This window comes from Bos grunniens, chromosome 1, assembly GCF_055505025.1.
Source record: "Bos grunniens cultivar Pamir isolate PY7600 chromosome 1, Bosgru_T2T1.0, whole genome shotgun sequence".
NCBI classification, from domain to species: Eukaryota; Metazoa; Chordata; class Mammalia; order Artiodactyla; family Bovidae; genus Bos; species Bos grunniens.
The window spans coordinates 91189116-91310000 of record NC_141165.1 but is presented as its reverse complement, the minus strand read 5'-3'; the positions used below and the strand labels follow the sequence as shown (position 1 = coordinate 91310000).

The following is a 120885-nucleotide window of genomic DNA, read 5'->3' as shown; positions in this document are numbered from 1 at the left end:
TCTGGCTCTAGGTGAGTGATCACACCACTGTGATTATCTGGGTCAAGAAGATCTTTTTTGTATAGTTCTTCTGTGTATTCTTGCCACCTCTTCTTAAACTCTTCTGCTTCTGTTAGGTCCATACATTTCTGTCCTTTATTGTGCCCATCTTTGCATGAAATGTTCCCTTGGTATCTCTAACTTCCTTGAAGATATCTGTAGTCTTTCCCATTCTATTGTTTTCCTCTATTTTTTTGCATTGATCACTAAGGAAGGCTTTCTTATCTCTCCTTGCTATTCTTTGGAACTCTACATTCAAATGGGTATATCTTTCCTTTTCTCCTTTGTCTTTCACTTCTCTTCTTTTCTCAGCTATTTGTAAGGCCTCCTCAAACAACCATTTTGCCTTTTTGCATTTCTCTTTCTTGGGGATGGTCCTGATCACTGCCTCCTGTACAATGTCATGAACCTCTGTCCATAGCTCTTCAGGCACTCTATCAGATCTAATCCTTTGAATCTATTTGTCACTTCTATTGTATAACGTAAGGGATTTGATTTAGGTCAAATGTGCATATCTTGTAGCTAAAGTAAGAGACTGAAGCAGGATAAACTTCTTTGGTGACTATAGTAATAGAAATCAATGAGTTACAAGGCTTTTTTAATCAACAAACGTTGATTAAAAGACCAATGGCCCTCAGGGATTATAGATAGATGAATCATTTGCTACTAGGACTGAGACTGATAGTCCACCCTAATAGCCATTCTCTCATTCTTCCTTTGGGCTTCCCTGGTGGCTCAGACGGTAAAGTGTGTGCCTGCAATGCAGGAGACCCAGGTTCGATCCCTGGGTTGGGAAGATCCCCTGGAGAAGGATATGGCAACCCACTCCAGTACTCTTGCCTGGAAAATTTCATGCACAGAGAAGCCTTGTAAGCTACAGCCCATGGGGTCACAAAGAGTCGAACACAACTGAGTGACTTCACTTCACTTCTTCATTCTTCCTTTAATAAAACCCCTAAATGTTAGCTGAACTGATGACCACTCAGCTAGATTATATTCATCAGCTTCCCTGTATCTGGGGAATATAAACATGTGACTACGTTCTGGTCAATTGTATCTAAGAACAAATACTATGTGTAACTTCTGGGAAGTGCCCTTAAAGGGCAGGATGTGCCCATTTTGAAATGCAGATGTGATAACAGAGACTGCAGTAGCCATCTTATACCACAAGATAGAAATGCTATTGCTTGAACATGGAAAAACAAACTAAAAGAAAGTGTGACAGAGAACATTCCTCTCAAAGTTCTTAAACACTAGAAGACTCAACAATTTAGTCATACCCAGAAAAATATAGCAGGCATGAATATTTGCTGCCGTCTTGATATTTAATTTAAACAAGTCTTTCCCTACTACTTAAGAAATTAAGTTTTATTTACACTGCTGGCAATATTATCACTACTTGCTATACAAAAAATTGAAAATGTGTTTTCAGAGTCAGTACCAATTTAGAAAGAGAAAGAGGGTACATGAAGTTCCTATTTCAAAAGTATGAGAGAGTACTTCCCAGCTCTCAGAATCCCTAAACTCTAATACCAGACAACTAAAAAAATTAATAACCAAAAAAATCAATCCCTTCATTAGCACAAAATAGCAGATGGTACTGGAAATTAAAGGTCATCTTCCAGCTAATGTGATGCCATCTGATAAACATAATACTGAATCATTTCACTGTATATAACACAAAAGAAAATCTTCTAACAAAGATTTTTTTACATTACTAGAAAAACCAATAGTTGACGATATGAAGATTTTAAGTTATACTCTATATAAATAGTAAGTAAATCCAAAAGGTGACTTTTAGTTTTGGATAACAAAGAAATATAACATGATGAGAAATAGGTTGCTATTCAATTTCAAGTAGACTGACACTATCCTTCAGCAACACTATCATAGAATTCAAACTCACTTACCTACTGTGTCTACGCCTTTCCTGCCAGCACGACCAACCATCTGCTTATAAGTAAGAATATCTAGAAGTCTACCACTGAAAATAGGAGTGCGAATGATTACACGACGTGCAGGTAAATTCACACCAGATGACAGAGTAGAAGTTGCTGCCAAGACTCGAATCTGACCTTGACGGAAGGCTCCTTCAATGATATCTCTCTCCTCAAAAGTAAGACCTAAAAAAAGAAATTATAATAGCATATATTTATAAACATATGAGGAAAACATTACACTTGATCACTTACAAATTGATCTGAGAATCTAATATAACCTTGTAAAGATTTTTTAAGCTACTGTTATGACTGTAAACAAAGAAGTAATCACAGTCTGCCAACCCTAGTACAGTTCTATCTCCTTCTAGATCAGGGGCTGTCAAACTTTATCTGTAAATATTTTAGATTTTGCAGGACAGATGATCTCCGTTGCAACTAATCAACTCTGCCACTGTCACATGGAACAGCTGTAAAACAAATGGGCAAGACTGTATTCCAATAAAACTTTATTTACAAAAACAGCTGGATTTGACTAGCAGACTGTAGTTTGCTAAAACCTGCTCTAGAAAAGAACACCCTGAAGGTACAGACGTGCTTTACTCAAGACAGTATCTAACAGTGTATCCAACACAGTGGTCAGGCACATAAATAAATATCTGAAGGACAAATACATGAGTAAAAGAAAAACAGCAAACAGAATATACACTTATCTTGCTTATTTTTTATTTTTATTTTTTTAAAAAGTCAAGAGAATTGGGGTTCTTAGTTTGTAAATTAAATGGTGGGTCCACCAATATTCACTTTATTCGCATGCTTTATAGTTTATATACAATGAAAATATTTTTATGTGTTTGTGTGTAGATACATATTTTTTAAATTTATTTTTATGTAGCATGACAAAATTTTTACGTGAACTAAAAAGGTTAAGTGCCTAATCACAGAAACAATATATTCTTAATCATATCCTTAGCACATATCAACATGGATAGATCACTCCATGAAAGAAGTTATTTAATTCACTGTCATAATCCTTGCAATTTTGACAACCTAGGTATGAGGTTTTAAACATTTGTAACTATTTCAAAATAACAATATGACAAATTCTAAAATTAATTCAATTTTGATGTATTTGTAAGAATATTACAAATACCCCTAGATATAAAAGGAAATATTCAGAGTGGCATAAAATTAGGATAGCAAGTACCACTTCAACCTAAATTCTAAGAAAACAAAGTATAGAAACATAATCACTTTAGAATTCACATCCCCAGTGGTACCAAAGAAGCTTGTATCTAGTACTTATATACCATACAGATAAGTAAATAATCCTGCATGTGTTTTATTCCTGTTTAATCTTAATCCACAATGTCTTAAAAGGAAATTTAAGAGTATTAAGTGGTTAATGAGAAATCAAATGCAAATCAAACATAAAAATAAAGAAATTTTAAGTATTTTTGGAGGGGGCTTCATAATAACATAGTAAATATATAGATACCTGCATGATGAAATGCTACTCCCCATGGCACAGTTTTTTGCAATACAGAGTCCAATCCTGAAGGTGAACGTTTTAACTGACCCATCACTTCTAGGAGGCCCTTTTGTTCCAGCATCACTGGTGGAAGTTCAGATGATCTTACCAATCCTGTCACAAAAAAACTGTCAACACTGCTCACCTCCCCTTGGACCTCTTTTACTGCTATCTGCCTGAGTCATGACAGAAGGCAATGGTTCTGAAACTACTTATTAATCACCTGGATATATTTTAAAAATATTGATTTCTGGCTCTCTCCCCTGGATTCTGTGATGTGATGCAACCTGGACATAATGATTTTTAAATTTCCCTAGGCAATTCTAATGTGTACCAAAGTTTAGGAAACACTGTTAGGTTGAGATCAAGGCCACAGGAGGAGATCAAAAGAACCAGCTGAAAGAAGGAGAAAATTACAAATACCATCACTCAGAGCCTAAAATAAATCCTTGCTCAACGTGTGCCCCCACCAAACCAGCAGTGTCAGAATCACATCAGAGCTTAGTTCTGTGTGACAATTGTAGCCTTTTTGGAGCCAATGTCGTAATTAATCATACATTACCCTCTGTTTTTTGCCTCTATGTATAACTTCCCCAGAAGATTTTCTTAGATGCAAGAACTATTATTTTCTTTAAAAATAACTTAGACTTTGGATTTCTGAACTAGTAAACTTTCTCACAGAATATATCTTATATTTTATATATTTTTAAATCTTTTTGGTAAACTTCTAAAATTCTGAGGACCACAGACGGTTGCCAATTTTTTACTTCTCTAAAAACAATTTAAATTTTTAAAAAATTATCTTTGTTCCCTTATTTAAAAAGAAAAGTAATTTTAACATAAAAAAATTAGTACGGATAATTTCAAATTTTAAACGTCATCTGTATGAAAAATGTGCTACCTTGTCTTTACTTTTCTGGTGAAAAGTTCATCACAGCCCGGACTCTAGTTCAAGTCCTAGGATTTGGAAACCACTGCTATAAATCATAAGAAGCTCATGCAAAGAAAATATAAATAATGTTTCTGGTCATTAAGGAATGTAAGTTATCATAGTTGCCACAAAAAAAATATAAGCTGGCATAGTAAGAAAGCATTGATTAAGAGAGAACTAAAAGACATGTTATAATATTGGACCAAAGTCTACTAATATAAACTTCATACAAAGTTTACTAATTGAAGCTAGGCTTGAGATATCCATTACCTATCCTCAAGATGCCACCAACATAACAAAGTCATAAAATATCCTAAAGTTCTATAACCAGAACTGTTCCTGTCTTCCCTGCACTTATCTTTGATCACAAGGGGCCACAATCTAGTGTGGTGAGGAAACACTACTCACCCCAGAGTGAGTAAAAATATACACTAATGTTTATAGCAATATGCACAGATCAATACTCAGCAATAAAAAAGAAACGAGTTGATAAAAGTAACAATCTGGATGAATCTTAAAAATATCATGCTGAGTGAAAGAAGCCAGACACAAAAGACACATACACATAATATGACTTCATTTACTATATGAAATTCTTAGAAAAGGCACAACTAATCTAGAGTGACAGAAAATATATGACTGGTTGCCTGAAGCTGGGGATAGAGGGAGGAGATTGAAAGCAAAAAAGAACATTTTGGAGTGACAGAAATGTTCTATATGTTGATCACAGTGAGGAGTTCAATGGTGAACACATTTGTTAAAATTCATTAAGTTCCACTTCAAGTGGGTACATTTTATTCTAGACAAATTATACCTCAATAAAGTTGATTTTAAACTACATGTGTATACTGTGTGTGTGTGTGTACGCGGGACTCTCTTTAGAGTCAGAGCTTAGAAATATAAAAAAGATATGACTACTTTCCCCAGACAAAAATGTGTGTATGTGAAGTCTCTTATACAATTTAGGGGGCTTTGAAGTCAACTTTTCAAAGCCCATGGATCCTAAATGAAGAACCTTAGTATATACCTCTATAAATCCAATATACTGAAATTCTGAAGATTAGTTAGTCTGAATGTGTATACATATTATCTATAAGGAGGATAAGAAGATGATTAGTCACAAAAACATACTTTTACAAAGGATCCATCCAGGTGGTGGCAATGATGAAAAGAACCATGCTTTGCTAATATAATTATTAACATTACTTTCAAGAAAATGTCCTAAGAATGGAGGCTTTCCTTTCATCACTTCCTTTCCTTTCCATCACTACTTACCCTCAGCCTGATGGTGCAGACTGTAAAACTCACGGGCAATGATATCTGCCAGCTTCTCACACCATTTCTTCGATGGACAGAAAAGTAATACTGAATGGTTATCACGAACAGTCTCATAACATAAACTAACAACATGATCCTCATCTCCCTAAAAAAGAAAGAGAAGTAGCCATTCTAGTGATACTTTCAAAACATTTTCATATCAGTTTAAAGTCATTCATTTTGCTTCAATGGCAAGGTTTTTATACTCAAAAGCATGATAAAAATCAGTTACAAATTCAGTAATAAAACATAGAAAAAACAGAAAAGAGAGAAGAAAAGAAACCTCCTTATGATGCAAGGTGAGTAGGGAATCTTTTATATTCATTCAACTAATATTTACTGACCTCCAACCCAAAAGTAATAGGGATATAATGGTGAGTAAAAGATAGCCAAGGTACTATGTTTAAGGGGTTTGGGTCCCAGTAGGGAAACAATAAAGTACTAAACAAACAAAAGTAAAATACAATCATAATATGTACTATCAAAGAGAATTTTGTGGTGTTTTGAAGCCTCACATTTGCCATAAATCTGAGAGATATGGAAGGAAAAAAAAAAGTTTCCCTGAGAAACTGAAGAGATGTGAAGGAAAAACATTATCTTAATAAAAGGTAACTGAGGAACAAGGAACACATTTCAAGCAGAACAAACAGCATTTGTAAACACTCCAGTGGTGACCAAAAGTGGAAGGTCAGTGTGTGTAACTAGATTAATTGATCAATACATTCACTCATTAAGTAATTATTTACTGGGTGCCATATATTATCATGGGCTTTCCAGGTGGCACTAGTGGTAAAGAACCAGCGTGCCAATGCAGGAGACATAAGAGGCACAGGTTAGATCCCTGGGTCAGGAAGATTGCCTGGAGAAGGGAATGACAACCCACTCCACTATTCTTGCCTGGAGAATCCCATGATAGGGTAGCCTGGCGGGCTACAGTCCATGGGGTCACGAGAGTCAGACAATACTGAAGCAACTTAGCATGTGCATATATTATTCAAGGCCTGGGGATGGAGAATAAAGCAGAAAAAAAGCTCTGCCCTCAGAACGTGTCTACTCTAGCAGGAAGAAATAGATAAAAACAAGATAAGTAAAACATAAAATATGCTCAAAGTGCAAAGGAGAGAAATAAAACAGGAAAATAGAAACCAGGAATGAGAGAACATTTGAGAATGAGAATGAGAAAGTGACATTTGAGTAAAGGTCCAAAGGTCAAAGAATAAACCCTACTGATGCCTAGAGGGGAAAGCATTCCACATAAAGAGAATCTGAGGTGGGAGATTTCTTGGCCTATTATACAGAATAGCAAAGAGGCTATGGAGGAAGTAAAGAATATAGAAACTGAAGTCAGGGTAAAGGAGTGGGACAGATCATATATGGCTTGTAGGCTACTTTAAAGATGTTGGCATTCATTCCGCATGAAATAGGAACCATCACAGATTTTTGAGAAGAATGGTTACATGCTCTGATGTCCATTTTAAATAGATGATTAACTTTTGATTTAAGCATAGATCCAAGTAAGAGTTGAAACGGATTTAAACAGGGTGGAGGCAGAGACATGGTAAAAGAAGATTAACAGGAGAGTAAATGACTTTGCTTACTGATACATTTATTGAGGTAACCAAGGCACAACTGAATGAAATTTGGGAGTACAGAGCAAAGCAACTAAATAAGATTCCATACCAGGCATGCAGAAGCTACAAATACACCTATGAGTGTACTAAAACACATGAATTTAGTCCTATTTCCAGTTCTAAACTTACCCTTAACTATTTCAGTATTCAGAGGCACAGATCTACATTTAAAATAGATGCCTCATACCAGATTCAGTCCTTTAACTTCAGGACTGAAGACTCAGCCCTAGAAAAATACTCTGAACTAAATGTTTTAAAGTGTATTTATCAACCACTTTCTAGATGCTAGGCAATTTTTTAAATCAAATTTCATCCTTAAAACACTAAAGACAAACATTATATCCATTTTATAGATGAAGATACTATGGAGAAGTTATAGAATTCAACTATTATCACAGCCACATCAAGTATCCCTATATAAAGTATCAGAAATGGGTCTTTCTGACCCCCAAAAATGTTTTTTCTACTATCATATACATGGGGTCACAAAGAGTCAAACATGACTGAAGCAACCAAGAAGGGCACATATTGTACATATATCACTTAATAAAAGGTCAATTTTCCACATTAATGTAAACAAAGCCATAAGAAAATCTTCTCCAGTTAAAAAGAAATATCTATAAAATTTTATTATTTACACTTATAGGAAATGATTACATTTAAATTGAAGACAACTACATTTCCTCTCTCACCAACACCACCAATTATTTCATGGAACCAACTAGGTTAACAACAGGAATCCTTCTAATGGATATGTAATGCACATCCAGCTACTTTGCAACCCCCAGTTTAACTCAAAAATTGTTAACATGCTAGAAAATGCAATAAAACACAACAGTACAGGTGGTAAAAAATTACTGTGGACAGTGACCACAGATATGAAATTAAAAGATGCTTGCTCCTTGGGAGAAAAGCTATGACAAACCTAGACAGTGTATCAACCTAGAGGGGTGGGATGGGGAGGGAGATGGGAGGGAGGTTCAAGAGGGAGGGGATATATGTATACCAATGGCTGATTCATGTTGAGGTTTGACAGAAAACAACCAAATTCTGTAAAGCAATTATCTTTCAATAAAAAAAATTAAAAAAAAAAAACCAAAAAGCAGAGACATCACTTTGCCAACAAAGGCCCATAGTCAAAGCTATGGTTTTTCCAGTAGTCATGTGAGAGCTGGACCATAAAGAAGGCTGAGCACCAAAGAAATGATGCTTTTGAACTGTGGTGCTGGAGAAGACTCTGGAGAGAACCTTGAACTGCAAGATCAAACCAGTCAATTCTGAAGGATATCGACTCTGAATATTCATTGGAAGGATTGATGCTGAAGCTCCAATGCATTGGCCACCTGAGGCAAAGAGCTGATCCATTGGAAAAGACCCTGATGATGGGAAACACAGAGGGCAGGAGAAGGGCAACACAGAATGAGATGGTTGGATGGCATCACCAACTCAATGGACATGAATTTGAGCAAACTATGGGAGACAGTGAGGGACAGGGAAGCCTGGCATGCTGCAGTCCACGGGGTCGCAAAGAGCTGGACACAACTTAGCAGCTGAACAACAACAAATGACTTACCTTCACTTGCAGCATGGGTTGAAATTCCCTCACAAGCTTCATTGAAGAGTCATAAATTGAATTTCCAATTTTTATGGATTCCAGCAGTGGTACAGGGCGAAAGTCAGTGTGGTAGAGTTCAGCATTCAACCAGGAAGCCACAAGCTCCAAATTTGGAAGAGTAGCACTCATGCCAACAATCTGCACAGCATTAGACAAAGGAATGGCTAAATCTGCCTGGCTGCGAAAAACAAATGAAAATGATGTTAAAAGACATATACTATTAATTTCAAATAGTGCTAACAATATTCTTGGCATGTCTTTTGGTACAAATGTGCATAAATTTCTACAGGATATACACCTAGGAATAAAAGTGTGTTGGGTCATATAGTGTATTAAATTTTATTAATGTCAAACTACTGTTTGTTCTTTTTTTAGATTACATATATTAATGAAATCATACTGTATTGGTCTTTCTCTGTCCTAGCCTCAAGGTCCATCCATGTTGTAGCAAATGGCAGAATTTCCTTCTTTCTTATGGCTGAATAATATTTCACTGTATATAAATACACCATTCATCTATTGGTGGGCACTTAGGTTGCTTCCATATCTTAGCTATTGTAAATAATGCTGCATTAAACCTTAGTGTGCACATATCTTTTTCAAATTAGTGTTTTTGTTTTCTTCAGACAAACACCCAACAGTAGAATTGCTGGATCATACAGTAATTCTGTTTTAAATTTTTTGAAGAATTGCCATACTGTTTGCCATACTGTTTCCACATGGTGGCTGTACCAATTTATTTTCCCATCAAAAGTGCACAAGGTTTCCCTTTACTCCACATCCTTGACACATTTATTATTTGATGTCTATTTTGATAAGTCATGCTGACAGATGTGTGGTGGTATCTCAGGGTTTTCACTTGTAATTCACTAAGGATTAGTGATGGTGAGCAACTTTTCATTTGCCTGTTGACCATTTGTAAGTCTTCTTTGGAAAAGTGTCTACTCATATCCTCTGTCCATTTCTTAAACAGTTTTTATGTTGGATTATATGAGTTCTTCATATATCTTAGTTATTAATACCTTATGGGATACATATTTGCAAAGATCGCCCATTCAGTATACAGCCTTTTTGTTTTGCTGAAAGTTTCCTTCACTGCAAAACTTTTTATTCTAGTTTGATGTAATCCCACTTATCTTTACTTTTGTTTCCCTTGCCTGAGGAGACATATCCTAAAAATATTATGTTGATAAAAGCCAACATCTAAGACCATCAGTTCACTGGCTCAGTCATGGCCGACTCTTTGCCACCCCATGAACTACAGCACGTCAGGCCTCCCTGTCCATCACAAACTCCCGGAGTTGACTCAAACTCATGTCCATTGAGTCAGTGATGCCATCCAATCATCTCATCCTCTGTCATCCCCGTCTCCTCCCACTTTCAATCTTGCCCAGCACCAAGGTCTTTTCCAATGAGTCAGAACTTCGCATCAGGTGGCCAAAGGACTGGAGATTCAGCTTCAGCATCAGTCCTTCCAATCAATATTCAGGACTGATTTCCTTTAGGATGGACTGGTTGGATCTCTTTGCTGTCCAAAGGACTCTCAAAAGTCCTCTCCAACACCACAGTTCAAAAGCATCAATTCTTCAGAGCTCAGCTTTCTTCATAGTCTAGCTCTCACAGCCATACATGACTACTTGATAAACCATAGCTTTGACTAGATGGGTCTTTGTTGACAAAGTAATGTCTCTGTTTTTTAATAAGCTGTCTCGGTTGGTCACAGCTTTTCTTCCAAGGAGCAAGCGTCTTTTAATTTCATGGCTGCAGTCACCATCTGCAGCAATTGTGGAGCCCAAAAAAATAAAGTCTGCCATTGTTTCCACTGTTTCCCCATCTATTTGCCATGAAGTGATGGGACCGGATGCCATGATCTTAGTTTCCTGAATGCTGAGTTGTAAGCCAATTTTTTCACTCTCCTTTCACTTTCATCAAGAGGCTCTTTAGGTCTTCTTCACTTTCTGCCATAAGGGTGGCATCATCTGCATATCTGAGGTTATTGACATTTATCCTGGCAATCTTGATTTCAGCTTGTGCTTCATCCAGCCCAACATTTCTCATGATGTACAATGCATATAAGTTAAGTAAGCATGGTGACAATATACAGCCTTGATGTACTCCTTTCCTGATTTGGAACCAGTCTGTTGTTCCATGTCCAGTACTAACTGTTGCTTCTTGACCTGCATACAGATATCTCAGAAGGCAAGTCAAGTGGTCTGGTATTCCCACTTCGGTGATCCACACAGTCAAAGGCTTTGGCATATACAGCAGATGTTTTTCTGGAACTCTCTTGCTTTTTCGATGATCCAATGGATGTTGGCAATTTGATCTCTGGTTCCTCTGCCTTTTCTAAATCCAGCTTGAACATCTGGAAGTTTACAGTCACATACTATTGAAGCCTGGCTTGGAGAATTTTGAGCACTACTTTACTAGCATGTGAGATGACTGCAACTGTGCGGTAGTCTGAGCATTCTTTGGCATTCCCGTTCTTGGGGATTGGAATGAAAACTGACCTTTTCCAGTCCTGTGGCCACTCCTGAGTCTTCCAAATTTGCTGGCATATTGAGTGCAGCACTTTCACAGCATCATCTTTTAGGATTTGAAATAGCTCTACTGGAATTTCTTAACCTCCACTAGCTTTGTTCGTTGTGATGCTCCCTAAGGCCCACTTGACTTCACATTCCAGGATGTCTGGCTCTAGGTGAGTGATCACACCGTCGTGTTTATCTGGGTCATGAAGATCTTTTTTGTACAGTTCTTCTGTGTATTCTTGCCACTTCTTCTTAAAATCTTCTGCTTCTGTCAGGTCCATACCATTTCTCTCCTTTATTGTGCCCATCTTTGCATGAAATGTTCCCTTGGTATCTCTAATTTTCTTGAAGAGATCTCTAGTCTTTCCCATTCTGTTGTTTTCCTCTATTTATTTGCATTGATCACTGATGAAGGCTTTTTTATCTCTCCTTGCTATTCTTTGGAACTCTGCGTTCAAATGGGTATATCTTTCCTTTTCTCCTTTGCCTTTCACTTCTTTTCATAGCTGTTTGTAAGGCCTCCTCAGACAACCATTTTGCCTTTTTGCATTTCTTTTCTTGGGGATGGTCCTGATTACTGCCTCCTGTACAATGTCATGAATCTCCATCCATAGTTCTTCAGGCACTGTGTCTATCAGACCTAATTCCTTGAACCTATTTGTCACTTCAACTGTATATTCGTAAGTGATTTTATTTAGGTCATAACTGAATGGTCTAGTGGTTTTCCCTACTTTCTTCAATTTCAGTCTGAATTTGGCAATAAGGAGTTCATGATCTGAGCCACAATCAGCTCCCGGTCTTGTTTTTGCTGACTGTATAGAGCTTCTCCATCTTTGGCTGCAAAGAATATAATCAGTATTGACCATCTGGTGATGTCCATGTGTACTCTTGTCTTGTGTTGTTGGAAGAGTGTGTTTGCTATGACCAGTAAGTTCTCTTGGCCAAACTCTGTTAGCCTTTGACCTACTTCATTCTGTACTCCAAGGCCAAATTTGCCTATTACTCTGGGTATTTCTTGACTTCCTACTTTTGCATTCCATCCCCTATAATGAAAAGGACATCTCTTTTGGGTGTTAGTTCTAGAAGGTCTTGTAGGTCTTCATAGAACCGTTGAACTTCAGCTTCTTCAACATTATTGGTCGGGGCATAGACTTGGATTACTGTGATATTGAATGGTTTGCCTTGGAAACGAACAGAGATCATTCTGTCATTTTTGAGATTGCATCCAAGTACTGCATTTCGGACTCTTGCTGACTATGATGGCTACTCCATTTCTTCTAAGGGACTCCTGCTCATACTAGTAACATATAATGGTCACCTGAGTCAAATTCACCCATTCCAGTCCATTTTAGTTCACTGATTCCTAAAATGTCGATGTTCACTCTCGCCATCTCCTGTTTGACCACTTCCAATTTTGTCTTGATTCATGGACCTAACATTCCAGGTTACAATGCAATACTGCTCTTTACAGCATCGGACCTTACTTCCATCACCAGTCACATCCACAACTGAGTGTTGTTTTTGCTTTGACTCCGTCTCTTTGTTCTTTCTGGAGTTAGTTCCCCACTAATCTCCAGTACTTTGTTTTCTCAACATTCAGAAAACGAAGATTATGGCATCTGGTCCCATCACTTCATGGGAAATAGATGGGGAAACAGTGGAAACAGTGTCAGACTTTATTTTTGGGGGGTCCAAAATCACTGCAGATGGTGACTGCAGCCATGACATTAAAAGACGCTTACTCCTTGGAAGGAAAGTTATGTCCAACCTAGATAGCATATTCAAAAGCAGAGACATTACTTTGCCAACAAAGGTCCGTCTAGTCAAGGCTATGGTTTTTCCTGTGGTCATGTATGGATGTGAGAGTTGGACTGTGAAGAAGGCTGAGCGCCAAAGAATTGATGCTTTTGAACTGTGGTGTTGGAGAAGACTCTTGAGAGTCCCTTGAACTGCACGGAGATCCAACCAGTCCATTCTGAAGGAGATCAGCCCTGGGATTTCTTTGGAAGGAATGATGCTAAAGCTGAAACTCCAGTACTTTGGCCACCTCATGTGAAGAGTTGACTCATTGGAAGACTCTGACGCTGGGAGGGATTAGGGGCAGGAGGAGAAGGGGATGACAGAGGATGAGATGGCTGGATGACATCACTGACTCGATGGACGTGAGTCTGAGTGAACTCCAAGAGTTGGTGATGGACAGGGAGGCCTGGCGTGCTGTGGGGTCGCAAAGTGTCGGACGTGACTGAGCGACTGAACTGAACTGAACTGAAGGGCATAAACATATCTGAAGAATGGGAATATAATCAGAGGATAAACAAAAACTAAGGAGGGTAAAGGAGGAAATTGGCTGGGGTGAGTAAAGAATATAAAAAAGAACTAGATCTTCATTTTCCATAGTAAAGTCAAGATATAATGTGTAAAACTAAAAAACGTAAGTAACTATATTTAGAGATATCACTGTAAGTCAATTTTTTAAAAAGCAGTAAGAGTTGAAAATAGTTACCTTTGGAAAGTAGAGGACAAAGAAATGTTATTTTTCATAATTAGCATTGACTATTTACATGTGTGTATAGTTAACAAATACAAAAACTGGATTTTAAAAATTCTATCATAAATGTGGTGAGCAAAAATTTAAGAATGTTTTCATTCTAGAAAATAATCAAATTATTCTACCAAAATAATCTAAAATCACTCCTAGACTTAAGTACTTCTTTTGGAAAAAAAATAAACTGCTGTACATGAGTTTGTTCTAAATAAGTATGACCCTCCTTTAATGTATTTAACAACTATTTATTAAACACTTTTGCACTTTCTCAACATTGTTTGGAAACTCAAGAACTTAACTATTTCAGGTACTTACCATGATGCTGATTTCTGAGTAATATAGCAAATCTTGGTCAGCAAAAGCTCCAGTAGATACCCTCGGTGAGAGTCTCCCAACATATGTAATTCATCCACAACCACCATTCCTGAAGAGATTTTCCAGATATTAAGTTTTATAGAATTTCACAATTAAGAATTTTGAAGGACTGAGTATCTTAATCTTATACTATAAATAATTGTTATTACAGTACATTGCAGGTAATACAAAATTCAGATGCTTAACTGGCAACCTTGTAAAATACATGTACAAAGAAAATTAAAGACATCCTTGAAAATTATTCAGTGGATTGACTTTTCTATGGGGAAAACAACCAGGGCAACCATCCTGATGTTAGCAAGTGCATAGGAAAACAGAATCAGATCAAGAAGCAATAAATGATTTTAAGGGGATGGTTTTGTTTGATTATGGTAGACTAGGGACTCACCCTACTATAAAACATAAATATAATAATTCTCTTCTCCGCTACTTGGAGAAACTAGTCTATCTATTTGGAATAATGCTCAAGAATTACCAAAAATCTAGTTATCAACCAATGCCTCATTTAAACATTTTAATTTATGTGTGCACTGGTGTCCTCTGACCCAGCCCAAATTCCCCTATGAAAATACAGATCTTTCAGACTATTTCCTAATGACACATGATGTTCTTCTTCCTTATCAGTAAGCTTTTTCAAAATCATATTGTATGATGAGTTATTTCAGAATTCATTCATTCATCCAAAAAATATTTATTCTATCTAGTGTGCCAGGCACTGTGCTAAGTGTACTGGATATAACACTTAACCTGATACAACACAATCTGACAATTCTGATACAAACTAATGAATGTGATTCCTCTCTCTAAGCTTGACAGAGCAAAGCCCATGTCTAATTAATTTTTTATTTCACTCCCCACCTCTATCCTACCCTAATTTTACCATTTAAGTTCACCAAGATAACATGAATAACTGATATTCTTGCAGTTTCCATTGTTGTTAAAATCATTCTCTTCCTATTCCTACCTCTACATAGTGAGCTTTCCCAAGTGGTTAAAAAAAAAAAAAAAAAAAAGGATTAAGACAGAATAGTCCCAAGCTCAAATACAGTGCTAATTTCTATAGCTCCCTACCATCAGTCTGCTAAATGGTAGTCTCTGGGTCCAGGCCTGATCTAGATATCATAGTACCAGAATATGATAATGAATACATATACATTAATTGCAGAGATGGAAGATTATTTCCTTCTATTCGTGGTAAGCTTTATCAAGAAAGAAGCAATGAAAAGTGTCTTGAGGACTCAAAGATAATCTTTATGTTTTGTAAAGTGCAAAAGTACAAGTTCAGTTCAGTTCAGTTCAGTCGCTCAGTCATATCCGACTCTGCAACCCCATGAATCTCAGCATGCCAGGCCTCCCTGTCCATCACCAACTCTTGGAGTTCACTCAGACTCACGTCCATCGAGTCAGTGATGCCATCCAGCCATCTCATCCTCTGTCGTCCCCTTCTCCTCCTGCCCCTAATCCCTCCCAGCATCAGAGTCTTTTCCAATGAGTCAACTCTTCACATGAGGTGGCCAAAGTACTGGAGTTTCAGCTTTAGCATCAGTCCTTCCAAAGAAATCCCAGGGCTGATCTCCTTCAGAATGGACTGGTTGGATCTCCGTGCAGTTCAAGGGACTCTCAAGAGTCTTCTCCAACACCACACTTCAAAAGCATCAATTCTTCGGCACTCAGCCTTCTTCACAGTCCAACTCTCACATCCATACATGACCACAGGAAAAACCATAGCCTTGACTAGACGGACCTTTGGTAGCAAAGTAATGTCTCTGCTTTTGAATATGCTATCTAGGTTGGTCATAACTTTCCTTCCAAAGAGTAAGCATCTTTTAGTTTCATGGCTGCAGTCACCACCTGCAGTGATTTTGGAGCCCAAAAAATAAAGTCTGACACTGTTTCCACTGTTTCCCCATCTATTTCCCATGAAGTGATGGAACCAGATGCCATGTAAGTAGAGTCAATAACATCAGAAGGATGCAAAACGTTTTTTAACAGAGTTCCTAACATTACAGATGCCAATTCTTACCTCCAGAAGATGACACACATTAGAATAAAACATAAGATATACAGAAATCATAATGGCTCCACACCATTCTATCAAAAACAGAGAAAGTATACACTTATTTCTTTATTTACTTACCTAAAAGATCCATCTTATTTTCCTCTATGAGGCGATTGATCAGACCATTGGCTCTCTCAATTGTGCAGACAGCAATATCCAAAGAAGAGAAATGCCTTGTTGGGGAGGTACTGCCCATGTAACCATCTACTTTTATTCCTACTTCCTGAAATAGACTCTAATTTGAGTAAAACAGAAAAATAAGAGTTGAAAATTTATGAATATTGAATTGGTTCTTTCCCCAAGCATAGATGTAAGTATCAAAAGACATTTATCAGACAACTGGTGCTTATTCCTGGTCAAGGCACATTGGTTCTTTTTAGAATCAAACGCTAAAAATAAGATTTAGAATTGACAAAACTCAGTAGAGGGATTTTCTATTAAGACAGAGTTGAATAAAATGGCATACTTAATGAGTTCTACAAGTTCCTTATAGAAGAAAGAGCCTTACAGAAGAAAACAAAAATTACCTTAAGCACTAACATGTTTTATCTAATAAACAAGCAAGAAACTAGTTCCTTCTTTAACACTAATGTAATATGTTCAGAAACAAATTTATACTTCATGAGGAAAATATTTTCATTATCTCTCTAAAACCTAGTTTTTTTTTAATATAACAAAAGAAAGGGTTTCAAAACTCAAATGCAGTGGGTGGTTTTTTTTTTAGTTTAACTTTTAACTAACATACCTTCTCAATAAAAAGGATCCTTACATCATTTTCCTACTTTGGTCTAAGTTGAAAAGATGTTACCATGTAGAACCAGCTTTGTTGGCTATTTGGTCTCTGAAATAACGTTAAAAAAATTTACAGAACCATTGAATTTTAGAGCTATTCATTCAATAAAATGTTTCTGAGTATTTATTGAGTTAACCCATAGTTTCATTTTACCAATGAAAAATTGAATCCAGCAGATTACATGTCTGGCCTGAAGACATAGTTAGTGGCAAAACTGGGACTAGAACTCAGATTTTTTGGATTACCAGTACAATAATCTTGCCATTCCAAAAGCATATTTTTTCAAGGCAGAAATAAGAATAAATTTTATTCTATTTAATGAAGTATTATACTTGTAAAAATGCCTTAAAAGACCATGTATCACACAAATATATACTGCTACTATTCATTTTTGCAGAATAGCAGAACAGAACACACAACTAGAGCTGTACATAAGCATCAATGGAGCCTGTTCTTCATCCTCTTATGTTCCCAAATGTTCCCTCAATTAGGATGGGATATGCTTCCTCAAACATACTTCCTTTCCATGCTTCAGCTTAGTCCTACTATTCACTTAAGATGTTGATTCTTAATCTGCACATTTATATGCTAATTAAAGCACTCTATTTTCTAAGCAATATTTTAAGTTTTTATATATTTTTCACCAATTACTCTTGATTTAACTGTCCTTTCTCTTTTACGCAGTAATTTTAAAGTTTCCTCTCATAAATGGTCAACTTTTAAAGCTACATTGGTGGTGTTTACTTGCTAAGTCATGTACCACTCTCTTGTAATCCCATGGATTGAGATGTAAAGAAAGAAATTTTATTTTCCAATTGCTTTTATAATTCTATTTCAAATGAGTAAAACCAAAGCTGCCAATAATAGGCCTTTCAAAATTTCAAACTTCGTAAAACAAAAAATTACCTGGAGATAGTATTTCTTCTCTTTAGCCACAGAAACAAAGGGTAGAATAAAAAGAGCTTTCTTCCGCATTTCCAAAACCCGCTTCAAAATAAGTAGCTCAGCAACCAGAGTCTTCCCAGCACTTGTAGGAGCTAAAAGATGTTATTCCACAAGATCATCACAAAAATGAGTAATATTTGATACACTGCATTAATAAATGCTTTAAATCATATCCAGTGACTAAATAGCTCAAGGCTAACTAAAAAGCCTCTTGATGAAAGTCAAAGTGGAGAGTGAAAAAGTTAGCTTAAAGCTCAACATTCAGAAAACGAAGATCATGGTATCTGGTCCCATCACTTAATGGGAAATAGATGGGGAAACAATGGAAACAGTGTCAGACTTTATTTTGGGGGGCTCCAAAATCACTGCAGATGGTGACTGCAGCCATGAAACTAAAAGACGCTTACTCCTTGGAAGGAAAGTTATGTCCAACCTAGACAGCATATTCAAAGCAGAGACATTACTTTGCCAACAAAAGTCCATCTAGTCAAGGCTATGGTTTTTCCTGTGGTCATGTACGGATGTGAGAGTTGGACTGTGAAGAAGGCTGAGCGCCAAAGAATTGATGCTTTTGAACTGTGGTGTTGGAGAAGACTCTTGAGAGTCCCTTGGACTGCAAGGAGATCTAACCAGTCCATTCTGAAGGAGATCAGCCCTGGGATTTCTTTGGAAGGACTGATGCTAAAGCTGAAACTCCAGTACTTTGGCCACCTCATGCGAAGAGTTGACTCATTGGAAAAGACTCTGATGCTGGGAGGGATTGGGGGCAGGAGGAGAAGGGGACGACAGAGGATGAGATGGCTGGATGGCATCACTGACTCGATGGACGTGAGTCTGAGTGAACTCCGGGAGTTGGTGATGGACAGGGAGGCCTGGCGTGGGGTCACAAAGAGTCGGACATGACTGAGTGACTGAAGTGAACTGAACTGAACTGGACAACAATAACAAACTATCATTAGGGCTTCCCTGGTAGCTCAGTGGTAAAGGACCCACCTGCCAATAAAGGAGATGTGGGTTTGATCCCTGGGTTGGGAAGATCCCCTGGAGGAGGGAATGGCAACCCATTCCAGTATTTTACCCGGGAAATCTCATGGAGAGAGGAAACTGGAGGACTAGTCCATGGGGTCGCAAGAGTAGAACACAACTTTAGCAACTAAAGCACCACCACCTATCATTTGAAACCTTTATAACCCTGAAATGCCCAACTTTAAACCAGCTTTCTAAATACTCTCCCAGTGAAAAACAGAGACAAAGAAATCTTTATATCAGCAATAAATGATGAATATTACTGAGTACCTAGCTTACACCTAAAGATCGTTTCCTTTAAGTACTGAATAGTTAAAAGCCCTGCTGTGAGGAAATAAAAAGTTTAAATACATTGTAATAGAAGCTATGATAGACGTTGAAGGACAAGAGCTATAAGGGTTTATGGAAAGGAAACAGAACTTCAAAGGAGCAAAAAAGGGAAAAAGAAAGGAATCCCAAGCAGAAAAAAACAGCATGTGTAAAGATCTAAAGGAAAGTTGGTGTATTCAGAAGATGGTAATTGAATGCCTGAAACAAAAAATACAAGTAGGTAGGTAGGTTTAGTCAGTCAGTCGTGTCAGACTCTCATGATCCCATGGACTGTAGCCCTGCCAGGCTCCTCTCTCCATGGGATCTCCCAGGCAAGAATACTGGAGTAGGTTGCCACAAGTAGGGCAGTAAAAGAGACATGAAAGTGTCACAAGAAAAAAAGCTTTATAATCCTACCATGTAAGAAATTTATATTGAAAGCAATGGAGAGTGATTAGTGAGTTAGGTGAACGTGAAAAGGAGTGACAAATTCATAAATGTCCTTTACAGAGTTCACTTTGGCTGCAGAAGCAAAGGAAGAGCAGAAAGAAAAGATTCAGTTCAGTTCAGTTCAGTCGGTCAGTCGTGTCCGACTCTTTGCCATCCCATGAATCGCAGCACACCAGGCCTCCCTGTCCATCACCAACTCCTGGAGTTCACTCAGACTCATGTCCATCAACTCGGTGATGCCATCCAGCCAGCTCATCCTCTGTCGTCCCTTCTCTTCCTGCTCCCAATCCCTCCGAGCATCAGAGTCTTTTCCAGTGAATCAACTCTTTGCATGAGATGGCCAAAGTACTCGAGTTTCAGCTTCATCAGTCCTTCCAATGAATACCCAGGACTGATCTCCTTTAGGATGGACTGGTTGGATCGCCTTGCAGTCCAAAAGACTCTCAAGAGTCTTCTCCAACACCACACTTCAAAAGCATCAATTCTTCGGCACTCAGCCTTCTTCACAGTCCAACTCTCACATCCATACATGACCACAGGAAAAACCATAGCCTTGACTAGACGGACCTTTGTTGGCAAAGTAATGTCTCTGCTTTTGAATATGCTATCTAGGTTGGTCATAACTTTCCTTCCAAGGAGTAAGCATCTTTTAATTTCATGGCTGCAATCACCTACTGCAGTGATTTTGGAGCCCAAGAAAATAAAGTCTGACACTGTTTCCACTGTTTCCCCATTTATTGCCATGAAGTGACAGGACTGGATGAAATGATCTTCGTTTTCTGAATGTTGAGCTTTAAGCCAACTTTTTCACTCTCCTCTTTCACTTTCATCAAGAGGCTTTTTAGTTCCTCTTCACTTTCTGCCATAAGGGTGGTGTCATCTGCATATCTGAGGTTACTGATATTTCTCCAGGCAATCTTGATTCCAGCTTGTGCTTCTTCCAGCCCAGAGTTTCTCATGATGTACTCTGCATATAAGTTAAATAAGCAGGGTGACAATATACAGCCTTGATGTACTCCTTTTCCTACTTGGAACCACTCTGTTGCTCCATGTCCAGTTCTAACAGTTGCTTCCTGACCTGCATATAGGTTTCTCAAGAGGCAGGTCAGGTGGTCTGGTATTCCCATCTCTTTCAGAATTTTCCAGTTTATTGTGATCCCACAGTCAAAGGCTTTGGCATAGTCAATAAAGCCGAAATAAATGTTTTTCTGGAACTCTCTTGCTTTTTCGATGATCCACCTGATGTTGGCAATTTGATCTCTGGTTCCTCTGCCTTTTCTAAAACCAGCGTGAACATCTGGTTACAAAGCTATTGCATAATCTAGAAGATGATAGTAAACTAGGTAATGTACCCAAGAACAAACAGTATTGATCATAATCAAGATATATGAGGTAACAGACACTGGACCCAGTGATAAATTTATGCAAGTTGGTGACCAGAGTTATGAATGACACCCAAGTATTTAAGCAATTGAAATTGTCAGTGCACTCTACAACTACCACTAACTGCCACTAGCAGTTAGTAAAGAGTACTTCCTATGTGCCAAAAACTTTTCTAAGCCCACAACCAGGCACTCATGCTTTCTATGTGCGTTCTCACTCCCTCTCTCCTCCTGTCTCTCAAGTAACCTGCAAGGTTACACAGCCAGTAAACAGCCTGAACTTGTATCTTGTTGTTCGGTCACCAAGTCGTGTCACACTCTTCGGGACCTTATGAACTGCAACACACCAGGCTTCCCTATCCTTCACTATCTCCCGGAGTTTATTCAAACTCAACATATCCATTGAGAATTTATATCTATTGATAGTAAATTTCCTAGCTATTTTTGGCAGCCATAATGAAAAATCTGGATAACTCACAACTTCAGAGAAAACTGATCTTACCAAGTGATTAGATTCTAAAGTCAGTATTCTAAAGACCGATGGTTAAAAGTTTTATAAGTCAAAATTACTTTTGAAAGCCCATATAACCTTTCATAAAGTATATTATTACATAGGGTTTTATGTATATACTCCTGTATGAGCAGGTCAACTTATAAACAGATATGTATTGTAAAATGTTCACACACTGAAAGGCAACTGAGATCAACTGTGGGAAGAACACATTTACATCGCATACTGCATGCTCACACTGGGATGAATGTTTGTTCAGAGGAAAGGCAAGCAGATAACTCTCTTTAAACTGCAGGGGTTTTGCCTTTCCCCACCCCACCATATAATGGGATTTTCATAACTTAGGTATGCATATTATGAAACTTTGCTTTTCATATATTTTAAGACTTTATCTAGTTATAAATTTCATCTGCCTTACCTCAGTAGAGCATTCTTTACATTCATAATGCCTTAAAAATGGTACAGAAATTAATTTGCACAAATTTGAATACCTGAATAGACTAAATTTTTTCCTTCCAGGACTTGTCCAAGCAAAAGGCACTCTGCCTGCCATTCAAACATCTTTTTTACACCAAAACTGTGATATTTCTCCAGAACCGCTGTAGGAAGTCCCCAATTTGCCAACAGCAGCTTGTCTATTTGATCATCAGGAAACGTCTGCTTGCATTCCCCTTTTGGGGAAAAAAACAAAAAACAGAAAAAGTAAGGAAGTAGTTAGTTTTAACGTAAGACTTCAGTAATTAGCCTTCTACTGAGTTTTGAAATTCCTACGTGTTATATATAACCTGCCATAAAACACATCCATATAAGTATCTGTAAGGAGTACTGGCACTATTAGGCGTGAATCCCTTACAGGTGATGAGATTTGGCCAACTAGTAAGTTGTTTCTGTAAATAAATGTCAAAAGAATAAAAACCCAGAAACCACTTGAAGACTAATACCAGGAGGTCTCTGAACACGGACTAAAAGCTCTTCCTTGTCAACAGAAAGTGACATGCCGCTCAGGGCCGGAGTCACAAACTGAGAAAGGGAGTAGGAGCCGAGCGGGTCCTGCAAACGAGCGAGCTCCGCGTCGAAAGGACACCTCGCGACTAGTAGCCCGGCTGAGCTGCCCACGGAGTGCCTGGGAGTACCTGTAGCTCCGGCCGGCCGGCGCCCACGATCCTTCAAGCTGCGTCCCAGGCCCGGAGGTGGGCTCAGCACCGGCCCGGAAAGGAGCAAGGGGCTGTCACTGCCGTCAAAGCCGCTTCCCGACGAGGAATTTAAGTCTGACGCTGAACGTCGCTGTTTCCCACTCCAGCGCGTTATATTCATCGCGAAATCTTCTCCGCCATTCAGGGAAACACAGAGTCCCAGCGTCCTCCCACTCGGGAAAAACTGACCCTGGCGACAAATGCGGCCGCCATCTTCCCGCCACGGTTTTCAAACGCAGGCCTCCCAGCCCGCCCCGGGACCATAGAGTTCCCAGTGGCGAGAGTAGCCCGAGGACCATAAATTCTTGGGGAAAGAGCGGCTCTCGCTAGGTTTAGACCTCCTGCGTCTCTCTTGTTGATGGTTAGTGTAATAGAAACAGAGTTGGACCTAGATTAAACGGGGGAAAAAACAGGCTCAGTATATATTATCTCTAACTATAATCATACTGGCTTAAAATTTTTACTTTTCTTTTTGTCCATTTCTAGTTTAAATAGCAAGGAGGGCTTCCCTGGTGGCTCAGACGGTAAAGCGTCTGCCTGCAATGCGGGAGACCCGGGTTCGATTCCTGGGTCGGGAAGATCCCCTGGAGAAGGAAATGGCAATCCACTCCAGCACTCTTGCCTGGAAAATCCCATGGACGGAGGAGCCTGATAGGCTACAGTCCATGGGGTTGCAAAGAGTCGGACACGACTGAGTGACTTCACTTTCACTTTCATACTAACTTCATAAAATGAACTGCCCATAATAAGTAGATTAGAGACGTAGTTCTATTTAACATATTGGTGTTTTAAAAATAGTTATTATAGGTTGTATGTGCGAAGAGCTGACTCATTGGAAAACACCCTGATGCAGGATAAGGAGTCAACAAAAGATGAGGTGATTAGATGGTGTCATCGACTAATTTGAGCAAACTCCAGGGGATAGTGAAGGACAGGGAAGCCTGGCATGCTGTAGTTCATGGGGTGGCAAGGAGTGGGACACGACTTGACCACTGAACAATATGTGCAAAACATTATACCAGTAAAATTTAGGATTTAGAATGGAGTGCAGTTTACTCTCTCCTGGTGTATGATTGTAGGGCAGAGGTTATTTCTGTACACAATTTATGCTTTAGTCATTATACACTGTAAGGAATATGTGATGGCGAGTGCGGTACTGCCATCGATAGACTTCTTAGATAGTAGACGCTGCATGGAAGGGGCTCTGGATGTGCCAGAGTGATCATTCGGAACCAAGAGCTTATTGATGGATCTATGCTTTACCTTTTGGCAAGGTAGAATCAAGCGAGTTCTGGATTTAAGCTGATACCTGCTATTCACCTAATTGCACAATTCGTTTCACCAAGCAAATCTAGTAAGGGAAAGCCTGCCCTGAAGAGTTGGTGGTTTCCTATAGCTCTAAAAATCTCAAAAGGACCAAACAACAGCAAAACCTCTAATACAAGCCTGGGTAATAGAAGAATCAGTTCTATGAAACCTATCTTGTTAAAAAAAAATTTTTTGGACAATATTCTAAAATTCCACACGGTGGAGTCATTACTCCATGAAGGAAACATTTTTCTTAGTTACCTTTTATGCTTTCATTCATTTACCCAACTAGTTATTGAGCATCTACTGCTGAGTCTACTGTGCTAGGGGGCACTGGGTATATACAGGGAAATGGCAAGAAATGGTTCCTGCTCTCAAAGAGAAAGAGACTAAAGAAGACAAGTATTAAACTAATTGAAAAATTAATTGATAATTTTAAATTGTACTAATGCTCAGGAGGAAAAAAAAGAGTACTATCAAATAAAAGGGATCCTAATTTAGATGTTAAATCTGCTTCGAAAGATTGAAGGTGGGAGGAGAAGGGGACAACAGAGGATGAGATGGATGGCATCACCGACTCGATGGACATGAGTTTGAATAAATTCCACTCTGGGAGTTGGTGATGGACAGGGAAGCCTGGCATGCTACAGTTCATGGGGTCACAAAGAGTCGGACACGACTGAGTGACTGAACTGAACCGAATTTACATGTTGTCATGGAAGATCTTTCTGAGATGCAGTGTAGCATAGGGGTCCAGAGTGTAACTCTGAAGACAGTCAGTCTGTGTTTGAAGACTTAGTAGCTGTGTGATCCTTGCTTAACTCCTTGAGCTTCCTTTTCCTCATCTATATGATGAAGATGGGGCTTCCCTGGTGGCTCAGAAAGTAAAGCATCTGCCTGCAATGTGGGAGACCCAGGTTTGATCCCTGTGTCGGGAAGATCCCCTGGAGAAGGGAATGGCAACCCATTCCAGTACTCTTGCTTGGAAAATCCCATGGATAGAGGAGCCTGATAGGCTATAGTCCATGGGGTCACAAAGAGTTGGACACGACTGAGAGACTTCTTTCTTCACTTTCTTTCTTTATGATGGAGATAATAAAAATAACAACTATTAATATTTGGTTATTATGAGCACTAATTTAATAGGTGTAAAGTGCTTAGAACAGTCCTCACCGCATACAAGTACTGTTCAGAGAAAATGCTATATAAAAGTTCTAATATTGCTCCCAATATAAATCCAGCACTTTGATGTAAAAAGAATAAACAAAAGAAATCTGTCACAAAGTTATTCTATTCTTATTAGGTGAACTATGATCAACTGAGAAAAATAACTTGGAAGAAATCGAAAGGCATGATTTGTGTCATCTTTCTGAAAAGCCTAGAGAATATTTTAAAATTTATAGTTTATTTCAAACATTCAACATAAATTTCTAATTTAAAAAACTCTTAGAAAATTCAAGACAGAGGGGACATATGTACACCTATGGTGAATTCATGTTGTATGACAGAAATCAAACCAATATTTTAAAGCAATCATCAATCAATTAAAAATAAATATTTTTAAAGCTCTTAGAAAATAGAAGAGAGAAGTTTACTTCTCAAAAATGTTAAATATTTTGTGTGCTGTTACCATAATGATTCCCTGTCTTTTAACTGTGTCTGAGCTTGGATTCCTTGAATTTTATCTGTGGTAAATGTTCAAGGTCTGCATTAAAGCACTTGAAAAGTTTTTTGCATGTATTTCTGCCAGATACTTAGGAGACATATCAATTACTGCCCATTTTAAATATAGAGAAGGTTATTGCAGCCCATATCAAGGAGTTTGACAAGAAGTACAGCCCCAGCTGGCACCACATAGTGGAAGTCATGTGACACATGAAACCAAACACTTCATCTACTTCTACCTGAGCCACGTGGCCATTCTCCTGTTCAAATCTGGTTTAAAAATTGGACTGTGTCACACATCCAGTGATCCATCCAAAAACAAGAACTGCAGCCTAAATTCCAAATACCAGAGAGGAAAGTCTTCAACCTTGCCTAAGGGAAGACCTTAATCTTTGAACCTCTATTATGTTTTGTACAGGGCAGGAGACAATAGTTTAATCCCCTGGGTAGGGAAGATCCCTTGAAGATTCCATGGACAGAGGAGCCTGGTGGGCTACAGTCCAAAAGTTCACAGAGAGTAGGACATAAGTGATCAATTAAGCACTACCACTAGCATAATGTTTGACATCCAGAGCCAAATTTGCACAGCTTCCACACTCACCATCTCAGTCTTCAGGACAGATATTTCTCAGCTCTCCTTTCTGAGGGGGGCTGTCCTTTTTGGGGTTTGGCTCTACATGGGGGATTTTAGATCTTACCCCAGGACCTGCTAGGAACCCCAGATTCCTATCCCCCAGAACACATAATCTATTGAAATCCACACTCCAGACCACCAGGGATCAGCAGACATCACTATGGAAAGTTTTGATGCTAATGCTTCACTTACTTCTCTACTTAGTTCTATGATTATTTGACATTTCTGTCTGATAAGGAATTCTCTGATTTTACCAGTCTAGTCTCGAATTTTAAAAGATTTTTTTTTATATTTTATAAAAATATCGAGAATTTTAAGGAACCTGTGCTGTTCTACAGTGGTTTGGACTGATACTGCTAAACACAGACGTAAGGGAAAGTTTATAAGGGAAATATACCAAGATAACAATTGGTATATTTTTAAAGATGTCATCTGATTATTTTAATAAGTTTGCACAAATATTGAAGAGTGATTTATCTATTGAAATTGCTGAGGTTATATGAAAATAATGAAATTTACACAAGCTAAACTGGTGAATTAACTAAAACCGAATCTTCCAGACTGAATAAATTCTGTGCTTCTCGGGGATATAGTATACAACACAATAAATCTAATGAATATTGCTGTATATTATATCCAAAAGCTGTTAAATGAGTAAATCCTAAGAGTTCTCATTACAAGAAAATAAAACTTTTTCTATTTAAGTTTGAATTTACATGAGATGATGGATGTTTACTAAACTTATTGTGATAATCTTTTCATGGTGGTGGTGTTGTTCAGTCACTAAGTCGTGTCTGATTCTTTGTGACCTCTTGGACTGTAGCATACCAGGCTTCCATGTCCTTCACTATCTCCAGGAATTTGTTCAAACTCAAGTTCATTGAGTTGGTGATGCTGTCCAACTGTCACGTGAGTGTATGTTCCTCGGTTCTTTGTCTTGTCACAACAAAGATTTGGAGCAACGGAAAGATTTGGAGCAACGGACATTAAAGCCCTCGATGCGTCACAGCTCTCGGGTCTTGGACAAACCGTGCTAGAGCTCTTAGGCAAATCAGTGTTACAGCTCTATCTTATTTAGAAGATAGTAGGAGAGAGAGAGAGAAAGAAAAGAACGCATGCATGTGGGAGAGAGAGTCCTGAAAAAGTGCTTTGGCTCCTCCTTTTATATGTTTTTTCCTCCACCTGGGCCTGCCCTATGCAAATTGGGCTTAGCCAGGAGTGCTGTTTGTTCTGCCTGGAGTCTTCACTCTGGTCCTTGGACCTTCCTTTGACCTTCCTTGTCTTCTAGCCACCGCCATTTTGGACTCCTTTTCCCTATTCTACCTACCTAACACTCCCCCCTCAAGAGATGGGAGGCCCAATTCTTTGGGAATAGGGGCGTCGAGGTCTTTCTGGCTACTTCCTGCTGAACTGGGACGGCGAGGGGTATTGGGCCTCCCCTCTCTTGCTAGTCTCAAGCCTCAGAGTCCTTATAGTGGAGTCCAAGGGTGTGTGATATTTTCCGTGGTCAGATGTAGTTTTATACCTTTGTTGAACTGGCGCTGCATGTTGTAGCTGGTTGACCTGGGCAGAGACAAAACAGGTTAGACAATTGACAGTACATGGAATAATCATAGGCATCATCCATATAGCATAACAAGGACTAGTAGGGTCATTGGTCAATTTTAAATTCACATCTCCAGGATGGCTCAAGTCCCTCCTTGTTCAGAAGATCTATCTCCTGTCTGTCTTGGAGTACAGTCTCTGTCAAGCTGTGTTGGCTCCTTAGAGTTATCCTGAGAAATCTTATCCCCAGAAACCAGATTTTGGGGGTGTTCATTAGAATGGCACTCATTGGTAGTTCTGAATAAGTATCTGAGATCTCCCAGGGGCCCACAGGTGTATCGAGTGTCCTCTTCTGTTTTCTTCCACAGCTTGACTCGTAAGTAGTGAATCCAGGAGTCATGTCCTGGTACCTTGACTGCTGTGGGGATAGAAAGTATTACAAGGTAGGGGCCCTTCCATGTGGGCTGGAGTTGAGCCTTTGGGGACCCATCTTTCCAGACTTTAATTAGCAGTTGAGTCCCTGGAGCATATAATGGTGACTCTTTAGAATCTTTTGGGTCCTGGTTCATACCCCACAAGCGTATATCCTGTTGGAATTGCCCAATGGCCATGGTATAAGACTGGAGGGTCTGAACCTCTGGATCTAGGAAGAGGTCATTGACATAAACAAAAGGTCTCCCATATAGCATCTCATAAGGACTAAGACCAACTTGTTCCTTAGGGGCAATGCGGGTGCGGAGGAGAGCTATTGGTAAAGCCTCCTTCCATCCCAGGGAGGTCTCCTGGGTTATCTTTTTTATCGCTGATTTTAATAATTGATTGGCTCTTTCTACTTTTCCTGAAGATTGAGGCCTCCAGGCACAATGGAGATAATAAGTAATGCCCAATGCTTTCGAGACCCCTTGGGTGACCTTAGAAGTAAATGATGTCCCATTGTCACTTTGTAATGACCTGGGCAGACCAAATCTTGGAATAATTTCATGGAGCAGTTTTTTTTTACCACCTCCTTAGCCTTCTCAGTCCGGGTGGGAAAGCCTTCAATCCATCCTGTGAATGTATCTATCATGACTAATAGGTATTTATACCCTTGAGAAACTGGCATCTAGGTGAAGTCCATCTGCCAGTCCTCTCCTGGGTAGGCCCCACATCATTGGATGGGCTGGGCCAGCTGGGGTCTTCGAGCTCCTTGGGGGTTGTTTAATTGGCAAGTGGGACAAGAGGAGACCACCTGTCTTATAGTTGTTTGGAAGCCTGTTCTCTGAAGGACCTTTCTAGTAATTTTTGGAGGGCCTTTTCTCCTAAATGAGTAGTGGCATGTAAGGAGTTAACCAACTTCCATTGGAGGTTTCCAGGCAGAAAAAGGAGCCCCTCCCTTTGGAACCACCCCATATGATCTTCTTGAAAGCCCTCGCTCTTAGCTTTAAGAGTCTCACCTTCAGTATATGAAGGAGTTTCTGGCAAATTAGTCTGTGGAACTAAGGCGGCAATCCCTATTAGGTCATGGTTCTGTAATGCTGATCTCCTAGCTGCCTGATCAGCTGCTTGGTTCTCTCGTGCCACTTCCGTGTTCCCTTTTTGGTGTCCTTTACAGTAGGAAACTGAAACCTCAGTGGGCAGATGGACTGCCTCCAAGAGTCGAAGAATCTGAGAACCATATTTGATTGGGGACCCTCGGGTGGTCAAGTGGCCCCTTTCTTTCCAAACAGACGCATGTGCATGTAGCACCAGAAAGGCAAACTTGGAGTCAGTGTAAATGGCTATTCTTTTTCCTTTTCCCAGCTCTAAAGCTCGAGTCAGGGCTATGAGCACAACTAATTGGGCTGAAGTACCTGGTGGCAGAGGCTTAGCCTCTATGGTCTCAAAATTGGAGACTACTGCATACCTGCTCTTCTTTTTCCATCCAAGACAAAGCTGCTTCCATCAGTGTACCAGATTTCCTCAGGATTGGTCAGAGGATCTTCTGACAACCCCTCTTGGGGTTTTGTCCAGTGGTCCAAGGTTTCTAGACAAGAGTGAAAGGGGAGAGAGCCCTCGGGGGTAGGTAGGAGGGTGGCTGGGTTAAGAACCTCACAAGGGGATATAGTGAGGCCTGGATTTTCCATCAGCATTACTTGATATCTGAGGATTCTTTGATCAGACATCCATAAATGGCCTCTCCCATTTAGGAGTTGTTTTACTTGGTGGCTGGTAAAAATAGTTTGCCCCCAAAGGAGAGTTTTAAAGCATCTTCTATCATGATTGCAATAGCTGCAAGATTTCAAAGGCAGCGGGACCAGCCTCAGGTAGTTGGATTGAGCCTCTTGGATACGTAACCTACAGGCTGGGGCTCAGATCCCAACCTTTGAGTTAACACTCCCAAGGCTATTCCCTCTCTTTCATGGACATAAAGTTGGAATGCTTTTTCTGGGTCTGGCAACCTCAAGGCAGGTGTCTGAGTTAAGGCCTGTTTTAGTGTAGCCTCTGCCTCCTTTTGAGGAGTTCCCCACATCAGTGGGATTGAATCATTTTGTCCCTTTAAGCTTTCATATAAAGGCTGGGCAATTAGACCATAATTGGGTATCCAGATTCTACAATAACCAGTTAGCCCCAGGAAAGCTCGCAATTGTTTTTGAGTCGTGGGGGAGGGCAACTGGAGGATTCCTTGTACCCGATCAGAGGACAGCCTCCTGGACCCGTGTGTAATCTGAACTCCCAGGTAAGTGACCTTTGTCTCGACCATCTGTGCCTTAGCATGGGAGACTTTATATCCCCTTTCTGCCAAGAAGTTTAGAACCTGAATTGCATGTTGTTGGGCACTTTTCTCATCTGGAGAGCAGATTAGTAGGTCATCTACGTATTGTAATATTTTCCCATTAGGTCCCAGGTCCAGATCTAGGAGGTCCTGGCTAAGGGCCTGTCCAAACAGGTGGGGGCTATCTCTGAACCCCTGAAGTAATACTGTCCAAGTCATCTGTTGGTGTTTTTCTCCTGGGGCTTCCCACTCAAAGGCAAAAAGATATTGGGATTCTTTAGCCAGTAGTATGCAAAAAATGCATCTTTGAGATCCAAGACTGTAAACCACTTGGCACTGGGTGGGATTTCTCCCAAGATTACATAGGGATTGGGTACTGTGGGATGGAGGGGGACTACAGCTTCATTTATGATCGGGAGATCTTGAACCATTCGCCAGGTTCCATCTTTTTTCTTTACTGAGAGGATTGGGGTGTTACATGGCGAACTGGTGGGGACCAATAGCCCACAAGCAAGGAATTTATTTATTAAAGGCTGTAGTCCCTCCCGAGCCTCTCTTTTGAGAGGATATTGTTTCCATTTAGGAAACCGAGTGGGATCTCGGAGGACAATGATGACTGGTTCAGCTTGGTGGGCTCGTCCAGGAATCCCCTGGTCCCACACCTGGGGGTTAATTTTGTCTTCCCATAGTCTTTGATCCCTCTCTATTGAAGGTGTAATGGGTTCTTCTGTAGTAACCAGGAGCTGTAGAGCTCTAGGGGCTGAAAAACTTCCCATCACAAGGGTGGTCCCCAGTTTAGTGAGTATATCTCTTCCCAATAAGGGGATAGGACACTCAGGGACCACCAGAAACTGGTGGGAAAATATTTGTACATCCCAGCAACAAAGACGTGCTCGGGTGAATCTTTTAGTAGTTGCTTTTCCTGTAGCACCCAAGATGGTACAGGTTTTGGAGGAGAAGGCTCTGGAGTAGGAGATCAAGACAGAGTAGGTAGCCCCTGTGTCAACCAAGAAATTCTCGGACCTACCTGCCACATCCAGTTGCACCCTCGGCTCCAGCCCCGTGATGGTTATCTGTGACAGGTGGGCTGGCTGAAGCGGGCTGCTTCAGTCCTCTTGAACCATGGTGAGGGTAGGCTTGGCGCTTGACCTTGAGGCTCTTGGGTCCTGAGGGCAGAGTGTTGCCCAATGTCCCAGTTGATGGCATTTGTGGCAAGCCGTTCTAGGAGACTTGTCACGGTTTGGACACTCTTTGGCCCAATGCCCCGCCTGTCTACAGATTAGGCATTTGTCTTGTGCCTTGCCCTTCAAGGACTTGGGGTTTGCCATAGGGCTTCTCTGGAGGGCAGCCAGCATCTGGGAATGCCTTGTCTCTTTCTTTCTCTCCTTCTCCTGGGCCTTGGCCTCCTTCTCCCGTTCTCTGTTATAAAAGGTATTGGTGGCTGTCTGGACCATCTCATCTAAAGAGGCAGCAGGGTCCTGCTGTTGTAGCTGCTGTAACTTAATTCTGATATCTGATGCACATTGGGACAGGAATTTGTCCTTTAAAATCACCCGTCCCTCGTAAGAGTCTAAGTCCAGGTTGGTAAACTTTTGGAGTGCCTCTTTTAGCCTCTCCAGAAAGGCAATGGGGTTCTCATTGGGCTCCTGAGTTATTGCTGAGACTGGGCACAGTCCCACAAGTAATAGGCTTCTTTCTGTTTCCATAGGTAGACTTCCTTAGGGGTGAGTCTTTCTGAAGCTTATCCTACCCAGAACTGTTGCAACCTGAGAGCCAGGCATCCCCGGGTCAGGGTGCAGATGCGCAGGCAGGCTGAGGTGTGACAGCCTCCTAGAGATCGAATCCCCAGGCAGGTCCAGGCGTGACGACCTCCCGAGGATTGGGTCCCTGGGCAGGTCGAGGCGTGACGACCTCCTGGGACCCCTGGGACTAGAGGATCTCCGAACAGGTTGAAGTGTGACAACCTTTTGAAGACCGATCCCTAGGCAGGTCAAGGAGGGACCCCCCGGAATGGAGTTTGGGTGTCCCCAAGATCTCCAGTGTGACCAGTGCTGGGTAGAATTAAGAGGGTGGATATTATAGAGTATTTCCCTCCCAAGGCCAGCTATTTTCTGGTTGTCTCTCCAGAAGATTGTAGAGGCAGCCTTGTGGGTCTGGATGGGGCTCAGGAAAAGAGCATGAAACAGGAGGGAAGGGGGCAGAGCACAAACTTTGAAAAGAATAACAGAGCACAAGGGTATAAAGAACAGAGGAACATACACTCGCGTGACACAACTATCTTATCCTCTGTCTTCCCCTTCTCCTCCTGTCCTCAATCTTTCCCAGTATCAGGATCTTTTCCAGTGAATTGGCTTTTCTCATCAGATGGCCAAGGAATTGGAACTTATGCTGCTGCTGCTGCTAAGTCTCTTCAGTCATGTCCGACTCTGTGCGATCCCATAGACGGCAGCCCACCAGGCTCTGCCACCCCTGGGATTCTCCAGGCAAGAACACTGGAATGGGACTTAAGACTCAATTCCCTGCTTTCCATCTTACCCTTCCATTTCTCTAAATTTGTTTCTGTAATGTCAAAGAAAAGAGAGCTAGTCTCAACTCACTTCAGTTCTCTGAGATTCAGTGATATAATCAGCAAAGTGGGGGTAATCTCACATATTAGTGGAGGGGTTTCATAAAAATATGCACTTATACACACTGGCACAGGGTTTAAAACCTAATGAGAAGCAATCAATAGGAGCAGTTTTTTTTATCTATAATTCAGTTGTCCCAGGATCTTGTGTGTTACCTATCCTCCACCTCTATTTTATATTTCAGGTTTTTAAAATTATACATTACTTTCTCTGTCCAAATACTATTCCTAGCACAGCCAAGCATTGCCAACCCTCCATTGGTCCCTCAAGCCCCTTCATCTTGTCTCACTCCCCTACTCTTGGTCTGTCTCAGTTCAGAGTGCATCTCACTACTTTCTACTACCATCTTTGTGTCTCTCCCTCACCCTTCTTGGCCACCTTTCTTGCGACTCCTTTGCATCAGAGACTCTGCCTCTGTCCTGGTCTCCTATGGAAAAATGCTCAGATCTTCTTAGGCAAGAGCACACTCTCAGACCAGGTGTGAATTAGAAATTGGAGAGAGGGTTGAGCAGCGCATGCAGTGAAATAATGAAAGTCTCTCTTGTGGAATATCTTGACACACAGGCAGCCTGGGAGACTTGGAGAGAGAGAGAGGGAGGCTGAGAGCTATTTTTATTAATTTCTAGAAAAGTATAAGCTTTAAACAAAGGCTCAAAATATATAAAACAAAAATAGGATTAAAAGGAGAAAGAAAAACATCTACCAACATAATAGAGTTTAATACAACTAAGAAACTGATAGAGCAAGCAGGCAAAATAATTATGATATAAAATTTTGAGCAATACAGTGAGTGAATGAGCTGTATGTATGTAGCTTTTATATATAATTCTGTACCCAAATAACAAAACACTCTTCATTTCAAACATGCATGTAGCAATGTAATATTTATAAAAATTAACTATAAATTAAGCCAAAGAGGAAGGTCAACAAATACCAAAGTAAATATATACTGATCTCATTCTCTGGCTGCAATGCAAGAAATGGAGAAATTAAAAAAAAAAAATTCCCTTCCAAAAAATTCATATATTTTCATTTTTATTTAATTCAAAGAAATAAAAATTTTAAAAGGGAATTCCCTGGTGGTCCAGTGGTTAGGACTCAGTGTTTCCACTGCAGGAGTCAGGGGTTCATTCCCTGGTTAGGGAACTAAGATCCCACAAGCCACTCAGCTGTGAAACACACACACACATATACAACTGAAGAACTAGGAAAAAACATGCATCAATTTATTGGACCATAGAAAAAGCAAGAGTATTCCAAAAAAGCATCTACTTCTGCTTCATTGAATATGCTAAAGCCTTTGATTGTATAGATCACGACAAACTGGAAAATTCTTCAAGAGTTGGGAATGCCAGACCACCTTCCCTGACTCCTGAGAAACCTGTATGCAGGTCAAGAAGCAACAGTTAGAACCGGACATGGAACAATGACTGGTTCAAAATTGAGAAAGGAGTATGTCAAGGCTGTATATTGTCACCCTGCTTATTTAACTTACATGCAGAGTACATCTTGTAAAATGCCAGGCAGGATGAGGCCAAGCTGGAATCAAGACTGTTGGGAGAAATATCAATAACCGCAGATATGCAGATGACACCACCCTTATGGCAGAAAGCAAAGAGGAACTAAAGAATCTTTTGATGAGTGTGAAAGAGGAGAGTGAAAAAGCTGGCTTAAAATTCAGCATTCAGAAAACTAAAATCATGGCATGCAGTCCCATCACTTCATGGCAAATAGATGGAGAGAAAATGGAAACAGTGACAGACTTTATTTGGGGGGGGGGGCTCAAAAGTTACTGTGGATGGTGGCTGCAGCCATGAAATTAAAAGACACTTGCTCCTTGAAGGAAAAGTTATGACAAACCTAGACAGCATATTAAAAAGCAGAGACATCACTTGGCCAATAAAGGTCTGTATAGTCAAAACTATGATTTTTTCCAGTAATCATATATGTGAGAGCTGGACCACAAAGAAGGCTAAGCGCTGAATAATTGCTGCTTTCAAATTGTGGTGCTGAAGAAGACTCTTGAGAATCCCCTGGACTGCAAAGAAATCAAACCAGTCAATCCTAAAGGAAATCAACCCTTAATATTCATTGGAAGGATTGATACTGAAGCTGAAGCTCCAATACTTTGGCCACCTAATGCAAAGAGCGGACTCACAAGAAAAAAGACCTTGATGCTGGGAAAGATTGAAGGCAAAAGGAGAAGTGGGCAGCAGAGAATGAAATGGTTAGATGGCATCACCAACTCAATAGGCCTGAATGTGAGCAAACTCTGGGAGATTGTGGAGGACAGGGGAGCCTGGTGTAGTACAGTCAATGGAGTCTGCACAGTCAGACAGGACTTAAAGATTGAACAACAACAATTTATGTTAAAAGATGACATGGGTCTTACATGAAAAAGATAAAAAGAGAAAAGAAGAAAAATGTACAGGAGCAAAAGCAGAATGAAGGAAATGAATTATAAGACTGTTGCGCTTCTCCATTAAATAAATATTGGTGCCTTTTTAGTAACAGTGGAAATGGTGAAAATGATCAGATTGTGCATTTATACTGAAAGTAGATTGTTTATGGAGTCAATGTAGGGTGCAAAGGAAAGAGAGATCAGGGACTACCAAAAAAAGCCTCTTTGGCATAATTCAGCTGACCATAGCATTTCAATCTTACCATGTCTCCATAGCTGTTAACATTTTACATTAATTTCTTTACATTTAAACATTTCCATGCCCACAAAGGCCAAAAAAAAGTAACATAAATGAGTAAAGTGAAATGAATGGGGACTGTGAAAAACTTGTTTTCTTCCTTGGGCATTGTATGGTGGCAAGACCCACCAATAGTTGACCCCTAGTAGCAGCTGTTCACATCTTCTAGCATAACAGAAAGCCAAAATTTTACCTGGGTGGATGATCATCCAAAACATGGAGTATCAATGAGGGTTTGATCAGGAAGGCTTAATTGCATGAGTGATATAGAATAGCAGATTTATTGCAGAGATTAGACCTTTAAAAACTGAGATATGGTGAAAACTGCTCTACTTCTGCTTCTGGAGGTGGAGGTCAGCAGTCCCTACAAGTCAGCAGGGCTAGACTTGGGAAGAAAGCCTGGATGTGAAAAAGGGAAGCATCAGAACAAACTGGAACCTGCCAAGACAAATCAGGAGTCCATAACTACAAATGAGAAACTGCTCTTATCTCATTGTCTCCTCCTCTCAATTGAAAAAGTAGCAAAAAAAAAAAAAAAAAAAAGCCATTTTTAATCTACCATACAGCTTATATTTCTTTTCCTTCCTTGAATTCAAATAATGTGAGAATTTTAGTGTTCATAGTGTGTCTAGATGAGGAATTTTTATTAATCTTTTGAGATTTAACAGGCTCTAGAATCTAAGTATTAGATTAATCCACTCTGGAAAATTCATATATATATTTAAAATACTGCTCAATCATATTCTGACTGTCTCTTTCTTCCAGATCTTTGGTTAGAAGTATGTTAGACTTTCCCATTCTATTATCCCTGTCTCTTAGTCCTTCCCTCCATCCCTCACTGGAAAAAGGGTATGCCCAGCAGCTGAGATGGCACCAAAAGATTTTGAAATTTCCTCTTCCTGTAAACTAACTTGTTTCTTTTAAGACAGGTTTTCAGGGAACTGTTTGAATTTGGAATTTTTTTTGACTCATTCAGATATGTAAGATCATCTTTAAACACTGATTTAGGGTTTTCCTAAAATATTTTGTCATCCCCCAAATTTGGTTGATGGAGGCCCACCCATCTCTTTCATTAAATGAGAAGGAATAAAAAGATTGTATCAATCCATGCAATTATTGAACAAATCTGCTTTAACAGTGACCTTCTTGGAGAAACGTTTCTTTCTAAATATCATCTGCCAGCTTAGCACTGTCTTTTCCCTTCCTTGGCTCTATTTCCTTCATAATACCTATAACTCTCTGAAATGTATTATTTGTTCATATGTTTATAGACTGACTTCCTCATCAGAATGTAAATCCATGAGGGCAGGAATATTTTCTTGTTTTATCTTCAGAACTTGGCACAATGTGTGACACATAGCAGACACTCAAATATTTGTGAGATGGGTAAAATAACTATGCATCAGGCATTTTGTTGGGGCCTGGAACACAATGATGAAGGAAAGAAACACCTATCCTCTCCTGTGTATCTGAATTTCAACCCAATCGTCCTCCTTTTCTGAAATTTTTCAGTTTTGCTATTTGATCTGGAAACTAAGGAAGTCTTTATTGAGTGTATTGTGTTCTCTGAGATGCAAATATTAACTCCTTACACCAGGAACATCAACTGTGAGCATTTGAGAAGGGTTCCTGAACTTTAAATCTCCTAGAGTTTCATATTTGGGCCCTGATCTCCTCAGACTGATTTGTCTTTTTTCTTCCTCCTGGGATGAGAGCGGGAATAGCAATAAAAACTTTAAAGATAAAGAGGATTTCATTCACCAAGGCAGAATGCAGCAATAAATAAACAATAAAAACAATCATTTAGTTGTTTTAGTGATATGAATTGCTTTAACATTATAACCACCAGGAGTTGCCCAAAGTCACACATCTATGGGCTTCCCTGGTGGCTCAGATGGTAAAGAATCTGTCTGCAATGCAGGAGACCTGGGTTTGATCCCTGGGTCAGGAAAATTCCCTGGAGAAGGGTATGGCAACCCAGTCCAGTATTCTTGCCTGGGAAATCCAATGGACAGAGGAGTCTGGCGGGCTCCATGGGGTTGTAAAAAGTCAGACGGGACTGAGCAACTAACACACACACACACACACACACACATTTATAGAGCAGCCTAGATGCTCACAGTCTGGTTCCAGAATCCATTCTCCTTTTTTCTACATTTTCTCACTCTCTTTTTCCTTCTTTTTCTGCTCCCCTCTTCTCCACCCACCCTCCCGCAGTACTTTATGGACAAGTTTGATTCCTGGGAGAAGTGCCAAATTCCTGTTTTATATCTTTGCCTTCTCTTTTTTCACATTTGAAAAAGGACCTTGTCAGAGAGGAGCCTGGAGGGCTGCATACAGTCAGTGGGTTCCCAAAAGATTTGACTTGACTTAGCAACAGCAACCAGAGAAGGCAATGGCAACCCACTCCAGTACTCTTGCCTGGAAAATCCCATGGATGGAGGAGCCTGGTAGGCTGCAGTCCATGGGGTCACTAAGAGTCGGACAGGACTGAGCAACTTCACTTTCACTTTTCACTTTCATGAGTTGGAGAAGGAAATGGCAACCCACTCCAGTATTCTTGCTTGGAGAATCCCAGGGATAGAGGAGCCTGGTGGGCTGCCGTCTATGGGGTTGCACAGAGTCGGACATGACTGAAGCGACTTAGCAGCAGCAGCAGTAGCAGCAGCAACAGCAACAACAGGCAACATTTAGGAGGAGTCTTAGATTCCTGTCCAGCTAAGAAGAAAGATGGAAGAGAGCCACCCTGGGATTAAGGAGGAAGAATGAGCCAAACAGACCTTCAAAAACAGGACCTGCCCAGAGGATAAGGGTGTGTCCCTAGAGAACCAGCCACCTAGAATAAATAAATGGATTAAGTGGAATGAAGGCATAATGTCCTCAACAACCATGCCACACAAAGCAGAGACCATTGTCAACAAAGGTCCATGTAGTTAAAGCTATGGTTTTTCCAGAAGTCACTTATGGATGTGAGGCTTGGACCATGTAGAAGGCTAAGGGCCTAAGAATTGATGCTTTTGAATTCTGGTGCTGGAAAAGACTCTTGAGAGTCCCTTGGACTGCAAGGAGATCAAACCAGTCAATCCTCAACAAAATCAACCCTGAATATTCATTGGAAGGACTGATGCTGAAGCTGAAGCTCCAATACTTTGGCCACCTGATGCAAAGAGCCTACTCTTTGGAAAAAACCCTGAAGCTGGGAAAGATTGAAGGCAAAAGGAGAAGGGGGCAGCAGAAGATGAGATGGTTAGATAGCATGACAGACTCAATGGACATGAAATTGAGTAAACTCTGGGAGATAGTGGAAGATAGGGGAGCCTGGCACACTGCAGTCCATGGGGTTGCAAAGAGTTGGAGGCAACTTAGTGACTGAAAACAACAATGCCACCGAACTTGCACAGGTTCTTTCCAGGATAAGAGTGGAGAACAAGCAACACTGCTCCTTTCAGACAATTTTCCACCCTTTCAGTACGTGCCATGTGTTTCCATCCCTGCCAACAATTTTCTCCTTGCTCACTTCTGAGGCTAGAAATCCTTGTTAATGTCCTGGATGGCATCATCACCCAGCACATTCTTTTCCTTTCAGTGCTCCAGGGCAACTTTGCAGCCCTGCCTCTTCACAGACAGGCCTCTGTCTGCAAAGGAGGCATCTGTATTTCTCATCCAGCCAAGAAGAGGGGTGGAGAAAAGGAGGGAGGAGCTGCCTGAGGGATGGCTGGGATAGGCTCTGCTCTGGATCCACTTGAGGTAAAACCCAGAGTAGAACCTGGAAGGCTGGAAAGTGGGAGAGAGATGGGAAAGGGTTCAGCAAATGAGATTTTTTTTTAACTTTCATTTTTTCTCATTATTGTAAATAATGAAAATATAATGCAGAAAGTAAAAGTTCATCAGAATCCCATTCTTTTAAAATAATCCCTATTAACAATTTTCTTAAGTATAATATATCGTTAAAAATAAAAGCTCTGATAGAATCTTCCCAATCAGTACCTATTAACTCATCCATCATCCATCCATGTATTCATTCATTACACAACTGTTTTTTTTAACTTTGTTCCAAATCAAGGGCTTGTCTCTGGGGATATAGCAGTAAACAAAATACTACATATAAGAGGCTTGCAGAGCCCTCCCTGGCTGACCAGTGGTGTACTTCCAATGCAGGGGGTATGAGTTCAATTCCTGGTCAGAGACCTAAGGTCCCACAAGCATGAAAGAAAGGAAAAAAAGGTTGCATTCACTTGAAGGAGGTAAAGAAACTTAGGTATGTTAATTTCTTATACTTTAAGGTAGGTTTTCCAAATTCATTTTTTATTGCTGTGATACATATAGTAAATGTATCACAATGTATCTATTCTACTAATAGACATTCTGATTCACTCTAAAATTTTGACAATAATACATAGTAAGTATTATTGTATATTCTCTTTTTCACAACATCTTTTACATATTTTTATAAACTCTCTTAAATATAAAAAATGGGCTAAAAGCTTATATGACATTTTGAATGTCATATAAATATTTTAAAATAGTTATAATTTTAATGACAGTAACCTATAATAGTTTCCAAAAGATTAAGGAAATTTACATTCTCCCCAAGTGACTGAAAGTGCTAGTGCTTAGCCTTGCACTGTGACTCCTGAGTTTTATTCATATTTTAACAGAATGGGGGGGGGGAGGAAAAGGAAAAACAGTTTAATTCCTGTTCCTTTTAATTATTTTTTTATATTCTTATTAGCCAATCAAATCACTAGATAACAAATTCTTTCTGGGCAGAAACATTTTAATTCTTGCTTGTCACTCAGCACACTGCACACAACACGGAGCATGATAAATAATGTACAGAAATAAATGTTAAGCAAATTGTAGTTGAGCTCAGTTCTTAGGTACTGAATGGATATACGGTACAGAGTACACGAGAATGAGAAGAAAAACAGAAATTGGTAAATATAGATAACTGAGAGATACTGAAGTAAGAATGAGGTATTGAGTGGGAATAAGAGATTTTGAGGAAGATGCTGGCATAAATTGTGAGATTTCTCTGTACTTTGTTCACTTTCTGGAGCACTTGTCAACTTTTATCCCATTTCCTGGGTTATCTCTTTAATGTCTAAATCTTCTCTTTCCTATTTTGTCTTGCTTTACTTTGGGTACATTTCTTTTGTCACATGGTGCATTTCTTGTCTTCTATTTCTGGCACAATGCAAGATATGAATCTAGTCTTTTGTTTCTAGATCAGTGGCTTAATCTAAAACCTAAGCCCTCTGGGCTAGTTGATGGGAGGAAGGGCCATGGTCAGAATTCCTGCAGTCTAAAGAAGCATAGACTAACAAACCAGTGATTGCTACTGTGATTTGAAGTAGAAGTCAAGTCTATTAAAGTCCTAATTAACTTCCCCCACCCAATGCCAGAATCGTGCTTGTCACCCAGTAGGCTTTCTATAAAGAAGTGATGAATAATGTACAGAATATACATTATTCATTATTATAGTTAGTAATACTGTATTGCATATTTGAACCTTGCTAAGCTATTGGTGGCTCAGTTGGTAAAGAGTCTGCCTGCAACGTGGGAGAACTGGGTTCAACCCCTGGGTCGGGAAGATCCCCTGGAGAAGGAAATGGCAACCCACTCCAGTATTCTTGCCTGGAGAACTCCATGGACAGAAGAGCCTGGTGGGCTACAGTCCATGGGGTCACAAAGAGTCAGACATGACAGTGACTAACTTTCACTTTCACTTTTCAAGGGAGTAAATCTAAAAAATCTCATCCCAAGAAAAAATGTTTTTAAACTATGTGTGGTGAAGGATGTTAACTAGATTAGTGGTGATCATTTCAAAATTTTTACAAATACTGAATCATTATGTCTATACCTGAAACTAATATGTTATTACGTCAATTAAAAATTAATAAATTTGAGAGAAAAATAAGTGATGAGTGGATGAATGAAAAAAACTAATGAAAGAATAAGTACACCTTCAATCATTTTGAGGAAAATGGTGGCAGGGGTGGGTGAGCAAAGCACCACAGAGAAATCAAAATTAAAGCAAGCATCAGCCAGAGTGATAAAATATAGAGCATTATGGCTAAACTAGAGCTCAGCAGTTAAAAAATGTTAAGAAAAGAAAGATAAGGTCTAGTATAAATCTAATGGCAATCCCAGAAGAAGCTAGTAGAGGTAACAGAAAAAAGCCAATATTCAAAGAATTAATCACTCAGAAATTTCCATAATTGAAGAAAGTCAAGACTGTTTAGATTAAAGACATATAGTGAGATATGGACAGGATAAATGTAAATCCGACCTAGATACTGTGAGGTAAAAAATATGAACTATGGACAAAGCATAATTCTTTTAAAAGCAACTAAAGAGTAGAGAAAAATTACCTATAAAAGAATAAAAGTTTGCCTTCCAGCAGACATCTCAAATGAGTTCTATAAATTATCTAACTTATTATGCAAGATTGGCAATGTAGTCAATATATTTTCAGGCAAAGGAAGTTTTAAAATGTTTACAATTAGTAGACCATCACAAACAAAGCTACTAATGATGCTACTCCAGAAAGAATAAAACTGTGCCCAAGAGGAAAAAGGAGGATGAAAAAGGCAATAATGACCAAAGAACCTGATAAATCTATGGTTAAATCTAAATAAATATTTATGATGAAAATAGTAATGATGACTTTTAAGGGTATAAAAGCAAGTTTGGTAACTGGGTCACTTTGCTGTACAGAAGAAATTAATGCAACAATGTAAATCAACTATATTTCAACAAAATTTTTTAAAAGGAGGTAAAATAGTATACAAAAATAATACAAAAGACTGAAGATAGGGAATTGTCTGTTAAAAATTCAAAGACCGTTTTATTGTTTGGAAGAAATATATAGAAACAGATTAATGTTTGAATTTTTAAGTCAACATATTTTAAGTATTTATGTGAAAAAATGAATGAATTTTAAGTCCTGTATATAACTTAGGGAATACATGTAACCAATCCAATAGAAGGCAGGACAAGTGAAAAAAAAAAAGAAAAGAAAACAAAAAACAACAAAGATAAGGAGATAAGGAAGTAGAAATCTGTCCACATACATTACAAATCATTATCCTATCAAACATTAATGGACCTAATCCAAGTTAAAAGTCTTCAGTTGAACTGCTGTTTTAAAGAGACAGACCTATAACTTTAAATAATGCAAGTGTAAAAGCAAGGAAATGGTGGTATCAAAGAACACAGGAGCCAGCTTAAAGGGTTGGTCAAAGGTAGGGAGTCTGAGTGTAAAGAGAATAATGACTATTTCCAACAACAGTTAGTTAGTCTCTAAGCAGACTTTTATTGAATAAATAAATGATTGAATGAATGAAGGGTGGGACAATAGGGATGTGTCTGGGTGGTGCAAGGGTCTGATGGTATCAAGTTATATTTAAATACAGGGTATTTCACCATAAGGACACACTTAAGGAACTGCATAAAGAGGCACATAAATCAGCTTGAAAATGGGCACTCCAAGGGAATTCATGACAGGTGAGCATGGGAAGTGGTGGAGGGGAGGGCTCCAAAATGTGGGGTTTAAGTGGTCAAAAAGGATTTAAAAGACCAAAGGAGCAAGATTAAGGATGCAAATCGGGAACTTCCCTGGTGGCACAGTGGATGGGAATGGCCTTCCAATGCAAGGAATGTGGGTTCAGCCTCACATACAGTGGAGCAGCAAAACCCAAGCACCACAACTGCTGAACCCTCGCTCTAGAGCCCAGGGAACCATCACTACTGAAGCCCACGTGCCTAAAGCCTGTGCCTAAAGCCACAGCAATGAGAAGCCCAAGCATTGGAGCTAGACAGTAGCTCCCACTCACCGCAACTAGAGAAAGCCTGTGGGCAGCAATGAAGACCAGTGCAGCCAAAAACAAAAACAAAATTATTAAAAAAAAAGAGGCAAATCACTCAGCTCCATCCCCACTGGAGGGGACTGATACAGCATTGTAAATTGAGGACAGAAGAAAGATCAGGTGATCTGATTGCTTTCTGAAGCTCAGGGAGTAAATGTGAGACTCCTTGTTATGAAGGCTGGTGTCTGCTTCACAGGGCTCACGTACTTCCCCAGTTTGTGCTAGCTTGGACTTTGAAAAGTCCTCGTTAGACTGTTCATCATCAGAAGGTCCATCATAGAAGCAGTTTTTGTATGTTTTGTTCACTGCAGAATCATCAGGCTGATAAGAACAGTCTGTAGAAGGCAGGCAATAAATATTTGCTGAGTGAGTGCTGTCCGTGGCATTTTCCAGGCTAGAATACTGGAGTATGTTGCCATTTTCTTCTCCAGGGGATCTTCCCGACCCAAGAATCGAACCCGTATCTCCCTCATTGGCAGGCAGGTTCTTTATTACTGAGCCACCAGGGGAAGCACTGATGAAAGCTACGCTTCTTTGTTTAATATGCCAGCTTAAGCTGTAGACCCAGGCTTCCCATGTGGCACTAGTAGTAAAGAACCCGCTTGCCAATGCAGGAGACTCAAGAGATGTGGGTTCGATCCCTGAATCGGGACGATCCCTTGGAGAAGGAAATGGCAACCCACCCCAGTATTTTTTCTTGGAGAATCCCATGGACAGAGGAGCCTGTCAGGCTATAGTCCATGGGGTCGCAAAGAGTCAGACATGACTGAGGCAACTTAGAACGTACAAGGTGTAGACTCTCAGGATACTCTTCCTGGGGAAGTGTGTGGGGATTTATATTCTGCACACAGGAGTTAGTAAAACCTTCTTTTGCAGTTTGTCTAGCTGTACAGACCTTAAGGTCTTAATTTTCCTTCATTTATAAGAGGATACTAACAACTGTACTTCTCCCCATGTGTTTGTTGAGGTTTAAATGAATCATGTATATGAAGCATTTAGATGTCTGACATGGAAAACATCTCCAAATATTATTATATTCATCAGATATTTACTATTCCTGTGGCTCTTCACTCCTAAAGTTCCAAGTTTCCCTTTAGCCTGAAGAACTTGCTTTAATATTTCTAAAGAACAGGACTAATGGCCACAGACCTGATAGTTTCTCTTAATCTGATAATGTCATCATTGCACCTTCATTTTTTTTTAAGATTTTTTTTTTAATGTGGGCTATTTATAAAGTCTTTATTGAATTTGTTACAGTATTGTTTATGTTTTACACTTTGGTTCTTTGGCCATGAGGCATGTGGAATCTTAGCAACCCAACCCCTGTGCATTGGAAGGCTAAGTCTTAACCACTAAACAACCAGGAAAGTCCTTCACTGAAAGATATTTTTCCAGATATACAATTATGAGTTGGCAATTCTTTTACCTCAGTACTTTAGAGATTTTGTTCTACTGTCTTCCTCAGTTTCTGATGAGAAATCTAAGGTCATTTGACCTAGTCTACTTGTCTAATTTGTCCATCTTTTCATGTATGGACTGTTTCAACAATCTTACTGAAGAAAATATCCCCTTACTCTGTCACAAAGATGTTGACATATATTTTTTAAAGTTTATTTTTAATTGGAGGATAATTGTTTTATAATCTTGTGTTGGTTTCTGCCATATATCAACATGACTCAGCCATTGGTATATATATGCCCCCTCCTTCTTAAATCTCCGTCCCACCTCCCACTCCATCCTACCCCTCCAGGATATCACAGAGCCCTGGATTTGAGCTTCCTGCCTCATACAATACATTTCCACTGGCTGTCTAATTTTACTCATGGTAATCTATATGTTTCAGCATTCGTCACCCCCTCTCCTTCCCCCACCATGAGCCCACAAGTCTGTTCTCTGTGTCTGCATCTCCACTGCTGCCCTGCAGATAGGTTCATCAGTATCATCTTTCGAGATTTCATATATATGCATTAATACATGCTATTTGTCTTTTTCTGACTTACTTCACTCTGTATAAATAGGCTCTTGGTTCATCCACCTCATTGAACTGACTCAAATGCAATTCCCTTTTACGGCTGAGTAATATTCCAGTGTGTATATGCACCACAACTTCTCTATCTATTCATCTGTCGATGGGCATCTAGGTTGCTTCCATGTCCTAGCTACTATAAATAGTGCTGCAATGAACGTTGGGGTGCATCTGTCTTTCTCAGTTATGGTTTCCTCAGGGTATATGCCCAGTAGTGGGACTGTTGGGTCATATGGTACGTAGTTTTATTCCTATTTTTTTTAAGGACTCTCCATTCTGTTTTCTGTAGTGGTTGTATCAGTTTGCATTCCACCAACAGCGCAAGAAAGTTTCCTTTTCTGCACACCCTCTCCAGTATTTATTGTTTGATGATGGACCTTCTGACTGGTGTGAGGTGGTACCTCATTATAGTTTTGATTTGAATTTCTCTAATAATGAGTGATGTTGAGAGTCTTTTCATGTGTTGATTAGCTATCTGTATGTCTTTAGAGAAATGTCTGTTTAGGTATTCTGCCCACTTTTTGATTGGGTTGTTCATTTTTCTGGTATTGAGTTGAATGAGCTACTTGTTTATTTTGGAGATTAATCCTTTGTCAGTTGTTTCATTTACTATTATTTTCTCCCATTCTGAGGGTTTGGCACACATTTTCTTTTAATACTTCCAAAGTTTCATTTTTGATTAATACATCTGGAGTATTTTTCTATGGTATAAAATGTGAATCATTTCTATCAGAGGTGGAGACTCCAGGGGTTAACCTTATTTGTCAGAGATTGCTACAGTAGACCTAGTCCTCTTGAAAACGTCGCTTTCTAGTGAATGAATGATTTCATCAGTGTCTTCTTTCTCATCAAGATTCTCCTTGCCAGACATCAGCACCCCTGATGAACAAAAGAGTCCAAGAGAATCCCCTGCCAGACCCTTTTGTCTACATGGATGATTCTAGCACGAACTTCCAGGATGATTCAAAGATACCAGCTGGTGCCAGTAAGTGTAACTCTCCTACCCTGTTGCCCTCTTTACATGGGACCCTCTAATTGTATTTTGGATTTGTTTTAAAATAGTTATTTATTATATCTTTACTTGTTTTTGTTTTTTATTTCAACTCTGTTTTGCATTGAGGTATAGCCAATTAACAATGTTATGATAGTTTCAGGTGAACAGCAAAGGGACTCAGCCATACATATACATACACGAATCTATAACACTGTGTACCTGATCTTCCCAATAGGACTTCTCTGATAGCTCAGTTGGTAAAGAATCCACCCACAATGCCAAGAGATCCCAGGTCAATTCCTGGGTCAGGAAGATCCGCTGGAAAAGGGATAGGCTAGACACTCCAGTATTCTTGGGCTTCCCTTGTGGCTCAGCTGGTAAAAAAAAAATCTGCAGTGCAGGAGATCTGGGTTTGATCCCTGGGTTGGGAAGATCCCCTGGGGAAGGGAACAGCTACCCACTCCAGTATTCTGGCCTGGAAAATTCCATGGACTGTATAGTCCATGGGGTCGCAGAGAGTAGGACACAACTTAGCAATTTTCACTTCTTTTTTTTCACGTGATCTTCCCAAGTGAAATAAAAGTAGGGCCCTAACTATTCCTTCCCCTCCCTGGCAACCATAAGTTTGTTTTCTAAGTCTGTGAGTCTCTTTCTGTTTTGTCAGTTCATTTGTATCATTTTTTTTTTTAGATTCCAAATATAAAAAATTTCATATGATATTTCTCCTTAAGGTCTATGTTTCCTTATTGATTTTCTGTCTGATCTGTCCATTGATGAAAATGGGATATTAAAGTCCCCTGCTATTATTGTGTTACTGTCAATTCCTCCCTTTATGTTTGTTAATATTTGCCTTACATATTAAGGTGCCCGTATGTTGGATATGTATATAATTGTCATATCTTCTTCTTGGATTTAACCCTTCATGATTATGTAGTATCTTTGTTTCTTATAACAGTCTTCATTTTAAAGTCTATTTTGTCTCATATGAGTATTGCTATGCCAGCTTTCTTATGATTTCCATTTGCATGAAATACCTTCCCCCATCCCCTTACTTTCAGTCTGTAAGTGTCTATAGGTCTGAGGTGGGTCTCTTGTAGACAACATATATATGGATCTTGTTTTTGTATCCTCCCAGCCATTCTATGTCTTTTAATTAGTGCATTTAATCCATTTGAAAGAAAGTGAAAGTGAAAGTCATTCAGTCATGTCCAGCCCTTTGCGACCCCATAGACTCTATAGTCCATGGAATTCTCTAGGGCAGAATACTGGAGTGGGTAGCCGTTCCCTTCTCCAGGGGATCTTCTCAACCTAGGGATCAATCCCAGCTTTCCTGCACTGCAGGCAGATTCTTTACCAGCTGAGCCACCAGGGAAGCCCTTTAATCAATTTACATTTAAGGTAATTATCTATATGTGTGATCCTATTATCATTTTGTTCATTGTTTGGGGTTTATTTTTTGTAGATCTTTCCCTCTTCTTGTGTTTCCTGCCTGGAGAAGTTCCTTTAGCATTTGTTGTAAAACTGGTTTAGTGGTGCTGAATTCTCTTAACTTTGTCTGAAAAGCTTTTGGTTTTGCCATTGGATTTGAAGGACAGTCTTGCTGGGTAGAGTACTCTTGGTTGTAGGGTCTTCCCATTCATCACTTGGAATATATTGTGCCATTCCCTTCTGGTTTGTAGAGTTTCTGTTGAGAAATCAGTTGATAATATTATGGGATTTCCCTTGTATGTTGTCTTTTTTCCCTTGTTGCTCTCAATATCTTATCTTTGTCTTTAATTTTTGTCAGTTTGATTAGTATGTGTCTTGGTGTGTTCCTCCTTGGGTTTATCCTGCCTGGGTCCCTCTGAGCTTCCTGGACCTGGCTGACTATTTCCTTTCCCATGTTGGGGAAGTTTTCAGCTATTATCTCTTCAAATATTTTCTCAGGGTTGTTCTCTCTCTCTTCTTCTGAGACACCTATAATGTGAATATTGGTGCATTTAATGTTGTTCCAGAGTCCTCTTAGGCTGTCTTTATTTCTTTTCATTCTTCTATATTCTGTTTTACAACAATGATTTCCACCATTTCGCCTTCCAGGTCATTTATCCATTCCACTTATCTAGGATTTATCTTGTTCCTTCATCTGGGACATAATCCTATTTCTTATTTTGGTTAGCTTTCTGTGATTGTGGTACTAGGTCTGGAAGCTATGGGATTGTAGTTCTTGTGCCCTCTGGTGGATGAGGATAAGAGGCTTGTGCAAGCTTCCTGATGGGAGGGACTGGTTTCGGGGATAACTGGGTCTTGCTCTGGTGGGCATGCTCAGTAAAACTTTAATCCAATTGTCTGCTGATGGGTGGGGTTGCACTCCCTCCCTGTTAGTTGTTTTGCCTGAGGTAACCCAGTCCTGGAGTCTGCAGGCTCTATGGTATGGCTATTGGCAACCTCCAAGAGGATTTACACCTGACTGCTGCTGCCAGTGCCCCATCCCCATGGTGGGCAATTGCTGATCCACAGCTCTGCAGGAGATCCTCAGACACTCACATGTAGGTCTGACTCACTGTTCTATGGGGTTAGTGTTCCTTTCCCCTGGGTCCTGGTGCACATAAGGTTTGTTTGTGCCCTCCAAGAGTGGAGTCTCTGTTTCCCCCAGTCCTATGGAGGTCCTGTAACCAAATTCCACTGGCCTTCAATGTCAGATTCCCTAGGAATTCTCAGCACTTTTGCTGATCCCCAAGCTGGGGAGCCTGATGTGGGGCTTAGAACCTTCACAACAGTGCGAGAACTTCTTTGGTATTATTGTTCTCCAGTTTGTCGGTCACCCGACAGGTATGCTGCTGCTGCTCCTGCTAAGTTGCTTCAGTTGTGTCCGCCCCACCAGGCTCCTCCATCCCTGGGATTCTCCAGGCAAGAATACTGGAGTGGGCACCCAACAGGTATAGGATTTGATTTTATCGTGATTGTGCCCCTTTTACAATCTTGTTGGGGTTTCTCCGTTGTCCTTGGACATGGGGTATCTTTTCTTGGTGGGTTCCAGTGTCTTTCTGTCTATGGATGTTCAACAACTAGTTGTGATTTTGGTGCTCTTGGTTTCAGGGTTTTGTCCATTTGTTTGTTTGGCCCTAGCCAGGAACTCTGCAGTGGAAGTGCAGAGTCCTAACCATTAGGAAGCCAGGGAATTCCCTGTTATATCTCTTATATATCTTTTCAAAAATATATTCAAAAACTATTCCCATCATAAAGAGGGAAGTTATAAATTTCATATCAAGATCAAGTGCCTTTGGCCCATGTCTAATCAAATTATGATAAACTGAGAACACAAGATATACAGCAAGTGAGAATGTTTTTCTAGAAGAGAAAGACTGAAGCAAAGAGAAAGAAAAATACAGAAAGCTTCTTTTCCAAGGCAGAATACAATCCTGACACTTCTGATAATGTGTTATGCAGGTTTTTTTCCCTCACGTTTCTCCTGACACCAGCTAGGTATCCTACAATTCAACTCAACTCTGACACTATCTACCCAGAGAAAGCAGTAGATTCCATAGGTTAAGAGCTTAGTCCCAAAGACTGCCCTTACTTCAGTCACAAGACCAGGTTGTCTGTGCTTCTAATCAACTGGCTATAAATCAGAGGTTCCCATGACACCCTCCTTGGGTTTCATTAATTTGCAAGTGGCTCAGAGATCTCAGGAAATCTATTTACTTAACCTGAGTACCATTTTATTACAAAAGATATTAAAGAATAAGAATCAACAGCTGGATGAAGACATACATAGGGCTCAAACAAAGGAGCTTCTGTGCTCATGAGTTTAGATCTGGCTAGGCAGCCTGTGGATGTGATCTGCTTCATCAACGTAGAGGCTGTCTGAACCCTCCCATCCTTTTTGGTTTTTTAATGGAAGCTTTATCACATAGTCTTAATTGATTGAATCACTGCCCATTGGTGACTGATTCAAACTCCAGCCCCTCTTCCCTCCCTAAAAATCATGATGTAGGGTTGAAAGTTCCAGTCCTGTAATCAGGGTTGGTTCCCTGGGCAACTAGTCCCCCATCTTTAGAAGATTTCTAAAAGTCACCTCATTAACAAAGTCAGTTAAGGTCACTTCATTAACGTGAAGTCAGTTGCGGTTGAAAGGAGACTAATGTGAATATCAAGACACTCATTTCACCTTGATGGCTCTGGAGAAATTTCAAAAACTGAGGAAAAAAGACAGAAGTATTATAACAAAAGATGCTCCCATTGCTCTAACGGCTTAGGAAATTCTAAGAATTTGGGGAGTTGTGAGCCAGGAGCCATGGACAAAGACTAAAATATATATGTGTTATACATCAAAATATCACACAAGAATATTGTGGTCCAATATTGTGGGTAAACAGGAAAAATATCATTTTATATAGAGAGAGTAGTTGTGTATTAATACATACACAGATTTATTTTTATAAATTGTATGTTAGTAACAGAACTCTCATTTTATTCAGGCGGCAAAGTAAACAATTTTAAAGTTTTCCTAGTCAAAGTTGTATCTTGATGAATTCTGAAATATGTTCAGACAGTCCCTGACTTATGATGGTTCTACTGATGATTTTTCAACTTTTATGATGGTGAAAACCAATATGCATTCAGTAGAAACCATACTTCAGTTTTGAATCTTGATATTTTCCCGGGTTAAAGACTAAAGAGTACAGAAATACACAGACAGACATTCTGTGTGCTTGATTGGAAGACAAAATTGTTAAAGAGGCCAATACTACTCAAAGTAGTCTATAACTGGTAGCACTGTGGTATTGGGCAACGTTTCTTCAGACTTGGCTCAGAGTTACAATGCATTTAGCATATTAAAGCTGACAACATGGAGACATTTTGCAGGCCTCCCCAGACAGTGGAGTTTTCCTGATAATTTGCCACATTAGGTTATAAAATATTTCATTAACAGTTATTTTCTATTTTGCAGAGGAGTCTAAGAACATGCAGTTGTTCCATTTTCTTGCTAGACTTCAACTTGTTCCTTTCTTACAACTCTGTCATCTTCCACGTCACACTTATTACCAACCAGAATTTTGGAACACCATCAGTGTCTTTAACTTAAAGAATCTGTACTCTCCGATCTTATGTATCATTAAATGTGAACTGTGCTGTGTAAGAATAAAATAAAGCAAAGCCTTGTCCATGTTTCATGTACAAATCTATCATCACCGTAAATGGCCTATTTCTGTATTATCCAAGATTTCAAGCGTATACTGTTTTGCATCTACTTTAACTTGCTTTCTATAATAATCTTCTATGGTAGGATTATATTTTCAACAAAAATTCCTTGAATAAAGTGTACAGTGAGAGTCAATTTTCCAATGTCCCCTGAACCAAGAACTGCTAGCTTATACTCACACATAGTGCAAACTTGTAAGAGCCAGTACCTCTCATACCGTCCCCGGGGCCCTGCAGCCAAGAGCCTTGAGCTCCCTCTGTGTCGATGCTTCTGTCACCAAGTCTGTCCTGTTGCTGCAGCTGCCAGGGCTGGTTTGTTTAGAAGCCTGACTCTGGGCAAGTTTTGCCCTCTCTTCTCAATTTTAGGATCAGTTTGTCCAGCTCAGTAAAGATTTCTACTTAGATGTTGATTAAGATTAAAATGAAATTATATGGTTATTTGGAAGGAGAAGTTGACATTTTTAATGTTTAGTCATTTAAGAATATATTTCTCTATTCCAATCACTTATGCTCTTTAAAACAATTTTATAGCTTATTTCATCTAGTCCTTATACATTTCATTAAAATGAATTCTTAGGCATTTTATAATATGTATGTTGATATTATTGTACATAGGACTTTTTTCATCACGACCTACGACGTGTGGAATCTTAACTCCCCAACCAGGGATCAAACCTGGGCCTTCGACAGTGAAAGGTATAAATTTGTTAGTTTTAAAGAAAGTATACTTCCTGTTCATATTATATTGGGAAATAGGAGTGAGCAATATGGTTTTTTGATTTTGTTTTTAGTATTACTTAGTTTTTATTTCAGTAAATATGTGGGAATCCATCAAATATTTGTTTGAAGAAAGAAACTTTTGATATGCAACCCCTTTCCCTCAACATATTAGATTTTTAAAAATATTTTAATTTTATTATAGTTGATTTACAATACTGTATTAGTTTCAGGTGTACAGCAAAATGATTCAGTTATACATATATTCATTCTTTTTCAGAGTCTTTCTCATATAGGTTATCACAGAATATAGGATAGGGTTCCCTGGGCTGCACAGCAGGTCTCCATCAGTCATCTGTCTTATATATAGCAGTGTGTGTGTGTGTGTGTGTGTGTGCTCATCCCACATGCAATAAGTCTTATAGAAGAATTATTTTCTATAAAACCACTTAGCTAATTAACTGACAACACTTTCCTAATTTACACTTGATATGCTGAGTAGGTTAATTCTTATAAAAGATCAGTAGAGTCATGGGCAATGAACTAATTATCAGAAATGTGATGAAGTTACATAGTCCATGTTAAATGTAGTTTGTAACTTCAAGCAAAGATTTCAGTTTTACTGACAAATATCCTACAATAACAAAATTAATAAAACATTAATGCAGTACATGTTATGTGGTATGTATTATTGTTTCATGTGTAGTAATGACTTAAATTAATACATTCATGTAATACATTACAATTCTTATTATAAAGTAAACAGACATTGAGAGCATTCCCTTTGCTTGATGAAACTAAGGTGAAGAGTTGAACTAATCTGTGATCACATTCCTAGAAAACTACATTTTGTAATAAAATTTCTACTATTAAAGTACTACACTCAATATAACAGCAAATTTGGAAAACAGCAGTGGCCACAAACTGGAAAAGGTCCGTTTTCATTCCAATCCCAAAGAAGGGCAATGCCAAAGAATATTCAAATTGCCACACAGTTGCTCGCCTTTCACATGCCACCAAGGTAATGCTCAAAATCCTTCAAGCTAGGCTTCAACAGTATCTGAACCAAGAACTTACAGATGTAAAAGCTGGATTTAGAAAAGGCAGAAGAACCAGAGATAAAATTTCCAATACCTGTTGGATCATAGAAAAAGCAAGAGAGTTCCAGAAAAACATCTACTTCTGCTTTATTGACTATGCTAAAGCCTTTGATTGTGTAGATCACAACAAACTGGAAAATTCTTCAAGAGATGGGAAGACCAGACCACCTTCCCTGCCTCCTGAGAAACCTGTATGAAGGTCAAGAAGCAACAGTTAGAACCAGACATGGAACAATGGATTGGTTCCAAATTGGGAAAGGAGTACGTCAAAGTTGTATATTGTCACCCTGCTTATTTAACTTCTATACAGAGTACATCATGTGAAATTCAGGGCTGGGTGAAGCACAAGCTGGAATCAAGATTGCCAGAAATATCAACAACCTCAGATATGTAGATGACACCACCCTTATGGCAGAAAGTGAAGAGGAACTAAAGAGCCTCTTGATGAAAGTGAGAGGAGAGTGTAAAAGCTGGCTTAAAACTTAACATTCAGAAAACTAAGATCATGGCATTTGGTCCCATTACTTCATGGCAAATAGATGGGGAAACAGTGGAAACAGTGTCAGACTTTATTTTCTTGGGCTCCAAAATCAGTTTGGATGGTGATTGCAGCCATGAAATTAAAAGATGCTTGCTTCTTGGAAGAAAAGCTATGACAAACCTAGACAGCATGTTAAAAAGCAGAGACATTACTTTGCTGACAAAGCTCTGTATAGTCAAAGCTATAGTTTTTCCAGTGGTAATGTATGGATGTGAGAGTTGGACCATAAAAAAGGCTGAGCACCAAAGAATCCATGCTTTCAAACTGTGGTGTGGAGAAGACTTTTTTTTTTTTTAATTTATTTTATTTTTGAACTTTACATAATTGTATTAGTTTTGCCAAATATCAAAATGAATCCACCACAGGTATACATGTGTTCCCCATCCTGAACCCTTCTCCCTCCTCCCTCCCCATACCATCCCTCTGGGTCATCCCAGTGCACCAGCCCCAAGCATCCAGTATTGTGCATTGAACCTGGTCTGGCATCTCGTTTCATACATGATATTTTACATGTTTCAATGCCATTCTCCCAAATCTTCCCACCCTCTCCCTCTCCCACAGAGTCCATAAGACTGTTCTATACATCAGTGTCTCTTTTGCTGTCTCGTATACAGGGTTATCGTTACCATCTTTCTAAATTCCATATATACGCGTTAGTATACTGTATTGGTGTTTTTCCTTCTGGCTTACTTCACTCTGTATAATAGGCTCCAGTTTCATCCACCTCATTAGAACTGATTCAAATGTATTCTTTTTAATGGCTGAGTAATACTCCATTGTGTATATGTACCACTGCTTTCTTATCCATTCATCTGCTGATGGACATCTAGGTTGCTTCCATGTCCTGGCTATTATAAACAGTGCTGCGATGAACATTGGGGTACATGTGTCTCTTTCCCTTCTGGTTTCCTCAGTGTGTATGCCCAGCAGTGGGATTGCTGGATCATAAGGCAGTTCTATTTCCAGTTTTTTAAGGAATCTCCACACTGTTCTCCATAGTGGCTGTACTAGTTTGCATTCCCACCAACAGTGTAAGAGGGTTCCCTTTTCTCCACACCCTCTCCAGCATTTATTATTCGTAGACTTTTGGATCACAGCCATTCTGACTGGTGTGAAATGGTACCTGATTGTGGTTTTGATTTGCATTTCTCTGATAATGAGTGATGTTGAGCATCTTTTCATGTGTTTGTTAGCCATCTGTATGTCTTCTTTGGAGAAATGTCTATTTAGGTCTTTGGCCCATTTTTTGATTGGGTCATTCATTTTTCTGGAGTTGAGCTGTAGGAGTTGCTTGTATATTTTTGAGATTAGTTGTTTGTCGGTTGCTTCATTTGCTATTATTTTCTCCCATTCTGAAGGCTGTCTTTTCACCTTGCTAATAGTTTCCTTTGATGTGCAGAAGCTTTTAAGTTTAATTAGGTCCCATTTGTTTATTTTTGCTTTTATTTCCAATATTCTGGGAGGTGGGTCATAGAGGATCCTGCTGTGATGTATGTCAGAGTGTTTTGCCTATGTTCTCCTCTAGGAGTTTTATAGTTTCTGGTCTTACGTTGAGATCTTTAATCCATTTTGAGTTTATTTTTGTATATGGTGTTAGAAAGTGTTCTAGTTTCATTCTTTTACAAGTGGTTGACCAGACTTTTGAAAGTCCCTTGAGCTGTGAGGAGATCAAGCCAATCACTCCTAAAGGAAATCAACCCTGAATATTCATGGAAGGATTGATGATGAAGCTGAAGCCCCAATACTTTGGCCACCTGATGCGAAGAGCCGACTCATTGGAGAAGACCCTGACACTGGGAAAAGATTGAGGGCAGGAGGAGAAGGGGATGACAGAGGATGAGATGGTTGGATGGCATCACCAAATCAATCGACATGAGTTTGAGCAAACTCCAGGAGATAGTGAAGGACAGACAGGGACTGGCATACTGCTGTGCATGGAGTCACAAAGAGCTGGACACAACCGAGTAAATGAACAACAAACTCCACTTCACTTGCAGCACTTACCTTAACAAACATAGTTCTTGCTCATAACAGTTCATCTCAGGATGAATCCATTTCCTTTTGGAAAAAATAATCACTGAACATTACATTTTACTTGTTTATTTAACATTTTACTATATAGAAAATTTTGACTATAAACAAAAACAGAGAGGCGTTCCCTGGTGGTCTAGGGGTTAGGTTTTGGTGCTTTCACTGCTGCAGCCTGGTTTCAACCCCTGGTTGGGGAACCAAGAACCTACAAGTTGTGCAGTGTGGCCAAAAAATAAAATAAAAACAGGATAGTATAATTTCATGAGTCTATCATTCAGTCTCAGCAAATACATATCTCTTTAGCATAGTGATTTTGAGGTTCATTCAAATTGTAAAATGCATCAGTGATCCATTACTTTCATTGCTGAATGGCATTCCATTGGATGAATACACAGTTTGTGTAGTGTATTCATTCAATAAGGAGATTTGGATTGTTACCAACACGGCAGTTATGAACAACGCTGCTATGAAGAGTTGGGTATACATCCTTGCATAGATAAATGTTCTTATTCTCTTGGGTAGATTCCTGAAAAACTGCCAGCCAGTTTTTCAAAGTGACTCTATCATTTCACAGTCCAACCTGCAGTTTCCAGTTGCTGTACGAACATTCCAGTTTCTCTACAATCTTCCACATTTCCATTTATACATCTTTGCTGAAAAGCTTATTCAAATCTATTAACTAGAATAATAGGATTTTTAATCGGAATATTTGTTGTCTTATTTTGAGATGTTTTTGAGATGATTTTACAGATATAAGTCCTTTCAGGTAGATGACATTTTCCTTCTGTCTGAAGGATGACCTGTAACATATCCTGTAGTACAGATCGGCTGGTGATGGATTATTTCAACTTTTGTAGGTCTAAAAGCATCTCTTCACAGATGGCTTTTCTCAGAATGTTCTGAACTTTACAGTGTATCCTTATTGATGTTTGGGGAAGGGGTGGTGGTTTCCTCCTTGTCTTGAGCCCTGCTAATTACATGCTATCTTCCTTCTGAATCTTTGTGCACAGATAATTGGGAAGCCACAATCAACAGCTCCAAGATCCATGTGATAAATATCAGAAATGAGTTTTCAGAAGAATTTTATGATTATTGGTGTAATTTTATTATTACACCAAGATATAGGTATAAATCTTGGAGGCAAAAAAAATTTTATAACCTTACTAAAATGGATAACATTACAAAAAACACAGAGCAAGCTGATAATAATTTAAGAGTATATAAAGAGTTAAACATATACACAAAGGTTAATCTTTTCCATTTTATCATCTATGAGGTTTTTATTTAATTTACTTTTATATTTGTGTTTAATATACAAAGAGATAATAAATTTAAAGCCTTTACTTTTATTTTTAAAACATAATTAAAAATCTGATATTATATATATATAAGATTTCACATCTTAACCCATAACATCTTTTTGCTAAACAGACAAAATGTAGTCCAATGAGATAGTTACATTCTTTTGTTCATATCAAAACTTTGAAATCCAGTGAATAATTTGTACTTACTTGCATATCACAAGCTAAATGCTAAATTTTCATCAGAAATACTTACTCTGCATTTAGAATTCATAAAATTTACAGTTGAAAGAGTATATTCATATATGCAAGCTGTTCTAAGCATACTAAAAAGCTTCCCAATAACTGGATTAAATATCAGCATTTAAAGTTAAACTAAAATTCAATAAAATTAAAAATTCAGTACCTTGGTGGAGCTAGGTATGTTTATGTGTTTGATAGCTGTGTTGAGTAGTGGCTACAGTAGTATACAGAACAACTCTAGAGAGTAATTAAGTGGCTGGGGAATGAAGATGGCTTCAATCTTGTACTATTTCCATACACAACTTACCCAAATACATGAACAAAACATTTTCTTGTTTTAAAGAATATGGTAACTAGTAAGTTGTAGAGATCAGATATACCCTAACAGGATGAATGCTGGGGCAAAACAGTTCTGTTAATATTATATAAGTTTCTTGTAACTTAAAACGAAATTTCTAGTAATAGGATTTCACAAACACATTACAAAAGTGCTGCATCACAAAAAGATTTATTTCAAGGTAAAGATTATGTGCCTGGTAAAACTATACTATTTAATTAATAGGATCAGAGTGTCAATGAAGACATGGATATTTAAGGTAAATGCAAACAGTTTGAATAGTTTTGTAAATTGTGAGTAGAAAAATAAATATTTATAAATTAATATTTTATATGCTGTGCTGTGCTCAGCCATGTTCGACTCTTTGCAGTTCCATGGACTGTGGACTGCCAGGCTCCTCTGTCTATGGAATTTTCCAGGCAAGAATACTGGAGAGGGTTGCCATTTCCCACTCCAGATGATCTTTGCACCCCAGGGGCCAAACCCAGGTCTCCTGCATCTCCTGCATTGGAAAGTGGGCTCTTTACAACTAGTGTCAACTAGGAAGCCCAATATTTTATATATTTGATTTAAAATACTTGTCTATGAACTTTAAAATTAAATTAGATACTATAAGTTTAGGCATATGTACATTTATATATGTGATTGTGCTTCCCTGGTGGCTCAATGGAGAAAATCCACCTGCCAATGCAGGAGACTCAGCTTCCATCTCTGGGCCAGCAAGATTGAAGATCCCTTGGGGAAGGAAATGGCAACCCCCTCCAGTATTCTTGCCTGGGAAATCCCATGGACAGAGGAGCCTGGTGGGCTACAATCCATGGGGTCATAGAAGAGTCAGACATGACTTGGTTACTAAACAACAAAACAACAACAAATATGTGATTATATTAAATACATTTTATAAAAGGTATTTCCATGTATGGTCATAAGTGGTGTTAGTCTTATAGTTTTATTGACAGTGTTTTTTTCTTGTCTCATTTTAGTATTGATGTTAGGAACTTCAAATACATAAATGAGGCCCAAGTGAAGATTTCCTCCTTGTACTGAAATGGGCATATAACAGGAGAATTAGCACAGCATTGGCTTGCATTCTATAACTTACCTATGTTTTGGGGCGGTTGTTATTAGTCTATTCGGTGTCTGCAGCTCTTTTTCAGCAAATTTTCTTAATCATATGTTCTTAGAAAATTTCCTTCTCTCCATTGCCATTTAAAAAAATATTCCATAGTTTTTCAATTGTCTCCACATCTTTAGTTATATCTCATTTCTATGAACCTCTTCCCAGAGGAGTGAATAGAGCTTCATAAAGCCTGGAGAAGAAAAATCCCATTTTCCAGATTAGATAGACTAGGTTTCCAATAAATAAATAAAAAGAGGAAACCATTTTGAAGAAAGTGTTATGTATTCAGGCGTAGGGAACATGAGGTTCCTTCTCAGTTTCTAAAAGAAACAAAGTGTGGGAAAGAAGACGAGGGAGACCACTGTGCACTGCCCTGAGGGTAGCAGGACAGACAGAACTGAGTACAGAGAAAATTAAAGAGGTAACATTTCCCAACAGGAACAAACTAAATTTCACAGGACTCAGCCTCCTAGAGTCAAGACCTGGGAATTTACTTAATCTGGATTCCAAGCCTGGTTGAAGGGGAGAGAAGTCATGGGAAGTTCACAGCGGTGGTGTTCTGGGGGATTTGAGTGGGAAGGGAATTGCCTTATGTGACCACCTCCTCTCTATCTCTTGCTCCACAGCAAAATGGAAGAAGAGTCATGAACGCACCTCGTTCACCCACACACAGTACAAGGAGTTGGAGGCTCTGTTTAGCTGCAACATGTTTCCAGATAAAAACCTCCAGAGAGAACTTGCTTTAAAACTCAATCTACCGGAGTCAACAGTAAAGGTCTGTCTGATCATCGGAGATGTGCTTTGAACCCTCTTTCAAATAACATTCTACTATTCAGCCTGGAAATTCCCTCCATAAAACAGTAACACTTCATTTATTGAGTCCCTACTGTGTGCTAGTACTGAGCTGGGCAGCTGTATTAATACATGTTGGCTTTATTATCATCTAGTTTAAAAGATGAGGAAAACTGAGGTTTGGGAGCAAAGTGACTGGGTTACAGAGATAATGCATAGTATCACTGGAATTAGAACTCCAGAGGCACGATAGAATTCACATTAGAGAAATGATATCATCCAGACAGACTCTCATTTAGGGTCTTCTCTAGCAAAACCCCGCAATCACTTATTTACAACGCTGCCAACAGACAACAACTCCAACCTTTGAGTCTGCTGAGCCCCCAAATTTTTTTTACAATATTGCTCACTGTTCAGTTCAGTTCAATCACTCAGTCGTGTCCAACTCTTTGTGACCCCATGGTCTGCAGCACGCCAGGCCTCCCTGTCCATCACCAACTCTTGGAGTCTACCCAAACCCATGTCCGTTGAGTTGGTGATACCATCCAACCATCTCATCCTCTGTCGTCCCCTTCTACTCCTGCCTTCAATCCTTCCCAGCATCAGGGTCTTTTCCAATGATTCAGCTCTTCACATCAGGTGGCCAAAGTATTGGAGTTTCAGCTTCAGCATCAGTCCTTCCAATGAACATCCAGGACTGATCTCCTTTAGGGTGGACTGGTTGGATCTCCTTGCAGTCCAAGGGACTCTCAAGAGTCTTCTCCAACACCACAGTTCAAAAGCATCAATTCTTCAGGCCTCAGCATTCTTTATAATCCAAATTTCACATCCATACATGACTACTGGAAAAACCATAGCCTTGACTAGACGGACCTTTGTTGGCAATGTAACGTCTCTGCTTTTTAATATGCTGTCTAGGTTGTTCATAACTTTTCTTGCAAGGAGCAAGCGTCTTTTAATTTCATGGCTGCAATCACCATCTGCAGTGATTTTGGAGCCTCCAAAAATAAATTCAGCCACTGTTCCCACTGTTTCCCCCTCTATTTGCCATGAAGTGCTGGGACCAGATGCCATGATCTTAGTTTTCTGAATGTTGAGCTTTAAGCCAAATTTTTCACTGTCCTCTTTCACTTTCATCAAGAGTCTCTTTAGTTCTTCTTCACTTTCTGCCATAAGGGTGGTATCATCCGCATATCTGAGGTTATTGATATTTTCCATAATTTCCTCTCTTCCCCCACTCCAGATTTGGTTCAGGAACCGGCGGTTCAAAATGAAGAAGCAGCAGCGGGAGCAAGAGCAGCAATCACTAAAGCCACCAAGCCAGGTCCTTCCAGCCAAGGATGTGCCCACAGTATCAACCAGCCCTCATTCTTTTCTCCTTGCAATTTCAGATTCCTATAACTCCCTCTCACCTCAGCCCTTAGACACTTTCCCCTGGGCAGGGGACTCTATGATCATGGAGATTCCTACAAGTGATGTCCAAACGCAAGATCCTCAACTGGAGAGGCTAGTGGCCTCAGTTCCTGCTTTGTACTCTGATGCATTTGACATCACCCAAATCATGGAACTATACAGTGTTCCTGATGAGGATGACATCACCAACTCTTCCTTCTATTCTCTATATCAGTATCTCTCACCGACAAGGCCCAGTTAGAATAGAGTTCTTCTCTTATAGTCTTTGCTGATCCAGCTGTAGGCTTATTTCCTGGGCAGACCTCCTTCAGTGTGACAAGCTGGAGCTTTGCAGTCTACAGTCCACAGGACAGCCTCGAATTCCAGAACCCCTCCATTACAGTGCACTTTGGGTTTCTCTGATCCAAGTACTAATAAATATCAGACAGTATAGAAAAAGGATCTTCTTGCACGCTCTTTCATTTGTCTGTTTTTAACCCAAATATTTGGCCCAGTGTTACTCTGATTTCCATAGAAATATTGTAAAAACTAGGGAGTTTCCCCCAAATATAGCTCAGTACTATACAATCAGCCCTGTGACTCTTGCTGGAGAGGCCTTTCCAGACCCATAGATGGCCAATGAGACTTCAAAATTCCCTCTTCCCAAAACTACCTTTGAGTTTTTAAAAGGTCAACAGCCTCTAAGGGTCATCCACTTTTAATGGCAGCAGGTTTATATACTCACATTTCAAATGACAGCTAAGCAAGTTTTCTAGCTACATGGTTAGCATAAAAAATTTATGGCAATTCTCAAACCAATAATAAAGAAACACATAACAAAATAAGAACCTCTCAATGAAAAATATAAAATGTCTAGGAATTAACTAAGAAAATTAAGAACTTTGTACTGAAAACTTAATAACTTGAATAATGGACACTGAAAATGTTTTGAATAAAAGGCATTTGAAGCCATAAAATAATCAATTTAACAGGGCTAAAATCATATAAAGCATGTTCTCCAAACACAATGGGATGAAATTAGAAATCAATAATAGAAGAAATTCAGGAAATTTGCAAACATATGGATATTAAAAGGCACTCCCAAATAACCAATGGATAAAGAAGAAATCAGATGGAAAATTAGGACACATGCAAAGATGAATGAAAACAGAACCACAATATCCAAAACTTATGGGATGATGCTTATAATAGGTGCTTAGAAAGAAATCTACAGCTATAAAAGCCTATAAAGAATAAGATCTCAAAATCAACCTTTTTTAATAGTAGGGAGGCTGGCATAGCTATGTATGTTAAATTAAACTTTAAGGCAAAACATTTTGTTGGAAGTAAAAGTATATTAAACAAAGAATAAAAGGAACAATTAATCTGAAAAATATAATAATTCTGAATGTGTATCAGTCAGTTCAGTCGCTTAGTCGTGTCCGACTCTTTAAGACCGCATGTACTGCTGCACGCCAGGCCTCCCTGTCCATCACCAACTCCCAGAGTTGACTCAAACTCATGTCCATTGAGTCAGTGATGCCATCCAACCATCTCATCCTTTGTTGTCTCCTTTTCCCATCTTCAATCTTTCCCAGCATCAGGGTCTTTTCAAATGTGTCATTTGTACACAAATGAATTTGTACATTTGTCATATTCCTCAAATATATCAATTTTATTAAAAATTAATAAAAATTCTTGGGAAAACTGAAATGCATAATCATAATAAATGATTTTATCCATAGGATAAGTGGATAAAAATTTTGTATGTGTAGAGATTTTAACTATACAGTTAATAAGCTCGGTTTAATGAAAGTATGTAGATTTTTTTATTCAACTGGTAGAGAATACACATTCTTTTCAAGCACATAATGACTAATATTAGACCATAAATCAAATCTTAACAAACTCAAATGAATTAATAACATGCAAATAGCATTCTTTGATCAAAAGGTAATTTCCTTAGAAATTCTAACCTCTCCCTCCATTTAGAAAGTAAAAGAAAATTTCTAAGTAATTAAACATGGGAGAAATTATAATGTGAATAATTTGGTAGCATATAATAACAATAACTGGATCAGCATATACTGGGGGAAACTAATAGAGATAGTGAGAGTAGAAGGTTTGAATGTCCTGATACCCGTCACATTCTGGGCCATCACAGGGATCTTGCAGAGCAAGACTGCAGATCTAGGGGAGAGACATGGGCCCTTATTTTGTGAGGTTTAAAAAAATTTTTTTTAATTACTTTTGATTTTTAATGGTCTTATTTTTTAGAGCAGTTTTAATTTCACAGCAAAAATGAGGAGAAGGTACAGAGACTTCCCATATAGTCCTGCTCCCAGATACACACAACCTCCCACCACTATCAGCAACCTACACCAGAGTGGTCCATTTGTTATAATTGATGAATCTACCCCAATACATCTTTATCCTCTAAAGTCCATAGTTTACATTAGGGTTCACTCTCAATGTTGTACATTATATGGATTTTGACAAATATGTAATTGTTATGCATCCACCATTACAGTATCTTATAGGATACTACAATGCCCTAAAAATCCTCTGTGTTTCACCTATTTGTCACTCCCTCTCCCCTAACCTCTGGCAACTACTAAACCTTATCTCCATAGTTTTGCTTTCAAATCAATAACTTTTTACCTTAAGAAACTAGCAAAAGAAGAGCAGAGTCAATCCAAAGCAAGCATAAGGAAGGAAATAAAGGCTAGAGTGGAAATAAATGAAATAGAGAATATAAAAGCAATAGAGCAAATCAATGAAACCAAAGCTAGCTAGATTGAGAAGAAGGGGAGGAGGAGGGGGAGAGGAGTGGAGGAGAGGGAAGGGGCCAGGGAGAAAGAAGAATCAAATTACTAGAATCTGAAATGAAAGGTGGGACGTAACTACCAACCTTCCAGAAATAAAAAACATTATAAAGGAATGTGTGTGCATGCTAAGTCACTTCAGTTTTGTCTGACTTTTTGTGCCCCTGTGAACTGTAGCTCACCAGGCTCCTCTGTCCATGGGATTCTCCAGGCAAGAATACTGGAGTGGGTTGCCATTTCCTCCTCTAGGGATCTTTCAGACTCAGGGATCAAACCCATGTCTTTTATGTGTCCTTCACTGGCAGGCAGATTCTTTACTATTAGTACCACCTGGGAAGCCCCTTATAAATGAATATTTGGAAGGAATGATGCTAAAGCTGAAACTCCAGTACTTTGGCCACCTCATGTGAAGAGTTGACTCATTGGAAAAGACTCTGATGCTGGGAGGGATTGGGGGCAGGAGGAGAAGGGGACAACAGAGGATGAGATGGCTGGATGGCATCACTGACTCGATGGACGTGAGTCTAAGTGAACTCCGGGAGTTGGTGATGGACAGGGAGGCCTGGCGTGCTGCGACTCATGGGGTCGCAAAGAGTCAGACACGACTGAGCGACTCAACTGAACTGAACTGATGAACAATTATATAACTTTTAAAATTTGTATAACAAATTAGATAACTTGATAAAGTGGGCAAATTCCTAGGAAGACCAAAATACCAAATTTGACTCAATAAGAAATAAAAATGCTGGGAATAGAGCTTTAACTAGCAAATAGATTAAGTTAGTAATCAAAAACTTTCCACAAAGAAAAGTCCAGGCCCAGGTGGTATCATTGCTAAGTTCTACTAAATGTTTAAAGAATTAACAATCCTTTATAAATTCTTCCAGAAAACAGAACACTTCCTAACTCATTCTGTGAGGCCAGTATTAGCCTGATACCAAAACTGCACAGCTATATGTGAACAATGAGATTAAAACATTCCCTCACACCATATATACAAATAGACTCAAAATGCCTTCAAGATCTAAATGAAAGATTTGAAACCATAAGAACTCCTAGAAGTAAACATAGGCAAAACATCCTTTGACATAAATCATAGCAATATTATCTTTGATCTCCTAAGGCAAAAGGGGGAAAAAAGCAAAAATTAGCAGCTGTGACCTAAAAATTTTGCACAGAAAAATAAACCACAAAACAAAATGACAATCTATGGAATGGGAAAAAATTTGCAAATGATGTGACCAACAAGGTGTTAATATCTAAAATATACAACAGCTTAAACAACTCAGTATCAAAATAACAACCCAATAAAAAAATGTTCAGAAGACCTGAGTAGACATTTCTCCAAAGAAGACATACAGCTAACAGGCACATGAAAAGATGTTAAATATAGCTAACTATTAGAAAAATGCAAATCAAAATCACAATGAGATTGCACATGTGTCAGAATGACCATCATCAAAAAATTTACAAATAACTTGTTGGAGAGAATATGGAGAAAAGAGAACCCTTGCACACTGTTTGTGGGAATGTAAATCGGTGCAGTCACTACGGAAAACAAAATGGAGGTCCCTTAAAAACTAAAAATAGAACTACCAACTCCACTCTAGGGCCCACATTTAGAAAAAACAAAAGTACTAATTAGAAAAGATACACGCACTCCAATATTCATAGCAGCAGTATCTATATCTTTATACACAATGGAATATTACTCAGCCACAAAAGAATGAAATACTGCCATTTGCAGCAACAAGGATGGACCTAGAGATTATCATACTAAGTGAAATCAGTCAGAAAGAGAACAGCAAATCCCATACCATATCACTTATATGTAGAATACAACACAAACGAACATATCTAAAAAACAAGTTACGAGATGACCACTCAGCCCTTTTGTTCAACATAGTGCTAGAAGATCTAGGCAAAATTTACTGTCTCTAAATCTCTGCCTCCTCAACTGTAAAAAAGAGAGAGTTGGACTAATAGCTAAGCCTCCTACCACCTCTAGTTTTCTCACACTGGACTTAAACGATGCCTGATTTCTGAATTACAAACTCTTCCTTTCCCAACCACCGGGGAAGGAAGAGGGCTGGGAGAGGACAGCCACTTCCTTGTCATGACGAGAAATAGGAGAAACAGAGGACCACATGTCACTTTCACAAGCTGCTGCCTCAGCCAGTGACAGGTTTAGGTGCAAAGCACGGTTATAATTAGAGCAGCAGCCTGTCCTGAGCGCTCCACCAGCCACAGGGAGCACAGCTGGATCTGCCAACCGTATGCACAGGACTCGGAGAGGCTGCTCTGGCCTTGAAAATTATCCTTCTTAAAAGGATTTTCCTCCTTCCTCAGGGGAAAGAAAACCCACTGATATAAAACCCCATTTGCCTTCCAGCTTCCCCTGTGACTGCCTCTCCAGCAGAGATAGAGCGTTGATAAATACGGGAGAAAGAAAAAAAAAACCGTAAGCTGAGCCTGGTCACATTGGCCCTTGTGATATAGTTTTATTTTTAACTTTGAAGCACTTGAACTATTTCTGTTGAAGTTTTTTCTCCTTTCCCTACCTCCACGACAGAATTCGGTCCTCTGCAGCAGCCGATGCACGCCCAGCCACCTCCGGCAGTCTGCCTGCTCACAGCCCAGGGACGCAGGTGCAGCACATGCTGACTCAGCCCGTGCCGGTAAGGTAAGCTTTCTAGATGCAGGCAGGGTCATCAAGGGGGAATTTAGAGTGGTGAACGTGGACGCAGAGGCTGAGCTGCCCATCACCTTTTGCTCTGAGCAAGAGGGTTGTTAAAACAAACTAGTTACATATGAGGGAGAAAAGGTTGGCTCAGAGAATGAAACTCTGCTTTCATTTAATATGTGAGCTCCTGCTTTGAATCTAAAATCTTAGAGCAGGAGATTACCTGCTTTCTAACAGCTTAGGTTCTTTCTTCTGCAATCAACCATAGTAGTTATGTGGTGTCTCTAAGGTTACACAGTATTGATGGGGGTTCAAGATAGGGGAGGGGGAGGAAGGAACAGATGAAAGGCCCAGAACCCAGAATTTCTGTTTTCTGAAGTCCAAATGTGTGATCTTTCCCCAACCAACATTCGCAGTGTTAATTGCAAGACATTCTCGTGTACTTTGATCACCTGTGACACAACTGGTTAATTTAGCACAATTGTATTTCCTGCATATATTTTTAAAATTCTGCCTGCAGAGTTTAAAACCTGTTTTCATTTAACAGTATTTCCTAAACATGACTCATTCCTTCCCAGCTCTCTTGAATCCAAATATATTTGTGGAATAGAAGTGAAAGTATTTCACAAGTTGAAAAACATATACAGGCAGGTAAAACAAAAAATTGTCACAAATTTGAAACTTGCACATCCTGAGGGACAAAAGTAAAATGATTAATGATACTTAAAGTATCAAACACTTTAAAGTGTAGACAGGTTATTTCCAGCTTTGGGAATAACTTCATAGTGTTGCATGTACAAACAAATTGGCAGGGAGAAGGGTGCAGTGTTTATTTTCCTGTTTTCCTCCGGACCTCGCTTTAGTGTGATAAGAGTTAAAGTTCAGCCAAGGACATCCTGGGAAGTGGCCTGTGCAGCAAAAATGATTCTGTACACTCTGAACTTTGCAGTGTACTGGCTAATGCCACCAATGCCAAGAAAAGGAGACCTACCACCAGACACCCTAATTCCTGGTTCCTTCCTGCCAGCCTCTGTAACCTCCAGATGCATCCCATAACTTTGCTATCAGTGTCTGGGTTATAATTATGCCTGTTTGCTAGGTACAATCAAATTCACGGTGTATAATTGCCTCACTTCATTTAATTTTGTCAAGGTTTCTGGAGCACCAAAGTTTTCAAGGTGTATACTGATTACTGTCCTAGCAAGATGGTGTATTCGCTTAGCAGTAACCAACCAGACCAGTTGACTCAGAGCTACTCCTAAATAATACGGCCAGTTTGCATTTTCTTGAACAATACAAAACAGTAATTTAAAATACTGACACTATGTAATACAAGCACCAGTTATGAGAATTAACTAGCTAATTAGATACCTAGATTTCTAGGGTAGGTAGAGAACTGTAGATGGTGATTTGGGGGAGGATGGTTTTTAGGGTATAGTGAATGGGCTGAAATCATAGCCTGAAAGCCCAGGATTATGGGACCACATGTGGGAATTTTCCTCGGCCAACTGCTTGTGTTAAAATCTCAAGAGGCAAAGGAATTATTTGAATATTTAACTTTATACATTTTCTTTCCCTACAATTAAATATCTCCACAGTAGGGAAACAGATTAACAATGTATAATTAAGGTAACAAATTAATTGGCTGGTTAATAGGTTAACAGTTAATCTCTGTTCTTAAACTCTTGACCTTGTCACTTCCACTAAAGTTAAAGCTCGGGAATAAATAATTATTGCCAGGGCTAGCCACATGAGGAGGCAAAATAGTTAGTCGCTGACATCATGTGAGGGGTGCTGGGAGGGCCCCTTGCCTAAAAATATCTCCCTGACACCAACCCTGATTGTCTACTAACTTTATAGTAAAGAATGTGAAAACTATTATCTGTTAATCCCATTCTCTTTTGTTTGAGTCAGTGATTTAAATATACCTGCTATATGCCTTCTCATGACCTTCTGGCCAGTGACCCTTGGTCACCACCTCTTCCTCATTCTTCCAGGCTCTGTCCTGCTTTGCCCTTGGTATCATCTAAGCTGCTCACAAGCCCTTGGCCGTTATCACACAGGTAGCTCTGTGTGGTACTGTGGTTTCCACAGAATTTCTTAATAAACATCAAGGTGAAGTAGAAAAAAATAAAAGCATGTGATTCTAGTCAGAGACTTTGTGGGGCATGGTCAATGAGACACTCCTTCTCTGGGCTTCAGTTTCTCTTGTAGAAAATGAAGAGGTTAAACTAGACCTTTTTCATAACCCTTTGTTCTACAAGATCAGAAACTGCAGTTTAAAAGGACTGCTCAGGTGATTCCTATGCACACTGACGTTTGCAAAACTCCAGAGCAGAGGATTTCTGGTTATCTGCCTGATCCAGATTTCTGATTCTGTGACTGCAAGGGTGAAGAACAAGTGCTGTAAAGTCATACAAACAATCCTGGCAGCATTCAGAGTATCTGGCATAACTGGAGTCCACTGAGTCTTTTCCATTCAGAAACGTATCATTTACGTAATAAAGTTGAAAATGTTTCTTTTTCTCCCTTTAAAACAAAACAGAACAATAACAAAAAAAACAAATCAGCATATGTGCGGTGCGGTGCTGTGCTTAGTCGCTCAGTCGTGTCCGTCTGTTTGAGACCCCATGGACTGTAGCCCACCAGGCTCCTCTGTCCATGGGGATTCTCCAGGCAAGAATACTGGAGTAGGCTGCCATGCCCTCCTCCAGGGGATCTTCCTGACCCAGGGATCGAACTGCCATCTCTTACAACCTCCATCTCCTGCACTAGCCGGCATATTCTTTACCACTAGCGCCACCTGGGAAGCCCTTTGTGGCGAATAGAAGAGGCCAGAATTGTGGGAAATCAGGGATTCACATTCAAAAAGGAGTGAGGAAAGATTTTATTTTATTTTTTTAATAGGGGTTTGAGAATGTTTAAACTGGCGGGGTATGTAAGATCCAGTGGAATGAGAGAGAACTTAAAACGGAAAGGCCAGCCAAGGGCTGTGGGCGTGATGCCATGGGCAGAAATAAGGTCTGGACAAGGGTGGTGACCATGAGAGTGAGCTTGGTAGAGAAAGGACAGTTTAGTGACTCCTGTATACTAGATACATTCACTACTCTATCTCGTTTGATCCTCACACAGTCCTATGGGTTATGATGAGGCCCATTTTATGGATGAATAAATTAGCTTTACGGAGATTCAGTAACCTGTCAAAAAATTACCCAGCAGAACATGTGTTCATTAATTTATTTTTATTATTTTTAATTTTTGGTTGTGCAGCACAGCTTGCGTGATCTTAGTCTGACCAGGGATTGAACCTGTGCCCTTGGCAGTGAAAAAGCAGAGTCCACCAGACCACCAGGGAGTCCCCTCTTTAATTTACTTCAGATTGAGGATATCAGGTAAGACCTCTGTGGAAGTAGTAGGTAAGGTAAAATCTAAATGGGGAGAAGAAACCCATAAGCAATTAAGGCGCAGGGGGTGAATTCTCTTGGAAGAAAGAACAAGTACAAAGTTCCTACAGAAGAATGAGCAAAAAGTGCTGGAACCAAGTGCTCAGGGGAGAGAGGTGAGGTAAAAGAGGCAAGCAAGGGACACTCAGGGAGGACCAGGTGGGCCAAGATAAGGACATTGGACCTTATTCCTTGTGATAGGATGGGATCCTCTGAAGATTTTAAGCAGGGAAGTAGTGATCTAATGTTAAAAGTTGTTAAAATCACTCTTTTTGCTGATGAATATAGATTATGGGGCACAAAATGGGAGGAGTTAAGACTGATTATAATTCTATTGCTCCAGACTGGATGAGAGTTGATGGTGCTTGGACCTGGGCAGTTGTGGTGGAGATGGAAAGAAATGGATAGATTTGCCAACTGCCTTTTCAGATCTTTCTCCCAGGCCTTCCCACGTAACTGGGCACTAGTTTCTTTGTGATTGGAGCACAATATCAGGCTCTTCTAGCTCTCAAACTTGAGCTTACAGTTCAATCAGCTGGTAGGTCTGATTCAGTAGTTCTGATCTGGTGGGGCTCAATACAGTACTTTTCTAACCAGTTCCTGGGTGATTCTGATTCTGTTGGCCTAGGTACCATATTTTAAGGACTATTATTCTAGCTGACTTGCCTTTGCTTATTAATTTAACTCCTTTCTGAGTGACCCACAGAGCACCAAACTTGCATCAGATAGTTCCTGCTCCTTTGTCAGATTCTAAATTCTCCTCTATTTCTTTAAAGAAGTATTCATCCCTTGAACTCATGTACTGCACTTGGTCCTTCTATCTACTATTCTCCAGGCAAGAATACTGGAGTGGGTTGCCATTTCCTACTCCAGGGGATCTTCCTGACCCAGGAATCAAACCCAAGTCTCCCACATTACAGGCAGATTCTTTACCAACTAAGCTACGTGGGAAGCCCCTATCTACCCATACTCTATTTAAACTCCATCCAGTACAATTAGTAAAATCTAGTTCTGTGTAGATCTCTCAACTATTTAAGTATAAATTATATAGCATTTTGTCCTCTAGACAGGGGAACTTTAAAACATATTTTTGGGGAGAGTGTTTTGGCCAAACTTGATTGAAGTTCATTTTTAAGAGGAGGGAATTACCTTTTCTGACAGGAAGCAAGAATTTAAAGGTGACTATAGGGACATGGAAACTGAAGGGGAAAATGTCACCCAAGTAACCATACTCTGTTTCATAAACAGAATTTCATCAGGTTTTTCACAGTGAAGAAGTTCGATATGCTTTGATTTGGTAGATGTTTCATTTTAAATCTCAGACTCCATATGGAAGTGAACATTTTTAACCCTAAAAAATGTCCCTGTCACATTTGTATTCCCTGAACTGTGAAGGCATAGGACCTGGATGGTCATCTTGTTTCTGTTCAAAAGGGCACAGTATGGGATGGCTCTAGAGGAGGACCCCCGAAAAAAATCATCATTGGGATGAAGGTGTTTCCTAATGTGAAGCATCCAGGTCCTCTACAATTTGGAAAGATAATACATGTAGACACCTTTCTGCACCTCATCTGAAGGAAAAGAGGCTATTGCCTAACAGAGTATAGCCGTGGGCTCACATTCTCCCCTGATCATGGAGATGGACCACAGAGGTCTATCTGGATCTCCAATGGATACAGTGTGATGTAGTGGAGAGTAGAGTATGAAGACAGACAGACTTAAGCTTCTTTGTGCCTCAGTGTCCTCATCAGTAAACGAGATGGTAATACCCACCTCACAAGATTATTGTGAGGACTAAATGAGATGTTATATAAATGCACATGTTAAGCATTGATATCTTATTTCTCTTCCTGTATGACATCCAAAATGCAGAGAGAGCACTCAATCTGGCAAGTAAGGCAAACCCCATGGAGGATAAGGATCCAGTCACTGCACTGAAATAGAAATTGGGAGAACAGGGCATCTCATATCATGAGACAACCTATGATAAATCTAACTTGGTTAAGTTGAGGCAACACCAGTTGGCTCCAACCTAAGGTGATCAATCAGTTGTCAAAATTTACCTGGGACTAAGAGGTTTCCTGGGACCTGGGACTTTCAGTGCTCACTCAGAGAGTGTCTAAGGCAAACTAGCATGTTTGGTCACCCTATTTCTCCAGCAATAATTAGAATATCAACAATTTTGAATTGTCCTTTATCATAGTAGGAGTATTTTTGAAATGTTTTCCCCCAGCCATGAAATTAAAAGACACTTACTCCTTGGAAGAAAAGTTATGACCAACCTAGATAGCATATTCAAAAGCAGAGACATTACTTTGTCAACAAAGGTCCGTCTAGTCAAGGCTATGGTTTTTCCAGTGGTCATGTATGGATGTGAGAGTTGGACTATAAAGAAAGTTGAGCACTGAAGAATTGATGCTTTTGAACTGTGGTGTTGGAGAAGACTCTTGAGAGTCCCTTAGACTGCAAGGAGATCCAACTAGTCCATTCTAGAAGAGATCAGCCCCGGGTGTTCTTTGGAAGGAATGATGCTGAAGCTGAAACTCCAGTACTTTGGCCACCTCATGCGAAGAGTTAACTCATTGGAAAAGACTCTGATGCTGGGAGGGATTGAGGGCAGGAGGAGAAGGGGACGACAGAGGATGAGATGGCTGGATGGCATCACTGACTTGATGGACATGAGTTTGAGTGAACTCCAGGAGTTGGTGATGGACAGGGAGGCCTGGTGTGCTTCGATTCATGGGGTCCCAAAGAGTCGGACGCGACTGAGGGACTGAACTGAATTGAACTTAACTGAACTTCCCCCAGCTATACAACAAAAGGTTTAGATGTGATATTTTATGCCCTTGGGCTATATTTATCTTTCTCCTTTCCTCCACTGCCAAACATCTCCAATGAGTGGTCTCCACTCAGTGTCTTTCTGCTGAGCACATGTCCTCTCTCAAAGTCACTCATCTGGGGTAGCTCCAGAGCCTGGCAGAAGCTCTTTAAATAGCAACATAAAGCAACAACAACAGCAAAAGCAACTTTGTTGCCTCCATGCATTGCTTTTCTTTTCTCTTAAAGGGATAGTTTCAAATAACTTCGCAGAGATTGAGAGCAATAAGGCTCCACTACAGATGTTCCTAGCCTCAAAACCACTGTTCCTAAGAACCTTTTATAATGCTGAAGGATAAGAAATCATTGGCAACAAAGACCTACTGTATAGCACAGGGAATTATACTTAATATTTTGTAATAACCAAGAAAGCAAAATAATGAAAAAATAGATATAGATGTATGTATCACTTTGCTGTACACCTGAAACTAACACATTATAAATCAACTATACCTCAATTTAAAAGAAATGATTGAGCTTAGAGTTTATTACTGTTGTCCCTCCAGCTAGACACGTGCCCGATAAGGGCAGAGTTCTCACCACACACAGGGAGTGCACAGAACTAGTCAGGGCTTCCTTGCCCTTGCTGGGAAATGGGCTCAACTTTGTCACAGAATCTGGCTGGCAAACATGAAGTTGGACATTCCTGGTACTGTTAGCTTTTTTCACATAGCCTTACTCCAATCTTCTGTCCCACCTAAAACCCAACAGGGGACCATGAGTCATCCAGAGTCCATTCTTGATGAATGTCTGTCATGAATAGAAAACAGATGGTCTCATTCTCCCAGGCAGGGCACAGGCCCTGCCAACACTGAAGTGTGTGCTTAATAGCTTTCTCCTCCACTCCAAACAAACACCAGATTGTGAATGGCCAAAAGTCCCACCTCAGAGCTGAAATGCACATGCTCTGGCAAGAGCTCTTCAGGGCCCTGCCATGAGCAGCGGCACTGTCATCACTGCTCCTAACCTCACGGTAGCATCGGAGGCCGTCACTCACCCTTTCCGTTAGATCTGGCAACATAGTCCCCACTCTCTTAGCTCTCTGGCGTTCCTTCTCTGGCTCTACCTCTTCTTATCCCCAAAGTGGTCACACTTAGCCTTGTACTTCATGGCTCAGATTTCTATTCTGTGTGCTCACTTCTCCAGTTATGGCTTTCTCTCACTTTTAAGTGGATAATTCTCAAGTCTGCATCTCTCTATTCTACTCCCTCATCTTCCCACCCACATGATCTGTCATGACCTAAAGCAACTTGTGTTATACACGCTGGGCCCATCTTTCCTCCCCAAACAGTTTCCTCCTTAGACCTCCATTTTTCTCAGAATTACACCCAATATTCTCTCTTCTTGATTCACTTTCTTGGCATCATCTTTGGCTTTTCTTCTTCCCCCATCTCAAGTCAGAAACAAAAATGTTATTTGTAACGTTGTAATGTCTCCTGTCTGTCTCATCTTGTCTACTTCTGCTGTCATTTGTCTCACCATCTCAGCCTCCAGCATGTTCTCCATATGGTAGTTTCTAACTCCAGGTCCTTCCACCCCATCCTTCCACTACTACTGATTAATACCCCCAATTATCCTTTTAAAAAAATTCCCAGATGGGTTGTTTTTACTACTATTTTACTACTATTATTATTTGCCATACCATGCAGCCTGTGGGAACTTAGTTCCCCAACCAGGGATCAAACCCATGCCCCCAACACTGGAAGTACAAAGTCTTAACCATTGAACTGCCAGGGAATTCCCAAATGGTTCCTTATTGAATACCAAAATTCCAGATGCTTGAACCTAATACTTATAAATTCCCACAAGTCCACAATGGGAATTTTTTCCTCCCAGGAGTGATCTGGAATATGGCGGGAGCCCACCTGAATGTTAAATTGTATGTTGAAAGAAGTGGCTGGACTCTTGCATCCAAAAGATCTTTGTCTGAACCTATTCTGCTCCCTCTCAGTCCAACTGTCACAGTCCTTCCACTCTGCTCAGCACTCTCTCTCTCTGGCTGATTTATCTTCTACTTGGCCCTGAACCTATTAATGTTCTGGCTAGCAGCTTCTTACCTGCCTCCTCATTCAGGCTATTACAGAGCATTCTGGCATGATCTCTCTTTCACACTTGCAATACATGAGTCAGATAGGGAATGTGTTAAGAATGTAAGTTTCAGAACACTCACTTCACTCAGGTCACGGGTACAGCCAGCATCCATAGCAGTGTTGTCCAATAGAACTTTCTTTGAAGATGAAAATATTCTATTCTATGCTGTCCAATAGAGTAGCTACTAACCATATGGGGCCACTGAACACTTGAAATGTAGCATGACTTGAGGAACTAAATTATTAATTCTAGTTCATTTTGATTAACTTAAATAGCCAAACAGTGCAAATCTATATATGTAAGAAGCATTACAGCTGATCATAATGAACAATAGTGTTTAAAGCCACTTTAACGAGCAGTCTGCTGCTGCTGCTGAGTCGCTTCAGTCGTGTCCAACTCTGTGCGACCCCATAGTCAGCAGCCCATCAGACTCCCCAGTCCCTGGGATTCTCCAGGCAAGAATCCTGGAGTGGGTTGCCATTTCCTTCTCCAACGCATGCATGCATGCTAAGTTGCTTCAGTTGTGTCCAACTCTATGCGACTCTATGGACAGCAGCCCACCAGGCTCCTCTGTCCACAGGATTCCCTAGGCAAGAATACTGGAGTTGGTTGCCATTTCCTTCTCCAACAAGCAGTCTAGGTAACCCTTAAGCTCACTTACTGGCATATATAGTAGGTAACCAAAAAATGCTTGTTGAATAAATGGATGGAAGAATGAATACATGAATAAACTAGCATACAATTTCCTTGAGATTTAAGGCTGTCTTTTCTTTTTTTTTTTAATTTTATTTTATTTAACTTTACATGGCTGTCTTTCCTAAAAAAGAAAAGTTAAGGAGGATTTTCCAGATTAAAGGAGGCTAAAAAGACTTAAACAAATGTAGTAAGTTGACCTTACTGGGATTCTGGCTCAAAAACTGAAAATTGTTTTTTAAAGTACAGAAGACATTTTTGGGATAATTGGGAAAATATGAATATAGACAGCATGCTACATGATATTAGAAAATTGTTTTTAGTTTTCTTAGGTGAGATAATGTTACTGTAGTCACAAAAGAAAATGTCTTATTCTTAGGAAATACATGCTGAAGTCCTTAGAGATAAGTAAGCGTATATATGCCAGTAAGATAAAGTGTAATAATATCAGCAACTTATCTTCAAGTGGCTTGGCAAAAAAATGTGTGTGTATTGAAAGGAAGAGAAAGTAAAAGTGAACCTAAGAAGAGCATATTTGCTGTAAAATGGGGGGCTGTGATACTTACCTCCAGGGTGATGGAAGAGTACTTGAAGTCATTTTGGCCCCTGATAAAGTAGATAAAATAACTTTTTCATGGATCATTCATGTTTGTGCTTTTATATTTTCCCCTAGAGTTATTATACAAAGCCAGAAGGAATTTGGAAGCTATGGTAAGTACCACGTGCTCACTGGAACTTCACCTTTCAGAGGTCCAGATGTGGCCTCATTTAGCCTGTAGCCCAAACTGCTGGCAGGTTTGTCCTTTTGGTCTAATGATATATATTGGCTTTTTGCTGAACCAGAGGTACTAGAGCAGAACCTAGAATAAACCGACACAGTTAGGGGAAAGCAGAGACCTGAGAAAGACTGATGAGCAAAGATTTTTAGTAAAACTTTATATATGAAAAAGAAAAAATCCAGTTGTAATCTAAATGGCTAACACTTCCTTTATTCAGCAAATATTATTGAGTGCTTACAATGATCCAGGCCCTGTGACAGGTGCTGAGGACGCAGATGTGAACAAAACCAGACCCACCTTGGGTCCTCCCAGCCCTGCCCCCTGGTGGTTGATCATGTGAATGACAGAACACTTGCTCTGGAATGTTACATGGCCGCTGTGAAAAAAGTTTCCAAAGGAAAATTTATAAAACAGCCTAGACATAACGTAATAGCAAGTTAAAGCAGAAAAATTGTATTCAGACAATTAAATGTGCATAAATCCTCAATAATCCACAACTCAAAAATAGCAATTGTCAATTCTGTAGCCCACTTTCCTGTGTGTATGTGTTTCCCCCCCTATTTTCAACACATCTAGTACATAGATAAAATAAACTACTGGAAAATAATTGTATTTTTTTCATATCAAGAGTATTGATAGTTGTTATTTCTGGTTGTGGTATTATGAAGTTTTTGCTTTCTTCTCTGTGCCTGCTCATTCAGTCGTGTCCAACTCTTAGTGACCCCTTGGACTGTAGCCCACCAGGCTCCTCTATCCATGGGATTTTCCAGACAACAATATTGGAGTGGGTTGCCATTTTCTTCTCCAGCTTTCTTCTCTATGACTTTCTGTATTTTCCAAGGTTCCTACAATCAGCGTGTATAAACAGGAAATAAGTCAATTAAAACTTAAACACTCACAGACACTTGTCTTCCAGCAGTCACTTGTTTTCTCTTTCCCCTGCCTTTGGTGTCTCTAGGGTAGGACACGCAGGCCTCCGCCAGGGCAGCACAGACACTGTGAGAGATGCTTCAACCGTCACTGCCACATGCCTGTGGAGCCCAGTGTCTCTTGCCCGGTGATAAACTGCCACCTGTCCTGCGGTGCTACCTTCCACATGTGCAAAGAGGCTGAGCACGAGCTACTCTGCCCTTTAGAGCAGGTTCCATGCCTCAACTCCGAATACGGCTGCCCCCTCTTCATGTCCCGCCACAAGCTGGCCAAGCATCTGCAAGTGTGTCCTGCCAGCGTGGTCTGCTGCTCCATGGAGTGGAACCGCTGGCCAAACGTGGACTCTGAAACAACGCTTCATGAGAACATCATGAAAGAGACCCCCGATGAGGAATGCTTGGACACAGCCCTGGCCCTTCAGGACCAGAAGGTCCTTTTTAGGTCTCTGAAAATGGTAGAACTTTTCCCAGAAACTAGAGAACCCACGGAAGAGGAACCTCCTATGAATGGTGAAGCCAGCTGGGAGGAAATGGATGGAGCGGTGGGTGGGGAGGATGCTGGTTTGGTAACAGGCTGCTCTCTGTCAGCCATGAATGGGGAGGTGGTAGAGCTAAGTCAAGAAGAACGAGAGGCGTTAGCCAAAACCAAAGAAGGGATGGACCTGGCCAAGTTTGACAAGTGGGAAAATATGTTCAGCAAAGAGCATGCGGCCTCAGCTTTAACAAGCTCATCAGCCAGCAGTGACAGCAAGAGCAGGAATGGCCCAGAGAAAGAACAGATTTCCAACAGCAATAGAATGGTAGAGGAGGGAACTGCCAAAGGAAAAGAACCACAGGAAGACCAGAAGCAGCAGGACTTTCATGCAGCCATAGAAAAGACAGGACTTGCCCCTTGGCAGGATGGTGTTCTGGAAAGACTGAAAACAGCTGTGGATGCAAAGGACTATAATATGTACCTGGTGCACAATGGGAGGATGCTTATTCACTTTGGTCAGATGCCTGCTTGTACACCCAAAGAGAGAGACTTTGTTTACGGCAACCTGGAAGCTCAGGAAGTGAAGACTGTTTACACCTTCAAAGTTCCGGTGAGCTACTGTGGGAAGCGGGCTCGCCTAGGTGATGCCATGAGTTGTAGGCCAAGTGAGCACAAAGCCGTGGATACTTCAGATTTAGGGATCACTGTGGAGGACCTGCCCAAGTCAGATCTCATCAAGACCACCCTCCTGTGTGCTTTGGAAAGAGAACTCAAAGGTCATGTCATCTCCGAGTCCAGGAGCATTGACGGGCTGTTCATGGATTTCGCTACACAGACATACAGTTTTGAGCCAGAACAGTTTTCTTCTGGGACGGTGCTGGCCGACCTCCTAACCACTGCCAACCCGAACAGCAATGCGAATGGGCTCCACGTGGAGCTCCACAGTGAGTGTGTGACCAGGAGACACAACAAGAGCAGCTCTGCCTTTACTTTCACCTGCAACAAATTCTTCAGGAGGGATGAATTTCCCCTCCATTTCAAGAATGTTCACACAGACATTCAGTCATGTCTCAACGGCTGGTTCCAACACCGATGCCCCCTGGCCTACTTGGGATGTACCTTTATTCAAAACCATTTCCGTCCCCCAGGGCAAAAGGCAAAAGTGATCTACAGTCAGGAGCTCAAGACCTTTGCCATCAAGCCGGAGGTTGCTTCAGAGCTGAGTGAGGAAAGGAAGAACAACCATTTCTCAGGTCGTGAAGGAAAAAACCAGAATTCTCTAACCAGCCTGCCCCTGGAGGTCCTGCAGTACATTGCTGGGTTCCTAGACAGCATCAGCCTGTCCCAGCTCTCCCAGGTGTCCGTGCTGATGAGGAGTATCTGTGCCACTTTGTTGCAAGAGAGAGGGATGGTCCTCCTGCAGTGGAAGAAGAAGAGGTATTCCCATGGAGGCACCTCCTGGAGAGTGCACAGAAAGGCAAGTAATTCACTTAGTTATTCACTTCATTCATTCAGCAATTATTTACTAAGAGCCTTCTATGCACCAGCAGTGTACTAGGCACTGGAATTGTACTAGGTTACTAGGAATGAGACACAGTCTGTGAGCCCAAGGAAGCCAGCCTAGTACAGGAGACAGACCCATAAACATAAGAATAGTAGTACAGATGGAAGTGTCTATGTTATCTCTGTGTATGTGTTCAGAATATCTGCTGTTTGCTTCCATGATCCATTCTCCATTGTGATCTGTCCCCCAGGAGGCTGATCTCTGCAGACTACCTTAACTTGCTCCCTTGCTCTCCAGCTTCCAGGTGGGCTAGTCTAATGGGAGTGTGTCTACGGGAGATGGGCAGGTGGGAGGGGCTGCCGCAGGTGTTCTTCTGGCTTCCTCTCTGCATGCATTTTCCCCTTCTAGACACTTTGCACTGGCCTTGTCTCTCTGCTGAAGATAGCTGTATCCGATGGTTTTCTCCACACAGTTACCCTTTCTGGATTCTAATAAACTCCTCCTTCCCATTCAGGCCTAGAGTAGTAACACTCAAGATTGTCACTAGCCTAGGTACTGCCCTAAATCTTCTGGTTTTCCTATACACTGCTCACACATTTATGTGTCATTCCTTTTAAAAATTCTCTTCAGATTACCCAGTCTGAGTGTGCCATCTGTTTTCTGCCTAGACTCTAATTGATACAATATGCCAGCAGATTCTCCTCAGCCGCATGTCAACTAATTTTTGCTGTTGTTAAATTCATTTTGAAGTTCTAAAATAATCCACTGATTTCCCCTGGTTCAAATGCTTATTTAATTTTTAAAATATTGTATAAATCAAAGCATCTTTCCCCTTGGAAAAGCTTTAGTCCCTTTTCCCGATAAAGCTAGGCTTGCTTAACTGTATTATAAGTTCTATTAGCTTGTACCAAATAGAAGTGAAACCCCCAATTTGTCATATCCAAGGTGCCCTTAGCACCCTTTCTTATGGTACATGTGTTAGTAATGTGAATCACAAATGTATGATGCCCATTTAGGTCATTAATTCCAAAATCTCACTGTTGACTTTCTTCTCAGTATGTGGGTGTATGCAAACTGGCATTGGGGAGTTAGGAGATGTTTACATCTATTTTTATTGATTATGTGTAAAACATCTTGCATATTTTCTATTATTTATTCCCTGAGCAGTCTTCTTCAAAAAATAATTATCACACTCTCCCTTATGAATCTGGGAATGTGTTAAATAACTGACTGCCAACTGACCATGTATTAGGAATAAACATGAATGAGACTATGACCCTGCCTTCGGGAACTGTATAGTCTGGAACTACCTAATATCTTCCTCTGTAAAATCAAATGCAAATAATTTAATTTACATACTAGGGATTTTGTTATTTTTTGACTAACAATTTTCCCAATTCAGTCACTGCTGACAACTCTTAAATATCATTCAGGACAAATTGATTTCCTTGTAGAAAGGAAGAAAGACAGTTTAGTTGGAGCTACAGGATACTCATATTAAAATGGCTTTTTAAAGTAAAAAGGGAAATAGTTCTAAGATCCTAGGGCACATTTTTTTACATAAGAACAATGACAAGAAACTGATGATGAAGTGATAAAGTTGAAGAATATCAGGTTATGCCTATCTTCATAGCCAGATTTTAAAACTCGTTACTTTGACACCATCCTAAGTGCCAAAGGCCAGCAGGGGTTTGAGTACTAGCCTTTTAGATTTCTCCTAAGGATTCTGTTCTAGTGAGACTCTTATTAATTAGCATACTTTAATTTTTAAGCAATATAAAACCAAATTAAAATACATAAATATAGAAAGAAAAGAAAGTGAAGTCACTTAGTCGTGTCCAACTTTTTGCGACCCCATGGACCATAGCCTGCCAGGTTCCTCCATCCATGGGATTTTCCAGGCAAGACTACTTGAATGTATTCTTTATAAATAAGAATATTCTTTATACAGATATTCTTTATATGTATAAATGTATTCTTTATACATAAGAAACTTTACACATAAGTTTATAATAAAGTTTATAATAAACTATAAAGGGAATTTATTGGCCCAAATAGCTTCAGGTATGGTTTGATCTGACTGCTCAAAAATGCCCCCCAAATGACCTTTCTACTATCAATTCTTATCTCTACTTCCTCACTAGTGACTCCACTCTAAGACAACAGTTCTCCCTTCATGGTCCATGAGGGCTGTTAGCAGCTCTAAGTGACAATAGCTTCCAAATTTAAGCACATAGGGGAAAAAAGAATGTACTTCCTGATATCTCAGACGAAAGTTCTGGAGTAGACTCTCACTAGCACTGGTTGTCTTGATTTGAATCATATGTCTATTCTAGAACTAACCATTTTACTCAGGGGTGGGGTGGGGTGAGGGTGTATAGCAATAAGCGATTGGTATTAGTTGGTATTAGTCATTTTCACACAACATGTGGCTGGGTGGGAAGGTTATCAGTTGGAAGGGGGTCTAGGAATTGGATGCTGGAGAAGGGACTAACACATGTATGCTGCAGTCACTAAACACTCTCTGGAATCTGAGACCAGGAAGAACAGAAAGGCATTTCTTCAAACTATTTAAATAAAGCCGACCTGAAGGTATCACACTCAGGGTTTACTTTCATGCATCTATCTCTCCTCAGATTTGGCAATTCAGCAGCCTCTTCTCCAAAATCAAGAGCTGGGAGTTTAATGAAGTTGCCTCCATGTCTGAGCACCTGAAATCCTGTCCCTTCAATGTTGTAGAACACAAGACTGACCCGATTCTTTTGACCAGCATGCGTCAGTCCCATGAACAGGCCCAAGAGACCTTAGTCACCACCTTTAAAGCCAGACCACGAGGAAGACACATCTTGCACTAAAGACTCAGAAGCCACTGTTCTTGGATTCCTATTCAGAGTTACTGAAGTTGGACAGAGTGTGATTTTGAGGACTTTCTTCTGTAAATTGCAAATGTTCTCATCTAGGTGTTTTCGAACATGCAATGCCCTTCAAAGCCTGAGTAGCTGCATAAGGTGGAAGAATTTCCTAAGCCATGGCTTGTATAATTGCTATATCGCCATACTGATAACTAATAGCCTCCCTCCCCCTACTTTTTTTTTCTAAAATAAATCCATCTGCGGAGTAAATAGGTAACTGGAGGCCATTTAGAAGATGAGCCCACGACCTTAGGAGTTGAGAGAGCAGTGAAATTCCATAACCAGCATAGGCCTGTGCTTTTGTGGAGAACTTTGCAGTTTATGAGCGCTTTCAATGATATGGGGCAGAGGCAGTACAGGAAGAGGGACTGAGATGCCTCCCAGGGCACCCAGAGTAAAAAGCACAGTCTGAAGTTTCTGGAGCTGGACTTGTCTTGACAGCCAAGTCCAGGGCTTCTTTTAGTTACCCCACTGTCTCTAAGCTCAGACAGTTCAAACAGTCTAACAGAATAGGGGCCTAGGCTAAGCACAGCAGCCTCAGGGACACTGAAGGTCGAACAGTAAAAGGCAGAAATGAGGTCACAGAGGACATGGTTGTGTAGAATCTTGGCAACATATGGAAGGACAGTCTTGAAAATGAGACGAATCCAAAGGAGATGCTATATGTATGAAGAAAATTAGGACAAAAATCACAGACTGCTTTTGAACATTTTAATAGTGACTTAAGATTCAAGCTTCTTTTCCTCTGAAAATTGTATTCTCGGTCTGGATTAGGGAGAGCCCAGGTATGGGCCAGCACCACCCTGGGCTATGTGAAATGATCACAAGACACTAACCCCAACTTCAGTGTCATGCCAGAAGGCGCACGGTAGCCCAAGGAGACCACGCATATGGAAAAGTCAGGCCCACCGTAGGTCCTGTGCTACCAGTCACTAGGTCCTGGACACCACTTGAGTATACCATGGGGAATCTTGAGAAGGAAGACATCCAAACATAGTGATTCCCTGTAATTGCTCTTACCTCTTGCTGGGCATGACTTCATTCTGTGAAAAATGGGTGACACTTCTGATTTTGGTAAAAAATAGTCAAAACTTATGAGAACAAAAGTAAAATAAAAATACACAAGAGAAACTGGCATCCCCCAAAGCAGGGTTTCATGGAAGTACTGACATTTTAGACAGGATAATTCTTTGTCATAAGGGACTGTCCTGTGTGTTAGAGGATGTTTAATGACATCCTTGGCCTCTATTCAATAATACCAGTAGCTCCCCTACTGCTTTAACAACCGAAAATGTCCCTGGAAATATCCTCCAGTAGCAAAATCACTCCTGGTTGAGAACCACTGCCCTAATGAACAACACGCCAATGGCAGTAAGTCAGGTAAGCTTTTTAGTATAGCAAATTCTTACCTCACATAACCATCTATGCTGCTGCTAAGTTGCTTCAGTCGTGTCCAACTCTGTGCGACCCCATAGACAGCAGCCCACCAGGCTCCCCCATCCCTGGGATTCTCCAGGTAAGAACACTGGAGTGGGTTGCCATTTCCTTCTCCAATGCATGAAAGTGAAAAGTGAAAGTGAAGTCGCTCAGTTGTGTCCAACTCTTTGCGACCCCATGTACTGCAGCCTACCAGGCTCCTCCATCCATGGGATTTTCCAGGCAAGAGTACTGGAGTGGGGTGCCATTGCCTTCTCCAATAACCATCTACAGTAGTCATGATTTCATGCAGCTCTTTATTTACCAAATAGATTTTAGACACATGATGATTTTAAGTTGGGAACCAAATGAAGCTAAGTTTGTTTGATGTGGCTTCATGTCCTTGGGTCATGTGCAAAAAATATATCCTATCAGGTCTCCAGGCATAGCTGAAGCCAGGATGGTTGAACTGCTTACCCCATGTTTATATCCCTCTCATGTTAATTGATGCCATTTTCCTAGCAATTGTCAGCAAGCAAGACAGAGGGAAAAGGAGGATGGGTACTGTGGAGATGCAGAGAACAAAGAATTTAACCAACAACAGTAAAAGAGTCTAGTCAATATGAAGGCATGAGAACAAGTGCCAGAGTAGAAGTACCCTCATCTTTCATTTTAATGTGCCGCTTGATACTAGTCAGTAATGTAACTCTACTTTTCCTAATCCTTATTGTTTGGCTTATACTTCACATTTGTATATGGCATGCCATTTTCTAAAAAATATAACTAGAGTGCGAGCTAAGGTTTTATTTGGTGAAAATGAGTAATTGCAACAACTAAACAGTAAAGTGGAGGAAAACAGGAAGAGTTCTCCAGGGATCAGGTCCAAGTTTTTGGAATCTAGTCCTTCCTATACAAAGAAAGCAAGCTCTGAAAATCCATTCTGGGGTTTTGTTTTATTAGAAAAAGAAAGCAAGGGGAGCTGTAGACTAAGGGAGATGAAAATCTGGGGCTACTGTGAGCCAGATGAGAAGTATAGAAAAAGAAAGAGAGCAGAGGGCTATTCCTTGACAGTCTGGGCAGCCCAGGGTTCAGGAGGGCAGGCGGGAGAGTGACTGCACCTCTCTGTGGGCCCCACCATTCCAGGTGCACTCTACTTTCCCAGTTTCTATCTAAAGTGCAACACTGAGCGGATCAACACCATCAAACACATTTTATAAGGCATTAAATTATATATGTAGCAGGAAATCAGAGTACTACAGGTATCCACTAGCCTATACAAAAAGGCACATTTTATGGTGACAGGACAATTGGAGAAAAAGGAAAGCCTTTTGGAGAGACAGTGATCTGATTAATGGGATGAAGCTACAGTGAGCAGCAGGAACAGCAAGCATTATCTGACAAAAGCAAGGTAGCTAGAAATGGTTTCAGCTTAAGAATCAGCTAAGGAGAGTGAAAGGGGACTATGGACCCAAGAATAAGAACCTGGATGGGGGAGATATCTGTGGGCAGAGCCCTTGAAGAGTATCACACCAAGAAATCCAGTCCAAAGTAGGGATCAGCTGTATGTGGAGGGTAAGGTCTGTGGAACCCAGGCAGAAAGGATTATTGCCTTAAGGACCTGGAAAAGAAGCTTTTGTCTTATAATGAAGGAAAAAGTGAAAATCAAGGTGGAATTTTGATGTAAGAAGAAAATCACTGCCAAAGTATGATCTATGTGTGATGTCTAATCAAACTGAAGCAAAGAATGAGATTGTATATATCTAGTGTGACTTATCTCTATACCCTGGAAACCCCAATATCTCTACAGGCAAAAATAAAAGCTGTTTTGTACTTTCAAAGTCTAACTGGGTGAATCTTGCAAGTGAGGTATAGAGACAGATGTGTCTCACTGGCGCAGAGGTCACTGTGGCAACAAAGGAGTGTGTGTCTTAAAGAAAAGCCAAGGAATAAGCCTGAGGGCTGCAGTGCCTAAGCACATGGGCAGCTCACCAATGAACTCTAAGGATTTTCATGAAGTCTTGCCACAACTATGGGTCTCAGTCACCAATCCTAGCTCTTCCTTGATCCCACTGTCTTCTCCATCTTTGAAAGCTGAACCCAAGTTTAGATACTGGTTATAGCACGGACTTCAGATTCTTTACCATCTGAGGCACCAGGAAAGCCCCCATCTTCTACCAACCCTATACCAAATCCTGACTTTCATTTTGATTTGATTTTGCTTTACCTAGGGTCTCCTACTCTGGACCTTGCCAATCCCAATGGCTTTGGGTTAGATAAACTCACTGCATCCTGATCTCATCCCCATACTTTGCTTGATGACTTGTTTTTTGCCTATCACTGGCTGTCCAAAGGTCCTCACCTCTTCTACCAGCCTCAGCCCTATACCACAGAGAAACTTCATGTACCACAGAGAAATTCAATCTACCTTCTTACATGGCCATTGATTTCATTCATCCAGCTACAGGGAAGCCTAGACTTTCTTTAGTAGAGGCCACTATCTTTGACTCCAAATCCCTTTATCATCTCATTGTTCACTTTTGTGCTTAGTAGCTCAGTCATGTCTGACTCTTTGCAACCCCATGGACTGTAGCCTGCCAGGCTCTTCTGTCCATGGGGATTCTCCAGGCAAGAATACTGGAATGGGTTGCCATGCCCTCCTCCAAGGGATCTTCCCAGCCCAAGGATCGAACCCAGGCCTCTGCAGTGCAGGCAGATTCTTTACCATCTGACCCACCAGGGAAGACCAAGAATATTGGAGTGGGTAGCATATCCCTTCTCCAGGGGATCTTCCCAACCCAGGAATCAAACTGGGATCTCCTGCATTGCAGGTAGTTTATTTACCAGCTGAGCTACCAGGGAAGTCCAATTGTTCCCTTTCAGTTTTAATCTTTTGTTGTTGGCCAAATCTTTTCCTCTTCTTTTCCCCTAATTTGTGCTTCTGCCTCAGGCAACATCATGCACTAAAGAAATGTCTTTACTCCCAGGTGGAAGGTGGCTGGCCTCTCACAACTGCTGAAGCCAGTAGAAGTTGAACTGCTTAATGTAGACCCTTCCTGGCCCCTGTTTCCCAACCTAACTGCCATTCTCCAGGCCCATCTGTTTTTGGACTGGATATCAGTATAGTCTAAGGAAAAGGCACAGCCCTTGACACCAGGGTTCAGAGTGATGGGCAATGGTTGGAAGGACTTTTCTGAATATGCGAAAGAGGGAAGGAAAATTACTTCTACCTGTAATGAGAGTTAGGGTCATTGAGGGCCACGTAAAAGTACTATTTACCTCAGAATAGAGGTGAGCCATGGTCCCACTTTATTTCCAATTTAGTACCCATCAGAGAGAAGAGTCAGAGATATCTCTGCAAAGAAGGAAAGTGAGAAAACAACACACGTAGGAAAACTAGGAAGACATACCTTGCCATGCAAACAGCCAGGAAGCACAGCACTCACAAAGGGAAGCAGAGTTAGGGGTGTGGGTAAGAGGGGGCACTCACAGGGAAGGAGGCGGGGCCACAAGATAAGCATCCCTGAGATCATCCTGGGTACGCAGGATAGAGAAGACATCGAGCGGAAGGAGACCCCCCTTCTTCATGCCGTCTCTGTCCAAACCCTGATGGAGAGGGAGAGGGAAGTCTGCCTAGAACTTCAGGCAACTCATGACATCCTGTCAGACACTTGCAGCAGAAATGGAGAGCAGCTGGAGGCAGAGCCACTGGGGATATGCAAAGTCACAGTGCAGCAAGAAGACAGAAACAGTTACTGGAGGAGCTTGACATAATTTGCAGGGAAGAGTCCAAAGTGGCCGTGGCAACGTCCCCGCCACCAGCCCTCGTCCACCATCTCAATGTCAGTGATGACATCATCTGGGTCAAAGGAAATCTCATCACTTCCCTCTGGGGAGAAAATTGACAGACTATTAGGATGGTCAGGCAAAAATCCCTCCACCCCGTGCCCGCTTTAAACCTCAGGAAGGGAAAGAGGCCTGTCCTTGATGCCAAGTCTGGGGCCCTATTCTGACCCCCAGAATCCACCCGCCTCTCATGTATCAAGGGGCTCCAGGCACCAGACCCCTCAGACCACTCCCAACCTACCTCCTTGGTAATCATACAGGGCTACAGCTGAGATCCCAGCTCCAGCCCCAGCTGGGTGGCCTGATGATCCTGCACAGTGAGAAATATGAACATGGTCTTACCAACATGGAGAAGGAAAACAGGCAGGTCCTTCCATGTAATGGGGGAATTCTTCTGCCCCACCACTCACCAGCCAGAGTGGAAGAAAAAGAGGGATCCTCAGGCTCGAGCACATCCTCATAGTCTGCCTCTGCTTCCTCATCCTGCTCATGTCTGTCTATCTCCTCAACATCCTCATAGTCATTCTCAGGCTCGGGTTCGGGCTCAGGCTCAGGCTCAGGCACTGCTTCATACACTGGCTCTTCCTGCAGCTGGAAGACTTCTGGAGTCCTGGGGGGCAGAGCTGGGGCCTCCTCATTGTCCTGAGAAAAGACAGTATACTTGAAGCAAGGTGACTTCTGTGTACCAGGAGCTGCCTCTCCAAAACGTCCCAGTGGAGGACTGCTGGGCCCTATCATCCACATGCCTCCACTTCCATGTCCATTCCTGGCTCCTGCTAACAGCCTCTCCTAGGGAACAGTCTCTCACCCCTCTTCCTTCTTCAACCTCTTCCCACATCCATCCACTCAAAACACCTACCAACAGACGATGTTAATCGAAGGGGAATGTAAAAGGTATGAGGAGAAGGAAATGGAACACAAGTCAGATTCCTTGGAAGACCAGGAAAACAGTGAAGCAAAATCTAAAAGGGGAAAAGATGACAGCTAGGATGACTAACTGTCCTAGTCTGCCCAGGACTGGGTGGTTTCCCAGAATATAAGACTTCCAGTGCTAAGGTCAGGATAGCCCCAGGCAAACCAGGGTGGTTGATCAGCCTGCAGGACATGAGGAGATGGGAAAGGTGTGGATCTTTGGGGGGCGGTCTGCTTACCTCTGGGGGATCCTGCCTTGAGGGCAGGGCAGGTACTGGTTGTTCCCTCTTGGTTCTCACAGGCCCAGGCTCTGATGACGGACAACTCGCTGCTGGAGGCCAGGCCTGTGAAGGATGAAGCATCTCTCCAGTGAGCAAGAAACTATCTTCTCTCCTGTACTGGAACACCCCTTCCTGTCTCTGCCAATTCACATCTATCATTCCTCAAGATGGGCTCCAACCTGAAATGACAGCTCCTTCCTCTTGTTCTTGCAGCAGTAACTGACTACACTGCTTGGTGACCTATCTTTTGTTGAACCATGTAAATCTTGGGGTTTTTTCCACTGAGCATTCTCATATGTATATATGAAGCTTAATTACACAATTAGATTGAGATCTTCTGAAGACAAGGATAACAATTGTAGATTTTGCTAACACAGGGGAGTTCTGGGTCTTACTTTTTACTAAGGATACAGATCCCCTTAGGCTCTTGTCTGGGCAAAGAATGCTGGATGTGGATCCCGGAGGGCTGAGCACTTACCTCTGAGGAGATTTTCTTAGGCAATGGGGCTGGCGCCGCCGGCTCTTCCCTAGTGGCCACTGGTTGCTGAGCCTCATGGCTCATCTTTACCAAGGCCTTTCTCTCTTGTTGCTGCCTGGCCATCTGTTGTGCCTTCTCCTCTTCCTCCTGCTTCCTCTTTTCCTCTGCCATGGACTCAAATTTTGCCTTCAGCCCACGGGCACCACTAGAAGCTACAGACACAGTCAAAAAAATTAGGGTTGTCTTGGGTCAGAAGTAGAAGAGTAGCACTGGAAAGAAGAAGAGTCAGTTAAACATCCAGAAGAAGAGAAAATCAAGACAGGACTCATGGAAATGGAGGTAAAGAGGTATTAATGAAGGAACAAGGGGCTTAGAGAAGGATAAGGTAGCCCTGGAGCCTAGATTTTCACATAGCCAGACCATGTGATCTCAGGCTCTTACTCCTTCTAAAGCTTGGTCCCCTAACCTGCATCCTTCCTTGTCCACATTTCTTAAATCTATATACCCTCAGGCCACCATCTACCCACTGTCCCCCATCCAAAGTTCCTTTCCCTTTGTGTTCTTCCCAGATGGCTCCCCCCATCCCTGTGTTCTCTACATACAGTTTTTTCCCCAGTGTCACTCAGATATCCACCTAACCTAATTTTTTTTTAGGAGAAAGAATCTGGGAAGATGAGGGTAGGGGTCAAGTCTACCTCAGCTAACCTAGGTAGTTAAATGCTTGGAGTAGGTAGTCTAGGAAGAAAAAAAGAATGAGAAGGCAGAGGAGATTGAGGAGAACAGAGAGAGGGAATTAAAACTCACCAGCCTCTATGGGTGTTGTCTTCTTGTAAGCTGTGGTTGGGGCCTCCATTTCATTGAAGCCAACAGCACTCTGCAGGTAGAGGAATAGTATGTGCAGTGGTGGGGAGAGGGAAGGGGGCGATAGTGACCCAGAAGGCAGTAGCAGGGATTGGGGCCACTATAGGAGGTCTCCCTAAACTTTTGATGCTCAGTAGTAGTTAGGGTATTCAGATATTGTTGTTTTACTTCAGAGAGATGGGTAAAGAAGTTCTAGGCTTGTAGGACTGGCTCTCCCTTTAAAAAAGCTCAGTGTTCCTGGAATCTCACATCTTTTAAGTCCAGTTGCCTGGAATGCAGGAGTACATGAAGTACATGCAGTACATGAAGAGGTGTAGGGAAACACTGAATGGAGTGGGGCTAGGTTACTGACTGAGTTAATCAATACCAAGCAATCAATGAAGTTTTAAACACTTTTCGCTGGAGTTTGTCTGCCTCCCTGTCTCTCTCCACCTCCTCACTCTCCTTGATAAAGCTCAGGCTTCAGAAGACACACCCATTAGATGCTGAGGGCAGTCAATGGGAAGAGCAGGAGGACAGTGCAGGGCACCTAGCTTTGCTCATCCTTGTACCCACTTTGCCTCTCACTCTTCTCCATGTATGTCAGGGAACTTTTCCCAAGACATTGGTGTTCTGGTGCTTTACCTTATCCACTCGGTCCTTCTGGATGCCATACTGCCCGCCAAAACCCTTGGCATAATCTGCAGGATGGAAATATCTGAGAGTCACAAGAGGAGTTAAGTGCTAGAAATGTATGCAAAGAGGGAGTAGGAGCAGTGGGAAGGAGGACCAGAAGACAGGAATGAGGAAAACAGAGAGACCGATGAGGAAGTATGTTAGTCAGGAATAGACAGAGGAATGGGTGGGAAAAGATGAAAAAGGATGGGAAAAAAAAATACCTGGGAGAGAATGGAGATATGAGACATGGGAAGAGAGAAACAAAAGAGAGAGAAGTGGCAGAAAAGGGCAAAATATAAAAGGAAGAAACAGGAAAAATTAAAGCGAGAAGTTGCTGTATAGCATAGGGAGCCCAGGCACTCTGTGATAACCTGGAGGGATGGGATGAGGGGAGGGGAGGGAGGGGACGTATGGATAATTATGGCTGATTTACATTGTTGTATGGCAGAAACCAACATAATATTGTAAAAAATTTTTTAATTTAAATTTTAAAAAATATAAAAAAAAATTAAAGTGAGCCCCCCAGCCATCCTCTCTGTGTCCCAGGGAAGAAGGCCTCTCTCTGTGAAGCAGAGGGGCCCCTAAGACTCACAGCCAAATCACACTCTTGCCATCAGCCAGCCTGCCCATCTTCACCCATTCCTCAATGACCCCTTCTCTTTGGTCACCTTCCTGTGTCCTGCTCCTAAGCTTGCTGCTCTCCTCTCCATCCCTGTGGGTCTCCCCCCACCTACCCCCATACAGGTAATGCATACTCTTCACCCTACCACTTCCTGCATGACTCGTATTCTGGGTACTCTGTGTCAACTTTCAGGAAGAGCAGAAGGAGGGCTCCACGTACGCTATGGCCTCCCTCCTCTCCAGCCCCAACTCACCTCTCTGGGATTCATGTTTCTCTGTCTCTCCCTTGTAGTCATATCCGAGAGCTGCCTTGTCCCGTTTATCCGCCTCTATCCCATAACGGCCACCAAAGCCACGAGAGTAATCTGCGGTGGAAGGAGCAGTTGTGAGAGCCCACTCTCAGTCCATGGGAAAGTGCTTGGAAGAGGAGTCAGGAGGGGTGGGTGCAGGGTGATGGGGCCTGGGAAGATAGCGGGGCCCGAATCAAAGGGAAATGGAGTTCTAAGCCAGCCTTTGTAAGTTTTAATTCAACAATGTCCACTCTTTCCCTCATTTCCATTCCAAGATAGAAGATTATTTCAATTTTTTCCCTTCTTCAAAGAAGGAGAAAATACAGAGAGTGTAAGGAGAGACATCCAGAAAAAAAGACAGATGCATGTGAACTACATGTCTTTCCCTAATTCTATGCAAACACTTGGTAATTTGAGAAAGATATAATGATCTTTTTTTAAAAAAAAAAAACAATAAATCTCAAAAGAAAACAAGAAAAAAAAATTCCTGGTTCCAGGAACAAACAGATGAATCAAAATAGTAGATATGATGGTAATTATGAGCTGACACAGAAAACCCAAGCTGTTTTCAGTCACAAATTTAGTGCCTAGAGAATAGGATGTAGGATCTGAGGTTCTAGTTTCTATACAAGAACAGGTAGCTGGAGCAAGAAAGTAAGGCTCTGCCCAATTCTATAAAATAATTCTAGAAAAAGTCTACTACTTGTCCAGGGAAATGGTAAGAGGAATTCTAGTTTTTTAGCATTTGGAGAAGATTTTACCTATGAGATTTGTAAGCTCCAAGCCTGCACCTGAATGTGTGAGATACAAATATCCAGTTTCATACTACTTATATTATACAGAAATTCTAAGCTGAGAGATTAATTGAATACTGATATAGGAAAATATATACCACAGAAAGGGTTAGCATCAGAAAGATGACATGAATATGAGACAAAGTGGACTTAAAGACAAAATGCATGATAAGAGACTTAACACATGATAAAAGGGCAATTTGTCCTTCATCAGGATTAAATATGATGAATCAAAATTATCAGAATCAAAATTCATGAAACAAAGATGAAAGAGAAAGAGACAAATCTATGACCATAGTCAAAAATTTTAACACTCTTTTCTAACTATTAATAAAAAATTTAGACAAAAGGGATCTATTAGAGAAGTCCCAAACAACATTATCAACAAGACCTAATTGACATTTATAGAATATTACATCCCCAAACTTCATGATATATATTTTTTCTATGCACATATACCAGCCACCAAGATAGACCATATACTTGTTCATATAAAAAGTTTCAGTACATTTCAAATGATTGGAGTATGAGATATCATATCCTCTGATTATAATAGAATTAAACTAGAAGTTCATAACAATAAAATAAGAAAATTTCCCAAATTTCTGGAAAATGAGCAATTACACTTTTAAATGACTCATGGAGCAAAGAAGAAATGAAAAGGAAATGAATATTTTGAACTGAATAAAAAAATTAAAATATATATAACATTGTGGAATGTAGCAAAAACAGGGTGTTTCCCAGGTGTCGCTGGTGTCCCAGGTCCCCAAGAACCTGCCTGCCAATGCAGGAGACGTAAGAGACATTCAATCCCTAGGTCGGGAAGATCCCCTGGAGAAGGGCACGGCAACCCACTCCAGTGTTCTTGCCTGGAGAATCCTGAAGGCAGAGGAGCCTGGCAGGGTATGGCCCATAGGATTGCATAGAGTCAGACACAACTGAAGTGACTTAGCACACACACATATAGTTTTAAGTACCCATGAAGTAAGCAAAGGTTTAAAATTAATTTTCTACGTTTCTACTTTAACAAGAAAGAACCAATTAAACCCACATTAAAATGAAAGAAAAAAAAGTACTGAAAAGCAGAATTCAATAACATTTTAAAAACAAGTAAACAATGGAGAAAATGAGCAAAGTAAATATACTTCTTTGAAATTAATAATAAATAATATTAAAGAACCTCTAGCAAAATAATTAAAAAGAAAAAACTACAAATTAATAATATCAGTAGTAAAAGTGAACATGTCACTTATAGATCTTACAGAGGTTGAAAAAAAAATAAGGGAATACTATAAATGAATCTATACCACTATATTTGAAAATATAGATAAAATGGAAAATGTCCTTGAAAAGCATACATTACCATAATAAGAAAAAAATCAGAAGACTGACTAGACCTGTATCTATTTACGAAATCGAATTCATAATGGAAAACAATAATTGTAAAGAGAACATAGTCTTTACTATTAAGACCCTGGAACTCAGCCAGAAATAAAGGCAGAATTTCTCTGATGGGAAATATTCTCAATCCAGGGCACATAACAAATATCCCTGTCTCCCCACTGAAATAAATTTGCAAAATGTAATAAATTATAAACTATCAAAGAAATAAATAACCATGATGGAAAATAGATTAGTTGAACAGAAGAATTGGCGTCCCCAAGAGTTGCAAATAGTATAACAATGTGAAAGAAACTATAAAATGAGTATTTTAAAAATAACTAAAGTGCTTAAAGAAAGGGAAAAATATAATGAAAGCAATACGAGATTAAGGAAAAGGAATCAGCAGATTTGCAATAGAATCAAAGGGAACTAGTACAAACGAAAAACAAATGAAATAAAGTTGAAAAATTAGTGGATGACTTAAACGATCGTTAAATACATCTGAAGGAAGAGTTAGAGAACTTAACATAGATCCAAGAGGATTACCCAGAATGCAACATAGCAAGATAAAGAGATGAAAGTAGAGAACAGAAATTAAGAGACATCAAGAACACAACTCGGGGTGGCAGTCCCAAGATGGCAGAGGAATAGGGCAGGGAGACCACTTTCTCCCCTACAAATTCATCAAAAGATCATTTGAATGCTGAGCAACTTCTACAAAACAACTTCTGAATGCTGGCAGAGGTCACCAGGCACGGAGAAAGGCATTCTCTTCAAAAGGAGGTGAGACAAAATATAAAAGGCAAAAAGAGAGACAAAAGAGTTAGGGAGGGAGATCTGTCCTTGGGAGGGAGTAGTGAAGGAGGAGACATTTCCAAACAGTAGGAAACCCTCTCACAGGCGAGTCTGTGGGGAGTTTTGCAATCTCAAAGGGCAACATGACTGGGAGGAAAAAAAAAAAAACACCCACAGAATAGGCGCCTAACTCTGCCAGCAGAGAAGTAGCCCAGACATTTGCATCTGCCACCAGCGAGCTGGCGCTGGACAGGGAGGCACGGGTGCCATCAGCGGTCCTTAGGGTAAGGTCTGGGCCTGAATGCTCTGAAGGAGCTAAAGTGAGATAGCAACTCAAACTGTGGGATTGTCAGAGAGGGAAAAAAAAGAGAGAGAGAACTTTCCTGCAAAAGGCTCCAACTAGCAGCCTGGCCCACTCACAGAACTAAGGATTGAGCAAATACCAAAGGAGAGCTAGCTGGCTGCATACAGACCCCTCCCCACCCCCACCAGAGGCAGAGAGGCAGATGTGCAACAACCAGAGCCAGAAGGCAAGGGGCTGCTCCAATCTCGGCCCCAAAGACCAGCATCCTCCACCAAACTGTGAGCAGGCTTCCAGTTGCTAACCATGTCTTCCTGGATGGTTGACATCTGCCAGGAGGGTCGCAGCCTGAGATCACCTCCCCAGAGGAGACACACAGCACACCTGAGACAGTCTCACAGCACACCCAGGAAGCTGAGCGCCCAGGACCAGGGACGTGATTAAGATGTACGTCCCCCTTGGACAGTGCGCTTACCAAGCACCTGGTCACCTGAGCTGCTTGGACCAGGGAAGGGCACAAAACACACGCTCAACCGAATCTGTGCCCTTGCGGCATACCCGAGAACCTGACCCAAGCAGCTTAGACCTGGGAAGTGCAAAAAACCCAGGGCCTGCTTTGGACAGTGCCCTGCAAAACACCCTGCAGCCTGAGCAGTGTAGACCCAGAAAGCACATGCTGCTGTGAGCTAGGGCAAATCCAGTGTGGTCCATACACTGCGAGCACTTCCCACACACACCAGCAATATTTGTTTGCGGTATTCTTCCCTCCCCACACCACAACTGAACAAGTCAGCCTAAATAAGTGACCACCTTGGCCCCCTTGTGTTGGGGTGGAAATTAGACACCAAAGAGACTTGCAAACAGGAAACCAACATAAACAAAGAAGAGGGAACTGCTCCAGAAGTGACAGGTGCAACAGATTAAAACCCTGTTGTTAACACTGATTAAGCATTGGAGGGGGCCTATAGACCTTGAGAACAAGTACAAGCTGGAACAAGGAACTATATGAAACTGAACTGACCCCACACTGCTCACAACAGCTCCAGAGAAATTTTTAGATATATTTTTACTATTATCACATTTTAATTTTTTAAAAAATTTAATTTCTTTATTACTCCTTTAATTTTCATTTTTATAACCTACTATTGCTTTGCAAAAAAAGACCCTATTTTAAAGCAAATTTCATATATATATATTTTTATAATTTTTGTGATTGATTTTGTTTTGTATTTTTAATATTGTATTTTTGAGAGTCTAACCTTTACTCTAGATTTTTAATCTTTGCTCTTTGGTATTTGTTATCAATTTTGTACCTTTAAGAATCCAATCTTCAGTATCCATTTTCACTTAGGGGTGTCATTACTGGCTTGATTGCTCTCTCCCCTTTTGACTCTCCCTCTTCTTTCCCAGGTCACTTCTATTCCTCCCTCCCTCTTCTCTTCTCTGCTTAACCCTGTGAATTTCTCTGGGTGTTCCAGGCTGTGAAGAACACTTAGGGAACTGATTACTGGCTAGATTGTCTCTCCCCTTTTGACTCCTTCCTCTTCTCCTTCTGGTCCCTCCTCCCTCTTCTCTTCTCTGTGTAACTCTGTGAATCTCTCTGGGTGTTCCAGACTGTGGGGAGCACATACAGAATTGATTACTGGCTAGATTGTTCTCTCCCATTTTGACTCTCCTTATTCTTCTCCTGGTCACCTCTATCTCCCTCCTCCCTCTTCTCTATGTAACTCTGTGAACCTCTCTGGGTCTCCCTTGCTGTGGAGAATTGTTTCACCATTAACTTACATGTTTTATCATCAGTGCTTTATGGATGGAGAAGTCTTGAGGCTGCTGCTGCTGCTAAGTCGCTTCAGTCATGTCTGACTCTGTGCAACCCCATAGACAGCAGCCCACCAGGCTCCCGTGTCCCTGGGATTCTCCAGGCAAGAACACTGGAGTGGGTTGCCATTTCCTTCTCCAATGCATGAAGGTGAAAAGTGAAAGTGAAGTCAGTCGTGTCTGACTCCTGCTTAGTCCCAAGCAGGATAAACCGAAGGCGAAACAGCCCAAGACACATATTAATCAAACTAACAAAGATCAAACACAAAGAGCAAATGTTAAAAGCAGCAAGGGAAAAGCAACAAATAACACACAAGGGGATTCCCATAAAGATAACAGCTGATCTTTCAATAGAAACTCTTCAGGCCAGAAGTGAATGGCAGGACATACTTAAAGTGATGAAAGAGAAAAACCTACAACCCAGAAAAGTATACCTAGCAAAGATCTCACCCAAATATGAAAGAGAAATCAAAAGCTTTACAGGCAAGCAAAAGCTAGAGAATGCAGCACCACCAACCAGCTCTTCAACAAATGCTAAAGGATATTCTCTAGACAGGAAACACAGAAAAGGTTTATAAACTCGAACCCAAAATGACAAAGTAAATGGCAATGGGATCATATTTATCAATAATTCCCTTAAATGTAAATGAGTTGAATGCACCAACCAAAAGACAAAGACTGGCTGAATGGATACAAAAACAATACCCCTATATATGCTGTCTACAGGAGACCCACCTCAAACCAAGGGACACAAACAGACTGAAAGTAAAGGGCTGGAAAAAGATATTTCATGCAAATGGAGACCAAAAGAAAGCAGGAGTAGTAATACTCATATCAGATAAAATAGACTTTGAAATAAAGGCCATGAAAAGAGACGAAGAAGGACACTATATAATGATCAAAGGATCAATCCAAGAAGAAGATAAAATAATTATAAATATATATGCACCCAACATAGGAGCACCTCAATATGTAAGACAAATGCCAGCAAGTATGAAAGGGGAAATTAACAGTAACACAATAATAGTGGGAAACTTGAATATCCCACTCACACCTATGGATAGATCAACCAAACAGAAAATTAGCAAGGAAACACAAACTTTAAATGATACAATGGACCATTTAGACCTAATTTATATCTATAGGATATTTCACTCCAAAACAATAAATTTCACCTTTTTCTCAAGTGCATACAGAACATTCTTCAGAATAGATCACATCCTGGGTCATAAATCTAGCCTTAGTAAATTTTAAAAAATCGAAATAACTTCAAGCATCTTTTCTGATCACAATGCAGTAAGATTAGATGTCAACTACAGGAAAAAAAACTATTAAAAATACAAACATATGGAGGCTAAATAACACACTTCTGAATAACCAACAAATCATGGAAGAAATCAAAAAAGAAATAAAAATATGCATAGGAACAAATGAAAACATGGTAACCCAAAACCTATGGGATTCAATAAAAGCTGTGCTAAGGTGAAGGTTCATAGCATTACAAGCTTACCTCAAGAAACAAGAGAAAAATCAAATAAATACCCTAACTTTACTAGAAAAAGAAGAAATGAAGAACCCCAGGGTTAGTAGAAGGAAAGAAATCTTAAAAATTAGGGCAGAAATAAATGAAAAAGAAACAAAGGAGGCTATAGCAAAAATCAACAAAACTAAAAGCTGGTTCTTTGAGAGGATATATAAAATAGACAAACCATTAGCCAGACTTACCAAGAAAAAAAGGGAGAATAATCAAATCAACAACATTAGAAATGAAAATGGAGAAATCACAACAGACAACACAGAAGTACAAAGGATCATAAGAGACTACTATCAGCAACTATATGCCAATAAAATGGACAACTTGGAAGAAATGGACAAATTCTTAGAAAAGTATAACCTTCCAAAACTGAACCAGGAAGAAATAGAAAATCTTAACAGACCCTTCACAAGCACGGAAATAGAAACCATAATCAAAAAAAAAAAAAAAAAAAAGAAAGAAATCATAATCAAAAATCTTCCAGCAAACAAAAGCCCAGGACCAGATGGCTTCAGAGTGAATTCTACCAAAAAATGAGAGAAGAGCTAACACCTATCCTACTTAAACGCTTCCAAAAAATTGCAGAGGAAGGTAAACTTCCAAACTCATTCTATAAGGCCATCATCATCCTAATGCCAAAACCAGACAAAGATGCCACAAAAAGAGAAAACTACAGGCCAATATTGCTGATGAAAATAGACTCATTTAACTCAGATGACCATTATATCTACTACTGCAGGCAGGAATCCCTCAGAAGAAATGGAGTAGCCATCATGGTCAACAAAAGAGTCTGAAATGCAGTACTTGGATGCAATCTCAAAAACGACAGAATGATCTCTGTTCGTTTCCAAGGCAAACCATTCAATATCACAGTAATCCAAGTCTATGCCCCAACCAGTAATGCTGAAGAAGCTGAAGTTGAACAGTTCTATGAAGACCTACAAGACCTTTTAGAATTAACACCCAAAAAAGATGTCCTTTTCATTATAGGGGACTGGAATGCAAAAGTAGGAAGTCAAGAAACACCTGGAGTAACAGGCAAATTTGGCCTTGGAATATGGAATGAAGCAGGGCAAAGATAATACAGTTTTGCCAAGAAAAAAAATCAGCCATAGGTATACATATGTCCCCTCCCTCTTGAACTTCCCTCCCATTTCTTTTCCCATCCCACCCCTCTAGGTTGATACAGAGCCCGTTTGAGTTCCCTGAGACATAGAGCAATTCCCATTGACTATCTGTTTTACATACAGTAATGTAAGTTTCCATGTTACTCTCTCCATACATCTCACCCTTTTTTCCCCTCTCCCTGTGTCTGTAAGCCTGTTCTCTATGTCTGTTTCTTCACTGTTGCCCTCCAAATAAATTCTTTGGTACAATCAAACAAACAAACAAACAAAAATACTTAACAAAATTCTAGCAAACAGAATTCAACAACATATTAAGAAGATCATACATTATGACCAAGTGGGCTTTATCCTAGGGATGCAAGGATTTGTCAACATTCACAAATCAATCAGTGTGATATACCACATTAACAGATTGAAGGATAAAAATCATATGATTATCTCAATAGATGCAGAGAAAGCCTTTGACAAAATTCAGCACCCATTTATGATAAAATCTCTCCAAAAAGCAGGCACAGAAAGCACATACCCCAACATAATAATAGCCATATATGATAAACCCACAGCAAACATTATCTATCCTAAATGGTGAAAAATTGAAAGCATTTCCCCTAAAATCAGGAACAAGATAGGGGTGCCCACTCTCACCATTACTATTCAACACAGTTCTGGAAATTTTAGCCACAGCAATCAGAGAAGAAAAAGAAATAAAAGGAATCCAGATTGGAAAAGAAGAAGTAAAACTCTCACTGTTTGCAGATGACATGATACTCTACATAGAAAATCCTAAAGACTTCACCAGAAAATTACTAGAGCTAATCAATGAATATAAAATTTGCAGGATATAAAATTAATACACAGAAATCCCTTGCATTCCTATACACTCACGAACAATGAGAAAACAGAAAGAAAAATTAAGGAAACAATCCCATTCATCATTGTGATGAAAAGAATAAAATACCCTGGAATAAATCTACCTAAAGAAACAAAAGACCTATGTATATAAAACTATAAAACACTCAAGAAAAAAATCAAAGAGGACACAAATATATGGAGAAATATACTATGTTCATGGATTGGAAGAATCAATATAGTGAAAATAAGTTTACTACCCAAAGCAATCTATAGATTCAATGCAATCCCTATCAAGCTACCAATGGTATTTTTCACGAGACTAGGACAAATAATTTCACAATTTGTATGGAAATACAAAAATCCTCAAATAGCCAAAGCAGTCTTGAGAAAGAAGAATGGAACTGGAGGAATCAATCTGCCTGACTTCAGACCATACTAAAAAGCTACAGTCATCAAGACAAGTCATTAATACGGGCACAAAGACAAAAATATAGATCAGTGGAACTAAATAGAAAGCTCAGAGATAAATCCATGCACCTATGGGCACCTTATCTTTGACAAAGGAGGCAAAAATATACAATGGATTAAAGACAATCTCTTTAACAAGTGGTGCTGGGAAAACTGGTCAACCACTTGTAAAAGAATGAAACTAGAACACTTTCTAACACCATACACAAAAATAAACTCAAAATGGATTAAAGATCTAAATGTAAGACCAGAAACTATAAAACTCCTAGAGGGAAACAGAGGCAAAACACTCTCTGACATACATCACAGCAGGATCCTCTATGACCCACCTCCCAGAGTAATGGAAATAAAAGCAAAAATAAACAAATTGGACCTAATCCAACTTAAAAGTTTTTGCACAATGAAGGAAACTATAAGCAAGGTGAAAAGACAGCCTTCAGAGTGGGAGAAAATAATAGCCAATGAAGCAACTGACAAAGAATTAATCTGAAAGATATACAAAGAGCTCATGCAGCTCAATACCAGAAAAATAAACAACCCAATCAAAAAATGGGCCAAAGAACTAAACAGACATTTCTCCAAAGAAGACATACAGATGGCTAACAAACACATGAAAAGATGCTCAACATCACTCATTATTAGAGAAATGCAAATCAAAACCACAATGAGGTACTATCTCACACTGGTCAGAATGGCTGCTATCAAATAGTCTACAAACAGTAGATGCTAGAGAGGGTGTGGAGAAAAGGGAACCCTCTTATGCTGTTGGTGGGAATGCGAACTAGTACAGCCATGATGGAGAACAATGTGGAGTTCCTTAAAAAACTGAAAATAGAACTGCCATACAAACCAGCAATCACACTGCTGGGCATACACACTGAAGAAACCAGAACTGAAAGAGACACGTGTACCCCAATGTTCATTGCACCACTGTTTACAATAGCTAGGACATGGAAGCAACCTAGATGTCCATCAGCAGATGAATGGATAAGAAAGCTGTGGTACATATAAACAATGGAATATTACTCAGCTATTAAAAAGAATGTATTTGAATCAGTTCTAACGAGGTGGATGAAACTGGAGCCTATTATACAGAGTGGAGTAAGTCAGAAAGAAAAACTTACCAATACAGTATATTAATGCATATATATGGAATTTAGAAAGATGGTAACAGTGACCCTATATGCGAGACAGCAAAAGATACACAGATATAAAGAACAGACTTTGGGACTCTGGGAGAAGGCGAGGGTGGGATGATTTGAGAGAATAGCATTGAAACATGTATATTACCATATGTGAAATAGATCACCAGTGCAAGTTCGATCCTCCAAACAGGGCACTCAAAGCCGGTACACTGGGACAACCCAGAGGGATGAGATGGGGAGGGAGGTGGGAGGGGGGTTCAGGATGGGGGAACACATGTACACCCATGGCTGATTCACGTCAATGTATGGCAAAAACCACCACAATATTATAAAGTTATTAGCATCCAATTAAAATAAATAAATTAAAATAATTTTTTTTAAAAGAACACAACTTATCAAAATATTTTGAATGCAGTGAAAGCAGTGCTCAGGGCAAACAATACATCCGTTAGAAAATAAAAAAGATCTGAAAATCAGTAATTTAAGTTTCCACCTTAGGAAATAGAAAAAGAAGAACAAATTAAACCAAAAGTAAGCAGAAAAAAGAAACAAGAATTAGAGCAAAAAATCAGTGAAATTAAAAACAAGAAGCCAATAGAGAAAATCAAGAAAACCTAAAGCTTACTTGAGAAGATCAGTAACATAGATATGCCTCTAGTCAGGCTAACTAAGAAAAAAAGAGAGAACATAAATTACTCATACCAGAAATGAAAGAGGCTACATCACAACAGATTTCAAGGAAATTAAAACAATAATAAAATAATACTATGAACAATTTTATGCCCACAAATCTGATAACATACATAAGATGGACCAGTTCCTTGAAAGCTGCATCTGCCAAAACTTACACAAACAGAAACAGATTATCTGAATAGGCTTGTATCTACTAAGTCCACAGTTTGGCAGTTTCTTACAAAATTTAACATACCCTTGTTATAGGATCCAGTGTTTGTACTTCTTGGTATTTATCCTAAAGAGTGGAAAATGTGTATCTATACAAAAACGTGTGCACAGAAGTTTTTAGCAGGTTTATTCATAATTGCCAAAACTTGGAAGCAATTAAGATGTGTTTCAGTAGGTAAATGGGTAAAAAAAACTGGTCCATCCATCCAAAGGAATAATATTCAGGACTAAAAAGAAATTAGCTATCAAACTATGAAAAGACATGGAGGAAACTTAAATACATATTACTAAGTGAAAGAAGCCAATCTAGAAATGCTACATGGTGTGTGATTTCAACCATATAATATCCTGCTACTGCTGCTGCTAAGTTACTTCAGTCGTGTCCGACTCTGTGCGACCCCATAGACGGCAGCCTACCAGGCTCCTCCGTCCCTGGGATTCTCCAGGCAAGAACACTGGAGTGGGTTGCCATTTCCTTCTCCAATGCATGAAGGTGAAAAGTGAAAGTAAAGTCGCTCAGTCATGTCTGACTGTTGGCGACCCCATGGACTGCAGCCCACCAGGCTCCTCTGTCCATGAGATTTTCCAGGCGAGAGTACTGGAGTGGGGTGCCATTGCCTTCTCCTATAATATCCTGTAGAAGGCAAAACTATGGAGACAGTATCAGTGGTTGCTGGGGAGTGAGGGAAATGAACAGGAAGAGCACAGAGGATTTTTAGGGCACTGAAAATACTTTGCATGACAGTATAATGATAGATATATGTCACTATACTTTTGTCCAAACCCACAGAATGTACACCACCAAGAGTGAACCCTAAAGTAAACTATTTGAGTGATTTTGATATATCAACATAGAATCAACCTTGACTTAAAAAAAAAATTCTGATCAATAATGATGATAACGGGGGAGGCTATGCATGTGTAGGGGCAGAAGTGTATTAGAAATCTACGTACTTTTCTCTCAATTTTGTCATAAATCTAAAACTGATATAAAAATATAAAGTTTTTTTTTTTTTTATCATGTATAAGAGAGAAGAGAGTGAAAAGTTCTAATACACACCTGAGTTCCAGAAGAAAGAATAAAAGACAAGAGAGGAGAGGTACTACCCAAAGAGAAAATGTCATATTGAAAGTTATCTCTCAGGTTGAAGAGGAGCAGCAAGTCTCATGTAGAATAATAAAAATAGATCTAACACCTGGACATAGACTGATGATATTCCAGAATATCAGAGACAAAGGAAAAATTTTTCATGAGAACAAAAAATAAAATAAATTAAAAATTTAAGAGACAAGACATGCTACCTACAAAAGAATGTTGATTAGACAAACCCAAGAGAAATGCCAGAGATGATGAAATAGTATCTTCAACATGATGAAGGGAAAATAACAATGAAGAATGGATCAAAATAAATTTGTTTTTCAGACAAAGTCTGAGAGTTCTTTCATAAACTGTCACTGAAAGAATTATCAAAGGATATACTCTAGCAAGAAGGAAATAGAGGAAGCAAGGAGGAAACAATGAACTAAACAAGGATGAGCTAGGAAGTTGGTAAACACATTGGTCAGTTTAAATAAGCATTCACCTAGTAATAATAATGATTAATTTGGGGGGGGGGTTTAAAAACAAACAGATGGAACCAATATACTGGATTACAATTATCCAGTTTTTACAAAGATTTTAGAATGTAGAGGAAATATAATTAAATTATTTCATGTTTCCTGTATTACTCATGAAGAAATAGTGACTAATTTTAAGTCACAGATACGTATTAATAGTTAGGAATAACTTCTTAAAATGAAGGAGTATAATATCTTATTTTTAATCCATTAAAGGGGAAAGGGGACTAAAAAAATTGACCAATGATGTATAAAGTGATGAAGCAGCAACTTCACTGGCAGTCCAGTGGTTAAGACTCCATGTTTCTACTACAGGGGGCATGGTTCAATCCTGGGTCCAGGAATTAAGGTCATGCATGTCACATGGCATGGCCAAAGGGCAATAAAGCAATAAAGGAGAAAGAAGCAAGCACAGGCTTGGATTTTAAAAATAAAGTGGTGGGGAACTGGGTCATGGAACTAAAGGGAGTTGATGATGGCTGTTGGGAGCTGAAGTCTGAGCAGTCAGGTTGAAGTGCAGGGTCCTTGCCTTTCTGAGATGTGTGTTTCTCCACTTCTCCTTTGTAATCAAAACCAACTGCTGACTACAGAGAAAAGGAGAGAGAATCAGTTAGAGTCAAAGTTAATGTTTCCCCTTCCCTCACATACCCTTAACACCTAACTCAGCCCAGGAGTTAGTTATAGGGGTTCAAAGCTGAGTATAGGAGTCCAATGTAGAAACAAATAGTACCCTGACAGGCTGGTGTAAAGGCAGCATAATACAGAGCAATGACCACAGGCTTTGCACACAGATAGATCTAGATCCAAATCCTAACCTCACTTCCCTTTTTATAGTTGTGTAACTTTTTTAATATTCCTGAACCTCAGGTTCTTCAAACATGAAATAAAAATAGGTATATCTGTCTTACTAACTCAACTGTAAAATGATTCCAGTATATTTGGGATATTGTGAGGACTAAATGGGAAAGCTACAGAGAGTGTAGGTCACTCATTAAGTCAGTGTTTTTCTTCCTAACTCTTACTAAACTAAAATGAGACAATAACTAGAAAAGTGCCTTGTAAACTATAAAGCACTGTGCACATGTTAAGTGATATCATCCTATACTGACTGATTACACTACACTTCTCTTTTCTTACACAGCAGCTCAAACCCAGAGATGTGGATTTTGTTGGATAAGAGGCAGCCAGGAGAATCTGGATCCTAGCTGCTTTGGGCCTGGATATCTTGGCAAATACCTAACATAGCTGTGTCCCCAAATGGCGTAGTAATTATGAGTCTCTAATCAAGTCTATATTTTGCATTTTAAAAGCTATTAGTATGTATTTTTTTCTTTATTTACAAGACACACTGGCTGTTAAGGTGAATAGTTTGTAGCTGGTGAGGCAGAAGATGAAAGAAATAACAATGAAAAAGTAGGCAAAGGCAGAAGGGGGGCCAAGATGGAAGGGAAATTCCACCCTGATTAGAGAAGAACATTACAAGCTCCATATTTCCATTACTGCTTTTAAACATTATCCTCTATGGCTCTCCTTTACTTTACAGTATGTTTTTAATTTTTCTGTGCTTTATTTTTTTAACAACCTACAATTCAAATAACATTCTAACACTTAGCTTTAAGGATTCAGGCCCACTTATTAACAACTGTAAGTTAAAAAAAAAAAATTAAAAGCTCAGGTAGCAGTGAAGATAGCCTTTCTATGTGCTGCTGTGGGGCAGAGATACTACTTTGCACCATAAAAAATGAGCTCAAAGAAACTGATCTACTAAGGTGTGACAATGAGAACATGAATGAGTTATCAATCTTACTCTCCTGACCACTCTGTCATCTGTACTCATACTGTCCTTTCTTTTTCTCTCTCTTCACAACTCCTCTTTGTACAAAGAAGTCCTTAAAAACACCTGGACTGTAGCCAGTTGGTGCTAAATGCTGTGAAAAGTAACATTTACATTCTAAAAGTAAACTTAATTAGTGGTTTTACTTGATTATTTGCTACCATTGTAATAATATTTCAGCTGATATTTCTGTTTTCCTGAAAGGCATAAATATTTATAAGACTTTGCTATTAGGCCAAAGGAGGAGCTTTGGAATTTCCACTTTTCTCTTCATGCACACAGGACTGACAAAACCAATGGCTTAGGGATTCCTGATTCAGAGTTTGACAGTCTTCGTCTCTTTTAAATGAACACCTTTCAGCTCAGGATATGGCCTCCAACAGTGGCACCAAAGAACTCGCTGAGGTAGTTGTGAGGAGCCATTCTCATGATGGACCCTCCTTGAGACCACTGCCCCATCTTTCCACAGGAGAAGCACAGGCCTGCATTCAAGGTATTGTTGGTAAGTCCCACATGATCTGAGTTGGATGGTGCAGGGAGAGAGTGCTGTCACTTACCTTGTCTGCCCGGTCCTTCTCAACTCCATATTTACCCCCAAAGCCTCTGGCAGCATCAGTCTGAGAAGAGTGCTTCTCCACCTCAGCAACGTACTCATGGCCCACAGCACTCTGAGAAAAATCAAGGTGGGAATGAGTAAGTAGATAAAAAATGACCAAAGAAAAAATAAAATGATGCAGAGATAGGACAGGATGTACGAATACAAGAAATTTCATTCTGGGTCATACTGATAACCTATGTTGATATATACTGTATATATACTATACTGATAATCTGACAGTAGTGCCAAGGAACATGTAATGGGAGAGCACCGTAATTCTTTCTGGAGCCGTGCACATCCTGCTTCTTCTTTAATACCACTAGGAGCCCATCCTCTAGGAAACTCCCATAAGATGGTTGGAAACCAGGAGGATAGAGACTGCATAGACAGAGTGGTGTTTAAACCAGAAACAAAAGAGGCTGAAACAAGGGCTTTGTGTATCGAAATAGGAATGAGGGTAGTTACCAAGGAGAGACCTAAGGGGACTGACAAGATGCCATAGCCAGGACTGAATATTTCTCTAACACAACCAGGTGATTTTGTTTTGCATCTTTGTTCCTGTAAGACCATCAAGGCTCTGAAGTGCCACATGAGCCCTGATATTAAGTGACTGACTCTTTATGCCAAATGGGGCTGGTAGACAATACCATGCGTAGTCATGACATAAAATTTTATTTTTTAAACACCCTCTTCCACTTTTTCCCCCTACCATTTTCTACTTGGTTTTGAAAGGTATGTCCCTTTCAATGTTTCGACATGGATGCTTTAATAACCTTAGAACTGAATAATACTTCAAACCAAATGGGCTTCCCTGGTGGCTCAGATGGTAAAGAATTTGCCTGCAACGCAGGAGATCCAGGTTAAATCCCTGGGTTGGGAAGATCCCTTGGAGAATGAAATGGAAAACCACAACAGTATTCAAACCAAACAGTGATACCTTAAAGAGTCTCAACTAAGAAGAAATTAGAAAGCTTCCTCTTCCTCCTGCATTTCCAATTCCATGCTGACATAAATACAGAGACTGATGTGAAGCACTGCCCTATATGAGCTCCTGGGAGCTCACTTTGCAGTATTTTTGGGTCTGAGTAGGTCAGGCTGCAGTCCAGTCCATGGGGTCGAGAAGAGTCGGACACGACTGAGCGACTTCACTTTCACTTTTCACTTTCACACATTGGAGAAGGAAATGGCAACCCACTCCAGTGTTCTTGCCTGGAGAATCCCAGGGACGGGGAAGCCTGGTGGGCTGCCGTCTATGGGGTTGCACAGAGTCGGACACGACTGAAGCGACTTAGCAGCAGCAGCAGCAGCAGCAGGTCAACTTTGCTTGCTGAATTCAAGAATGAATGACTGCTTATCTACATTTCTTTTTCCTAGGAATTCTGTAGGAGAATACAGTGTCTGGACTGCATTTTACATAATGACTTCTTGAGGGTGGACTAAAGGTTTTCATTGAATTGTTTTTTCTCTATGGAGATTAAACATTTTTTTATTTATAGGAATATATCTCTATTTTTGAGGTTAGGAAAATCAATGGAAAAATATGATTCACCATACAAGCTTTCTTGTATCATACTTTCATAGTATCTAGTGGATAAAGGAAAGATAATATTATATTCAAGGGCATCTAATAGATAAATCCCCATCAATATTTTTCACACCTATGTGCAAATCATAAGTGATATATAAAATGTTTAAAAAAAAACCCCACTAAATAAACAGTAAACAGTAAAAGAAGTTGCAGCAAAGACATAATACACATGCATTTGAAAACAGTAAATGATTTTAAAACCTGTTTTCCCCTTCTCTATGTGTGTTCCGTGTCTCTTCAGTCTAGGAATTACAGTGTAGGTGAGCCTACACTAGGCCAGTTCTTCTAAATTCTTGGCTCCCATTTTCTGCCATCTATGTATTACATGTTGAAATCAGGGGAAAATGATACAAATAATACGTGGACATTCTATTTTAATATTTATTTTATTTGCCTGTACCAGGTATTAGTCATGGTATGCAGGATCTGTAGCCGTGGCATGTGGGGTCTAGTTCCCTGACTAGGGATCGAACTCAGGCCCCCTGCATTGGGAACTCGGCATCTTAACCACTGGATCACCAGGGAAGCCCCTGGACATTCAATTTTAAAACCAAATGGATGTTTTACTTTTGAGTAAGTTTTAACCATAAAATCAACAAATGACTCGATTTATCGTTTTTTTTTTTTTTTTTTTTTTTTAAAGCAAATATCCTCTTTCAATTCACCTTGTCCATTCGGTCTTTTTCCACTCCAAACCGACCTCCATAGCCATGAGATGCTTTGGGCCCTGACTCCATCTCTTTCTTCTTGAGAATATCATGCTCCTCTGATACTTTGTTCCTCAGCTGGTGGATGCTGGAAGCAAACACATCACAGAGACTTGTCTAGCACAGAGAAGCCAATGAACCCTCCTTGCCAGAAAAATAGTAATTTTGCAGTGTGTTCTGTTCATTTTTAGCAATAGTCCCAAACAAGTCCCAAATAACCTGTGCTGGGTCTGGGAGTAAGGGATTAGTGTGGCCGGCATATATACCCTGATACGAACTCTTCATAAACCAATAGTATCCTCTAGTCTGTCATTTTGTTCACTAAATAACCTTCTGATATTTAGACTCATGTTCCTGAATGTTAGAGGCCAGTAACTGAAGAGTTATTTTCCTCTCTGAATGGATTTGCTGTCTAACAATTAGGTATTCTACCTCAAGAAGCACAAAAAGATTCATATACCCTTTACCCACACATTCTAGAAGTCTATCCCAAGGAAATAATTTTAACTGTGGCAAAGTGTAGTGTGATATTCACTGAAACACTGTATTTAATAATAAGAACCAAGAAACATTTTATGTGGAGAAAATTGGGGAATAGTTAAGTAAATTGCACATTACTTTTTAATGGCACATGAGGAAGTCATTAAAGACATTGAGTAGGAAAAATACATCATTGAGGAATTTATCTACATATAAAGTATTTTATGTCTCTTCTTGTCAAAATGAATGCCCTTCACACTGCCCCTAAATCTGCTTATTCCTGAGAGAACTAAAAATTAATAACCTTTGTCTGGGACACCTCTATCCTTAAGAGAACATAACACTGAAAGGAGGCATTCTCCCCTTTACTTCACCTTCATCTTTACCATGGTGGTGGTGGTGCTGCTGCTGCTGCTAAGTCACGTGAGTCGTGTCTGACTCTGTGTGACCCCATAGATGGCAGCCCACCAGGCTCCCTCGTCCCTGGGATTCTCCAGGCAAGAACACTGGAGTGGGTTGCCATCTCCTTCTCCAATGCATGAAAGTGAAAAGTGAAAGTCAAGTCGCTCAGTCGTGTCCGACCCTTAGCAACCCCATGGACTGCAGCCTACCAGGCTCCTCCGTCCATGGGATTTTCCAGGCAAGAGTACTGGAGTGGGGTGCCATTGGCTTCTCCATGGTGATGCTAGTGGTAAAGAGCTTGTCTATCAATGAAGAAGACATAAGAAAAGCAAGTTTGATCCCTGGGTCAGGAAGATCCCCGAGAGAAGGAAATGGCAACCCACTCCAGTATTCTTGCCTAGAGAATCCCATGGACAGAGGAACCTGGTGGGCCACAGTCCATAGGGTCACAAAGAGTTGGACATGACTGAAGCAACTAAGCACAGCACAGTACACAGAACATCTATGGGTATTTGTTTGGCCTGAGGATATGAAGTGATAGCTCAGCACCAGCACCAACTCCAGGACCAATAAGTGACAATCAGAACTGATACTTGGACACATATGACGACCACTGGGGATTCTTAGAAACACTTGGGCAAGAGAATTTTATTTTTAAAAAAATAAAAAATTTAATTTCCTGCAGCGAGAAATGGAGGTTTGGAGAACTGAGATAGCAATTTTCCTGGAAATTTACTAGTTCATATAAACCAGATATATTGCTTACAGTTAGAGTGGCCATCTCATAGGCAAAATTCTCCTCTTTCATGGAAGAATAGATCCATCTTGTGGCCTTGTAGTGTAAGGCCACCAGAAGTCTTTTTTAAAAGTCATCTCAGCTTTAGTCAAAGTTAATTTTAGAAAATTGGCTTTGACCCAGATGAAATTAAGCTAAGAGCTGGAAGAACCCTCTGTTCCTGTGCCTGCTCTAAACCCTCTGGCAGCAGGGAAGGCAGAGATCCTGTGTTGCTAGTTTGACAACATCAACATTTTAGAACTGTCTGTGTCCAAAAAAGTTACTGGTGCCAAGAACAGGTAAATGACCAATATTTCCCAACCAAAGTATTCAGATGAAGAATAAAGAAAATGGGACTAGACATTAGTTTCAAGTGGGGGAAAATATGCAAAGTTTTAATAAATCCAGTCACTGTTGCATGAATCATAACTGCATTATAGTTGAAACAAGTTTTTAAAGGGATTAGAAAATGAGATTCAGGAATATCCCCCTAATAGTTGGCAGTGAGGCTAATCAGAGAATCATGACAACAGATAATAAAATTTGAATGAAAATGTTGGGGCCAGCAAAGACCAACTTTTTACCAAATTCTTTAGACTATAGCTGAAGCTACTATAAATGTGTTATATTATTCCATTATTAAATAAATATTAATTAAATGTTTATTAAATTTTTTTAGTGTGAAGTACCATTAGACTCTGACAATACAAAGATAATTAATATATGAAAATAGTGATCAGATGCAAGATATAGAGAGGAAACTAAAAGTTATGTTTCAATGTCCTAATTGGTATACCTAAGAAACTTGACACATTAACTCTCAGAAACCTATTTAAAGTCTTAAAATACCTTGCCTTGGAATTGATAAAGCAATATAGTTTATAGTAACCAGGACCTCAAAGATGAGCTAAGAGAAGGAACAGACTTTTTTTGTTGTTATTATGATAAAAGTAAAAGCACAAAAATTAGTGACTCAGACTATAAGATTTTATTCACAAACAATGACCATAGACAAAGAAAGTTCTAAAGAATCTACATCAGTTTGCTACTAGAACTATTCAGTACATTTAGCAAGGTCCCAGAAAACAAGACTACAATGAAAAGAAATTTTATTTCTACATACTAGCCACAGACATTTGAGAATTTAAAGTTAAAAATAAATTCTACTTACTATCACATGAAATAACACTAAATATTTTAGAATAACTTTAAATAAATAAGTGCAAGACCTGAACACTGAAAAACATTTCTGAAAAGATTAAAGAAGATCTAAGTAAATGGAAACATACCCCATATTCATGGCTTGGAAAACTTGAGATCATTAAGATGTAAGTTCTCTCCAAATCTATGATCTATAGATTCAGTGTAATCCCAGTCAAAATACCAACAGGAATTTTTGTAGGAATCAACTAGCTAATTCTAAAATGTGTGTGGAAAGGTAAAAGTTCTGGGATAATAAAAAGTTATTTTTTAAAGGAGCGCAAAGTTGAAGGACTACCCGATTTCATTTTGCTACAATAAAAGGTACAGTACAATAATGTTACAACATTCAGTGCAGTATGGTATGGGCCAGAGCAGACATAAATCAATAAAATAGTTTAGAAATGGACCTTCACATATATGGTCAAAGATGCTAGGTAAGTCAATGAAGAAAGAATAGTCTTTTAATGATGTGGGAATAATGAAATCTGCAAATGGAAATAAAATGAACCTCAATCTCTGCCTCATACCGTACACAGAAACAAATTTGAAATAAATTATAGACTTAAATGTAAAAGCTAAAACTATAAGTCTTTTAGAAAAAGACATAGGAAAAAATCTTCACAATTTGAGGTAGGCAAAAATTTCCTAGACACATAGGCACTGACCATAAAAAATTTTGATAAAATTAGACTTCATCAGAATTAACATATTTTGATCTTTAAAAGAAGCCATTAATAGAGTGAAAAGGCAAGTTATAATCTGGCAGAAAATATTTATAAAACATACATGTCACAAAAGACTTTTATCTAGAATATTTAAAGAACTCTTAAAACTCAAAAGAATACAAATAACCCACTTTAAAAATGAGAAAAAGATTTGAATAGACACTTCAAAATGAAGACATATGAAAATACATGAATGGCACGTGAAAAGATGTTCAATAAAATTAACCAGCAGAAAAATACAAGTTAAAATCACTACACACTTACAAAAATGATTAAAAATACTAACAAAGTAAGTGTAGACAAAGACGTTGAACAATTAAAACTCATCCATTATTGGTAGGAGTGAAAAAACATTTCTTTCAGAAAGCAGTTTCCTAAAAACTAAAACAGACTTTTTATATGACTCAGGAATTCTCCTACTTTTAGGTATTTCCCAAGGGAAGTAAAAATATAGGTAAAGAAAAAGATTTGGACCCAGTGTTCATGACACATTCACTTGACAGCTTTATTTATTTTTACCTGAACTTCGAAAGGAACAAAAGACTGATACACACAAGACCATGAATAGATCTCAAAAGTATTATGCTGAGTGAAAGAAGACAGACACAAAAAATACATTATGTATTACTCCATTTACATGAAATTCTGGGACAGGCAAAATTCAGCTATAGTGACAAGAAGCAGATCAGTGTTCACATCCAGCCTCATAAAGAGGTGCATGAACATAAGTGAGGAAAACTGGTGAGAAGAAGATGGAGAGAAGACAAGAACCCTTGAAAACCAAGCAGGTCCTGGAAACACCAGACTGATTGGAGCTGCCTGGCCCAGGACTTCTCTACACAATAGGTGAAGGATGGATAGGGTCATTTGAACTATTTACCGAATTACCAAACCACTCTTCAAACTATTTAGGTCTATTTTCACAGACCTAAAAAGGAAAGATCATGGGGGATGGTAGTGAGATTAATGAGAACCACAATCACTTCCTTTTCCTGCTTTGAATCATCTGAGCTCTGCAGCTACTGTTCTCCTCTTCTATTTCCTCTCCTTTCCAAGGACCTTAGTGATTCCCATCTGACCTTAAAGGTTGTTCTAGTCCACATGAGACAAAAAGAATCCCAGAGTATTATAGACTTAAAACTGGAAGGTCCTCTAGAGATCTTTTTGATCCCAGTGCTAAGTTTGAGAATCAAAGAGGGAAGTGGCCTGTCCAAGATCACCTGGCTAGGAACTAGCAGAGACTGGGCTTTGACACCTCAATAGCCTGGGTAAATGGGAGAGGAGTGGGTTTCTGGGTAAATGTCCCCACCATTTATTTTATCAGATATAGATCCAGTTAGGCTAATAAGGAAACACCCAGGGTCACCACATTTTACAACTCCAGGGGTCACCAGTCAGAGTAATAAATATACTGGATTGTATAACACAGCAGTCCAAATAAATGCCACTTAGGAATAAGGAAGATTGTCATCTGTTTATATGTTTATTTTAGGTTTTTTAGGAAGAAAATCTGATTCAACTAATCTATACTAACAGGAAATGGAGATAACATTATTGAGCTGCCAGGGGGTGCTAAGTACTGCACTAGACATTGCTGCTGCTGCTGCTGCTAAGCCGCTTCAGTCATGTCCGACTCTGTGCAACCCCACAGATGGCAGCCCACCAGGCTCCCCTGTCCCTGGGATTCTCCAGGCAAGAACACTGGAGTGGGTTGCCATTTCCTTCTCTGATGCATGAAAGTGAAAAGTGAAAGTGAAGTCACTCAGTCGTGCCCGACTCCTAGCAACCCCATGGACTGCAGCCCACCAGGCTCCTCCGTCCATGGGATTTTCCAGGCAAGAGTACTGGAGTGGGGTGCCATTGCCTTCTCCGGCCACAGACATTGCTACATGCTAATTCATTGAATTCTAACCATATATCTGCAGGGTAGCTAGTAGCATCCTCATTGGATAAACAAATAAGCTGAGTTTCAGAGAAGTTATATGCCTAACTCACATTGCCATTAATGGTAGAGCTGTAAATTGAATCTAAATCTATCTGATATCCAAACTCAAGCCCTTTCCATAAGTTTGTGGCAAGGGTTTAGGGGTCCTCTTTAAAATGTTCTACTCCTGCTCTGCATGTGAGGGCCACTGGTAGGGGAAGGGTACAAGGAGAGTTTGTATGCTTATCTTAATAGCTCTCAGGATACAAGGGCTGAGTGGCCTTTTCTCAGAAAATGAAAGGCATCTTAACTTGGGCAGGATTTGATGAGCCTACAGAGGAGCACCAGAGACGCTTCCTGCATGACCCAATTCCATTTTTTCACTTTCCAACTGCTTCCAGAATTGCCTAGTTTCCTTAAATATGATATTCATAGTTACCTGAAATAAATCATTTAGGTCCAATTAAACAATTCATAGTGCCAAATATTATCAAATTATATAAACAAGTGCCAAATTTTCATAGCATGCTTTGTGCAGCGTGACCATCCACTGACACTTTAAAAAATCTAGAAGAAAATGAGGTAGAAACACTGTTGTTTATGAGGAAAGGACATTAAAGTGGAGCTTAAAATGATTAATTTTGCCAATTTATCTACTTTTTAATTTTGCTCTTAGTATACTGTTTATTGTGTCTATTGGACATTCTGACACTATCCAAGGCAAATAGCCCTAGTTAGAAAACCCTGAATAATCCATGGAAAAGAGAGAATCTCACAATACTAATACACGTTATACCCCACAGAAATCCCTGGATTTGTGTGTAACTTCCTTCTCTCTTGTGGTATCAGAGTTTATTGTTTGTTTTGCTTTTTTTTTTCTGGTAAAATATTGGGTTATAATCTTTAAGACTGCCAACATAGTTTTAATCAACAGGCTTTCCAAGTGTCATATTTCTTCATGTTACCATTCATCACTTCCTGCTTCTGTTAAGTAGTCAAATGCAAATTTTTATTTTAAAAGTCATTTAGGCCAGGTATGGGACCTGATATTATCCTCTTATTTATATTAATAACATTTATTCTAAGTTCTTTCCCTTGACATTTTACTGAATCCTTCTTGGCCCATTTGATGTCACTCTACAATACAGACACATTATATATATATGAGTAGACAGATAATAAATTAGTGAAGTCAGCACTTCCCTCTCTGAATTCCTCATGTCTTACTGAAGGAAGAGAAACAGTTAAAATTATAAACCCACTTGGGGAAATATCAGAGAAGCTGGAAATAAAAACAGATAGTAGTGTTGGGGGGATAAGAGGAGAGACATGAAACAAATTCACAATGATGCACAGAGGGACACATGGGGACAGAAAGAGGAAAAAGCAAAGACACGGAGACAGGAATTTCTCTTTCTCCTTCTCCTGAGTCTCCAAGTTTTCCTTGGGCTCTTCCCATACCTCTTTCCCTCCTCCCAGTCCTTTTGGCACCTACTTGATATGCTCTGTGCGTCCAGAGCCCTCGATGGTCTTGGCTCCCCACCGCTGTTCCTTCTCGGAGATGTCATTCTACAGAAGACAGCACTCAGCAGTGAGTGATGGCAAGAGACGTGCTAAACTGAGGGGCCACACAGCTGACACACACGCCCCCCCCCCGCCCCCCCGTGCCCTGTATCAGCTGCTTCCTTCAGTCAGCGGCTTTACTCAGACCCCTCTCCACTCCTATCCTCCCAGACCCCCACAGTAACATTGAGGCAGTGAGCTCGGAAACCTCCCTTCCTGTTCTGCATCCCTCAAACTTTGTTCTTTAGGTCTCCTACAACTCCTGAATCCCTCCAAGTTATACACGTCCAGCTCAAATCCTGGCAGTTAATCTGCTTCCTCAGCATCGCCTTCCAAATTCTGTCAGTCACATCTCTATCCGCACCTGCCTCCTTCCAGTCTCAACACAGGCTATCATGCAGGCCCCACTCATTGCAGACAACTGTCCTGCCAGGCAGTCCCATCTAGGGCTAGCCCAGTCCCAGACTTCTTCTAGGCCCCCTCCAAGTGTACAGAGTAGCCCACATGCCTGCCCTTTGCCACTTATTGTCCAAGTAAAGTTATTTCCACACTCACCACAAAGTCAGGGTCTGTGTCCCAGTCATCACCCTGGGTCTCCACGGAAACAGATACATCATGTCCTACTACAGACTTCCACATCTGAGGGTGAAAGAAAACGGGAATGATTAGATGAAAAAAATCAAGAGGTGGGAAAAGAAGAATGCTGAAACCAGTGATTAGTAGCCCAATGTTTCTTACAATTTTTTTTTTTCCTTAGAAGAAAATAGAATCTGAAGCAAAGCAGATGAAAGTTTTAGGAAAGTACTTTTGCTCAGAGGAGGGGGGCGATGCAGATATATTTAAGACGAACTAATGTAGCCTGGGTTCTTTAGTCTGGAGAGAAGTCATGGGTGTAGGTAACACTAAATAACTTGCTGTCAAAACTGCTGAAACCCCCCGCTTGTGTCAAGAGGCCAGCCCAGGCAGTGGCTTAAAGCATTTATCAATGAGGGATATGGAACATACCTGGAATGACAGTGTCATTCTACTCAGATATCTACATATGACTTCTTTCATAGGTGCCATGGTATATATTAGCCCAGTTCTTGATAAAGTGAACATCTACACTCCTGTCTACAATCTGTTAAACTCCACTCTAAGACTGGCCACTGTACAGCTGCATATCAGTAGGGGCTCTCAGCTGAAATTCCTACACTGAACAGTGTATGGGGAGGCATTATTTGCTGAGACTAATTCATTCATTGTTCAAGTTTTAAAAACTGTTTAATCATGTTTTGGTCTTCCCAGGTGGCTCAGTGGTAAAGAATCTGCCTGCCAAGCAGGAAATGTGGGTTTGAACCTTGGGTCAGGAAGACCCTCTGGAGAATGGAATGGCAACCCACTCTAGCACTTTTGCCTGGGAAATCTCATGGACAGAGGAGCCTGGTGGGCTCCATCCACGGGGTTGCAGAGAGTCGGACATGACTTAGCAACTAAACAAGAACAGCGATATATTATTTTTTAAGGACAGTAACTGGTTCAAAAAGAGCATATAAAATCCCTTGTTCTGAACATTAAGAATCATTAAACTTTTATTAAACTAAATAGATGTGTTTAAGAAATATTTGGAGAACACCAGTTTGAGGGGGTGCCAAATTATCATTTCACTAGGGCATCCCCCGAGAAGGCAACAGTACCCCACTTCAGTACTCTTGCCTGGAAAATCCCATGGACGGAGAAGCCTGGTGGGCCGCAGTCCATGGGGTTGCTAAGAGTCGGACACGACTGAGCGACTTCACTTTCACTTTTCACTTTCATGCATTGGAGAAGGAAATGGCAACCCACTCCAGTGTTCTTGCCTGGAGAATCCCAGGGAGGGGGGAGCCTGATGGGCTGCCGTCTATGGGGTTGCACAGAGTCGGACACGACTGAAGCGACTTAGCAGCAGCAGCAGCTAAATTGAATTATCATTTCACTAGGGCATCCCCAGTGTCTCTGCTGGCCTGCCAGTCCTGCATGAGGAGCTGCACAGGTGCTCTGCATCTGTGGGGTCCTGGGTCTTGGTGTGAAGGGGAAACAACAGACAATGCTCATCTGCTCTTGTCTATGACTTCTTGACCTTGGTACCACTTGCTAGCTGGCCCACCCTTCCATGCTCAGACTCCCATACCCTTTACTGTCTCTTAAAGGAGCCCCTCTTACAATCACTCCTAAGATCTACAGTCTCTCCGGCCAGGCACTCAGACTCTCCAATTTTCCTTTTCACTTGAACACTCCATCCTTCTCCAGCTCCTTGAAAAACCCCTTGGAAACCAGCCAAAGGGAAATCTGGGGTAGATTGGTTAACGAGATGCAAAGAGGGCACTGGGGAAGTATAAACCGAGTCAGCTGGACTGCGGGACCAGTCACTGCCAGGAGCAGTTCTGCTTCCCCCGAGGGGGTGACAGTACTGGATGGGTAGTAAGTAGATAGGTAGATAAGACCTATGGTCCTGGCTCTGGGGCAGCTCTGCCATAAAAGGAATTCACACAGAAAACTGGAAAAGAGAAGTTTCTGAAATATTCATGAGCAATAAGGAAGCAGTGAGGACCGATGGTCCTGTCCTCTTTCTTACTGCTCCTCTTAGGCCCCAGCCTGACTCTCCCATAAGCCTCTCATCCTCATGTATTTTTGAAACAGAAAGGTTCCTGACACAGAGCCAATTTAGCATCCTTGAGCTACTGGCTGGGAATAGGGAAGCCAAAGGTGCTTTTTAGAGGTGGGAGCCTAGAGAGTAACTGGCTGAGGCCTGGTGCCATGAATATCAGGCATGATCGAGGATCTACTTATGAGGCTGCCTCAGTAAAGTACAGGGACTGGGAGTCAGATCACCCAGCTCTGTTCCTAAGCTCCTGTGAGAATATGGGTTAGGGAGTCAAGATAGAGTCTGTACACATTTGCCAGGTACCAGGCATTTATCAATACTTTGGTAAAGTATTGAACATCTCTGAAACTCTGTTTTTCCCAATGGAAAACAGGTTAACCTCACTAGTCCATCAAGTCCCCTGTATTTCTGACCCTCTGGGATTCTGTGATCCTACAAACAGAGAAACCAGCCCTAGTCGAAGCACCGTGACTTCATTTGGCGCTTGGTTCTCAGCACTGGTGTACATTAGCAACTACTTCCTGATCTGTTGCAATGTCTCCTGTGGGTTTTGTCTCTCTGTTAGACCCATAAGCTCTCCAAGGGCAGAGACTGTCTTCACCTCCAGAAATCCTTCTCCCAACTCAGTGCTTAGAAGCAAGGGGCCTTAGAGAGAATTGCAGGTTGTCGGCAGAAACCAAGAGACCTGGATGGCAGCTGAATCCCATTCCCTGGGCTCCGGTGTTTCTATTTCCATCCTCACATGCTCATTATCTACAACCACTCACCACCAGGCTGGCCTTCTGGCCATAAAAGGTTAAACGACTACTAGCAATGACTTCACCTCTCAGCAAGGAGTAACAGCCAGGTAGCATTGTCTCATTTCAACCCTTGTCCTGTGCTCCCGTATACCCACTGCCCAGAGTACCCACCTTCAACTGTGCGTTTGCTCTCTCAGCTCCTCACGAAGACACTCGACCCCTTTCTAGCTGCTGCCACTTCAGAGCAAGAAACTCTAAGCTGCTATTTCAGTTCCGTATTCAGGTTTTCTGTCATTTCCTGCCACTCTGTCTTCACAACTGCTTCCTGAAGTTTGAGTCAGTTCCTTCTGCTTAGGCATTTAAATAAAAAAGGATTAAATGTTCTGTGCTTGCTCTTTTGCAAGACTTTGAGAGTTCCGGAGGTCCTTAAAAAAAAGTGCTGCT

At 40.2% G+C, this 120885-nt stretch overlaps 4 protein-coding genes and 1 pseudogene across 12 annotated transcripts in view; 2 read left to right on the top strand and 3 right to left on the bottom strand.

Moving 5' to 3' along the window:
• The window catches only part of POLQ (DNA polymerase theta), a 105452-nt gene extending 81982 nt beyond the window's left edge, over positions 1 to 23470 (bottom strand). For 2 of the 7 annotated variants that reach the window (XR_015164872.1, XR_015164873.1), the window contains exons 1-9: positions 23058 to 23465; positions 22416 to 22595; positions 18208 to 18338; positions 16587 to 16743; positions 14390 to 14498; positions 8960 to 9179; positions 5714 to 5861; positions 3475 to 3621; positions 1950 to 2162 (exon numbers count right to left, since the gene is read on the bottom strand). Coding sequence is in view for 4 of the 7 variants with exons in the window: in XM_086403990.1 (XP_086260116.1) it covers positions 1950 to 2162; positions 3475 to 3621; positions 5714 to 5861; positions 8960 to 9179; positions 14390 to 14498; positions 16587 to 16743; positions 18208 to 18338; positions 22416 to 22595; positions 23058 to 23238 (1486 nt within the window). In the remaining 3 variants the exon portion in view is untranslated. Of the gene's footprint in view, positions 1 to 1949; positions 2163 to 3474; positions 3622 to 5713; positions 5862 to 8959; positions 9180 to 14389; positions 14499 to 16586; positions 16744 to 17253; positions 17355 to 18207; positions 18339 to 22415; positions 22596 to 23057 lie in introns of those variants that run through there. The other 5 variants (XR_015164871.1, XM_086403990.1, XM_086404000.1 and 2 more) reach the window with 5 other exon arrangements.
• A 20267-nt stretch (positions 23471 to 43737) lies between these two features.
• Positions 43738 to 62234, top strand: ARGFX (arginine-fifty homeobox). 2 transcript variants are annotated; one of them, XM_086403974.1, is made up of 5 exons: positions 43738 to 43835; positions 47077 to 47208; positions 53014 to 53094; positions 60415 to 60563; positions 61824 to 62234. In XM_086403974.1, the coding sequence occupies exons 1-5, from the start codon at positions 43808 to 43810 to the stop codon at positions 62232 to 62234; spliced, it is 801 nt and encodes a 266-aa protein (XP_086260100.1). In that variant the 5' UTR covers positions 43738 to 43807. The 2 variants fall into 2 exon arrangements, with proteins under 2 accessions (XP_086260100.1, XP_086260105.1); XM_086403979.1 differs by lacking the exon at positions 53014 to 53094.
• Positions 51861 to 52697, bottom strand: LOC147379909 (ras-related protein Rap-1b pseudogene; annotated as a pseudogene).
• Positions 62235 to 67031: 4797 nt separating the features above from the next.
• On the top strand, positions 67032 to 86437 carry FBXO40 (F-box protein 40). Of its 2 annotated transcripts, none has more exons than XM_086403955.1 (6): positions 67032 to 67258; positions 67370 to 67475; positions 70751 to 70872; positions 77258 to 77295; positions 78322 to 80244; positions 82908 to 86437. In XM_086403955.1, the coding sequence occupies exons 4-6, from the start codon at positions 77293 to 77295 to the stop codon at positions 83124 to 83126; spliced, it is 2145 nt and encodes a 714-aa protein (XP_086260081.1). In that variant the 5' UTR covers positions 67032 to 67258; positions 67370 to 67475; positions 70751 to 70872; positions 77258 to 77292; the 3' UTR covers positions 83127 to 86437. The 2 variants fall into 2 exon arrangements, with proteins under 2 accessions (XP_086260081.1, XP_086260072.1); XM_086403946.1 differs by having other exon boundaries at positions 67370 to 67480.
• Positions 86438 to 87882: 1445 nt separating this feature from the next.
• On the bottom strand, positions 87883 to 120682 carry HCLS1 (hematopoietic cell-specific Lyn substrate 1). Its single transcript, XM_086403964.1, has 14 exons — positions 120613 to 120682; positions 117634 to 117717; positions 117011 to 117084; positions 109965 to 110094; positions 107671 to 107781; positions 105809 to 105863; positions 92507 to 92617; positions 91599 to 91654; positions 90918 to 90987; positions 90114 to 90325; positions 89594 to 89698; positions 88853 to 89084; positions 88684 to 88752; positions 87883 to 88485 (listed from the first exon to the last, which is right to left on the bottom strand). Exons 2-14 carry the CDS (start codon positions 117715 to 117717, stop codon positions 88349 to 88351), a joined length of 1446 nt encoding a protein of 481 aa, XP_086260090.1. The 5' UTR covers positions 120613 to 120682; the 3' UTR covers positions 87883 to 88348.
• Between the last annotated feature and the right edge of the window lie 203 nt (positions 120683 to 120885).

Excerpts from the sequence above, each read along its gene's own strand:
- ARGFX (XM_086403974.1), top strand. The coding sequence starts at position 43,808 with ATGGGCACTCCAAGGGAATTCATGACAG. Across the intron at positions 47,209-53,013 it reads AAAGATACCAGCTGGTGCCA|GACTTTTTTCATCACGACCT; the intron begins GTAAGTGTAACT and ends TATTGTACATAG. Across the intron at positions 53,095-60,414 it reads TGGGCCTTCGACAGTGAAAG|CAAAATGGAAGAAGAGTCAT; the intron begins GTATAAATTTGT and ends CTTGCTCCACAG.
- HCLS1 (XM_086403964.1), bottom strand. The coding sequence starts at position 117,717 with ATGTGGAAGTCTGTAGTAGGACATGATGTATCTGTTTCCGTGGAGACC. Across the intron at positions 92,618-105,808 it reads GAAACACACATCTCAGAAAG|ATTACTCTCGTGGCTTTGGT; the intron begins GCAAGGACCCTG and ends CTTCCACCGCAG. Across the intron at positions 89,085-89,593 it reads CAAGGCAGGATCCCCCAGAG|GACAATGAGGAGGCCCCAGC; the intron begins GTAAGCAGACCG and ends GTCTTTTCTCAG.
- FBXO40 (XM_086403955.1), top strand. Across the intron at positions 80,245-82,907 it reads CCTGGAGAGTGCACAGAAAG|ATTTGGCAATTCAGCAGCCT; the intron begins GCAAGTAATTCA and ends ATCTCTCCTCAG.